General features: G+C 39.9%; 2 protein-coding genes and 1 long non-coding RNA gene across 4 annotated transcripts; 2 read left to right on the top strand and 1 right to left on the bottom strand.

The window, feature by feature from the left end:
• Positions 1-22,728: 22,728 nt before the first annotated feature.
• LOC123457330 lies at positions 22,729-68,322 on the top strand. 2 transcript variants are annotated; one of them, XR_006634998.1, is made up of 3 exons: positions 22,729-22,900; positions 67,277-67,311; positions 68,145-68,322. It is a non-coding gene; the product is annotated as an uncharacterized LOC123457330 (long non-coding RNA). The 2 variants fall into 2 exon arrangements; XR_006634997.1 differs by lacking the exon at positions 22,729-22,900 and adding an exon at positions 22,982-23,072.
• A 257-nt stretch (positions 68,323-68,579) lies between these two features.
• LOC123457326 (vomeronasal type-2 receptor 116-like) lies at positions 68,580-106,637 on the top strand. The gene is given in 6 exon segments (XM_045141310.1): positions 68,580-68,855; positions 99,446-100,249; positions 101,728-101,955; positions 102,442-102,565; positions 105,720-106,359; positions 106,361-106,637. Coding segments are annotated over 6 exon segments (2,349 nt in total).
• Positions 106,638-130,345: 23,708 nt separating this feature from the next.
• Positions 130,346-131,417, bottom strand: LOC123457329 (26S proteasome non-ATPase regulatory subunit 7-like). The gene is given in 1 exon segment (XM_045141313.1): positions 130,346-131,417. A coding segment is annotated over 1 exon segment (975 nt). The 3' UTR covers positions 130,346-130,442.
• Positions 131,418-144,179: the final 12,762 nt, after the last annotated feature.

Consider the following 144,179-nt stretch of genomic DNA (forward strand, 5'->3'; position numbering starts at 1 on the left):
TTTTTGAGGTAAGGGATTTTTCTACCCAGTCTGGCCTAGAATTCACTATGTAGTTTCAGGGTAGCCTCAAACTCAGAAAGATCCTATCTTGGCCTTTTGAGTACTGGGATTGAAGTACACCACGGGCCTATTTCTTCTCCAGCAGGTGGAGCCTACTGGCGGCAGATCTGGAGTCCAGTCCTAAGATGCGTTCAGAATCAGATCTCCCTTGCTGATACTCGCTGTTGTTTCTCTCTCTGCTCTGCTGTGGATATATGAGGTGGGCCAAATTCTTCCAACATGATGAAGCTTTCCTGGAGTCAGTAAGCCTGTAATGAAGCATTTCCTCCCATAAGGTATTTCTTGTTAGGTGTTTGTCCCAGTCATGAGAAGGTAACTGCAGCATCCTTTGTCAGACATGTCAGGGGTCTATGTCAACAAAGCTCAACATGTGTGTATTAAAAGGTCATAATTGAGCTTATTGTGCATACTATTAAAAAAATTTAAGCCTGCCAGGTATGGTGCCACACTTCTTTAACCCCAGTACTGGGGAGCTAGAGGTAGGAGGATGACCCTGAGTTCAAGGACGCCCTAGAATACATAGTAAATTTCAGGTCAGTCTGGGCCTGAGTGAGACCTTAGCTTGATAAAACAATAAAATTATAATAATAATTTAAACCTTAAAATCAATGGCTTAGTATTTTGATTAACCTACTATTAATAAGTAATGCCCATTAAGTATAACCTCATGATACCTAATCTTTATGGATTAAAGAATTGAATCCCTTCAGGTTACCTCTGTCCCCACTTTTCTTCTGCCTTCCACTAAAACCATGAGAAGCTATATTCTCATCTTTGGCTTGAATACAAGCCCATTTAAGCCATTTAAAGTGAGATCCCTCATGTTTCCTCATCACTAGTTTCTATATATCCTAATTCCTTTTCTAATGCTGTTTTAACACATAGTTGCATCTTTTCCCCTGCTTTTAAACAGTAATCTTCCTCTTGGTGGTATTCATACTTACATACAATTTGTGGATTACTACCACAAGGAATTTCCTACTATTGAGCTATATTATCTTATAAGTATAATATGTTTTGAAAGAATAGTTTGTAGGGTTGGGAGGATAACTCAGTAGTTGAAGGCACTTCCTGGCAAAGCTCAGGCCCATTTCTCTAGTTCCCACATAAAATCAGGTATACAAACTGGTGCGTGCATCTGGAACTCATTTCCGTGGCCCATGGCCCTGGTGTGGCCATCATGTGTCTGCCTCTTTCTCCCTCTCTCTCTTTAAAATAATATGCAAAATACTTCTACTTTTTAAATTTATTTCATAGAGAAAGAGACATTAAGAAAATGGTACCACCAGGGCCTCTTGTCACTGCAAGGGAAATCCAGAGATGCAGCAGTTTTGAATCTGGATTGGGAAAGAATCAAATGAGGGAAGGCAGGCCTTGCAAGCTAGCACCTTTCCCTGCTGAGCCATCTCCCTCCCCAGTCCACAGTTGGGATTGCTGACTCCTTCACTATTTGTCTTTCCACCATCTCCAGAAACATGCTCAGAAGTGAATACTTTCTTACTCTTGATTGTTTCTCAGGACTGATGACCCAGAGTCATTTTTATCTGTTATTCCTTGAGCAGGAAGTATTATATAGCTACTCAGAGAGTGGTGTAAACATTGTCATTGCCTGACAATGTACTGCAAAAGTGCAGAGCTCAAGAATGACTTTGTCTGTCTGAACACCCTCCCCACACTTGTGTAAATTTTCACAGGGAAGGTCTCTGGGAACTCTGCTTCCATATCTCTCCACTTTACATCTTTTTCTAGAAAGTTGCATGGCTTTAACCGTCAACAATGTTCATTTCACTATTTTTCCTCCTTTTGCTCCAGTCTTCCTGTCTTTCTCATTCAATATTTCCTTTCTCAGTTCCTCTTCCTTATTTACTTTTAATTCTTGCATACAAGAAACTCTTCACTTGGTAATAATAATAACAGCTCATTTAGTGACTTCCTCAGTTTCACCTCCAGCTGAAGGTTGGTAACACATAGAAACACTTGGCATTTCACGTCATTCCTTCATTAATATCCATTAAAAGAAATATTCCCCACTGGTATTCATGTCTTAGAAAAAAACTTCTTTTTAAATATTTTATTCATTTATTTTGATAGAAACATGCAGATAGAGAAAAAATCAGCACTCCAGAGAATTCACCCAGCTGCAAAAGAACTCCAGATGCATGAGGCATCTTGTGCATCTGGTTTTCATGGGTCCTGGGGAACTGTAGGCAAGTTCCTAAAGTGACAAGCCATCTCACCAGCCCATAATTGCTTTTAAAATGGAAATTTCACATGCGTTTTTAATACCATTGAAGTACATTATATAACTCATTATTATATAAAATTTTGTAGGTAGTCTCTGAGAGTGTTTCCTCTGAGGGCTGCAGATAAAGCAGATAAAAATGAAGTAAAAGCAGTGGAAGGTAAGAATTATGGTGTATAGATGTATGTTATAGAAGACATGTTTAAAGGCTGTAGATATGACTTAGCAGCCAAGGCATTGCCTACAAAGCCAAAAGACCCAGGTTTGAATCATCAGGACACAATTAAGCCAAATGCACAAGGTGCTACATGTACCTGGAGTTTGTTTCCGGCAGCTAAAGACCCTGGCATACCCATTTTTCTCTTTATCTGCCTTTTCTCTCTTTCAAATAGATAAGATAAAATAAATTTTAAAAGCAGTTGTATATAAATTAAAGGACAATATTTAACATTCACACTATTTGAAAACCAACATTACTGACAGTCTCTAGTTCAAGCCAATATGTTCCCCTTTTCTGGCTACTAACTCTGCAAACTTAGCACATAAACCTGGAGGATGAATATCCTCAGGCAAGATACTTACTCATATGCATATTTCATAAGATGACCTAATACCTGTATTTCACACCTAATAGATGAGATGAATTTCATATAGTAAGAATACACAGAATCTCATAATGACACTATAAGCTGTCAGACACTTAAAGTTCTTCCTATAGGTACCATAGTTTTAGTGCTTAAATAAAGCATGGCTTGGAAATAAAATAATTTCTGAGTATAATTTACTGAAAGCAAACAAAACATTTTAAAACATGCTTCACTCCGGCCAACAAAGGATTACTTAAAAATTTTATTTCTGTAAACCACATGTAATTGGGCTGAAGAGAGAGAGCCCAGTACATTGTTTGAGGACCTAAGCTTGACCTCCTGGACCTCTGTAAAATGTCCAGCATGGATGCACATCTTTACTTTATTCTGGCCAGCCAGTCCAGGCTAATTTGTGGGTTTAAGCCAATGAGATATCCTGTTGCAAAAGAGTAGGAACTCATTCCCAAGAATGCAGGAGGTTGTTCTCAGGTCTCCACATGCACAACCACATATGCATGCATACAATGTGAAATCAATAGTGCTTTATGTGCTGAGATGCCTCAATTAATACAGAGCTTGTGCTCCAACTGGTGTACACTATTTCAACACCAAGGACTTCTGGAAAAAGCCAGCAGCCATAGCAACCTTTTATAATCACTGCATACTGATGCTAGTGGGAGATGGGAAGCTGAGACAAGTCTTCTTCATGGAAGTGGCTGGCAAGCAAGCAAAAGCAAACAAACAAACAGCAACAATAACAGGAAAAAAAAAAAACAGCAGGTGAAATCTAAAGTGAGCAACTAGGGTTGGAGAGAAGGCTTAGCAGTTAAGGTACATGCCTGTGAAGCCTAAGAACCAGGTCACACATAAGCCAGATGTACATGGTGGCACATGCATCTGGAGTTCATTTTCAGTGGTTAGAGGCCCTGATGTGCCCATTCTAACTCTCTCTCTTTCTCTACCTCTAATAAATAAGTAAGAATAAATCTTATAAAAATCTACTTAAAGTGAGCAACTATACCACAAATGAAATGGACAGATAAAGACCAGTTATTCTTTGACCTCCACACAGAGGCCACACGCATGCACCTTCACTCAAAGAAACAAGAACACACACAGACTCTGCATCAAAATAAATGATGACAAATCCATGACCTCATAGTGCCTGACACTACCTACACAAGACCATCATAAGAGGAGGAAAAGATCATGACATCAAAATAAAAGAGAGACTGATTGAGATAGGGAGGGGATATGATGGAGAATGGAATTTCAAAGGGAAAGTGGGGCAAGGGAACATATTACCATGGGATATTTTTCATAACCATAGAAAATGTTATAAAAATTGAGGAAAATAATGTTAAAAATTAAAAGCAGTTCTACATACTTGTGTGTGATTATGTTTTACAAGAGTTTTTTACGGAGAACTTTATTGCATGAACTTAGTGCATATTGGTCATAATCTCATGGGGTTATGTTCCCTCTCAATAAGACACCTTCCACAGTGGGCCCTTCTCCTTTGGGATTTCGGTCTTCACTCTGGGGTCATCAGTGCACTAGGCTGTTTCTGGTGGAAGGACAATGCATGAGAGTATACGTTCCCACCCTGTGAATATTAGATTCTTTCCATCCTCTCTTGTGCCATATTTTTCTGTATTAAACTATATATAAAACCTCATCTAGTAAAAGCCACACTTACACAGCATAGGAAAAGAAATATATATTAGTTAAAAGCATTTAATATCACATCATAGAGGCCTGAGTCATCAAGTCATTATATTCCTACACATTTTTTTCATGAATTGATTACAGAAATTTGTCATGCTCCAACTTAGGAATCCATGTGCACTTGTAATTTGTTTCATTTATTTATTTATTTATTTTGGATTTCAAGGTAGGTCTGCTCAAGCTCAGGCTGACCTGGAACTCACTATATAGTCTCAGGGTGACGTTGAACTCAAAGCAACCCTCCTACCACTGCCTCATGAATGCTGGGATTAAAGGTGTGAACTACCATTTTCTGGCCCAGAAAATGTCATTCATTTATTTAATAATGTGGGAAAGTACTTAACAAGAAATCTGGATTCCTGACTAATGTTTTGCTTTTATTTTCACTAGGTTTGTAATTTTGGACATATCATTTACTCTCTCACACAGTGCTGCTTTATCTGCCACAAGAACATGACAGACGAAGAAAGCTCTGGGCTCTTTTTAGTATCGAGGCTTGAAGGGCATGTGAATACAGAATGAACTCAGACTTCTTGAGACTGTTAAACAGTAATAAAAAACCATTATTATTTGCCTAAATGTTTCCTGCCACTGATCTTTCTACTTTGGCGTTTTGAATTTCATTCTATTAATAATAATAATAATAATAATAATTTCACAGGGGTCATGGCAAACTGAACTAAATACAAGCACTGGAAGGTAGAGTCAGGAGAAGCAGGCTTTCAAGGCCAGCACTGGCTATACTGTGTTTCAGGCTAGCCTAGGTTTACATGGGAAACTCTTTCTCAAAAACATATCAAAGTAAAGTATAAAAAAGTAGTAGTTTTTCTTATATTTTGGCACATTTTCTTTCATCTAGATGAAAAGAGAAAGATGGTAAAGAGAGGAAAGGACTAGGCTCTAGAAAGTCAAAGATTGTAAGAGGAATTGGGGACTGATTTCATGAAGCACAGACCACAGAAACAGGGAGAAGAAACCTAAAATGAGGGAGAAGTGAGTTTAAACATGAAAGAAATGGAGAGCATCAAGATGTTCTAGGAACTAAACAGGGAGATGGAGCACAATGGGGAGGGAGCCTGAGATTTCAACCCTACACATAAAGGCCCAAGTGTGAAATCTGCTCCCAGTAAGACAAACAAGACAGAATTTGGTGACTGTTTACATTACATTAATGGAGTAGGAAGGTAGCTAAGGCAGGGTATGACTCAAAAAGGTAGCTTCTCTGAGAAGTCTTTTGTGGCCCAGTGTTTTCTCTATTGAATGTGAAAACCAATGATTCCTAACAGTTTTAATGGATACATTTTAGAAATAGAGTTTAGAAATCATACTTAGGGCAGTGTACTGGTTCACATCTGTTATTACACTCCAAGAGAGGCCTGGACAGGAGGCCTCTCATGAGTTCAAGCCCAAGTTAGGGTGTGTAGTAATAAGGCCAGCCTGGGCTGCAAAATGAGACTCTTTTATTTTAAAGAAATGTATTCTTGTTATATCCATGCTATTAAAAGTTGTTACAGACAGTGCTGGGCACATAATTTTGAGTCTATTAGTTCATTCTGAATTTTAAAGTATATGGATTTTGATATAAATATCAAAGAGCCAGAGACATGGCTCAATGTTAAGGATGCTTCCTTGCAAAGCTTGACAGTACCCACATAAAACCTATGCACAAAGTGGCATGTGCACTTGCCTCAGCAGGAGGTTTAAGCTCAATGGCTCTTTTATTCTCTCTCCTTTTTTTCTCTCTGCTTGAAAATAAAAGGTTTTCAACAAAAATGATATGTCTTATTTTGCATCAGAAGTAGGTTTTAAGTAAAAGTGGCTTTTGGGCTTTGCAATCATATTCTTCCTAAGACTACTCATATGCTTTCAGAGTACATACTCAGTCAGAACCATTAATGCATTTCAGACCTGAGATGAAAAGAAAAAAACCTTCCTAGGAATGAAAAAATGGCAAAGGTTACATGTCTAATTCCACATATCTAAAACAACTTTACATATTTCTTTGTTTTTTTTTTTTCACAGAATTATTTAGCCTCAGGGAACAGCTCAGGAGAAAGCTCCTAGCTTAAACCCCAGATCAAAATAAATAATTACATGATAACAAATGATTTTAAACTTCTAAACTTTTCAATCATGTTCTGCCTATAATGACTTTTAGGACTTTGGTGTGAGAGTCCCTCAATGTCAACATTCACTCATGAACTTGATGTTGAGAATAAGTGTTTAAAAATCCTCTCTAAATGCCTTCTCTGCTTGGGATGTGCCTATTGTGAGCTGAACTGTCTTCCTAGTAGGACTGCTAACTGCCACACGGTGGTATTGTTCAGAAGATGTAAAGGACCACAGCAGACAATGTGACAGGCTTCACTCCTCACTGTGCACCACGTTGTTGTGTGGTTGTTTTGTCTCACGAGCACAGGCTGTCGCCAACACCTGGACTCCCACAGTCATCTCTCACCTGAGTATTGCCAGTGTTGCCTGTACAGGTGCTCTGTCTCGTCCAGTTTCACTGTTATACCTCTCTGTACAAATTACAGGTTCACGTTTAGTGCATTCTGTCCAAGGCTTCATTGATATGGTCACTCTGGCTGTATTTGCTGACAGGCAATTACTTATATTCAAGTCAGGTGGGGTAACTGTGCCTTCAATCCCAGCCAATCAGGAGGCTTGCAAGTTAGAAGTCTCTCCCCCAAAATACTTTATTTTGGACCTTTAAAAACATACATAGTTAAGAAATTTCATTTACTTATTTATCATATAGAGGGAAAGGAAGTAGTGAGAGAATGGATGTGCGAGACAGTCTGGCCACTGCAAACTTCCAGACACATGTGCCATCTTGTGCATCTGGCCTACTTCGGTACTGGGGAATAGAAATTGAGTCTTTAGGCTTTGCAGTCAACTTCCTTAACTGCAAAGCCATCTCTGTAGCACTATTTTGTGTGTGTATGTGTGTGTCTGTGTGTGTGTGTGTGTGTGTGTGTGTGTGTGTGTGTGTGTCTTTACCTCGGGTTAAAGTGGAACTCACTAACCGCCCCAGGCTGGCCTCTAACTCATGGCAATCTTCATCTATCAGCCTATAGAGGACTAGTAATGCACACATTTACCTCTGTGCTTCACTAGAAAAGCATTTTATTCAAAAGCCACTTCTTGGGCTGGAGAGATAGCTTAGCAGTTAAGGCACTTGCTTGCAAAGCTTAAGGTCCCAATATCCACATAAGTCACATGCAGAAAATGGCACATGCATCTCGATTTTGTTTGCCGTGGCTATATGCTCTGATGCATCCTCCCTCCCTCCTTCTCTCTCTCTCTCTCTCTCTCTCTCTCTCTCTCTCTCTCTCTAATTGCAATAAATAAATGAAACGTTAAATACATTCAAAAAGCACTTTATTTTTAGGCTGTGTTTGGTTTACTCATTAAAAGTGACAAGGTTCCTACAAAACTATTGCATGTATAATAACTAAACTCCTACCATTAGTAAAGTGACTATGCTTTACCAGTTGACCTTTATAGGGAGCACGTGATATGAATTCAGCTAAGTCCTCTAAACTAAAAAGAAGTTACAGAAGATATTTATGTGTAAAATTGTGACATATAAACTGGGGATATGGCTCACCAATGACAGGTTCGCAGGAATTAAATGGTTCAATTCCCAGGTTACCCACATAAAACATGGACCAAAAACATGATACAAGTGTCCACTGTTGCATTTTTAGTGGCAAGAGACTCTTGCATGCCTATACATATCTAAATACACATATATTTTTTTCTTTTTTCAAAGACAAAGACATTCTGTCAGATGTTGTGGCATACACCTTTAATCCTAGCACTCTGGAGGGAGAGGTAGGCAGATGCCTATGAATTCAAGGTTGTGTGAGACTACCCAGTGAATTCTCAGTAAGCCTGTGATAGAGCAAGACTCTACTAAAAAATAAAAAAAAAAACTCACTAAAAAGGGCAATCTACCATACTCCAACTGAATTTAACAGACATTTACAGAACATTCTACCAGAGAGATGGAGTATAAACCTTCTTCTTGGTAGACCATGGAATTTCTCTGAGAATGACCCCATCATAGAACACACAGCAAGCCTTCCAAATGTAAAAGCAATACATGTCATGTTACATCATATTAGACCACATAAGAATAAAGCTAAAACTCAAAAGCAAGAAAATCTTCAGAAAACACACAAATACGTGGACATTGTAAAATACACCTTTGAGGAGCTGAGAGGTTGATTCAGCAGTTCTGACCCAGATTCAATTCCCAACCATCCTCACACAAGCATCTCACCTTGGTTTGCAGCAACAAGAAACCCTGTCATAGGGCTGGAGAGATGGCTTAGTGGTTAAGTGCTTTCCTGCGAAGCCTGAGGACCCTGGTTGGAGGCTCAATTCCCCAGGACCCACATTAGCCAGATGCACAAGGGGGCGCATGCATCTGGAGTTCATTTACAGTGGCTGGAGGCCCTGGTGCGCCCATATTCTCTGCCCTCCCCCCCCCCCAGCATCTTTCTCTCTATGTCGCTCTCAAATAAAAAAATAAAAATAAACAAAAAAAATAAAAAGAAGCCCTGTCATTCACACAAAAATATGCATATATATACAAGTAAATAAATATTTTAAAAATATACATCTGATCCTTCAGAGACGATTGAGTGGTTAAAGGTGCTTGCATGTAAAGCCTTCTAGCTCAGATTCAATTTCTTAGCTACTCACTTCATGTGCAGCAGAGGTATTTGAATGGACCAGCAAAAGAGCTACACACACACACACACACACACACACACACACACACACACAACAGAGTGAGAGAGAGAGAGAGAGAAAATATATAATTTTTATAATGTTTATTTATTATTAGAGATGAGAAACTGAGAGAGAAAGAGAAAGAGAGAGAGATAACGGCATGCCAGGACCTCTTCCCACTGCATATGAGCTCCAGACACCTGTGCCACCTGGTGCATCTGTGTGGAGGTCCAGCCCTGGCTTGAAGGAGGGCCCTGAAGGGAGGTGTAAAGGGAACGGCACAATAACCACTCGAAGTCAAGTTCTGGTGCAAGCTGACAGGCTAGTGCTGAAGGCAGCTGAGTTTCTCCATCTCTCTCTCTCTCTGGTTCTCTGCTCTGCTGCCACAGCTCGAAGACTCAGTCTTTTACTTTCTTATCATGTCATGCAAGAACAAACTTCAAGAAAGGTACAGTTCCACAGAATTCATAGAAATTTTTTGGTATTTCTTTACATCAAACAATCCCATAATTATTTACCTCAAGTACAGTCGTCAGGCCTCTATAACGATTAACTATGTTCACATTTTCCCCATGTATGTGCATTCAAGCACTTACAGTTTCCTGAGCTCCTACTCTCAATAACTATGTTAAAGACAAGAGACAAAACAACCACAAAATGGGAGCTTCCTCCATTAATCACTGATCCAATAAACCCATTTATCCCCCAACCATTTATTTTGAATTTTCCTTTCCGATGTCTCCCCAATACTTAGGTATCCCCCCCCACACACACACCAATTGAACTCTTTCTGACCTCAGTTGTTTTTTGTATAAGGATTCTTGGTAAAGAGTCATAGTTTGCTGCAATTGCCACCATTCAGAAAAATTAGCCATAGAACAAGTTTTACATTGTTCCAAGAGGTTCATTGTTTCCTCCTAAGTGTACTGTACTCCATGCCTGACTTTCTTTAAGGCCTTTAAGGAAAACAATTATTTTTGACCCATTTTCTTATTTTTCCAGTTCTATGCCAGAGCTTCTTTCAGATATGCCCTGGCCAGCGGGGAGTCGAACAAGGAAACGAGGGGAAAATTAACCTGAATGAAAGAAAGCAAACAGACACAAGAAGGAGACCATGCTAGGTGTTTGTCACGGCCTCAAGAGTTTATTCTTACATGTAGGTTTATATAGGGTTGTAGGGGGAAGGGGACGTGGTCAAGGCAAGGAGTTGTAGGGGGAAGGGGACGTGGCCAGGCCAAGGAGTTGTAGGGGGAAGGGGATGAGGCCAGGGCAAGTGGTTGTCAGGAAACCTAGAGGGGATGTAATTAGGTGTTCATCTAATCTTGCCTCACTGGCTTAACATCCTGACTGCACCAGGCTTCACATCCTGACCATAAACTGGCCTTTTGCAAAAGATAAGATTCTGTAAGCAGTCTGCTGACTGACCTTCCAGAAGTACCTAACAGAAAGCTGGATGGACCAGCTTTCTGAGTAATGTGTCAGCTTATGAGCAGGCCCAGGCAAAATGGAAAGGCTTTTGCTCTATGGCTTCCAACATCTCCTGCCTTCTTTTATACAAAAGAGGGGGAGGCCCGCTATTCAGCGGTGGGCTGCAATGCCTTTGTTTCTTCATCAGCTACTGACAGCATGGGAGAGTATTCAGCCAAGTGTACGATCCCCTGGTAGTTGAATATTAGGTGAGGAAGTAGAAACTTAACTTGCTAAATGGAAGTTTCTGTTAACATGGCCAAGGTTTGATTCATAACTCCCAACACAGATACATTGACCAACACTTCACTAACACCAATTTTTGCTGGAAAAGTCAACATAGATATTGGTGCACCAAGTGAAAGACAGAAGAAGACAAATGTGGTACAGAAAGCCATAGATATCTGGAGCACAGAGAGCCAAAGATGTTTCTGTAGAAGGGCCACATTGGACTCCAAGGAAAAGATAGCTGGGCCGGAACTGTGTCATGCAGCTCTTTGGCACTTGATTCCTCATGATCCTGAAACAGCATGCTTGCCATCTCCAGCACATCTGGCTTACTTGGGACCTGAAGAATTGAACCTGGGTCCTTAGGATTTGCAGGTAAGTGTCTTAACCACTAAGCAGTCTCTCTACCCCAACAGATATTTTTGAACTGCACCTTTGAATTAATGGTAAATAATAGAAGGCATAAGGAAGGAAATTTTAAACGTTCCTAGAAATGAATGAAAATGATCCTATCAGACCTTTGGGATTTACACAAGTCATCCTAACAGGAAAGTGTATACTCATAAGAATGCACACTGACCATTCAGACTGACTTGAGTAGCAATAAAATAATGCAAATTAAATGATTATGAAACCAACACCAAACCAGGCTGCAAGGAGGTGTAAAAATTATATCAGAGATTAACAAAACAGAGACAATACCAATACATAAAATAGAGAAAACAGAGCAATACACAGATTCAGTCAAAATGTTGGTTTTCCAAAACAATTAACAACATTGACAAATCCGTATGCAAACTAATACGGAAGAAAGAGAGACAGAGAGGTACAGGTAGACAGACATAGAGGGCCCAAAAAAGAAAATTAGAGACAGGAAAAGGAGTTGCTAAAATAGATCCCTATAAAATCTAAGAGACCATTAGGAACTACTCAGAAAACTTACATGACAAAAACCCTGGAATACCTAGATTAAATGGCAAGTGTCTAAATGCATATGACCTACCAAAATTAAGCATGAAGATAAACAACATAAACAGAACCCTACTGAACAGATATGGAAAAAGTAAACAATGTCTCCCAGAAAGGCAAGTCCAAGACATAACAAATCACTGCTGAAATCTATCAAAGTTTTTGATGTGCTTGTATTTGCATAATGTGCATTTGTGTGCATGGGTGTTGGTGTGTGGGAGTGTGGGCATGGGCATGTCGCTGCACACGTGTTTAGGTCTAAGGAAAATATTCGGGTGCTCACCTTCAACTTCTACTTCTTCTTGAGGCACTCAGTCTTGTACACATTGTTGTTCACTACTAAATCTTCCAGAAGAACTTCCAGGAAATTCTCCTGTGTGTTCTCTGGTCTCCTCAAATGCACACTGTGATTATGGAAACCAGTCATGACTTCTGGTTTGTATGTGGAGTCTGTGAACCCCAACTTGGTTACTCCTGTTTATGTGGCAGACAGTTTATTCACAGAACCATGTCCCCAGCTTCAGCTATGAAACTTTTGAGAAAAGTCTAATGCCAACATTTCTCAATCTCTTCTACAAGGGAAAAAAGAAGGAACACCTCCTAATGTATTTTATGAAGATAGCCAATATCAAAAGTATCTATGAAAAAGCCTCATAAATGATATAAAAGTTATTTATACAGAAAACTTCAAGGCACTGAAAAAAGTGGACAAAACACCAGATTATAAGGATACACTCTAAGCTTCTTGATTGCTAAAAATATTTTGAAATGGACATATGACAAAAAAATGTTGCAATCAGGTTTACATTTCTGGCAGAAAACACCCTACCAAAAGCAACTCATGGGGAAAAAAAGAGCTTGTTTTGGTTTATAGAGTCAAGGGGAAACTCCTTGATTGCAGGCAAAAATAATGACATGAGCAGAGGGTGCAGATTACCCCCTGACCAACATCAGATGGACAACAACAACAGGAGAGTATGACAAACATTGGCTAGAGGAAGTTTCTAGACCCTTCCCCAACAATACACTGCCTCCATGAGTCTTTCATTCCCAAATTACCATCACCTGTGAACCTACCATTCAGAATTCCTGTTTACCGGAGACCCCCAAATCAAACCACCACAAAAAGTATTACAAAAATTCAATGCAACTCCAATGAAAGTTCCAAAGACAAAATTTCAGCAATACATATAAAGTCACAAAAGACCTCCTATAGGCAAACCAAGCTTATGCCAAAAGAATACTCCTAGAAGTATCATAATTTGTGACTTAAAATTATACTATAGACATTTGGACAATGATAGCATGGTATTGGCAAAAAGCATATAGTTATATGGAACAGAATAGAGAAGCCAGAAATAAAAGTACACATGCATAGTCACTTGATATCTACAAAGGACAAAAACATTCACTGGACTCTTTTGACCTTCCTACCAATGTTCTCTACCTGACCCTTATGTGTGCATAACTGCTGTCACTCCCCTTCCTCTGTCTTTCTCACAACTCATATTTATCAAATTGTCAGTGATTACTGGGAGGCTAAGGCTGAGTGGGAGTAAAGGAAATTATCTCTATACCATCAAACCAATTCTACACCTCTTTTCCTGTGATTTTTTTTAAACATGGAGAATGTGTCGTAGACTCTTTCAAACATTAAAATAAATCAATGAATGGCCAAAAAGGACAAGTAAGCAAGTGTTTTCAACAACACCCATGCTCTGCAGGAATTCTGATGAAGGCTGAGGTCGAGAAGAAGGGCAATAGAACTGACCAGAACAGACCCAGGCATTCTCAAAGTTGTCCTCTGTGCTAGACACAGTGCACACCCACTGACCAACTCTTCAAAATTTCTGAAGATCAAAATCCCTCATCTCCTACCAATAGTTGACATGGCTTGGCAGTTCCCAAGACTTGAAGAGGAGACTTATGTCCACAAACCTGCCTCAATCAAGTACCACCCTATGTATATCATAGGATTTTCTCCTTCCAACAATAGACACAAAATTCCTTAGTTAAGTATAGGAACACGCCAGCTAGGAAAGGCCATGTTACAGATGAAGAGGGCACACTGTCATCAACTCTTTTCAGAATCAGCCAGAATCAGCACTGGTCTAGCTGCCTCTGAGAGCACACAGAATTGTGGAGCCTGGCAGCTGAGCAGCAGGCAATGGATCCCCCTGAACCTCTTCCTCAGCATTGCGAGCACACTTACTTCCATATGAATTTCCTCTTGCAGGAGACCCGCAAAGTCAGGCAGTTCGGTTTCTTACACTCTTCACAGGAGCACACAGGCTCAATGGACTGTGGCTGCCGCTCCATGCAGTCAATGTCCTGGCAGCAGCAGAAGAGCATTTCACACCTGAGCATAGCTGGGACCTGGTCACAGAACTGCCTCAGGGCCTTGTAGCATTTGTGGTGGTTGCAGATGTCCTGAGACATGCTGATGATGCACATGCTGACATAGGCCATCTTGAACTTCCTGCAGGTGTCCTCCAGGGTGAAGGCATTGGCCGCACTCAAGCAATTGTTCCTTTGGAATGTGCTCAAGGCAAAGCAGATAATACAGGCATGATCACAGTGTGTAGCTCCTGACTGCCTCCACCTACACATATGAACTGAGAACTTCCCATTCCCCAGACCATGCTCATAGCTCTAGAACTCAGGGAGTCCTGGAGCTAATTAACTGATGATTCAAAAGGAGAAAGTGTTGGAATGTAAACACTGGGAGTCCCCAGTAACACAGGGCCCTGGTATCCCCTTAGCTACGTAAGTATTAGCTTGGAGCTAGGATATGGAAAATCAGGCCCCTGCCCAATAAATACTAACAAACAAAGTAACAGAAGAATATTTCTAACACTACTCTGTAAACTTAAATTAGTATTTAAAAATAACAAATTATATATTTGTTCATGATACAGTATATAAAAAGATATAATGAATGGAGTGTAATTTCCATGCAATCCTCCATGAATATAATGATTTAATAATTACATATAGTACATGATAATCACTGTATTGATTGCAGAGCATGCATGGCTATTTCACCATGCACAGAAATCAAATCCAAATGGATCAAAGGCCTCAATATAAGACTGGAAACTCTGCTACTACTGTAAGAAAAAATAGGAGGAACTTTTCATGATATAGAATTGGGAAAAGGCTTCCTGAATAAGACCCCAGTAGCTCAGGAAGCCAAAAGATTTTTTGCAGACAAACAAACAATAAGCAGAGCCAATAGATTTTTCCACAGAATGGGAGAAAATCTATGCCAATTACACATGGGACAGAGGACTAATTTCTAGAATCTACAAAGAACACAAAAACCTAAACAATAAAAAGTCAAACAATCCACTCACAAAATGGTACAGAGAACTTCACAGGGAGTTCTCAGAGGAAGAAATATGAATGGCAACCACACACTTAAGAAAATGTTCAACATCCCTAATCATCATGGAAATGAAAATAAAAACAAGTATGAGATTCCGCCTTATCCTCGTAAGTATAGCAGACATTAAAAATCTAATGACAGAAAATGCTGGTGAGGTTGTGGAGAAATAGTAACCTTCATTCATTGTTGGTGGGAATGTAAACTTGTATAACCACTATGGATAGCAATATGGAGACCCCTAAAATGATGACTATAAAGGTATCAACAGACCCAGTTATTCCCTTACAGGGCCTTTACCCTAAAAGCTCCAAACCTCAGCTCAGAGATATTTGGTCAACCATGTTTATAGCTGCTCAATTCAGAATAGCTAAGAGCTGGAATCAACCCAGATGTCCATCTTTAGACAAATGGATAAATAAGATGTGGCATATTTACATGATGGAATTCTACACAGCAGTAAAGAAAAATGACACAATGAAATTTAAGGAAAAATGGTCAACCTTGTAACAGATCATTCTCAGCAAACTCAGCCAATCACAGAAAGATAATTGTCGCATGGTCTCACTCACCTGTGGCCTCTAGCGTGAATCTGCCTGTGAGGCTGACATACCTAATAAACCTCTTGAGGGCTGGAATATAGGGATGTGGGGCAGGAGGGGAGGGTAAGGGTGGAGGGTACAAAAAACTAGACCCAAATGGAAATGGTACCATTAAATCCTACGTCCTGAAAGACATGCTAAAATGTCAAGCCTGCATCAGGTGCTAAGAGAGAACACCTGATTCACAGGGGCCTGGAGATGGTATGATAAAACTATCTTCAATCATCTCCTGTTTCTTCCTCTTTCTTCCTCTCTTTCTCTTTTATAATATCTATATTTTTCTTCCTTGTCCCTTGGCACTGACCTGTAACTCCCAGTGCCAGCATGTGGGTAACATCCACAATTACCTGTTGATCAGAGAGACCTACAAGGTTTCCAAAAAGAAGACAAAATTCTTTCAGAGTACTTGACGACCCACCCAAGGTTAATGGTAAGACCCTACTGCCAAAGACACCATATGCTGTTGGGATGGAACATGGAGTGACCTGGCTGGAAGCTGGAAGAGAGTCAATCCCCAGACAGTTAACTTGTCTAGTGCCAGGAGGTGTTACATGAGTGACTGGGAGGAAATGACCAACATCTGTCTAAGCAACTCAGGATCTAAGCTACTCAACAGCAATCAATCTGACATGATGCTCACACAAGTGTAATAGTGGCACACAGCCATGGTGGGTTACCAACTGCTCTAGATTTGGCTAACAGATCTGCTCACTGGAAAGGAACCCATACCTGGAATGGGGAAACAAGTCAGAACCATATCCAAAAGCAAGCCTGTACTCCAACATCAAGCTCCCACCAATAGTGGGCTACAAGAGAGCCTACACCACTTCTATTTGGGTCTAGTTTTTTGTACCCTCCACCCTTACCCTCCCCTCCTGCCCCACATCCCTATAGTCCAGTCCTCAAGAGGTTTATTAAATTCTCTCTAAAATAAAAATGGGTATTCATGTATCTTGCACTGATCTCATTCTTCATTGGAGAATTTGCTTCTCTTTTTCAGATGGACACAGAACCTGAGGAGAGAATCAGCCCATCGCACCCCACTATGGCACCAGCTGAAGCCACAGAGTTAGTGGGTTAATAACCAAGAGATGCTTTCTCTGTGAACTTGGTATCAGCACAAGGGTGAAGGAGACAGAAACAGGGAACACTAAACTCCTACCAAATCAGATATCAGAGATTCCTAACACACCCCATCACTGAAATAGACCTAAAACAAACCCAACATGGCTCAGGTAAATTCGAGGAAGAGTGGGCAGAAAGATTGCTAGAGCCATAAGGTGGGTCACTATTCACAGAGGCAAAATCTTTTTATTAAAAAATGAACAATCTATTTTTCATAAGCATAAGTCATCATAAAAATGAAATATTCCTCACCTTTAAAGAAACACTCAGCAGCCTGACAGATGAAAACGTGCATACTCAAAAACACGGGTAGCATGTAACCCATATGGACAAGGTGACTCATGGTTCTAGAATTCATTTGCAGTGGTGGAAGACCCTGGCTTGCCTATTCTCTTTCTCTATCTGCCTCTTTATCAGTCTCTCAAATAAATAAGATAATAAATAAATGAATAAATAAACAAACAAAAACATGTGTAACAGATAGGCTAGGAAAAGGGAAAAATATTGTAGGATTGTATTTAGAGTCAGAAAACAAAAATAAATAAATAAATACTTTGGTATCCATAATTCTTTGTAACTTAGCACTTATAACTCTATATACCTAAATGGAAAATAATAAAGTGTATACTTTTAAATATATAACTGTTCAAAAATAAAGTTATAAAGCAGACAGAATAAATAAAAAAAGTAGAATTAATTGTAAATTAGTGTCAACAAAATGGTAGGATGGAGAAATATTACTCTAAGTCTTTTACTACATGTAATTCACTAGTTTAAAATGTGCAAAGGATTCAGACATTCAAACAATCTAGTGTGTTTTCTGACAAAATTTCTAAAAAGAATTCGGAGTTTTTTTGTTGTTTTTCTTACCAACTCACATAAGCTGCTTTAAAATTTCTGTTGGCCTTTCTCAGTCACATTAGTCCTGGTATTTAGGCCTCGATAATACTTTGATCTTGATTGTCCCGCACAGAATAGGATAAGCTTGGTAGTATCCTGATGCATTACAATGTACCATCCAGACACTGCCCCAGCAATGTGTCACAACCAAAAATAAGGTGGGTATTGCTACATGTCTCCAAAAGACAGAGAAGATATCAAAATCATTTTAACATAAGGCAGCAATGTCAAGTTTATATTCTTACACACAAAGGACTGAAAGAGATAGAGTAAATGGGGCATACTAGATCAAGCTTGTAAACCCATGCTACAGGAGCCTAGGGTAGGAATATTCCCGCAGCTGTGAGGCTAGTCTAGCCTACACCCAGAGTTACATGTCAACTTGACCTACAGATTAAAACCCTGGTTAAAACAAACAGTTGCTGGGGAAATGAAATGCACTTGCTTGCAAAACCTGCTTAGGGTCAATTCTTCAGCATGCATGAATACCCAGATGGAATCTGAAGCCCAGCTAAGCAGAAAGATAAGGGAGGGATAAGGCCAGGCACGGTGGAAGGCTATTCCATGTAAGTGAAGACAAAGACAGGAAGAAGGCAAGAGGGTTGGAAATGCAGACCTAGAGGAAGACAAGGCTAGGTGAAACATGAGGGGATCAAAGTTAGGGAACAGCATAGCCATGTAGGCAGTAGAGTAAGGCCATGCCTCGCCAGGCCACAGGGAGGCAGGGAGTAAAGCAAAACCAGGGTAGGCCATTAAAAAAAAAAAGCAGTAAGGATCAAACACTTCTAAAGTAGCAAGTAGAATTGATCTCCCATTCATCCAAGATCATTACAAAGCAATAGTGATTTGGAAGTTGTATAGACCACTATTCTAAGAAGAAACCTTCCTCAACATGCTTGGAGAAGTCATTAGCAACACATAGAATTATTATCTACAAAGAATCACCATGAATAACCAGGACAAATCCAAGCAAGTACAAGTGATGGGCAAGGGCCGACAGCATTCAGGGAAAGAGAAACTATGGCCACTAAACAGGGGAGATGATGTTCACTTGTGGCAAAAGAGAAGACACACCAGTCATGGCCAAAGGCAGGGAGAAAGAAGGCCAGATCAAGAAATAGGAAAAGGAAGGCAGGGAAAGCTGGAAGCCTAATCCATTCAAGGTAGAAAACAAGGCTTGGCCAGGTAGAAGGAAAGGCATGGCAACAGGCAAGCCAAGCAAGAGGGAAGGAGACAGAGGACAGACCAAATTCCAGATCAGGCATGAAAAATTGAAGGCAAGTCTAGGCCAGGCTAGGAGAAAGCAAGGGTAGGCCACATACAGGGGAAACCAAGGTAGAGGTCTAGGGCAGGCAAGGGTAAGGAAGGCTAGGGAAATGGCAAGGCTAGGTATGGTGGCATGTGACCAAGGAGAAAGCAATGACTTTTGAAGCCTAAGATAAGACAAGATGCAGTCAAACCCAAGAAAAAAGAAGGGTGAATTGTCAGGGAAGATGGGCAAGTGTGAAGTCAAGACAGAAGTCAAGGTCATGAGAAAAGTTGAAAATCCAGAGTGAAGGCAGGATTGAAGTCAGTCATGGCCAGAGGGGAAGCCAGGAAGAGGTCAAGGAAGAAGGCTAGCCCAGGGAGGGGAAGAGATGCGAGGCAAAGAGGAAGACAGACCAGGCAAACTTAGGGAAAAGGAAAATGCCAGGCAAAGCAAAAGTGAAAACAGGCCAAGGCCAAGTATGATGGCCATGAGAAAACAAAGCTGACCAGGCAAGCGAGAAGGATGGGCCAAGACAGGCAAAAGGAAGGCAAGCTAGGCCTGGCAAAGGAGGGAGGAAAGGAATGGGCAAGGCCAGGCCCAGTCTGTGTGAATAACCAGGCCAGGCCAGGCCACAGGAAGGAAAAGAGAGACCAGGCAAGATGGAAAGCAAAGAACGTCAGGCAAGCTGCAGCCAGCAAAGGCCAGGAAATATGGAGTACCAGGCAAGGGTGAAAACACAGTCAGTCTAGGACCTGAGAATGTGAGACCAGGACAGGTGAAATGCAACAAAAGGGGAAAAAGCAATGCTGGACATGGCAAGGGAGAAGAGAAGTCCAAACGAGAACAGGCAATGAGAAAGGTAGGCAAGAAGCTAGACAAGGAACATGAAAATTAAAACAGGAGCCAGAAAAAGCCAGGCCAGGAGGAAGACAAAGGAGAATCCAGGACAGGGGGAACCAAGGCTAAACCAAGACACAAGGAAGGCAAGGGCAGGTGGAAGGAGGCCCAAGAAAGACAGGAGGAAGGCATGGTCAGACAAGGGAGAAGGACGGGCAAGTGCAAAGATGAAGGGACAGGAGAACAGGCCAGACAAGAAAAAGAAAGGCAGAAGGCAAATCCATTCAGGAGAAGACAAGGCAACACTTGAGACAAGGCACAGAAACAGAGGTCCCAAGACCATGCGATGTGGAAGGCAAAGAGAATGAAGTCCAGACAGAAGGCCGGGGTAAGGCAACACAGGCCTGAGGGAGAGTAAGAGGAGAAGGCAGGCTAGGGCTGGGGAAGACAAGACGAGGCCAGCAAGGGGAAGGCATGGCCAGGCAAGGAAGGGAGGAAGGCAAGGTCAGGCCAGGCTGAATGTCAGTCCAGGCATGCCAGGTAGGCAAAAGGGAAGGGAAGCCAAGACAGGCCAGGCCAGAAGCCAGTCAAGTGCAGAAGGGTATGGCAACACGAGGTCACCAAGCAAAGGGAAAACAAGGCCATGTTGGGAGTAGGGGAAAGGGTAGTTGAAAAGCTAGGATAAGTAAGAGGTAAGGCCAAGGGGCAAGTCACAGCAGGGAAGAACAGGAAGAAGCCAATTCTAGGCAAGGATAGAGGTAAGACAAGGCCGGGCAAGAGCAGACAAGGTGTAAAGCAAAGGGACTGAAGGGAAGGACAGCAAGGCAAGGCCTCATGGAAGGCCAGGCCAAGCCAGGGGTAACACAAGGCCAGGCAGGGTGGAAGGCAAGCAGGTGAGTAAAGACAGGCACTAGGTGCATTCAGGGGAAAGCAAGGAGGCTAGTTAAGGGAAGATGAGGGCCAGCCAAGGTCAGGGCAAGGCATGGTCAGGCAAGGTGGAATTCACATCAATGAAGAAGATAAGGACAGGCAGATGGCAAACCCGGACAGGCAATGGGGAATGCCAGGACAGGACAGGCAGAGGGGAAGATGAGGAAGGCAAGGCAGAGCACGCAGAAGGCAACACGGAATAGGTCATGCGTGATGGGTTGTGATTCATGCCAGGTACAATTCAAGGCAAGGAATGCAGCAAGGCTGAGAGAGACAAGGGGGGATGGGAAGGGCAAACCAAACTAGGCCTGGGGCAAGGCACAGTCGGGAAGACCCAAGGAATGCATGTTCAAATTTGGCTGGGGCAACCCATGCTGAAGCAAGGGAGATCACAGACTTCAAATGGATCAAAGATCTTGATGTAAGACTTGAATCCCATAACCACATATAAGAAAAAGTAGTGAAAATACTTCCAGATGCAGCTGTAGAGAAGGACTTCCTGAATAGGACCCCACTTGCCAGAAAAAAGGCAACTGACAAGTAGGACCTCATGCCACTTAAAAGCTTATTTTACGACTAAGGAATACTCAATATGTTGTATCATTTTGCATATGTAATCACTTCCTTTCCATTTTTAGAAGAACCTCATGGATATCAACAACACAAGGTACTATTTTCTACTCATCTTTGAATCACTAAACTGATCATTTCAGAAAAATTACATGCATTATTAATTTTCTCCTCGGAGTAATTTAGGCAACAAAGGAAATAAAACGTACACTTGGGCTTCAGAGATGGCTTAGCGGTTAAGCGCTTGCCTGTGAAGCCTAAGGACCCCGGTTCGAGGCTCGGTTCCCCAGGTCCCACGTTAGCCAGATGCACAAGGGGGTGCACGCGTCTGGAGTTCGTTTGCAGAGGCTGGAAGCCCTGGCGCTCCCATTCTCTCTCTCTCTCCCTCTATCTGTCTTTCTCTCTGTGTCTGTCACTCTCAAATAAATTAAAAAAAAAAACAAAAACGTACACTTCCCAAGGAAGGCTCACTGATGATGACCTGGAGGTTTTTCAAGATAGGTAAAGCATCACAACTATTTCACCTGCACACTTATGAATACACTTTTGATTTCTCATTGTTTTCATTTCTGCAAAAGTGCTTGATGACAATAAATATACACAGATGACAAATATTTTACACTCAATACTTGAATGTTTTATGCAATGTAAACGTCATGATTTAAAAATTGTAAACTAAGGCCAGGCATGGTGATGCATGCCTTTAATCCCAGCAGACAGATGGCAGAGATAGGAGAGTCTCCGTGAATTTGAGGCCACCCTGAGCGAACATGGTGAATTCCAGGTAAGCCGGGCTAGAGCTGGTAAAGTTGCAACCGTACTTGTGTGGCTGAGCCTTACAGGCAACTTATTTAAGCCCTGAGCCTTCTATCCAGCCCCAACAGTCTCAACATTCTCAAAAAAAAGTTTCAGAAAGTGTCCTGCTCATGCGCGGAGGACGCCGGGGGGCGGGGGGGGGGGGGGGAGGCAGGATTTGGAAGGCGGGGCTATTAGAAGGGTGGCCGCGCATGCGCACAGCTTACGGCTGCACTGTGAGGTCAGCGCAGTGGGAGGCGCGGCTGCTCCTGGTCTTTAGGTCTCTCTGGAGACGGGGCCGCGCCCAGGGCGGGACCTGCGCCTGTGGACCCAGAACCCGAGCCAGCTAGGCTGCCGCTGGATGCGGGAGAAGGAGGCTGAGCACTGGAGCCCTGCGACGTCCGTGGCCTTTGCCCTCAGGAGACACCAGATGGACGGATGGACAGGGGCTGGACACAACGGCCCTTCGTCTCCTCACAGGTGCGCGCAGCCCCCCTGGGTTGGACCAGCTGGGGCCGCCCCGTCTGTCCGCGGCCGTCCAGAGCCTCCTGGGTGAGGACCCCCAGGTTCTCTGCTGACCTGGAGGGGGCCAAGCACAGGTCTGCGTTCTTCTGTGTCCATTCAGCGCCCTGGGAAGTGAGGGCCAGGCCAGGTAAAGTGGTGAATGTCATGTGGGGACATTATTAGAGCTGGTGTTTGTGCTGTGTCCTAGGGACCTTAATGGAGCTTGCATTGTAAATGCAATAACTAGGCTCTGCCACTTCCTGATGAATATGCAGTCAGAGCCTTGGAGAAATCGGAATGCTACAGATACAAGGATAATTATTAACATAAGATTAGTTAATGGTGATATGAGATTTTTCTGTCATCATGTCAATGGTTGTAATATACCTACTGATAAAATTAATGAAGAGATTACTGTAGTTTCTGATTTATTGCACATATGGGATGGAGATACAGTTGTAAAAGTGAAATTAATGGTAAGTCTAAATATTACTGATGTTACTATAAATAAATAAGTCAAAGAGTATAATTGATATGTCATAAATAATGATGACTATTATTCATTATATATGAGTGTTAGATACAAATACTAGGGTTTATCAAGCAGGGTGTGGTGGCACATGCCTTTAATCTGAGCACTTGGGAGGCAGAGGTAGGAGGATCACCCTGAGTTCATAGTGAAATACAGCTCTGCCTAGGCTAGAGTGAAATCTTCCCTCAAAACAAAAAACAAAAAAAAAGAAACCCAAAAAAAAATGGGGGCTGGAGAGATGGCTTAGCGGTTAAGCGCTTGCCTGTGAAGCCTAAGGACCCCGGTTCGAGGCTTGGTTCCCCAGGTCCCACGTTAGCCAGATGCACAAGGGGGTGCACGTGTCTGGAGTTCGTTTGCAGAGGCTGGAAGCCCTGGCGTGCCCGTTCTCTCTCTTTTCCTCTATCTGTCTTTCTCTCTGTGTCTGTCAAATAAATAAATAAAATTTAAAAAAGAAGTACTTTAAAAAAAATGGAATTTTTCATGATTGTGTTTGATTTAATCCTCCTCAGCCACCAATAAATTTAGATAAATTGTAGGGCTTAGAGGGTATTAGTTTCTGCTGGCAATAGTTTGAACATCTGTTAGTGATATCTCTTGAGTGCTTCTGCTTTTCAGAAGTGGAATGGTGACAGGCCCAGTTTCATCAATAGTGAACATTGTGATCACGGGTATAACTTCATTGTCTGATTTATGCAAAAGTCCCTGGCCTTGAATGTTTAAAGTTGATTCAAGTGGCTGGTAAGAGGATTGAGGTGGTTGCATGTATCAGAAAATATTCCCCTGCTACTTATGTGGGGATGGAATTTTATATTATCATTAGAATTGTGGTAATTACTAACTTGTGCATTTCAAAGCCTGCTCATACAACTATAGCATGATAGCTAAGGATGGTGAATAGGGACCCTTAGATTACTGTTGTTATAGAAGACATTACTCAAATTTTTGCTGTGTGCAGGAAGGATATAAACCAACAGTTTCAGTGGATGGGCCTGCCAGCTTAGTTATCTGATTCCACTTATAGCAGACTTTGTAGTGTAGATATATTTAAGAATAGGTTCAAATCTGAACATTCTAGAAATAAAAAGTCTTAATCCTCTTTGATTTCTTCTATGAAAGTAACTCTGTTTTTGTTATTGAGGCAGAGTCTCACTGTAGCTCAGGCTGGCCTTAAACTCATGGTGACCAACCAGGTTAAACCTCCATAGTGCCAGGGCTAAATGCATGTGCCTCCATGGCCTGATTAAAGTGACTCTTTTTTTTCAAACATATTTCTGTATATAAAGGGTATTATAAAATGTTATAATAAGTATTTATATATATAATATTCAAAGTGTTAATACTAGGGGGCAGAAATTTTTTAAAATAATTCCTTCCTTAATTGAGTATATTGGAACCTTGTGTATGATGCTGAAATTCATAAAAATATAAATGACAAGATTAACATTTATTTATAAAATCTAGGATTAATGATTCTTGAATAAGGGAGTTAAAAAAGTACTTAACAAGATAGTACTAGGATATTTATAAGAATAATATTTATATATTCAACAATAAAAATAGTCTTAATGGGCCTGAAGTTCATTCTACATCAAAACCAGACACTACATCAGACATCCCTCATATCATGTAGGGCATGGTTGGTTTCTGCCAAAGACATTATAGCTAAGGATCGGTTAGGTAAAATCAGGCATGTTTAACCTGTGTATGAATTAGTGAGGACAGAGTAAATGACCCATTCAACAAGAGAACAGAGTAGGGTGATCTCTAGTGACACTTCACATGAGATTGACAGGGCTACAGCTGAAGTGATCTTGCACATGTAGAGATTGATACTGATAGAATGGAACACAGTGATAGACTTGATGTGGCCAAGATCAATACAGTTCCTAGACTGATGTCTGAAAGTGGCTGGGGCATTGGTAGTGGGATCAATAAACTAAGTACTAGAATTATAGCTAGGGTCATAACTAGTATAAATAAGAGACATAATAGGAGTTTGGGCGAAGGAATTCTTAATAAATAATTTATGGCTCAGAATATGGTTGGAGAAGCACACATGATCTGTGACAACACCGGACCCTTTTTGTAGTTGTGTGTACTTCAGTAGTTCATGTTGGTGATTGAGGCGAGGACAGATAGTGCTGTGGTATTAATTAGATCTATTCATGTCAACGAGAAGATTTGAACCTCTAAAAATTAAGCTTAAATGTTGCACAATTACTGCTTCTACCACCATAACAAGTCATGTTGTTGAGTAAGGTTCTTATAGTTACTTTCTTTTTAAAAATTTTTTTTTAATTAATTAGTTTTGTATTCAGTGAATATAGTCAAGTTGGTACCATTGTTAGGCTCGTCCATGTCCTGCCGCCTCCCTCTGGTCCCTCCTTGTTGAGGTATACGGGTTCATGCATTGTGGACTTAGCCCATAGTTATGGGTAGAAGAAATGTCTCTGCATATCATGACCCAACGTGTGGCTCTGACATTCTTTCTGCCCCTCTTCCGCAAAATTTCCCTGAGCCATGTTGGTTTCATTTTTGGTCTGCTTCGGTGATGAGGTATTGGGAGTCTCTGTGTCTCTGGATCTCTGATTTGGTAGGAGTTGATTTTTCTCTGTGTTGATCTCTTTCACCCTTCTGCTGATACCAGCTTCACCAAGAAAACAGCACCCTTGCTTGTTTTGCCAGTTATTCTTTTTTCTTTTTTGACCTTACTGTATTCTGTAAGTTTGAGAGTTAAACACACAGCCACAGAAGCTTTGCAGAAGTGAGCAGTTTTGCAGCAAACACGGATCCCCACGCGGTCATCTCTATGTGACCCTGGTGGCAGAGGTTCTGTGAGCGCAGTTAGTCTGTCCTTGCGGCCTGTCTGGTCAGCCTGAGCTTGCATCGAGCACAGCAGGGCGACCCCGGGGAACCACCCCAGCAGTGGTTGGTGAATGTTTGTGCATAGAACTGACTTGAAGGCTCACACTGCAATAGTCCTATAGACCAGACACACACTGACAGACGGAGAACATCACTTCTACTGACAAGATAATGTGTTACTTATGTTTCAAGTTTAAAACTCCAGGGCACTTTAAAAGCAGACAATACAAGGCGCTCTAATTCTAGATGCCGTAACCTATTCTAGTAGCTGCCTGAGAGTCGACAACATTGAGGGCCACTCACTGGCTTTATGACGTCGACTTCAAATGTAAAAGCACTTAGTTTACCAAAATCAACTTACATCAGTGACAGGTTACAGTAAAACATATCTTTTGAGAAAAACTTACAAAGATTACATTATGGACTTACAATAAATTCAGAAATTGTTGCTTTTAAAAGAAAAAAAATACTTTCAGATCTTCCAACACACTTTAGATGTAAATTTTGTGAATCTACTTCTTTAGATAATTCAAAACTCTCAGCAAAATATCATTTTGAAATATTTCTAAGGCCTAAAGAAACAGGTCAGTGTATCTGTGAAGTGGCTACCTTATACAAAAACTATTTGTCTCCATTAAGAACACCCATTCCATTCTAAAGCTGTCTTCCAGTAAATAACTTACACCTCACAGTGTTATACAAATATGTCATGTTTTTGGCTTTTAAATCTGTGCTACCACATTGACAATTTTTACAAAAAGTTTCAGAGGTCACAAAAAAGAAAAAAGAAAAGAAAAGAAAAGAAAAGAAAAGAAAAGAAAAGAAAAGAAAAGAAAAGAAAAGATGTGCTTGAGAGCAGCTGGCTGGAGGAAATGACCATCTACTTAGCTGGGTCCTCAGTCTCAGAAACAGTCCTCAAAGAGATGGCATACCTGGTCACCATTAATCACGGCTGAAAGAGCTCAGGCTAGATTCTCATATTTGTCTCTCTTAATACTCAGAGCCTTTTCAACTTGAACAACTCACTGCAGAAAAGCCCGCTTCTCACTGAGTCTGAATGTGGCCTTGATGTGCTTCTGGTGAGCTCAGCTACAAAACACTACAATGGACCAGGAAGGAGGGACTCTGCTCTTTCCAGGAGCGAAGCAATGATGGGTGAGTCACTAACGCTTCTGGGCAAGGCTTCCCAGCATCAGCAGAACGTTAAAGCTCTATCAAATTAGATGTGCCAGAAACAGAAGTGCTGGTAAATAATGTCCAACACATACAGCTTTACAGGGGTCTGCATGGGCGTTGCTAAGGATTTCAGGGGAGAGCTGTATTAGCCACATTCTTTAATACTGACAACAGGTAGCTCACCTGCATCTCAGTTTAAAAACACAAAAACTACTATCATCTAAACATTAAGTATCACCATAAACACAAATAAAAAGCTCAAAATATTGGACTACGGAAAAACTGAATGTGAACGCCCTCAGTACTGGGATGCTTTGATCCTGACCATCTAAAGGAGGTATTTAGGCAGTACATGAGTTCAATACTAGAAATGATGTCACTGGTTCTTATGCCCGGTCATCACACTGTATCCAGTAAGGAAAGCAAGACAGGATTGTGCCAACTCTCAACTGCTGGGCAACTTCTCCCAGCAAACGCATCAACAAAGGCTCTGTCCTGTAACTTCCCTTTCAGTATTTCCAGAGGGCCCCACAGGCTGTGGAGGAGTTCATTGAGAAGAAAGCGTGGAACGGAGCCAGGGGACCACAAACAAAACCTGTTAGCATGAAGAATGAGGTATCAAACATACTCCCACACCTCCAGAGCACGAGTGATGGCCAGGTCTTGAGAACCAAAGGTTAAAAACATACAGAACTTGAACTGACAAAATAAGACCAAGAGCCAAAAAATTAACTGCACAAACTAGAGACCCAGCAAGGTGACACCACCTTCAAGATGAAGTTTGCAATGGTCAGATTTGGTTTTAATTCCCTTTGTTTTTAGATGGCTTACATAGAAATCTTTTGTTTCTGAACTGGATATAAATCCAATCACAAACGTTCCTCAATTCCAAAGCCACATCTCTGCAGACAGAGGCTTGCTCACACCCCAACAGGACAAGCCATGCTGGGCGGGCCTCATCCTGCGCGGAGACCCCGAGTTGTCCTCCTCCACCTCAGACCCTGCGGGCTCCTGGTCTCCTTCCTGGGATCCTGGGTCTCCCACCAACTCCCGTAGGAACTTGAATTTAGACAAAATTAGATGCCATACCAAATACCAGCCGCACACCATCAGCAGCAGGAGGATGAGCAGTGTGGCCGTGAACACCAGCAAGGTCAGGCCCACGTTGTGCCACATGTTGGGCGCTGGGCGGGGGTCGTGGGCGGCAGGGCGCCCCTACCCACGCACCGCGCTCCGGGGAGCCGGGCCGGCGCTCGGACATCCCGGCGACGACCCGGTGCGCTTCCATGGCGGAGCCCGGCGTCTGGCGAGCCCCGGGCGCATCGCAGCCACTGAGCCCTCGCTTCGACTCGTGCGGGGATCCCTCGGCCCTCGGACTCGCCAGATGTCAACATGTCCCGGCCCGCAGCCGCCGCCAATTGTTCTTAGTTTCAGCTGGAGCCCTTTTGAGGTATGATGGGGTGGCTCTCTCCTTAGGATCTGCATCTATTGAAAAAGAGAAGCAGGTTCTCCAACAGAGTGTAAAGTTAGCACCAGACAAAGGAGATAACCTAGTGAATCTGGCTTACATGGGTAATGGGGATACAAACTTGAATCCCTAGGCTTCACATCCAAGTACCTTAACCACTAACCCATCTCTCTAGCCCCAAATCACAGATGTTTTGCATAGATTTTTATTGTTAGGCATAGATTCACTCTCATGTAGTAAACCTCAAATGGAGTCAGAGAGCAATCATTTACAACTCTCTCCAGACCACAAGTCATTTTAATTTGCATTTCCCTGATGGCTAAATGTGCAATGCTTTTTGAAATATTTATGCCCATTTGTATTTCTTATTTTAAGATCTCTCCATTCAGTTCCCTATCCCATTTATATTCATTGTTTGATTTTCTATTTCTTTTTCTGAGTTCTTTACATATCATAGTCAAATTTTCAATAGGATGACATTTTCTTCCATTATGTATGTTGCCTATTTTTTGTCTTTTTAAATTTTTTATTAACAATTTCCATACAAGTAGACAATATGGTCACAGCTTCCTCTCACAAACCCTTCTATTCACGTTTCCAAATATCCCTTCCACTGAATCTCTTTTCCAACAAGTCTCTCTGCTATTTTAATGTAGTAATTGTTTTCCTCTTATTATGCAGGTCTTATTCAGGTAGCATCAACCACTGTGAGGCCATGAACATTACAACCACTTTAATTCTGGAAGGCCGCATAGTAGGCAGTAGGCTCTTCAATTCTTTCTGCCATACTTTGTGCAGTGGTCCCTGAGCCTTGGAGGGTGAGGTAGAGATGTTTCATTTAGTACTGAACTACCCAGTGTCACTTCTTCTCATCATGTTGGTAAGATTTGAGTCATCCCAGTGGTCACCACCCTCTGAAAAGAAAAGTGTCTCTAACCAAAAGTGAGAGTAGCACTAATATGTGGACATAAAGGTACATATCTAGAGAGCATAAGGTAGTAAAATATATCTATTTAACCTGATAATAGTAGTAATTTTGCCTCAAGCATTTGTGTCCTTCCCAGCAGTAGATTTTTACTAAGTTTTCAGTACTAGCCATGAATTCTTTCTCTTAGAACATTTTTCAAGTCCAATTAGAGACCAGTTGGCTCACCCATAATAGATATGCCACCATTGCACCAGTTGTACATTTGCCCTGCCTGGCCAGTCATCAAGATTGCAGAGTCCACTGTTGGATAAGACCATTGATGAGTTCTCCGCCAACAAGGTGCATAGCTCTTTCCAGCATCCTGACAGCTAGTCAACAGAGAAAAGTCTTTCACGTCAGCTGCAGCTGCGTTTCTCAGTTATGTGCAGCACAGGCTTATCGAGCCTTCAGCAGTAGGATCTTGCCTCCTAATTATGGTGGGCAACCACAGACCTTGGCCATAGCCTGCTGTGCTGGCGGTGGGGGCGGGGGAGTCATCAGACACTTCCCTGGCAAAAAAAAAAAAAAAAAAAAAAAAAAAAAAAACTCACTAGAAATTATCCAACTCCAGGTACTGAAGCGTTTCTAATAGTAATCTTTGGCTCAGCACACCATGTGTACCTTCATAGGAAACTACTGACCCAACCAAATTGCTCATATATAGATGTGCTAGTGGAGAAGTAGGTTTATATATAGCTTATTCATAACCTTTTTAAATTTGTTGAGAGAGACAGAGAAAGTTGGAGAGAGAGAGAGAGAGAGAGAGAGAGAGAGAGAGAGAGAGAGGGGGAGAGACACAGTGTGAATGGGTGTGTCAGGGCTTTCAGCTACTGTGAACAAATCCAGACACATGCACCCTCTTGTGTGCATGTGCAACATTGCACAACTGAGGCACTGTATGTGGCTTTGTGGCACATGGAAATTCAAACATGAGTTCTTTGGCTTACAGGCAAATGCTTTAACCACTAAGACATCTTTCCAGCACTCAAAATATATTAAAAAATTTGATTAAGCCTTCTCCCACCCCTCCTCTCTTCCATCCCATTCCTGACTCTCTTTTCTTTCTTTCTTTTTCTTTTTTTTTCTTTTTATTTTTTTTTTTGGTTTTTCGAGGTAGGGTCTCACTCTGGCTCAGGCTGATGTGGAATTTACTATGTAGTCTCAGGGTGGCCTCGAACTCTCGGTGATCCTCCTACCTCTGCCACCCGAGTGCTGGGATTAAAGGCGTGAGTCACCACGCCCGGCTTCTCTTTTCATATTTTTAATTGAACTATTTAATATATAAGCATATTGCAAAGTGGTCATTTCCCATTGGATTAATTGTGTTCCCTCCTCAATCCCATTTCATGGAGGGCCCTCCTCAATGAGATTATCAGACAGCATTGTGGGCTCATTAATGCACCATTCAGTCTCTGTCTACAATGCCTCAAAATACATACACTTTCTCACCCTGTGGCTCTTACATTCCTTCTGCCTCTTCTGCAATGTTACCTGAGCCTTGGAGGACTTGATACAAGTCTCCTTTACTGTTAAAACCTAAGCATCCCCTGATTTTTCTGCTTTGACACATTTTGAGAATCCTCACTACCTACTCCCATATCCCAGTAGGAGGTTCTGGGCTAGCAATGAGAGCAGCACTCATACTTCATCCAACACTTCCTCTGTAATGTTTTCTGGGCCCTGTCAGATGTGATAGAGATGACTCATCTTGTGCTAAGTAATTGGCTTTCTTTTCTTGTCACACTAATAAGTCTTGGGTCTCCCCTTCATTTGTTGCCATCTGTAAAAAGCTGAGTTTGAGGGCAGAAGGGATCATAGGGTATAAATGTAGGCATTTTGTAGACTTTTGATGGGCATTACCTCTCCTTTTAGCCAAAGTACAGTGGGAGCTTTCCTCTATGGTCTCTAAATTTCTAAGCTATAGGCTCTAACTTGACTCTTAATTCAAGTATAAACTCCCTTACACTGATCTGTCCTCATATCCAGTCAGAGAGCAGTTGATTACCCCCATAGCCTCTGTGCCAATTTTACACTAGTGTATACATTTTGTCTTAGCAAGATGATTTTGTACTTTATAGGATTCATTACTTGTTCACACTATTTAGTGACTTTTATCCATTCAGTTCACATAACTGTAGCCTATGTTGTCTTAAGCAACAGGCCTTTCTGGTGGGTAACCCAAGCACTTTTCCAATGGTCAAAATTACTTTTGTGGCCTCATGGGCCTCCCTGACTAATAGTTCCCTGTGTGGAGTAATCTCATTTTGGCACTGGTATTTACCAGCAAGATTCTGTGCTTTTAGGGACTTGTGCCCAAACTATCCCTGTCATTTTTTAAAGAACATTCTTTTACTTTTCTGAGGAAGGTTTCATCATTAGTTTTGTAGATTTCTTCTTCTTCCCTTCTTTACCCATTCCCCTCCATGTTCACCCAACCCTTTTGTATTCTGTCCTTTTAATTGCCTCCCTAGTTTTGTACTCCTTTGGTGGTTTGATTCAGGTGTCCCCCATAAACTTAGGTGTTGTGAATGCTAGCTCCCCAGCTGATAGATATTTGGGAATTAATGCCTCTTGGAGGGAGTGTATTGTTGGGGGCGGGCTTATGGGCTTTATAGCTAGTTTCCCCATGCCAGTGTTTGGCACACCCTCCTGTTACTGTGGTCTACCTTATCTTGGCCAGGGGGTGATGTCCACCCTCTGCTCATGCCATCATTTTCCCCTGCCATCGTGGAGCTTCAGCTTGAGCCTGTAAGCCCAAATAAATCTCATTTTCCCAGAAGCTGCTCTTGTTTGGGTGATTTCTACCAGCAATGTGAACCCAGACTGCAACAGTAAAGTGGTACCGAGGAGTGGGATTGCTGCCAGACACCTGACTATGTGGCTTTGGCCTTTTGGAGCTGATTTTCAAGAGGAACATGGAAGGAGTTGAAACCTTGGCCTAAGAGATGCCTTGCAGTGCTGTAAGTACAGCTTGATGGACTAATCTGGTCAGAGCTCAAAGACCCGAAGGCAGTAAGAACTATGGACTGTGAGGTTTGGCTTATGAGGGTGAGAAAGAGCTTTGCTTGGACTGGGCTAGCAGTCTGTGTGAGAAGTTTGCACTTATGCCCATGTCCTGAGAAGTTGTGCAGGGTTGCTTTGCATAGAAATGAACTGGTGTATGCAGAGGGATATGGCACAGAAAGAAAAATCTTTGGGTGAACTGTTGCCCGTTCAGCTGCAACTGAAAGATTACAACCTTTGAGAGTAGGCTAGCTGACCTGCGCTGGGGTAACAAGAAGAATGCAGACTCTTGAAAGGGCCTGAGTGCTCAAGGAGTGTCCTGTTCTTCAAAGTCTGCTTTATTACCCCCTGGATTAACAAATTGGCACCCCACCTGGTATTGTGGAGTATAAGAAATGCTGGAAAGAGGGTCATTGAGTTTGCAACATGGTCTTGTGTTTTGGAAATGGCCATGGGCAGTGTGAAGCAGGTTTGCTGGTTGCCTGCATAGAGACCCCATGGGGCCATGAGGATGAACCGTGGCTTGTATGTGGAGACTCAGTGGAGATGCCGGGACCATGAGATGGCTGCCGAGGAGAGCTGCCGGCCCCGATGAAGTTTCCCAGGACTGTGAGTAGCCTAGCTGGAGGGGCAGAATTGGAATGCCAGAGACTTGTTGCTGGTTAGAATTATTGGACTTAAAGATTTGTCACTGGCTAGAGTTGCTGGACTTGAAGGTACAGAGTTTGATGTTTACCCTGGTTGTTTTAAATCTTGTATTGGTTGAATGTTTCTTTGCTATTCTCAATGCCATCTACTGCAGTGTGAATATTTATTCTGTGCCATTATGGGTTTTTTGAGGTTATTTTTTTGGTATTATGGTTCAGTTAAAAGATCTTGGACTATGGAGATGTATGAACATCATTGGGATTGATAAAAACTATGGGGACTTTTAAAGTCAGAATGAATGCATTGTATTTTACATCATGTGTGGATATCAGTTTATAGGGGCCAGGGGCAGAACATGGTGGTTTGATTCAGGTGTCCCCCATAAACTTAAGTGTTGTGAATGCTAGCTCCCCAGCTGATGGAGATTTGGGAATTAATGCCTCCTGGAGGGAGTGTATTGTTGGGGGCGGCATTATGGGCTTTATAGCCAGTTTCCCCATGCCAGTGTTTGGCACACCCTCCTGTTGTTGTGGTCCACCTTATGTTGACCAGGGGTGATGTTCACCCTCTTCTCATGCCATTGTTTTTCCCTGCCATCATGGAGCTTCCCCTCGAGCCTGTAAGCCAAAATAAATCTCTTTTTCCCAGAAGCTCCTCTTGATTTCTACCAGCAATGTGAACCCGGACTGCAACAACTCCTCTGATCCCTCCCTGCTTTTTCTCTTTTCAACCTTTATTCTAGCTTCCTTACCACTATTACTGAAGTTTACTACAACTTATAAGTAAACGAAAAGTTTCCATGTTAGGATCTGCATATAAGCAAGAACATGGGACATATTTCTTTCTAAGCCTATGTAACCTTACTTAGTAGAACTTTTTCAAGATCCTTCTATTTTATTGCCAATATTATAAGTTCTTTTTTCTTACCACTGAGTACAACTCTATGGTGTATATGTACCACATCTTCATTATCTAATCATCAGCTGATAGGCATCTGGGCTGATTTTATTTCCTAGGTTTTGTGACTAGAATAACAACAAACATGGTCAATTGGGAGTCTCTATGGGAACGACTAAAGTATTTTGGATATGTGTTTCCTGGAGGCAACAAATGGCAGGATCCTGCCTTTTAATCCAGTCTGCAAACCTGTGTATTTTGAATGGTACATTGAGGTCATTGATATTAAGAGTTATTATTGAAGGGTGTTCATTTATTCTCGCCATTCTTCTTATTTTGTAGTTTCTCCTTTTACTCATTTGTTTTAAGTGTTATTTGAGTGTGGTTTATTTTTTTTCTATTCCTCCTGTGTGTGTTTTGCTTTCTCTTCAGCATTAAGAATTCCTTCAAGTATTTTCTGTAGAACTGGTTTAGTTGTCATAAATTCCTTTAGCCTGTTTTTGTTGTGGAATGTCCTTATTACTCCATCAGTTTAGATAGATAACTTTGCAGGATAAAGTAGTCTTGGTTGACAGTTGTTATCTTTCAGAACTTGGAATACATTATTCCAAGCCCTTCTGGATTTAAAGTTTGTGTATTGAGTAATCTGCAGTTATTCCAATGGTCTTGCCTTTGTAGGTGATTTGCTTTTTCTCTCTAACTGCTTTCAATATATTTTCTTTGGTTTGTGTGTTAAGTAATTTAATCAAAACATGGCAAGGAGAACTTCTTTCCAGGCTTGGTGTTCTAAAAGCACCTTGTATCTGCATTGGCATTTTTTCCCCCCAATTTGGGGAAAATTTCCTATGATTTTGTTGAAAACACCTACTAAGCCTCTGGATTGCAATTCTTCTCCTTCTGTTATATCCTGAATTCTTATGTTTGATCTTTTCATAGTGTCCCAGATATCTTGAAATTCCCATTCATAACTCCCTATTAGCTTGTTTTTCTCTTTGTTGAACTGTATTAGATCTGCTACCTGGTCTAGTTTAGATATTTTATTCTCTCCTTCATCCCTTCTACTGGTGAGACTTTGCCAGAGTTTTTTATTTCATTGACTGTATTCTTCAGAGCCAGGATTTCAGCCTAATTTTTTTTCAGTATTTTTATTTCCTTACCCATGTCTTATAATGACCTCTTTATTTCATTAAGCTGGTTTCCTGTGTTCTCTTTCAGAAGTTTGTTTTCTTCTTTAATTCCTTTGTTTTCTTCTTTGATTCCCTTCATTTCTTCTCTGATTTCTTTGAGCATAGATACCACAATTTTCTTGAAATCTTTGTCAAGCATTTCATCTAAAATAGTCTCATTGGTGATCATTTGTGATGAATTTATAGTTTGTGGTGAGACTGTATTGTCTTGATTCTTTGACTTTCTTGTATTATATTGTAGTGACTTTTGCATACTGAATTGATTTGACACTTAGGTTTTGTACTTATCTGCAGTGTTCCCAGACATGGCAATCCACCTCTATATATCCTCAGGTGCCGTGGTCCAGCCCTGGCTTGAAGGAGGGTCCCCGAAGAAAGGTGTGAAAGGGAGCTGTGAAATAATGACTCGAAGTCAAGTTGTGGTGCAAGCTGACCGGCTAATGCTGAAGGCAGCTGAGTTTTTCTATCTTTTTCTCTCTGCCTCCTTTTTTTGTTTTAATTTTTTTTTATTTTTCTCTTTCTATTTTTCTATTTTTTCTTTTTCTATTTTTATGTCTTTTTTTCTGTTTTTCCCTGTTTCTATACTTCCATGTTTCTATATTTCTCTGCTTCTCTGCTGCCACAGCTCTTAGTCTCAGTCTTTTATTTTCTGATCACATCATGCAAGAACAAACTTCAAGAAAGGTACAATTTCACAGAATTCATAGAAACTTTTTGTTATTCCTTATCATAAAACAATCCCATAACTATTCACCTCAAGTAAAGTCATCAGGCTCCTGTAATGATTAACTGTTTTCACATTTTCCCCATGTATGGGCGGTCAAACAGTTGTGATTTCCTGGACTTCTACTTTCAATTACTCTATTAAAGGTGAGAGATAAAACAACCCCAAATGGGGCTTCCCATCATGTATCAATGATCCAGCAGATCCATTTATCCTTTAATTATTTATTTTGAATTTTCCTTTTCACGTCCCTCCAATACTTAGACTTTGTTCCCCCAATTGAACTATTTCTGACTTTGGTTGTTTTTCTGTAAGGATTCCTGGTAAAGAGTCAATTGCAATTGTCACCATTTAGAAAAATTAGTCATATAACAATGTTTACATTGTTCCAGGAAGTTCATTGTTTCCTCCTAAGTGTACTGTACTCCATGCCTGACTTTCTTTAAGGCCTTTAAAGAAAACATTTATCTTTGACCCATTTTCTTGTTTTTCCAATTCTATGCCAGAGCCTCTTTCAGATACATTGACCAACACTTTACCAACACCAATTTTTACTGGAAAAGTAAATTTAGAGATTGGGACACCAACTGAAAGACAGAGAAAGACAAACATTATACAGAAAACCACATATTTCTGTAGCATAGAGAGCCAAAGATTTTTCTATAGAGGGGCCACATTGAACTTCAAGGAAGAGCCAGCTAGGCTGGAACTATGTCAAGCAGCTCTTCAGCACTCGATTCCTCATGGTCCTGAAATGGCATGCTTGCCATCTCCGGCACTCAGGATATGAGTTCAAGGTGCCAGATGTAGCTCTTGTCCCCCAGTCAAGTCAGAGAAGTAGTCCTATGGTGGAATAATTTACTTGCAAATTCTAATCTTCAACTGAGTAAAATACACAATCAATAAAAATGAGCACAAAGTATGCAATTGTTGGGACTAAAACAGATAGTCCTATAAAGTCAAAATCCCTAAGAGTGTGTGCTGTTCTACACTCTTAGTCTTGTCAGCTGGGTGGTAGAGAGGTCTGTTCTGAGTTAATTTCCAGGTCAATCTGGATCTGGACCAGACCCTGCCCCCAGTAATGGCAGAAGCAGGAAACAAGAAACAAAGGATATATATATATATATATCCTCATATATATATATATATATATAATCTCAAAGGTGACAATATTCAACTACCAAATACATGTTATTTGAAAATGGTATAGCCAACAAAGACTATATACCCCATAACCTGCCCTAACAAGAAAAGAGAAATTAGCTTTTGCAGTGCAGACCTGTTTTTATTTTATTTATTTCTTTATTTTTGTCGGCCTCATTACCTTCTGGGGTGGCTTCCAGTGTCACTAATGCTGAGTGCCCACCTAGATCCCTCCGTGTTGTGCTGTGTGTGCAGCTGTACCTCTGATGGGCTCTGCTGGTTGCGCTGCCACTGGGGGCTGAATGCTGGAGGTTTAGGATCTGATGGTGGGGCATGGGAGTGTTCAGACTTCTGGAGTTGTTCGCATATTTGCTCTTTAGTTGAGCTCAGCTGTCTTTTCTTCAGATTTCTTAACTTGGCAAGAAGGCTAATGAAGTTGAAAAACCTGTTTCCTGGTCTCTGCTCCTGCTGCCTGGCGTGCCTGGTGGGACAGTGCTGGGTGTTGCACAGATCACAGGTTGCAAGCACCTCAGTGGGATTCTGGCCGTTTTCCTCCTTTCTGGTGGGTCTTGGTCTCCCCGGCTTCTCCGCTGTGTCTTAAAATAACCTATACTCCTTCACTTTTCAGAAGAAGACTGTATTTTTCTGGGGTTTTTCTTAAATCCCTCCCTAGGTTGGTTTGGTGTGGCTCCTATGCTGCCATCTTACCTGGAAGTCCATGAAAAACAACCACCCATTTTTTGATTCTCATTTGTTTTATTCAGTCTTCTACTCAGTTCTTCTTGATCCTGCTGCATTTTACTCAGCTGTCTGTTAAGGTGTATTTGCTGTTTCTCTTTCATTTCATTCATCCATTTGTTCATGGCTTCATTAAACTTGTCAAGTATGCTTATGGTAATTGCCCTTTTGAATTCTTTGGAGATTTTTCTAAGTAGTTATTAAATTTTTGTTACTTTTTTATTTATTTGATGTGGAGGCAGTGGATACTGGGAACATCAGGGCTTCTAGCCATTGGGAAAAAAAAATTCTAGAAACATACACCACTTTGTCCATGTGGTGTACATGGGTCCTAGTGAGAGTTCCACTATGGGACTAGGCTTTCTTATTGGGCGTATCTTGCCTTGGTTTCTTGTGCAAACTTGTTTTGCACTGAGTTTTGCTCATCTACAGATAGTTCTTTGTCTTGCTGACAATTCAACAACTCTTGCATAGCCCATGTTTCATGGCCTGGGGAGTCTTGATTTGGGTGAGTGTGGGTTTATGGTCAGTCCACATGTCTGGGAAGAACACACTGGAACATGAGCAGAGTTTTATTAATGTGCAGTCTCCATGAAGATCCAGACTAGGGAAAGTGACTGGCTTTGGATTCCCTACATAGGGCAGAGCTCTTGTGCAGTGCTAATGGGCCTGACCCCCTGTCTCAGTGTGCACAAGTTGGGGTTGTACACATGAGACTGAGTGTGCACATAAGTGTAGCACACTGACCTGGACCCTGGGTCATCTTATCAGTGCCCTGGGCTGGTGACTGCAGTGAGCACCAGTCAAGGGTGGTACAGAATTGAAGGCATGGGGTGAATCAGTGCCAAATTTGACTGATTCTCAATCTGAGTGTATGGGGGTCAGGGTTGTACCCCAGGGATTAAATGGACCCAGGAAGGGGAGCACTCACCTGGTCCATGAGTAGACTGGTTAATGGCCAGGGTTATGGAATGTGCTGGAGAGTGTGACCATCTCTGGTGGCCCTTCTCTGGCAGCACAGAGAGGCAGGCCAGGCAGTGAGGTAAATATCAAATGGGCAGCATGCCACCTATGAACTTGCATGATGGTTCCTTAGTTGTAAAATAGCTGTTAAATCTCATGAGGTCCTATTTGTCAGTTGCCTTCTTTCCTGGTCAACTGGGGTCCTATTCAGAATGTCCTTCTCTAGAGCTGCATCTGGAAGTATTTTTTTTTCTATATATATTTATGAGATTAAGCTCTTACATCAAGGTCTTTGGTCCATTTGAAGTCTGTGATCTCCCTTGCTTCAGCATGGGTTACCCTGGCCAAATTTGAACATGTATTCCTTCTGAACTTTCTGGATCATGCCTTGCCCCAGGCTTGGTCTGGTTTGCTCTTCCTGACTCCCCTTGTCTCTCTTGGCCTTGCTGTCTTCCTTGCCTTGAATTGTTCCTGGCCCTAAATCACAGCCCATCATGCATGACCTGTCCTGTTCTTCCCCTTTGCTTTCTGCCTGCTCTGCCTTGCCATCTTCATTATCTTCCCTTCTGCCTGTCCTGCCCTGGCATTCTCTATTGCCTGTCCTGGCTTACCATCTGCCTAGCCTGCTCTTGAGTCCTCACCCTGGCCTAGCCTGGCTTTATTTTCTCCATTGCTATGAGTTCCATCTTGCCTGACCATGCCTGCCCCGACCTCACCTGGCCCTCATCAACCCTTAACTAGGCTTCTTAAATTCTCCTGAACATGCCTTCTGCCTGTCTTCACTCACCTGCTTGCCTTCCACCTTGCCAGACCTTGTTATCCCTTGCTAGGCCTGGCTTTCCCTGAGGGCTTGCCTTGCTGTCCTTCCCTTCAGTCCCTTTGCCTTACACCTTGCCTGCTTTTGCCTGGCCTTGTGTTACCTCTATCCTTGCCTGGACTTGGCTTCCTCCTGTCCTTCCCTGTTGTGACTTGCCACTTGGCCTTACCTCTTACTTATCCTAGCTTTTCAACTGCCCTTTCCCCTTAGGCCTTGTTTTCCCCTTGCCTTGGTGATCTTGTGTTACCATACTCTTCTTTTGCACTTGACTGGCTCCTGGCCTGGCCTGTCTTGGCTTCTCTTCCCTTTCGCTTACCTGGCCTTGCCTGGAATAACATTCAGCCTGGCCTGACCTTGCCTTCCTCCCTTCCTTGCCTGGCCATGCCTTCCCCTTGCTGGCCTCGTCTTCCCCAGCCCTACCCTGCCTTCTCCTCTTACTCTCCCTTGGGTCTGTGTTGCCTTACCTCTGCCTTCTGTCTAGACTTCATTCTCTCAGCATTCCACATTGCATGGTCTTGGGACCTCTGTTTCTGTGCTTTGTCTCAAGTGTGGCCTTGTCTTCTCCTGAATGGATTTGCCTTCTGCCTCCCATTTCTTGTCTGGCCTGTTCTCCTGTCCCTTCATCTTTGCACTTGCCCATCCTTCTCCCTTGTCTGACCATGCCTTCCTCCTGTCTTTCTCAGGCCTCCTTCCACCTGCCCTTGCCTTCCCTTTGGCTTGGTTCAGCCTTGGTTCCCCCTGTCCTGTCCTGGATTCTCCCTTGCCTTCCCTTTGGCCTGGCTTTTTCTGGCCCATGTTTTGATTTTCTCCTTCCTTGTTGAGCTTCTTGCCTACCTTCCTCCTTGCCTGTTCTTGCTTGGCCTTCTCTTCTCCCTAGCCATGTCCAGCATTTCTTTCCCCCTCTTGTTGCATTTCACCTGTCCTGGTCTTGCATTCTCAGGTCCTAGAATGACCTTGTTTTCACTCTTTCCTGGCACTCCATATTACCTGGCTGGAGTTTGCCTGACATTCTTTGCTTTCCCTCTTGCCTGGTCTCTCCTTTCCATCCCATGGATTGGCCTGGCCTGGTGTTCACACTGACTGGGCCTGGCCTTGCCTGTTCTTTTGCTCCCTCCTTTGTCAGACCTAGCTTGCCTTCTTTTTGTCTGGTTTGGCCCATCCTTCTCCCTTCCCATGTCTGGCTTTGTTTTTGTTTTACCCTGTCCATTGTCCCTGGCCTTGGCCAGTTCTCACTTTTGCTTTACCTGGCAGTTACCTTTCCTATAAGTTTGCTTTCCTGTGACCTTGCCTTCTTACTTCCTGTCTAATGAGTTTGTATCTCAGTACATAGTTGAATTCTCTTAGCCTTTTTTATTTTTATTTTTTTACGATAGGGTGTCACGGTAGCCCAGGATGTCCTATAACTCACTCTGTCACCAAGGCTGAGCTCAAACAGTGATTCTCCTGCCTCAGCCTGCATACTGTTGGGTTTAAAGGTGTGAGCCTGCTGCCTGGATAATAACTGATATTACCTCCTTCTTTCCAGGACATGAGTTACTGCCCCTGCTTAAAGCTGTGGAGCCCTCTGCACCTGACATTTCAGAGGCTGTCTCTGCAGCAAGTGGAGTGATTGGGTGCAGAGAGGGGATTGGCTAAGAGGTATGTCTACAAGAGGTAAGGTGCACATCATATGCACACAGTGAAGAAAGCAGGGGTCTCCCTGCACCCACAATTCAGAGGTTTCTGTCTTCAGAAACAAAAGCAGCAGCTTATGTGTTTCCCAACTCTCAGGGAGCCTCAGCACTACTTGTTTGCTGGGGCATTGGGCAGTGTGGGTGGGGAGCCCATCCCTTCCTAGAGCAGGAGACTGAGATAGTCTGAGTTCTAGCTTAACCCCTCACCAGAAGACAGAGTGACACGTGAGAATGTGACCTAAAGATAAGTTAGTTGCTCCTCACAGGTAAGTACTCCGGATGAACATGGTGTCCTCTGCTGGTGAGGCCACACTCCACCCTTGCAAGCTATCTGTCTTCCAGCACCTTCCCCTGTGTGTCCAGCATCCACAAAGTTTTTCTGTGGAGCCGGTCTCCTGCTGCAGAGCATGTCCATGTGGAATGGTTGTAGTGGTCACCTCCTGGGTCCTGATAATCTGGCCTGTTCTTGCATAGACCAAGACCATTGGTAACTTTTTGTAAACCTAAGCCCACTAAGTACAATCTGTTCAGGTTCTGTTGATCCATTTCCTTGTCAGTTCTTGGCCATGTAAGTCTTCCAGAGGTCTGCAGGGAATCAGCTTCAGTAGCATGCAATTTGAATTCCTATAATCATTAATAATGGTGAACATCTGTGTTTCATTTTACTTTTTTTTGTTTGTTTGTTTTTTCAAGGTAGAGTCTCACTCTAGCCCAGGCTGACCTGGAATTCACTATGGAGTCTCAGGGTGGCCTCAAACTCACAACAATCCTCCTATCTCTGCCTCTGAAGTGCTGGGATTAAAGGCATGCACCACGATGCCCGGCTTCATTTTAAATTTTTGAGGGAGTACTTTGAGGTTAATCAGGCAATTATTTAGTGGTTGTAGGTTCTCTTTTCCTGAATGCCATCTACCCTTTCCTAACACTTGCATTTGCTTGGATTTGTCTTACTTTTTTGTGGCTGTTCTTTGTAGATGTGAATTCTGAGTTGTGGATGACTTCTCTGAGAATGTTGAGGAGATTCCCTTGGGAAATAGTGGTCTATGCAAGTCCCAAAATTACTATTGCTTTGTAATGATGTTGGGTGAATGGGAGATCAATTCCGCTTGCCACTTTCGAGGTGTTTGATCCTTATTACTTTTTTCTGAAACTGCCTACCTGGTTCTGCTTTACACCCTGCCTTCCTTTGGCCTGGCTAGGCATGGCCTTGTCCACTGCTCACATGGCCGTGCTTTGCCCTAACCTTCATTCCCTCATGTTTCACCTAACCTTGTCTTCCTCTAAGTCTGCATTTCCTCCCTCCACTAGCCTTCTTCCTGATTTTGTCTTCATGTACATGGAATAGCCTTCCACCTTACCTGGCCTTGTCCCTCCCTTATATTCCTTCAGAAGCTGAGTTTCAGATTCCATCTGGGTATTCACTGAGTGCTGGCAAATTGAACCTAAGCATCAGGTTTTGCAAGCAAGTGCATTTCATTTCCCCAGCCTCTGTTTTAAGCAGGGTCTTAACCTGTACATCAAGATGACATGTAACTCATGGTGTAGGTTAGATTAGCCTCACAGCTGTGGCAATATTCACAGCCCAGGCTCCTGTGTCATGGGTTTACAAGCTTGATCTAACATGCCCCATTTACTCTATCTCTTTTGGTCCTGTATGTATATGAAGATAAGTTTGATATTGTCACTAGATGCTAAAATTATTTTGATATCTTCTCTGGCTCTTGGAGGCATGTAGCAATGCCTGTTATCATTTTTATTTGTGACACCTTGCTGGGGCAGTGACTGGATAGTCCATGGTAAGAAATCAGGATACTAATGAGTTTATCCTTTCTGTGCAGGATAATCAACAACAAAGTATTATGGAGACCTAAGTACCAGTACTAATGTGACTGATAAGGGCCAATAGCAATTGTAAAAGAAGCTTATATTAGTTGGTGAAAAAAAAAAAACTGTTGAAATTTTTTTAAGAAATATTGTTAGACTACAGACTATCCTGAGATAAATTGTTTGAATGTCTGAATCTTTTTCACAGTTTTGAACATGTGAATTGTATGTAGTAAAAGACACTCAAACAATTTATAGTGACAATTCTTCCATTTTATTGACACTAATTTACATTGTACATTTTAATTCTACTTTCCTTACATTTATTTGTCTGTGTTTTATAACTTATTTTTGAACAGTTAGATATTTAAAAGTTTTCCCTTTCTTATTTTCCATTTAAGTATATAGAGCCATAAGAGCTAAGTTAAAAGAATTATGGATATTAAATAATTTTTTGTTTTCTGACATGAAATACATTTCTACAATATATATTTTTAATTTTTTTATTAATTAGGTTTGTATTCACTAAATACAGTCAGTTTGGTACCATTATTAGGCCCATCTGTGACCTACCCCCTCACCTTGGCCCCTCCTGGTTGAGGTATATAGGTCATGCATTCTGAAGTTAGCCCACAGTTATGGGTAGGATAAATGTCTCTGCATATCATGACCCAACATGTGGCTCTGACATTCTTTCTGTCCCATCTTCCGCAAAATTTCCCTGAGCAATGTTGGTTTCATTTGTGGTCTGCTTCAGTGATGAGATGTTGGGGGCCTCTGGGTCTCTGACTCTCTGATTTGGTAGGAGTTCATTTTTCTCTGTGTTGATCTCCTTCACCCTTGTGCTGGTACCTGGTTCACCAAGAAAACAGCACCCTTGCTTGTTTTGCCAGTTGTTCTTAGTTTCAGCCGGGGTCCTTTTGAGGTATGGTGGGGTGGCTGTCTCCTTAGGGTCTACATGTGTCTGAAAAAGAGAAGCAGATTCTCCAATGGAGAGTAAGTTAGCACCAGGACAAATGAGATAACCCTTACTTTTTTTTAATAGAGAATTTATTTTTTAAATTAATAAATTTATTTATTTTAAAAGGTAAAACTTTCTTCTTGTATGTCAGGTAGTTGCTATAGCAATAGAAAGCTGACTAGCACATGCCCCAAGAGGAGTCTCCTTCTGTGAGAGAGATCTTACCAAGAATTAGGAATCTGGGGTTCCTATGAAACACTGGTTTAGTATTCTAAATTATTTGTTGTTTTCAAATTATTATTACACTTATTTTCTACAGACTGTGTGTTAAGTCTGGAGATTTGTTAGCGATTCCTTGAGATGTCAAGGAAATGGTGGTGGGGAGAATGGGTAGATTTCATGACACCCTTTAATTTTCTGGAGAATGTGGGTGAAGGAAAATTGACAAAGTTCTTTATAAAACTAACCTGATCCATGGTGACCATAGTTGATTATGCAGAGAATGATTTAGAACCTCAGCAGTGAGCGCTACCATTATGGCCTTCATTCTGCTGCTTTTGGGTTTTTTGTATTCAGCAAATACAGGCAGTTTTGGTACCATTATTAGGCTCATCTGTGACCTGCCCCTCCCTATTAGCCCCTCCTTGTTGAGGTATATGGGTCATGCATTGTGGAGTTAGCCCACAGTTATTGGTATGATAAGTGTCTCTGCATATCATGACTCAACATGTGGCTCTGACATTCTTTCCGCCCCCTCTTCTGCAAAATTTCCCTGAGCCATGTTGGGTTCATTTTTGGTCTGCTTCAGTGATGAGGTGTTGGGGGCCTCTGAGGTTCTGGATCTCTAATTTGGTAGGAGTTGATTTTTCTCTGTGTTGGTCTCCTTCCCCCTTGGCTGGTATCTGATTCATCAGGAAAACAGCACCCTTCTTTTTTTTTGCCAATTTTCCTTAGTTTCAGCTGGGGCCCTTTTGAGGTATGATGGAGTGGCTCTCTCCTTAGGATCTACATCAACCAGAAAAAGAGAAGCACATTCTCCAATGGAGAGTAAATTAGCACCAGGACAAATGAGATAACCCTTACTTTTTCTAGAGAATTTAATAGGTGTTGGCCCTCTTGTAGCCCATGATTAATGGTAGCTTGATAATGGAGAGTGGGCTTATGTTTGGATATGGTTCTGACTTGTTTCCCAGATCCAGCTATGGGTCCCATACCACTCATGGGATCAGTTAGCCAAATCAAGAGCAGCTGGTTCCCCACCATGGCTGTGTGCCACTATTGCACTTGTGTGAGCATCACAACAGGTTATTTGCTGCTAAGTAGGTTAGACCATGAGTTGCTTGGACAGATATTGATAATTTTTTTGCCAGTCACCCATGTAGCACCTTCTGGCACTAGACATGCTGAGTGTCTGGGGACTGATTCTCTCCCAGCTTCCAGCCATGCCATTCCATTTTACGTGTCGACCACATAAGGTGTCTTCAGCAGTAGGGTGTTACCACTAATCTTTGGTGGGTCATCAAGTACTTGTTCTGAAATCTATCTTTCTTTTAGGAAAACTTGCAGGTCTCTCTGATCAAAAGCTCATTGTGGATGATAGCCACATGCTGGTACTGGGAATTACAGGTCAGTGGCCACTAAGAAAAGGAAGAAAAAAAGATAACTAATATACGAGAGTTAGAGAGAAGAGAGAGTGAGTGTGGGAGAGAGAGAGAGAGGGAGAGGGAGGGAGGGAAACTGTAGAAGATTAAGGTCAGCCTTCATCATACCATCTCCAGTGTCTTGTGGCTCAGGTGTTCCCTCTAAGGGTATGGTGAAGGTTCAGCTATTTGTTCTGCCTTTTAGGAAGTAGAATTTTATAGTACCATTGTTGTTTGGGTCTAGATTTGTGTTTCCCATCCCTCTGTTGCCCTCCCCTCCCTTGGCTCCCTCCCCACTCATCCTATTGTGTACTCCAGGAGATGATTACTGGGTATGTAAGGCATCTTGGTTAGATTCAGGTTAGGTGCTATAGATGAGTGAGACTATGTGTTGATTTTTTTTTTTTTTTTTTTTGGATTGTGTAAGTTCACTGAGAATGATCTGTTCCAGGTTCAACCATTTTTCCTCAAATTTCATTATGTCATTTTTTTCTTACTGCTATATACAATTCCATTGTGTAGATATACCACATCTTGTTTATCCATTCTTCTAGTGATGGACACCTGGAGTGATTCCAGCTCTTAGTTATTACAAATTGAGCTTATATAAAATGGTTGAGCAAATCTCTCTTGCCTGTGGTTGGAAGGTTTTAGGGTAGATGCCCAGTAAGGGAATAACTGGGTCTGATGGTATCTCTATAGTCGGTTCTTTCAGGAGTCTCCATATTGCTTTCCAAAGTGGTTATACCATATGCATATGCATATGGTTATCCAGTTTGTCCAGCACCATTTGTTGAAGCTGTCTTTTTTCCAGCTTATATTTTTCAGGCCTTTGTCGAATATCAAGTAGCTATAGTTGCTTGACCCAAAGTCCGGGTCCTCAAGTCTATTCTATTGGTCTATACTCCTGTTTTTATGCCAGTACCATGCTGTTTTTATTACTATGGCTTTGTAATATAGCTCTAGATGAGGTATGGTATTGCCACCAGAGGTATTTCTTTTGCTGAGGATATGTTTGTATATGTGAGGCCTTCTGCCTTTCCATATAAAATTGGAGATCATTTTTTCTATCTCTGTGAAAAACAGTGTAGGGCTTTTAATTGGTAAATAGGCCGGTAGTTTTCTTTTCTTGTGGCATCTCTGCCTGGTTTTGGATTTTGGGTGATACTAGCTTCATAAAAGGAGTTGGGAAGTTTTCCCTATTCTTCAATTGTGTGGCACAGTTCTAGGAAGATTGTTTTTTGTTCCTCCATGAAGGTTTGATAGAATTCGGCTGAGAAGCCATGTGGTCCTGGACTCTTCTTTTTGGGGAGGTTTTTTTATTACTTTTTCAACATCCGTGAGTGTGATTGGTTCATTGAGGTGATTAATCTGCTCTGAATTTAGCTTTGATAGATGGTATGTATCCAGGAATTTATCCATCTCCATTTTCCAGTTTTGTAGAGTAGAGGTTTTTGAAATAAGTCCTGATGATTCTCCCAATTTCACTTATGTCTGTTGTGATATCTCCTTTTTCATTTTGAATTTTGTTAATTTGAAGCCTCTCCTTTTTTTTGCGTGATTATATTGGCCAGGGGTTTGTCAATCTTTTTCATTTTTCCAAAGAACCAGCTTTTTGTTTTGTCAGTTGTCTTAATTGTTTTCTTGGTTTCCAATTCATCAATTTCTGCTCTGAATTTAATTATTTCTCTCCTTCTGGAGCTCTTTGTGTTGGATTTTTCTTGTTTTTCCAGTGCATTTAAAAGGTGGATGGTTAGGTTATTTATTTGGGATCTTTCTGTCTTTTTTTATGAAGGTATTTAGTGCTATTAATTTTCCCCTGAAGACCACCTTCATTGTGTCCCATAAGTTTTGGTACGATGTATTCTCATTGTCATTCAATTCCAGAAATTTTGCAATTTCTTTTTTTATTTCATCCACTATCCATTTATTGTTTCAAGGTGTGATGTTCAGTTTTCAGGTGCCATTGGTATTCTTGGTTGTTTTTTTTGTTGATTTCTAGCAATATAGCATTGTGATCTAATATCATACAGGGAATTATGTCGATTTTCCTATATATGTGGAGGCAGTGTTTGTGCCCCAGTATATGGTCTATTTTAGAGAATGTTCCATGGGCTCCTGAGAAGAATGTGTAGTCTGTGGATTTGGGATGGAAAATTCTGTAGATGTCCATTTGGTGTAAGTGATCTATGGTTTTGTTGAGCTCTCTTATTTCCCTGTTGTGTTTCTGTTCGGATGATCTGACTATTACTGGTAATGATGTATTGAAGTCCCCAGCTATTATTGTGTTGGTGGTTATATCTTTTTTATTGTCAAGTAGGTTTTGTTTTATGAACTGTATGGTGTCCCTGTGTTTGGTGCATACAGACTTATGATTGTAATATCCTCTTGATAGATCGTTCCCTTGATAAGTAGCAAGTGGCCTTCTTTGTCTTTTTTGATTATTTTTGGTTTGATGTCTATTTAATCTGATATTAATGTAGCCATGCCTGATTGTTCCTTATTCCTGTTTTCTTGGAAGATTTTTTTCCATCCTTTCACCCTGAGGAGGTGTCTTTCTTTAGTGGTAAGGTGGGTTTCCTGAAGGCAGCAGATTGAGGGTGTAATTTTTTGATCCACCCTGTTAGCTTGGGTCTCTTGATGGGTGAATTAAGACCATGAATATTTAGGGTAATGACTTTGAGATTTGATTTGATCCCTGCCATGTTGTGGTGGTAGAGGTGTGTTGTCATTTTCATGAAATTTGGAATTTTTTGTGTCTACTCTGGGTTTGGTTGTTGTGATCTGCTTCTTGTAGGCATTTGATTTTGACTATTTGTTTCTTCTCTTTGGAGAATTTCCTGAAATACTGTCTGTAGGTTTGGTTTTGTGTTCATATAATTGTAATGCTGAGTTTTGTCATGGAAGGTTTGTCATGTATTATGAGGGATAGTTCTGCTGGGTAGAGTAGTCTGGGTTGGAATCCATTGGTTCTTAGACTTTGCAGTATTTCATCCCAGGCCCTGCTAGCTCTCAGTGTTTCCATTGAGAAGTCTGGAGTAATTCTGATTGGGTTATGTTTGAAAGTGGTGTGCTGTTTTTCCCTAGCTGCTTTTAGGATTTTCTCTTTGGTGTCAATGTTTAGAGTCTTAATGACAATATGTCTTGGAGAGTTTCTCCTTTGGTCAAGTATGTTTGGAGTTCTGTTTGTTTGTATGTTGATGGGCCTTCCCTTTAAGAGACTGGGGAAGTTTTCTTCAATTATTTTGTTAAATAAGTTCTCCATGTCTTTGGTCTGAATTTCTTCTCCTTCTGGTATTCCATTGTTACTGATATTAGGATGTTTAAGTAATCCCACAATTCCCTCATGTTCTGTTCACCAAACTTTTGAACTTACTGAAACTTTTGAACTCTTGAACTGTTTCTTCCATCTTGTCTTTCACATCAGTGTTTCTGTACTCCACATTGCTGACTCTATTCTTGAGAGCTTCTAGAGTGTTTTATACTTGCTCAATTTGGTTTGCATTTTCTACTAGTTTTGTATGTATAATTTCTATCCCTCTGTCAAGCTCCATTTTCACATTATTTTTTGATTTTTTTGATGATTCTTGGAATTCATCCTTGCATTTCTGTATGTCTTCATTTAGCATAGCCAGCTGATTTTTGAGGTTTTCTTTTCACTTTCCCTCAAAACTCTAAACTCTCTGAACGCCTTCTGTTTTCTTATCTATTAAGTCTAGTTTAGTGATGGCAGCATCTACTTGGTTATTGGTCCTTTGTTGCTTTTCTGCAAGTTCTACCAGTAGCTTGGTCAGGGTTGCATTGCTTATAGCTTCATTTTGGTGTTTGGATCATAATGACTCTTCTATCTTTTGATTTGAGAAGTTCCTTGTAGGAATCCATGATCTAACTGGATTTTCTTGTGTTTTATTTTTCATGTTATTTCTTTTGCACTGTGGTCTGCCAATGACAGTGTATTGTCACGTAGGTGGGTGGATCAGCCTGGGCTCAAGCACAGTGGGAATCTGAGGCAACCTGAGCCAGTTTCCAAGCAGCCTGGGCTTTGGCTCTCACTTTCCAAAGCCGCCTTATCTACTGCCTGGCTGGGGCACCAAAGTTGCCTGATCGCTCAAGCGGTAATGGACCAAAGCTGCCTGTGCTCGCACTAGGAGGGACACTGAGGCACCAAGCACTGAGGCAGCAGAAACTCTGGCAGGAGAACTCTGGGACCCAGAAGCAGTCTGCACTCCCCAGAACAGGACAGTGGTGGACAGATGGCATGGCAGACAGGTAGGGGATGGCAGCTGCACTGGTGCAAGCGACAGACACAGTTTGAGCTTGCGTGGCAGTTGCTGTCTGCCTAGACTCACTGAACATGCAGTGGCAGGAGCAGTAAGTGAGCAAGTGGGTGGAGCACTCTAAGCTTCCACACACAGGGATCCATCGGCATAGCAGTGCCGTGTATGTGGTGGCTACCTGGGGGGAGGGGTGGGCTACCTGCCCGCGAGGGATCAGCAATTCCCTGTTTTTCCCACTCTGTGCCTTCCTGCTGGCGATCTATTGGAGATTGCTCTCCCCTACAAGACCGAGTGAACCCTTAATGTCTTCCTTTCTTTCCCTGGGGTCTGCGGCGCAGCTAGGCAGTCGCCAACTTGCCCGGAATCCCCCCTCTACAATAGTTCTTTCTTTGTTTTAGCCTGTCTGCTACATGTGGGGTTTTTGTTTGTTTATGTATTTATTTATTATTTTTATTTATTTGAGAGAGTGATAAAGAGGCAAATGAAGCGAGAGAATAGGCATGCCTTTGTCTTCAACTGCTGCAAATGAATTCCAGAACCATGTTTTACCTTATACATTTGGATAACATGCTACATGCGTTTTTGAGTATCCACTCTTTATTGTCAGTCTACTTAGTATTTCTTTAAAGGTGAGTGATATTGCATTTTTTAGGCTTAGTCGCTGTTAAGAAAAATAGCATGTTCATTTTTTCATAAAAAGATTTTGGCTTTGAAAACAAAAATGTTATCTCTATTCTCATTCTGAAAAATCTCATGATTTTCCTCAGAAAGTCATGACTTACCAGAAGTGAAATCAAATGGAATCACTTGATTATTTAATTCAAATCTATGTTCATTCACAGGTTTGCTTTTGGAGCATCATAAAAGTCAACCCCCATCCACTTCTTTTTGAGACTAGTTTTTCATTCGCACCCGAGCTCACCAACTCACCAAGTAGTGGTTGGTTAGCCAACAGTGCCAGAGATGCTCCTGTCTTCTTGTCCTTGAGAGTTACACAAAAGCATTTCTTCTGCTTTCTTCCCTATGCACCTGCAGCCAGTCCTTCTTCATTTATTCTGAGTTCACAGTGGCCCAACCCTGATAAAGATGGTTTGCAAATCTTTATGTGATATATTCTGTTTTTCTTATAATGGCTTCCTGATTGAAAATTGGCATAATATTTTATCTTCTGAACTCAAATAGCCATGCACTTGCTCTGTAATCAATACAGTGATTATCATGTATTATATTTAATTATTAATTAATCATATTCATGGAGGAGTGCATGGCAGTTATACTCCATTCATATCTTTTTATATACTGTATAATGAACAGTTATATAACTTTTATTGTTTTCTTAAACACTAATTTAAATTAATAGGGTAGTGTTATAAATGTTCACAAATGTGGCACATGCCTTTAATCCCAGCACTCTGGGGGGAAAGGTAAGAGGACCACTGTGAGTTCGAGGCCACCCTGAGATTACAAAGTGAATTCCAGGTCAGTCTGAGCTAGAGTGAGACCCTACCTCAAAAAGCAAAAAACAAACAAACAAAAAAAAATGGAGAAATGTTCTTCTGCTAGTTTTTTGTTAGTACTGGGCAGGGGCACAATTTCCCATAACCTAGTTCAATAGCTACTACTTTTGTAGCTTAGAGGATACCAGGGTCCTGTGTTACTGGGGACTCCCAGTGTTTACATTCCTATACTTTCTCCCTTTGAATTATCAGTTAATTAGCTCCAGGACTCCCTGAGTTCTAGAGCTATGAGCATGGTCTGGGGAATGGGAAGTTCTCAGTTCATATGTGTAGGTGGAGGCAGTCAGGAGCTACACACTGTGATCATGCCTGTATTATCTGCTTTGCCTTGAGCACATTCCAAAGGAACAATTGCTTGAGTGCGGCCAATGCCTTCACCCTGGAGGACACCTGCAGGAAGTTCAAGATGGCCTATGTCAGCATGTGCATCATCAGCATGTCTCAGGACATCTGCAACCACCACAAATGCTACAAGGCCCTGAGGCAGTTCTGTGACCAGGTCCCAGCTATGCTCAGGTGTGAAATGCTCTTCTGCTGCTGCCAGGACATTGACTGCATGGAGCGGCAGCCACAGTCCATTGAGCCTGTGTGCTCCTGTGAAGAGTGTAAGAAACCGAACTGCCTGACTTTGCGGGTCTCCTGCAAGAGGAAATTCATATGGAAGTAAGTGTGCTCGCAATGCTGAGGAAGAGGTTCAGGGGAATCCATTGCCTGCTGCTCAGCTGCCAGGCTCCACAATTCTGTGTGCTCTCAGAGGCAGCTAGACCAGTGCTGATTTTGTGAAAAAGTTGATGACAGTGAGGCCTCTTCATCTATAACATGGCCTTTCCTAACTGGCGTGTTCCTATATTTAACTAACGAAGTTTGTGTCTGTTGTTGGAAGGAGAAAATCCTATGACATACATAGGGTGGTACTTGAGAACTGCCAAGCCATGTCAAGTATTGGTAGGAGATGAGGGATTTTGTTCTTCAGAAATTTTGAAGAGTTGGTCAGTGGGTGTGCACTGTGTCTAGCACAGAGGACAACTTTGAGAATGCCTGGGTCTGTTCTGGTCAGTTCTATCGCCCTTCTTCTTGACCTCTGCCTTCATCAGAAATCCTGCAGAGCATGAGTGTTGTTGAAAACACTTGCTTACTTGTCCTTTTTGGCCATTCATTGATTTATTTTAATGTTTGAAAGAGTCTATGACACATTCTCCATGTTTAAAAAAAATCACAGGAAAAGAGGTGTAGAATTGGTTTGATGGTATAGAGAAAGTTTCCTTTACTCCCACCCAGCCTCAGCCCCCCAGTAATCACAGACAATTTGATAAATATGCTTTGTGAGAAAGACAGAGGAAGGGGAGTGACAGGAGTTATACACACATAAGGGTCAGGTAGAGAACATTGGTAGGAAGGTCAAAAGAGTCCAGTGAATGTTTTTGTCCCTTTGTAGATATCAAGTGACTATGCATGTGTACTTTTATTTTTGGATTCTCTATTCTGTTCCATATAACTATATGCTTTTTGCCAATACCATGCTATCATTGTCCAAATGTCTATAGTATAATTTTAAGCCACAAATTATGATACTACTAGGAGTATTCTTTTGGTATATGCTTGGTTTGCCTATAGGAGGTCTTTTGTGACTTTATATGTATTGCTCAAATTTTGTCTTTGGAACTTTCATTGGAGTTGCATTGAAGTTTTGTAATACTTTTTGTGGTGGTTTGATTCGGGGGTCTCTGGTAAACAGGAATTCTGAATGGTAGGTTCACAGGTGATGGTAATTTGGGAATGAAAGACTCTTGGAGGCAATGCATTATTGGGAAAGGGTCTAGCAACTCCCTCATGCCAGTGTTTGGCACACTCTCTTGTTGCTGTTGTCTCTCTGATGTTGGTTAGGGGTTGATCTGTACCCTCTGTTCATGTCATTATTTTTGCCTGCCATCAGCGAGTTTCCCCTTGAGTCTATAAACCAAAACAAACTCTTCTTTCACCATGAGTTGCTTTTGGTAGGGTGTGTTCTGCCAGAAATGTGAACCTGATTGCAACAGTTTTAATAATATATCCATTTCGAAATATTTCTACCAATCCAGAAGCTTGGAATATTTCTTTATTTTATTTTATTTTTTCTTGGTTTTTTGAGGTAGGGTCTCACTCTGGTCCATGCTGACCTGGAATTAACTCTGTCATCTCAGGGTGACCTTGAACTCATGGCAATCCTCTTACCTCTGCCTCCTGACTACTGGGATTAAAGGCATGTGCTACCATGCCTGGCTGAATGTTTCTTTATGATCTGGTGTTTTGTATATTTTTTCAATGCCTTGAAGTTTTCTGTATCAATAACTTTTATATCATTAATGAGGCTTTTTGATAGATACTTTTGATATTGGCTAGCTTCATAAAATACATTAGCATGTGTCCCTTCCCTTTTCATTTGTAGAAGAGATTGAGAAATGTTGGCATTAGACTTTTCTCAAAAGTTTCATAGCTGAAGCTGGGTTATGGTTCTGTGAATAAACTGTCTGCCACATAAACAGGAGTAACCAAGTTGGGGTTCACAGACTCCACATACAAACCAGAAGTCATGACTGGTTTCAATAATCACAGTGTGCTTTTGAGGAGGTCAGAGACCACACAGGAGAATTTCCTGGAAGTTCTAATCTAGCAAATATAGCAGTGAACAATAATGGGTACAAGACTGAGTGCCTCAAAAGGAAGTAGAAGTTGAAGGTTAACACCTGAACGTTTTCCTTAGACCTAAACACGTGTGCAGCGGCACGCCCATGCCCACACTCCCACACACCAACACCCATGCACACAAATGCACATTATGCAAATACAAGCCCATCAAAAACTTTGATAGATTTCAGCAGTGATTCATTATGTCTTGGACTTGCCTTTCTGGGAGACATTGGTTACTTTTTCCATATCTGTTCAGTAGGGTTCTGTTTATGTTATTTATCTTCATGCTTAATTTTGATAGGTTATATGTATTTAGGCACTTGCCATTTAATCTAGGTATTCCAGGGTTTTTATCATATAAGTTTTCTGAGTATTTCCTAATGGTCTCTTAGATTTTATAGGGATCGATTTTAGCAACTCCTTTTCCTGTCTCTAATTTTCTTTTTGGGCCCTCTATGTCTGTCTACCTGCACCTCTCTGTCTCTCTTTCTTTCTTATTAGTTTGCATAGGGATTTGTCAATGTTGTTAATTGTTTTGGAGAACCAACAGTTCGACTGAATCTGTGTATTGTTCTGTTTTCTCTATTTTATGTGTTGGTATTGTCTCTGTTTTGTTAATCTCTGACATAATTTTTATTACTCCTTGCTGCCTGGTTTGGTGTTGATTTCATAATCATTTAATTTGCCTTATTTTATTACTACTCAAGTCAGTCTGAATGATCAGTGTGCATTCTTATGAGTATACACTTTCCTGTTAGGATGACTTGTGTATTCATTTGGAGGAACATTTTAAATTTCCTTCCTTATGCCTTCTATTATTTACCATTAATACAAAGGTGCATTTTAAAAATATTTATTGGGGTAGAGAGACTGCTTAGTGGTTAAGGCACTTACCTGCAAATCCTAAGGACCCAGGTTCAATTCTTCAGGTCCCAAGTAAACCAGATGTGCTGGAGATGGCAAGCATGCTGTTTCAGGATCATGAGGAATCAAGCGCCAAAGAGCTGCATGACACAGTTCCAGCCCAGCTATCTCTTCCTTGGAGTCCAATGTGGCCCTTCTATAGAAACATCTTTGGCTCTCTGCGCTACAGATATCTATGGCTTTCTGTATCACATTTGTCTTCTTCTGTTTTCACTTGGTGAACCAATCTCTATGTTGACTTTTCCAGCAAAAATTGGTGTTAGTGAAGTGTTGGTCAATGTATCTGTGTTGGGAGTTATGAATCAAACCTTGGCCATGTTAACAGAAACCGCCATTTAGCAAGTTAAGTTTCTAATTCCTCACCTAATATTCAACTACCAGGGGATTGTACGCTTGGCTGAATACTCTCCCATGCTTTCGGTAGGTGATGAAAAAGCAAAGGCATTGCAGCCCACCGCTGAATAGCGGGCCTCCCCCTCTTTTGTATAAAAGAAGGCAGGAGATGTTGGAAGCCATAGAGCAAAAGCCTTTCCATTTTGCCTGGGCCTGCTCATAAGCTGACACATTACTCAGAAAGCTGGTCCATCCAGCATTCTGTTAGGTACTTCTAGAACATCAGTCAGCAGACTGCTTACAGAATCTTTATCTTTTGCAAAAGGCCAGTTTATGGTCAGGATGTGAAGCCTGGTGCAGTCAGGATGTTAAGCCAGTGAGGCAAGATTAGATGAACACCTAATTACATCCCCTCTAAGTTACCTGACAACTCCTTGCCCTGGCCATGTCCCCTCCCCCCTACAAGCCTATATAAACCTACATGTAAGAATAAACTCTCGAGGCTGTGACAAACACCTAGCATGGTCCCCTTCTTGTGTCTGTTTGCCTTCTTTCATTCAGGTTAATTTTCCCCACGTTTCCTTGTTCGACTCCCTGCTGGCCGGGGCATATCTGAAAGAAGCTCTGACATAGAACTTGAAAAATAAGAAAATGGGTCAAAAATAATTGTTTTCTTCAAAGACCTTAAAGAAAGTCAGGCATGGAGTACAGTACACTTAGGAGGAAACAATGAACCTCTTGGAACAATGTAAAACTTGTTCTATGACTAATTTTTCTGAATGGTGGCAATTGCAGCAAACTATGACTCTTTACTAAGAATCCTTATAGGAAAAACAAGTGAGGTCAGAAAGAGTTCAATTGGTGGAGGGGGAGCAGACCAAAGTCTAAGTAATGGAGAGACATGAGAAAGGAAAATACAAAATAAATGGTTGGGGGACAAATGGGTTTATTGGATCATTGATTAATGGTGGAAGCTCCCATTTTGTGGTTGTTTTGTCTCTCATCTTTAACATAGTTATTGAAAGTAGGAGCTCAGCAAACTGCAAGTGCTTGAATGCACATACATGGGGAAAATGTAAAAATAGTTAATCATTATAGAGGCCTGACGACTGTACTTGAGGTAAATAATAATGGGGTTGTTTGATGTAAAGAAATAGCAAAAAATGTCTATGAATTCTGTGGAACTGTACCTTTCTTGAAGTTTGTTCTTGCATGACATGATAAGAAAGTAAAAGACTGAGTCTAAGAGCTGTGGCAGCAGAACAGAGAAGCAGAGAGAGAGAGATGGAGAAACTCAGCTGCCTCAGCAATAGCCTGTCAGCTTGCACCAGAACTTGACTTTGAGTGGTTATTGTGCCGTTCCCTTTACACCTCCCTTCAGGGCCCTCCTTCAAGCCAGGGCTGGACCTCCACACAGATGCACCTGGTGGCACAGGTGTCTGGAGATCATCTGCAGTGGGAAGAGGTCCTGGTATACCCATTATCTCTCTCTCTCTTTCTCTCTCTCTTTCTCAACTTTAATAATAAATAAACATAAAAATCATATATTTTCTCTCTCTCTTTCTCACTGTGTGTGTGTGTGTGTGTGTGTGTGTGTGATTGTATGTGTATGTAGCTCTTTGGCTGGTCCATTTAAATACCTCTGCTGGACATGAAGTGAGTGGCTTTGAAATTGAATCTGAGCTAGAAGGCTTTACATGCAAGCACCTTTAACCACTGAATCATCTCTGAAGGATCAGATGTATATTTTTAAAGTATCTATTTACTTGTATATATATGCATATTTTGTGTGCATGACAGGGCTTCCTTTTTATTTTTTATTTTTTTTTATTTGAGAGAGACAGAGAGAGTAAGACAAAGAGAGAGAGGGATGGGAGAGAAAATGGGTGCACCAGGGCCTCCAACCATTGTAAATGAACTCCAGATGCATCTGCTCCCTTGTGCATCTGGCTAACGTGGGTCCTGGGGAATTGAGCCTCAAACCAGGGTTCTTAGGCTTCACAGGAAAGCACTTAACCACTAAGCCATTTCTCCAGCCCTATGACAGGGTTTCTTGTTGCTGCAAACCAATGTGAGATGTTTGTGTCAGGATGGTTGGGAATTGAATCTGGGTCAGAACTGCTGAATCAACCTCTCAGCTCCTCAAAGGTGTGTTGTGCAATGTCCACGTATTTGTGTGTTTTCTGAAGATTTTCTTGCTTTTGAGTTTTAGCTTTAAGCACAGAGGTAAATGTGTGCATTAATAGTCCTCTATAGGCTGATAGATGAAGATTGCCATGAGTTAGAGGCCAGCCTCGGGCGGTTAGTGAGTTCCACTCTAACCCAAGGTAAAAGCTGAGATACAAAGACACACACAGACACACACACACACACACACACACACACACACACACACACACAAACTCACACAATAGTGCTACAGAGATGGCTTTGCAGTTAAGGAACTTGACTGCAAAGGCTAAAGACTCAATTTCTATTCCCCAGTACCGAAGTAAGCCAGATGCACAAGATGGCACATGTGTCTGGAAGTTTGCAGTGGCCAGACAGTCTTGCACATCCATTCTCTTGCTGTTTCCTTTCCCTCTATATGATAAATAAGTAAATGAAATTTCTTAACTATATATGTTTGTAAAGGTCCAAAATAAAGTATTTTTGGGTAGAGACTTCTGATGAGCTGCCCATGCTGACCTCTAACTTGCAAGGCTCCTGATTGGCTGGGATTGAATGCACAGTTACCTGACCTGGCTTGAATATGAGTAATTGCCTGTCAGCAAATACAGCCACAGTGACCATATCAATGAAGCCCTGGACAGAATGCACTAAACGTGAACGTGTGATTTGTACAGAGAGGTATTTCATTGAAACTGGGATGAGACAGAGCACCTGTACAGGCAACACTGGCAATACTCAGGTGAGAGATGACTGTGGGGGTCCAGGTGTTGGCGACAGCCTGGGCTAGTGAGACAAAACAACCACACAACAACGTGGTGCACAGTGAGGAGTGAAGCGTGTCACATTGTCTGCTGTGGTCCTTTACACCTTCTGAACAATACCACCGTGTGGCAGTTAGCAGTCCTACTAGGAAGACAGTTCAGCTCACATAGGCACATCCCAAGCAGTGAGGGCATGTAGAGAGGATTTTTAAACACTTATTCTCAATATCAAGTTCATGAGTGAATGTTGACATTGAGGGACTCTCACACCAAAGTCCTAAAAGTCATTATAGGCAGAACATGATTGAAAAGTTTAGAAGTTTAAAATCTTTTCTTATCATGTATTTATTTAATTTGATCTGGGGTTTTGTCTAGGAGCTTTCTCCTGAGCTGTTCCCTGAGGCTAAATAATTCTGTGGAAAAAAAAAACAAAGAAATATATAAAGTTGTTTTAGATATGTGGAATTAGACATGTAACCTTTGCCATTTTTTCATTCCTAGGAAGGTTTTTTTTCTTTTCATCTCAGGTCTGAAATGCATTAATGGTTCTGACTGAGTATGTACTCTGAAAGCATATGAGTAGTCTTAGGAAGAATATGATTGCAAAGCCCAAAAGCCACTTTTACTTAAAACCTACTTCTGATGCAAAATAGGACATATCATTTCTGTTGAAATCCTTTTATTTTCAAGCAGAGAGGAAAAAAAAGGAGAGAGAATAAAAGAGCCATTGAGCTTAAACCTGCGGAGGCAAATGCACATGCCGCTTTGTGCATAGGTTTTATGTAGGTACTGTCAAGCTTTGCAAGGAAGCATCCTTAACATTGAGCCATGTCTCTGGCTCTTTGATATTTATATCAAAATCCATATACTTTAAAATTCAGAATGAACTAATAGACCCAAAATTATGTGCCCAGCACTGTCTGTAACAACTTTTAATAGCATGGTTATAACAAGATACATTTCTTTAAAAATAAAACGGTCTCATTTTGCAGCCCAGGGTGGCCTTAACATCACTACACACCCTAACTTGGGCTTAAACTCATGAGCGGTCTCCTGTCCATGCATCTCTTGGAGTGCAATAACAGATGTGAACCAGTACACTGCCCGAAGTATGATTTCTAAACTCTATTTCTAAAATGTATCCATTAAAACTGTTAGGAATCATTGGTTTTCACATTCAATAGAGAAAACACTGGGCCACAAAAGACTTCTCAGAGAAGCTACCTTTGAGTCATACCCTGCCTTAGCTACCTTCCTACTCCATTAATGTAATGTAAACAGTCACCAAATTCGGTCTTGTTTGTTTTGCTGTAAGCAGATTTCACACTTGGGCCTTTATGTGTGGGCTTGAAATCTCAGGCTCCCTCCCCATTGTGCTCCATCTCCCTGTTTAGTTCCTAGAACATCTTGATGCTCTCCATTTCTTTCATGTTTTAACTCATTTCTCCCTCATTTAGGTTTCTTCCCCCTGTTTCTGTGGTCTGTGCTTCATGAAATCAATCCCCAATTCCTCTTACAATCTTTGACTTTCTAGAGCCTAGTCCTTTCCTCTCTTCACCATCTTTCTCTTTTCATCTAGATGAATGAAAATATGCTAAAATATAAGAAAAACTACTACTTTTTTATACTTTACTTTGATATGTTTTTGAGAAAGAGTTTCCCATGTAAACCTAGGCTAGCCTGAAACACAGTATAGCCAGTGATGGCCTGAAAGCTTGCTTCTCCTGACTCCACCTTCCAATGCTTGGATTTAGTTCAGTTTGCCATGACCCCTGTGAAATTATCATTATTATTATTATTATTATTATTATTATTATTATTATTATTTTGATAGAATAAATTCAAAACGCCAAAGTAGGAAGATCAGTGCAGGAAACATCTAGGTAAATAATAATGGTTTTCTATTTCTGTTTAACAGTCTCAAGAAGTCTGAGTTCATTCTGTATTCACATGCCCTTCAAGCCTCGATACTAAAAAGAGCCCAGAGCTTTCTTCATCTGTCAGGTTCTTGTGGCAGATAAAGCAGCACTGTGTGAGAGAGTAAATGATATGTCCAAAATTATAAACCTAGTGAAAATAAAAGCAAAACCTAAGTCAGGACTCCAGAATTCTAGTTAGATACTTTCCCACATTATTAAATAAATGAATGACATTTTGTGGGCCAGAAAATGGTAGTTCACAATTTTAATCCCAGCATTCATGAGGCAGTGGTAGGAGGGTTGCTTTGAGTTCAAAGTCACCCTGAGACTATATGGTGAGTTCCACGTCATCCTGAGCTTGGGCAGACCTACCCTGAAATCCAAAATAAATCAATAAATAAATGAAAACAATTATAAGTGCACATGGATTCCTAAGTTGGAGCATGACAAATTTCTGTAATCAATTCATGAAAAAAATGTGTAGGAATATAATGACTTGATGACTCAGGCCTTTATGATGTGATATTAAATGCTTTGAACTTATATACATTTCTTTTCCTATGCTGTGTAAGTGTGGCTTTTACTAGATGAGGGTTTATATATAGTTTAATACAGAAAAATATGGCACAAGAGAGGATGGAAAGAATCTAATATTCGAAGGGTGGGAACGTGTACTCTCGTGCATTGTCCTTCCCCCAGAAACAGACTAGTGACCTGATGACCCCAGAGTGAAGACCGAAATCCCAAAAGAGAAGGGCCCACTGTGGAAGGTGTCTTATTGAGAGGGAACATAACCCAATGAGATTATACCAATATGCACTAAGTTCATGCAATAAAGTTCTCTGTAAAAAAAACTCTTGTAAAACATAAACACACAAGAGTATGTAGAACTGCTTTAAATTTTTTAAATTTTTTTTCTCCATTTTTATAACATTTTCCATGATTATGAAAAAGATCCCATGGTAATACCTTCCCTCCCCCGACTTTCCCCTTTGAAATTTCATTCTCCATCATATCCCCTCCCTATCTCAATCAGTCTCTCTTTTATTTTGATGTCATGATCTTTTCCTCCTCTTATGATGATCTTGTGTAGGTAGTGTCAGGCACTATGAGGTCATGGATTTGTCCTCATTTATTTTGATGCAGAGTCTATGTGTGTTCTGGTTTGTTTGAGTGAAGGTGCATGCGTGTGGCCTCTGTGTGGAGGTCAAAGAATAACTGGTCTTTATCTGTCCATCTCATTTGTGGTATAGTTGCTCACTTTAAGTAGATTTTTTTTAAGATTTATTGTTACTTATTTATTAGAGATAGATAGATAGATAGAGAGAGAGAGAGAGAGAGGGAGAGATTGAGAGAGAGAGAGTTAAAATGGGCACATCAGGGCCTCTAACCACTGAAAATGAACTCCAGATGCATGTGCCACCATGTGCATCTGGCTTATGTGTAACCAGGAGAATCAAACTTGGTCCTTAGGCTTCACAGGCATGCACCTTAACCGCTAAGCCATCTCTACAAACCTAATTGCTCACTTTAGATTTCACCTGCTGTTTTTTTTTTTCCTGTTATTGTTGTTGTTTGTTTGTTTGCTTCTGCTTGCTTGCCAGTGACTTCCAGGGAGAAGACTTCTCTCAGCCTCCCATCTCCCACTAGCATCAGTATGCAGTGATTATAGAAGGTTGCTATGGCTGTTGGCCTTTTCTATAAGTCCGTGGTTTCGAAATAGGGTGCACCAGTTGGAGCACAAGCTCTGTATTAATTAATTGAGGCATCTCAGCACATAAATCATTCTTGATTTGACATTGTATGCATGCATATGTAGTTGTGCATGTGGAGACCTGAGAACAACCTCCTGCACACTTGGGAATGAGTTCCTTCTCTTTTACAACAAGATATCTCATTGGCTTAAACCCACAAATTAGCCTGGACTGGCTGGCCCGAATAAAGTACAGGTGTGCTTCCATGCTGGACATTTTACAGAGGTCCAGTAGGTCAAGCTTAGGTCCTCAAACAATGTACTGGGCTCTCTCTCTCCAGCCCGACTTCATGTGGTTTACAGAAAGAAAATTTTTAAGTAATCCTTTGTTGGCCGGAGTGAAACATGTTTTTAAATGTTTTGTTTGCTTTCAGTAAATTATACTCAGAAATTTTATTTCCAAGCCATGCTTTATTTAAGCACTAAAACTATGGTACCTATAGGAAGAACTTTAAGTGTCTGACACCTTATAGTGTCATTATGAGATTCTGTTTATTCTTACTAGATGAAGTCATCTCATCTATTAGGTGTGAAATATAGGTGTTAGGTCATCTTATGAAATATGCATATGAGTAAGTATCTTGCCTGAGGATATTCATGCTCCAGGTTTATGTGCTAAGTTTACAGAGTTAGTAGCCAGAAAAGAGGAACATATTGGCTTGAACTAGAGACTATCAGTAATGTTGGTTTTCAAATAGAGTGAATGTTAAATATTGTCCTTTAATTTATATACAACTGCTTTTAAAATTTATTTTATTTTATCTGTTTGACAGAGAGAAAAAGCAGATAAAGAGAAAAATGGGTATGCCAGGGTCTTTAGCTGCCAGAAGCAAACTCCAGGTACATGTAGCACCTTGTGCATTTGGTTTAATTGTGTCCTGATGATTCAAACCTGGGTTGTTTGGATTTGTCGGCAATGCTTTGGCTGCTAAGTCATATCTACAGTCCTTAAGCATGTCTTCTATAACATACATCTATACACCATAGTTCTTACCTTCCACTGCTTTTACTTTAATTTTATCTGCTTCATCTGCAGCCCTCAGAGGAAACACTCTCAGTGACTACCTACAAAATTTTATATAAAAATGACTTATATAATGTACTTCAATGGTATTAAAAACACATGTGAAATTTCCATTTTAAAAGCAATTATGGGCTGGTGAGATGGCTTGTCACTTTAGGAACTTGCCTACAAAGCTAAAAGACCTAGGTTCAGTTCCCCAGGACCCATGTAAACCAGATGCACAAGATGCCTCATGTATCTGGAGTTCTTTTGCAGCTGGGAGAAGTCTCTGGAGTGCTGGTTTTTTCTCTATCTGCATGTTTCTATCAAAATAAATAAATAAAATATTTAAAAAGAAGTTTTTTTCTAAGACACGAATACCAGTGGGGAATATCTCTTTTAATGGATATTAATGAAGGAATGATGTGAAATGCCAAGTGTTTCTATATGTTACCAACCTTCAGCTAGAGGTGAAACTGAGGACGTCACTAAATGAGCTGTTATTAGTATTACCAAGTGAAGACTTTCTTGTACGCAAGAATGAAAAGTACATAAGGAAGAGGAACTGAGAAAGGAAATCTTTAATGAGAAAGATAGGGAGAGTGGAGCAAAAGAAGGAAAAATAGTGAGATGAACATAGTTGACAGTTAAAACCATGCAACTTTCTAGAAAAAGATCTAAAGTGGAGAGATATGGAAGCAGAGTTCCCAGAGACCTTCCCTGTGAAAATTTACACAAGTGTGGGGAGGGTGTTCAGACAGACAAAGTCATTCTTGAGCTCTGCACTTTTGCAGTACATTGTCAGGCAATGACAATGTTTACACCACCCTCTGAGTAGCTATGTAATACTTCCTGCTCAAGGAATAACAGATAAAAATGACTCTTTGGGTCATCAGTCCTGAGAAACAATGAAAAGCAAGAAAGTATTCACTTCTGAGCATGTTTCTGGAGATGGTGGAAAGACAAATAGTGAAGGAGTCAGCAATCCCAACTGTGGACTGGGGAGATGGCTCAGCAGGGAAAGGTGCTGGCTTGCAAGACCTGCCATCCCTTATTTGATTCCTTCTCAATCCAGATTCAAAACTACTGCATCTCTGGATTTCCCTTGCAGTGACAAGAGGCCCTGGTGGTACCATTTTCTTAATGTTTCTTTCTCTATGAAATAAATTTAAAAAGTAGAAGTATTTTGTTTATTTATTTTAACGAGAGAGAGAGAGGGAGAAAGAGGCAGACACATGATGGCCACACCAGGGCCATGGGCCACGGAAATGAGTTCCAGATGCACGCACCAGTTTGTGTACCTGATTTTATGAGGGAACTAGAGAAATGAGCCTGAGCTTTGCCAGGAAGTGCCTTCAACTACTGAGTTATCCTCCCAACCCCACAAACTATTCTTTCAAAACATATTATAGTTATAAGATAATATAGCTCAATAGTAGGAAATTCCTTGTGGTAGTAATCCACAAATTGTATGTAAGTATGAATACCACCAAGAGGAAGATTACTGTTTAAAAGCAGGGGAAAAGATGCAACTATGTGTTAAAACAGCATTAGAAAAGGAATTAGGATATATAGAAACTAGTGATGAGGAAACATGAGGGATCTCACTTTCAATGGCTTCACTGGGCTTGTATTCAAGCCAAAGATGGGAATATTGCTTCTCATGATTTAGTGGCAGGCAGAAGAAAAGTGGGGACAGAGGTAACCTGAAGGGATTCAATTCTTTAATCCATAAAGATTAGGTATCATGGGGTTATACTTAATGGGCATTAGTTATTAATAGTAGGTTAATCAAAATACTAAGCCATTGATTTTAAGGTTTAAATTATTATTATAATTTTATTGTTTTATCAAGCTAAGGTCTCACTCAGGCCCAGACTGACCTGAAATTTACTATGTATTGTAGGGTGGCCTTGAACTCAAGATCATCTTCCTACCTCTAGCTCCCCAGTACTGGTGTTAAAGAAGCATGGCACCATACTTGGCAGGCTTAAATTTTTATTAATAGTATGCACAATAATAAGCTCAATTATGACCTTTTAATACACACATGTTGGGCTTTGTTGACATAGACCCCTGTCATGTCAGATAAAGGATGCTGCAGTTACCTTCTCATGACTGGGACAAACACCTAACAAGAAATACCTTATGGGAGGAAATGCTTCATTACAGGCTTACAGACTCCAGGAAAGCTTCATCGTTTTGGCAGAATTTGGCCCACCTCATATATCCACAGCAGAGCAGAGAGAGAAACAACAGCCAGTACCAGCAACGGAGATCTGATTCTGAACACATCTTAGGGCTGGTGTCAAGATCTGCCGCCAGTAGGCTCCACCTGCTGGAGAAGAAATAGGCCCGTGGTGTACTTCAATCCCAGTACTCAAAAGGCCAAGATAGGAGGATCTTTCTGAGTTTGAGGCTGCCCTGAAAGTATATAGTGAATTCTAGGCCAGCCTGGGTAGAAAAATCCCTTACCTCAAAAAACAAAACAAACTAACAAATAACAACAACAGCTGCAACAACAACAACAAAAAAAAACCCAGAAAGTATGGGGTCATTTACAGTGCTCCAAACTGTAAATCTTGTTATTCCATGTCCTGGTACTGTTCTTTTCTACCCACATTCTCCAAAGGTATATTTCTGCTTTCATGTGTTTTGGCTGTATATACATCTTTGTAGTCTCAGGGTGGCCTCAAACTCATGGCAAATCTCCTACTATGGCCTCCCTGTGCTGGAATTAAAGGCATGTGCCACCACTCCTGGTTTGTATGTACATCTAGTATCAAAATATGACAGTAAATATTTGAAATCTCCATTGCATACATTACACAATTAAATAAATTTGAGATATTAATTCCAAGTTGAGTACAAACTATTATCTCATGTTTTCATATCCATTAAAAATGAAAACAGAAATGATTAAATGTGTATAATTATGAAATAGTCTCTTACCATTTCACTGAGAATCCTTACATGAAATCTATTGTAGCTCAATTTGACAAGAAAAAATTTAGGTTTTCCCTGGATTACTATGAATTTGAGGCCACCCTGAACCAACATAGGGAATTCCAGGTAACCTGGGGATAGAGCAAGACCCTACCTTGAAAGACAAACAAAAATATTGTAAGCTAAAACATGAAATGAAAGTACATGAAAACTAATTTTTTAAGATTTGTTTTCATTTATTTATTAGAGACAGAGAGAAAGAGTGAGAATGGGCATGCCAGAGCCTGTAGTAGTGTAAACAAACTATACACGCACGCATGTGCCATGTGCATCTGGTTTGTGTGGGACATGGAGAATGGAACCTGGGTCCTTAGGCTTCATAGGCATGCGCCTTAACTGCTAAGCCAAATCTCCAGCCAGTGAAAACTAATTTTTAACATATAGTTATTAAGCTGATAGGTGTGTTTAGTTATGTAAGGCTGTGTAATCTTGCTTTGAAGATTGGTAAAGACTGTTATGACTTTATTCTTTCATTAGGAATTAATTGCTACAGTGATTAAGAAAGGTATAGATAAGTTAGTTTCCAAGTTGGCAATATTTGCGTAATAATTCCTAGTGCTTTGTTTAATTTCAGGTGTATGTACAAATATAGATTTATGTGTTTTTTGACATTTAGAGTACTGCATATCATTTTTAATACAGATATAAAAGAACAACATAAATTAATTATCATGCCAAAAGTGGAATTTTCTTTGCTAAAGTAAAATCTGATGATGACCTCATATACCAGTATTAAGGGAAATGCTATGAAAATATTTCTTCATTATGCATATATTATTTTTTCCTTTCTCCAGTTTTGGATGAAATTGATGGATACCAACAATATGAGGTAATAGTTCCTACTTATCTTTGATTCAAAATGCAGGTAAAGTTGAAAATATAAAACAAAGTTCTATCAAAACAGAGTTCTATCATTCAGGTTTGAATATTTAGAACTAATGCTTTTTCCATTGAATTTTGCATTGACAGTTTGGTCAACATTGTGGCCTGATTTTTATGGCTTATTAGCAATTGTGTTGCTCTAATACAGAAGGTCATAGTGGTAGGGTGTAATGCTACCCACCATTAATCCCAGAACTCAGGAGATAGCAGCAGGAGGATTGCTGTGACTATGAGGCCACCCTGAAATAGATAGTGAATTCCAGGTCAGCCTGGGTTAGAATGAGATGCGACCTCAAAAACCAGCCAGGAATGGTGGTGCACACCTTTAATCCCAGCCCTTGGGAGGCAGAGGTAGGAGGGTCACTGTGAGTTCAAGGCCATCCTGAGATTATATAGTGAATTCCAGGTTAGCCTGAGCTAGAGTGAGACCCTACCTCAAAAAAAAAAAAAAAAGAAAGAAAGAAAGAAAGAAACCCACAAAAACTAAGCAAACAAGTCACAGTGATATTGAATTTACACTTGGGTTTAATACTTGTGTTTCAGGAGGTTTCATTTGTCCTCCAGAGTATAGATTTACATTTGACATTTGACATACAGAGTTCTACTATTTTGGTTTCAAAACAGTCATTACACAATCACACAAATTAGATACCCAGGAAGCACCTTAATTTTTTTCATTATTGTGCTATGACCTATGTTTTCCTATGTTAATTCTTAGTTAAATTATAACAGGCTATGTCATCATTATGCATATTCAATCATTTCTGTTTATATTTTTAGGCTATCGTATTGGACATCAGAAACACCAGGTAAAACTTCCTACCCCACTTTGAATGACCAAGCTGGTAAAAATGAAACCATACTTGGGTGTTTGAACTTTACAGGCAAATGATTTTACCACTGAGCCATCTATCTATCTATCCAGTCTCAACATTCTTAAAAAAAAAAAAAAAAAAAAGTGTCCTGCGCATGCTCTGAGGATGTGGCTTTTGTGAGGCAAGATCTGGGGGCGGGGCTATTGCAAGGTCCGCACATGCGCACCGCTTGCCGCGTGCATTGTGAGGTCAGTGCCGGAGGCTCCGCGGCTCCGCGTCTCTCAGTCGCTGTGGAGACAGAGCCCCGCCCAGGGCAGGACCGGCGCCCACGGACTCAGGAGCTGAGGAGGATCCGCAGCGCTGGATGCAGGAGATGGAGGCTGAGCAGTGGAGCCCCGCGATGTCCGCCCAGGAGACACCAGACGGACGGGTGGACAGAGACTGGACGCAGCGGACCTTAGTCTCCTCACAGGTGCGCTCAGCTACGCAGGGCTGGACCGACTCGGGCCGCCCCGTCCCGTCCGCGCGCGTCCAGCCCCTGCGTGGCCAGCATTGGGCGAAGACCCCGGTTCTCCGCAGACCCGGAGGGGCCGAGCACAGGTCTGCATGTTTCTGTGTCCAGTCAGCGCCCTGGGAAGTGCGGGCCAGGCCGAGGCTTCTGGAAGCAGAGGCTCAGGTAAAGTGGTGAATGTCATGTGGGGACATTATTAGAGCTGGTGTTTGTGCTGTGCCCTGTGGACCTTAGTGGAGCTTGCATTGTAACTGTGCCACTTGCTGATGAATATGCAGTCAGTGCCTTGGAGAAGTCGGAATGCAGCAGATACAAGGATAATTATTAATATTAGATTAGTAAATAATGGTATTGTGAGATTAATCCATCATCCTGGCAAAGGTTGTAATATATTTACTGATAAAATTAATGAAGAGATGACTATAGTTTCTGATTTACTGTATATATGGGATGGAGATAAAATTGTCAAGGTGAAATTAGTGGTAAGTATAAATATTACTGGTGTTAATATAAATAAGTCAAAGAGTATAATTGATTAATTGCTGTGTCATAAATATTGATGACTATTATTTATCATATATGGATATTAGATGCCAAAACCAGGATTTTTCAAGCTGGCTGAAGCACTTGGGATGAGAGTTAGGAGGAACACCATGAGATGGAGACCACCCTGAGAATATATAGTGAATTTTAGCTCAGCCTTGGTTAGATGAAACCTAAAAAACCTAAAAAAATAAACAAATGGGATTTTTCATGATTGTGTTTTATTTAGTCTTCCTCAGCCACCAATAAGTTTAGATAAATTGTAGGACTTAAGAGTGTATTAGTTTCTGTGATGCTGGTAATAGTTTTAACATGTGTTAATGCTACCTCTTGAGTACTTCTGCTTTTGAGAAGTGGAATGGTGACAGGCCTTGTTTCATCAATACTGGTAATGTTATGTTCAGGGGTATAATTTCATTGTCTGATTTATAAATATTAATAAATAATATATATAAATAATTTTATGTATAAAAATACTCTGAGTGGTCCTGAAGTTCATTCTACATCAAAACCAGACACTACTTCAGACATCCGTTAGATCAGATAAGGCATGATGTTTTCTGTCAACGATATTTTAGCTAACGGTGGGTTGGGTAAAATAAGTCATGTTCATTTTTGTGTATGAGTTAGTGAGGACAGAGTAAATGACCCACTCAACAAAAGAACTGGGAGTAGGGTGCTTTCTAGTGATACTTCACATGAGATTGACAAGGCTACACGAAGAAAATGCAGAACAAGATAACTAGTATAAAAGAGTTAGAGAGAAGAGAGACTGAAAGAGAGGGCGAGAAGCTGTAGAAGATTAAGGTCAGTCTTCATTATACCCTCTCCAGTGTCTTGTGGCTCAGGTGTTGTCTCTAAGGTGAAGGTTCAACCATTTGGTCTGCCTTTTAGGATGTAGAATTTTATGGTACCACTGCCATTTGGGTCTAGATTTGTGTCTCCCACCCTCGGCCTTGCAGTCCCCTCTCTCCCCACCCACCCTATTGTCTAGTCCTCGAGATGTTTGATGGATATGTCAGCATCTTGGGTAGATTCAGGTTAGGTGCTGTAGATGAGTGCGACTATGTGGCGATTTTCTTTCTGCGATTTGGTAAGTTCACTGAGAATGATCTGTTCCAGGTTCAGCCATTTTTCTTCAAATTTCATTGTGTCATTCTTTCTTACTGCTGTGTAGAATTCCATTGTGTAGACATACCACATCCTAGTTATGCATTCTTCTAGTGATGGGCATCTGGGTTGATTCCAGTTCTTAGCTATTACAAATTGAGCTGCAAAAATATGGTTGAGCAAATCTCTCTGGACTGTGGTTTAAAGGTTTTAGTGTACATGCCTAGTAAGGAAATAACTGGGTCTGTTGGTAATTCTATAGTCAGCTTTTTCAGGAGTCTCCATATTGCTTTCCCAAGAGGTTGTACCATCTTACATTCCCACCAACACTGGTTGAGGGTTCCTAATTCTCCACATCCTCGCCAGCATTTATTTTCATTTGATTTTTTGGATGTTTGCTATCCTTACTGGGGTAAGGTGGAATCTCGTAGTTGTATTCATTTACATTTCCCTGATGATTAGGGATGATGAACATTTTCTTAAGTGTGTGTTTGCCATTTGTATTTCTTCCTCTGTGAATTGCTTGTCCTGCTCCTTGCCCCATTTGGGGGTGGGCTGTTTGACTTTTTATTTGTTAGGTTTTTTAGTTCTTTGTACATTCTAGAGATTTGGCCTCTGTCAGCTGGATAATCAGCAAAAATTTTCTCCCATTCTGTGGGTAATCTATTGGCTTTGCTTACCATATGATTGCCTGTAAATAACTTCTTCAGCTTCATGTGAATCCCATTGGTTGAGTGACTGTTTAAGATTGTGAGCTACTAGGGTTTTTTTCAGGATGCCTTTTTCCATTACTATATCATGGAAAGTTTTTTTTTTAATTTTTATTAACATTTTCCATGATTATAAAATATATCCCATGGTAATTCCCTCCCTCCCCACCCCCACACTTTCCCATTTGAAATTCCATTCTCCATCATATTACCTCCCCATTACAATCATTGTAATTACATATATACAATATCAACCTATTAAGTATCCTCCTCCCTTCCTTTCCCTTCCCTTTATATCTCCTTTTTAACTTACTGGCCTCTTCAACTAAGTATTTTCCTTCTCACGCAGAAGCCTATTCATCTGTAGCTAGGATTCACATATGAGGGAGAACATGTGTTGCTTGGCTTTCTTGGCCTGGGTTACCTCACTTAGTATAATCCTTTCCAGATCCATCCATTTTTCTGCAAATTTCATAACTTCATTTTTCTTTACCGCTGAGTAGAACTCCATTGTATAAATGTGCCACATCTTCATTATCCACTCATCAGTTGAGGGACATCTAGGCTGGTTCCATTTCCCAGCTGTTATAAATTGAGCAGGGATAGGGGGTTATCTAATCCCAGTTTTGTTTCCTAGCTACAATACGGTCAAGCTTCTTATTACTTAAGAATGTAATCTCCAGATTGGAGCCTTTATGTGAGGTAGAGGAGGTGTGTTACTAAGTGCTGATCTCGATGTTAATTGCTTCAGCCACACTGGGTATTCAAAGCTCACTCTCTACTTCTATCATGCTGTGATGACGTTATGACTAACTGCTTGCTCTTGACATGTTTTCCCCACCATGATGAAGTTTCTTTTCAAAGCATGCAGAAGCAAGGAATTACCATGGCATATTGTTCACAATCATGGAAGTTGTTAATTATAAGAAAGAAAAACATATAAATATATATACTTGTTTGTGTTTAATATATATTAAATAAATAAATCATATATGTATTTTAAATAAGAGAGCAATGAAGAGAAACAACAAACAAGTAAACAAAGAAAAACTGCCAGTTGGAAATAAACCTTGTCTTTCCATAAGCTGTTTTGAAGTAATAAGGTAAATAGTACAGAAAGTTGTTACCAAGGTGCTGATGCTACAAAAAGCACAAACATATGACTTTGTAAAGTTTTAGTTTCAGAGAGAGAGAGAGAGAGAGAATAAATATGGCCATGGAAGGGCCTTTATCCACCACAAATGAACTCAAGATGCATGCACCGCCTTGTGAATCTGGCTTATGTGGGTGGTGGTGTAGTGAACCTGTGTCCTTAGCATTTGTAGGCAAGTGCTCTAATACTAAGCAATCTCTCCATCCCCCAACCATGTGATTTTTAGACTTTTGGAATGAGACTTAAGGAGGAATATGCAAGGAATCTGGCACTTTGGACTAAGAAAGTGTAGGATTGTAAGCAGAAGTTAATTTGCTATTCACATGAAAATATGAAGGACTGAAATGCAGAAAGAGATATGAATTGTGTAGACTCCTGAGTTTTCAGAGAGGAAAGATGTCTTTGTTAGGATCTGGGCTAAATGTAATTTGTTTGATATTCTCACTGTTCTCCTGTTGTCCTTTGACCTTGAGTAATGATGAATTTAGAAGTAATGTACTGATTTGTTTGGTGGAGAATAATGTAGAGCAGAATATATGAAGGATATAAAGATTGGCAAGAAGGAAGTATGTACAGATAAGTTTTAGGACCCAGAGTGTTTAGCCACCTTAGTTGCATTTGTTAAAGGCTTACCCTGTTGAAGGGTGGTCCAGCTCCTGTGAATGGGGGAAATAGCTACTATGCACTGCAGGTGAGACTCAACCCAGTGCAGGCTCAAAGTAGAAGGTATGCTTAAAAGGGGGCCCTGAAATAAGAATGCTGGAGGAGTTTCTTGGTCCTTGGAAGTCTGGCTTCATTTCAGCCTGGAATGAATTTTTCAGCATCACCCACTTGGCATTGGTGTTTTGAAGTATTACAGATGCAGAAAATACATGGTCATGGAGTGTCCTCATTGTTCTGGAAAGTTTGGGTCTGGAGAGTGTTTGGATCAGGTGGTGTGTCCCAGGAACAAGAAGACAACTGCTACAGAAGTATTTAAACATAGATAGCCAAAGCTAAGTCTACCATTTTATCCAATGTAAAATTTGATTTCCTGTTTTGTAAAGTGGCAATAAGAGTATATAGTCTCATAACAATATTGTAAGTCTCTTCATTGTGTTTGTTGTCAAGCACAGAGCAACAGTTCTTTGAAATTGATAGTTTTGGGTGGGAGGTAATGTCACTGTATTGCACATGTGTGCACATACTTTAAAGTAGATGATGTAATTAATATGAGAAGAACACAGGCATTGGTCTTAAAGATGAATCATTATTTGGCATGGGCAAGTTTTCAGTGGTTTGATTCCTGAATCACTGGGCACATGTTTATTAATTACTTTTGTTCATTTACTGGAAGTTCATTCAGTTGAAGGTCCATTGAAGCAGAGGTTACTATTTGTGTATGTTCCTCAATTTGTTTTCTAGATGGGGCCTCATTCTAACACAAGCTGGACTGGAACTTACTTTCTCGACCAGGGCTGACGTTGAACTCACAGGGATCCTTGTACTTTTGCCTTCCTAGTTCTTGGATTAAAGGTGTGTGCCAGTGTGACTAGCTGTAGAGTCTGGATTTATTAAAGATACCCAGCAGTAGTTAATTCCTGGATATTTCAACATTAAAGCTATAAAATCACTATGAATGTAGACCAAATATTCCTTTTATGTATGAGCCAACTCATAAAGTCAGATGCTCTGTGTTTATTCTCTAAATGAAGCTTTAATCATAATCAAGAAATATTTCTGACCTATATGGTCTTTGTGCCTTTTTTTTTAGGATGATAAAGGCCATAAACATATTGAAAATATATTTTACATGTTAATTTGGAAGTAGAGGGGAGAGAGAGAGATGGAGGGCATGAGGGTGAGAAAGACCGAATGGACATGACAGGGACTCCTGACACTGCAAACGAATTCCAGATGACTGTGCCAGTTTGTGTACGTGGTTTCCATCAGTAGTCTTGATTTGAACTTGGGCTGCCAGTTTGTGTACGTGGTTTCCGTCAGTACTCTTGATTTGAACTGGGGGTGCCAGTTTGTGTATGTGGTTTCCATCAGTACTCTTGATCTGAACTTTGGGTGACAGTTTGTGTACGTGGTTTCCATCAGTACTCTTGATCTGAACTTGGGGTGACAGTTTGTGTACGTGGTTTCCATCAGTACTCTTGATTTGAACTTGGGGTGCCAGTTTGTGTATGTGGTTTCCATCAGTACTCTTGATTTGAACTGGGGGTGCCAGTTTGTATACGTGGTTTCCATCAGTACTCTTGATTTGAACTGGGGGTGCCAGTTTGTGTACGTGGTTTCCATCAGTACTCTTGATTTGAACTTGGGGTGCCAGGCTTGGCAAGCAAGCACCTGTACATTTGAGCCGTATCTCCAGCTCCTGGTATATGTTTTTTATGAGAGATTATTTTCTGTGGCAATTAGGTAACATAGTTGTAGGGGATATGCTTCTGATATAATTGAGAGTTATGTACACAGGAGATGGGTTAGTTTATGTCTAATCAACTAAGCATTTATGTGCAAATAGGTTAGGTTGTAACTAGATTCTTTTGAAAAAATATTTATTTGCAAGCTGAGGGGTAGAAGAGAAACAGCCAGAGAGAGAGAGAGAAAGAGAGAGAGAGAAGGAGAGGGAGATATTGGGCACACCAGGGCCGCTAGCCACTGCACATGAACTCCAGACACATGTGCCCCCTTTGCATTTGGCTTACATGGGTTCTGGGTAATTGAATCTGAGTCCTTTGGATTTGCAAGCAAGAGCCTTTACCGCTAAGCCATCTCTCCGGCCCATAACTAGATTCTAAACCTCACTAACTTTCTTGTACTTTAAGGACTATGTGTGTTATTTATTTATTATTTATATATGTAGGAGAAGTATGGGTGCAGAAGGTCTCTTTCTGCTACAAACAAATGTGAGATTTTATTTTTCCAGTGTTTACACCTGCTTATATATGTGTGACTTGAGAATTGAACACAGTTTATAGCCAACCACCTTTAATAGCTGAGCCATCTCCTCAATACACATTTTGTACTTTTTTAAAAGACTTTTATTGACAATCTTCACACAGATCCATTTTGTTTGATCATTATTCTCTTCTCTTTTCATCTTCAGTCTTTTCTTCTGCATTGTCCTACTACTGAACCACTTTTTTATCTTGCTTTTCCCTCTACTGTTTTGATATCTTTTTTACCTCCCTCATCATCCACCTGGAAATGTTGATGTGTCCAGTATTGTGGACGTCCTGTGCGAGTGATGTCACCTGCTGTGAAGTCATGAATACAAAGAATGCTTATGAATAAAAAGGATGCAAGGTGTCTAGGAGATAGCTTTCCAAAGGCCTTTTAGCACCCTCTTTAGTGTTGTTACTGAGCCTTGCATTAGGTGGCATCAATGTCTACTTTAGTGTTAAGAACTCAGCACTCACCTTTTCTTTGTAAGATATTTTTATTTTTATTTATTATTTAAGAGAGAGAGAGAGAGAGACAGAGACAGAGAGGGAGAGAGAGAAGGAGGGAATTGGCACCCCTGGAATTCCAGCTGCTACAAACATATTCCAGATGCAAACACTACCTTGTACATCTGGTTTATATAGGTTCCAGGGTCTCGAGCCTGGGTATTTGGCTTTATAAGCAAAGACCTTAATGGCAAAGCCATCTCCCCATTCCAACAGTCATTTTTTCTTTGAACTTTGATGACTTTTGAGCCTTCTTTATAGTCACCACCATCTGCAAAAGAATTTATCTGAACCTAAGTTAGAGCATCACAAATCTATGGGCAAAGATAAATTCTTTAGAGAGAAATTTGATAGGTACAATGTTTTCATTTAGCCAAATCATGCTAATAGCTTTCCTCAGGGACTGTATCTTTCCAAATCATAGTTTTTTAAAGTATTTAATTGATGTATTTGTGAAAGAATAAGGCAGACAGGAAGTGGGGGGGAGGAATGGAGAGAATTGGCATGCCAGGGCCTCTGTCCACTGAAAACAAACTCCAGATGCATGAGCATCTGGCTTACATGCATAACAAAAAATCAAACCTGAATCCCTAGGCTTCATATGCAAGTGTGTTAACTGCTAAGCCATCTCTCCAGCCCAAAATCATAGATTTTTTTGAATAGGTGTTTATTATCAGATACATTCCCTCTCATTTAGTAAACCTCATTTGGAATCAGACAGCAATCAGTTACAACTCTCTCTAAACCACAAAGTCATTCAAATTTGCATTTCCCTGATGGCTAAAATGTGCAATAGTTTTTGAAATATTTTTGCCCATTCGTATTTTGTCTTTTGAGAACTTTCTGTTCAGTTCCATATCCCATTTATATTCATTGTTTGATTTTGTATTTCTTTATTTTGAGTTCTTTACATATCATAGTCAATTTTTTTTCTTCCAAATTTTTATTAACAACTTCCATGATTATAAAAATACCCCAGGGTACTGTCTCCACTCCCCCCACTTTTCCCTTTGAAACTCCATTCTCCATCATGCCCCCTTTCTTCTCAATCAGTCTCTCTTTTAATTTTGATGTCATGATCTTTTCCTCCTCTTATGATGGTCTTGTGTAGGTAGTGTCAGGCACTGTGAGGCCATGGATATGCAGGCCATTTTGTGTCTGGAGGGAGCACGTTGTAAGGAGTCCTACCCTTCCTTTGGCTCTTACATTCTTTCCACCACCTCTTCCACATTAGACCCAATCACACCTTCCAAGGTGTGATTGAGATGTTACTTGGTACTCTAGTCATTTCTTTCCATCACCCTGATACCTTCTGAGTTGTCCCAAGGTCACTGCCATCTGAAAAGAGAAGATTCTATAACCAAAGTGAGAGTAGCATTAATCTAAGGGTATGAATATTAAGAGAAGTGCATACTGGGCAGTTTGATAAGCATAGTATATACATTTATCCAGACATCAGCAGATGTTACATCCCTAGTGTTCATGACTACCCCTGTTTTAAGTTTTCAGTATCAGGGTTGTATTCCCTCCCATGGAATGGGAGTCCAGTCCCATTGGAGGGCAGTTGGTTTCCATCATCATAGACGTGCCACTATTGCACCTGTTGGCTCATTTGGCCTGGCTGGCCAATTGTAAGGTTTGCAGTGTCCACTGCTGATTATCTTCATTGGTGATTTCTCTTTTTCCCATTGAACTACATGCAGAATGGCTTCTTCCAGCTTTCTGTCAGCTGGTCTACATAGAGGAAGTTTTTACCTCAGTTCCAGCAGGATTTCTCATTGGCCTTGCAGCCCAAGTATATGGAGTCTTCAGCAATAGGGTCTTACCATCTATTCCTGGTGGGAATCCAAGGGCCTCAGCAATGGCTTCTAATATTTTGGGGGCATCAGGCACCTCCCTGGCCAACAACTCACTGGAAGGTATCCCATCCCTGGTCCTGAAAATTTTTAGCAATCTTGTATGTTACCTGAGTGTTCCTTTGTCCAAAATGTAGGATTCCATATGATTTATATATATCCTCTTAAATTCATAGTCAAATTTTAATAGGTGGACATTTTCTTCCATTATGTTTGTAGCCTATGTTTTGTATTTAATAAATTTATTTCCTTAAATTTTTTAAAAATTATTTATTTATTTATTTGAGAGTGACGGACACAGAGAGAAAGACAGATATAGGGAGAGAGAGAGAATGGGCAGCCTCTGCAAATGAACTCCGGATGCGTGCGCCCCCTTGTGCCTCTGGCTAACATGGGACCTGGGGAACCGAGCCTCGAACCGGGGTCCGTAGGCTTCACAGGCAAGCGCTTAACCGCTAAGTCATCTCTCCAGCCCTCCTTAAATTTATTAACATTTTCTAGGATTATAAAAAATATCCCATGTTAATACCCTCCCTCCCCCCATTTTCCCCTTTGAAATTCCATTCTCCATTATATCCCCTCCCACTTCTCAATCAGTCTCTTTTATTTTAATGTCATCATCTTTTCCTCCTCTTATGATGGTCTTGTGCAGGTAGTGTCAGGCACTATGAGGTCATGGATATCCAGGCCATTTTATGTCTGGAGGGAGCACATTGTAAGGAGTCCTACCCTTCCTTTGGCTTTTACATTCTTTCTACCACCTCTTCCACAGTAAACCCTGACCCTTGGAAGTTGTGATTGAGATGTTACTCAGTATTCTAGTCATTTGTTTCCAGTACCATGATACCTTCTGAGTCATCCCAAGGTCACTGCCATGAAAAAATAGAAGATTCTCTATCCAAAGTGAGAGTAGCATTAATATATGGGTATGGTTATTAAGAGAAGTGCTTACTGGGCAGTTTGATAAGCATAGTATATAAATTTATCCAGCAGCAGCAGATGTTACACCCTTAGGGCTCATGACTCCCCCTGTTTTCGGATTCCAGTATCAGGGATCTATTCCCTCCCATGGAGTGGGCCTCCAGTCCAATTGGAGGGCAGTTGGTTTCCACCATGACAGACGTGCTGCTATTGCACCCATTGGCTCATTTGGCCTAGCTGACCTATTATAAGGCTTCGGTGTCCACTGCTGAGTATCTTCACTGGTGGTATCTCTTTCTCCCATTAAACTACATGTAGAATGGCTTCTTCCCGTTTTCTGTCAGCATATTTTTAAATTTTTTTTTTTAAGGGAACAATTTGCCAATGAGGCATTACAAATTTTTTTGGCTTTTTTTTTTTATTTTTATTAACATTTTCCATGATTATAAAATATATCCCATGGTAATTCCCTCCCTCCCCACCCCCACACTTTCCCATTTGAAATTCCATTCTCCATCATATTACCTCCCCATTACAATCATTGTATTTACATATATACAATATCAACCTATTAAGTAGCCTCCCCTCTTCCTTTCTCTACCCTTTATGTCTCCTTCTTAACTTACTGGCCTCTGCTACTAAGTATTTTCATTCTCACGCAGAAGCCCAGTCATCTGTAGCTAAGATCCACATATGAGAGAGAACATGTGGCGCTTGGCATTCTGGGTCTGGGTTACCTCACTTAGTATAATACTTTCCAGCTCCATCCATTTTTCTGCAAATTTCATAACTTTATTTTTCTTTACCGCTGAGTAGAACTCCATTGTATAAATGTGCCACATCTTCATTATCCACTCATCTGTTAATGGACATCTAGGCTGGTTCCATTTCCCAGCTATTATAAATTGAGCAGCAATAAACATGGTTGAGCACGTACTTCTAAGGAAATGTGATGAGTCTTTTGGATATATACCTAGGAGTGCTATAGCTGGGTCATATGGTAGATCAATCTCCAGCTGTTTTAGGAACCTCCACACTGGATGAAATGTCCTGTATGTATCTGTTAAGTCCATTCCTTCTATGACCTCATTTAGTCCAGATGCCTCTCTGTTTATTCTTTCCAAGTCAATTGATGAGAGTGGGGTGTTAAAGTGACCCACCACCACTGTGTTTGGTGTTATCTGTGACCTTAGTTCTAATAGTGTTTGTTTGACGAATTTGGGAGCCCCCATGTTAGGTGCATATATGTTTAGGATTGTAATGTCCTCCTGTTGGAGTGTGCCCTTAATCAATATAAAGTGACCTTCCTTATCTTTCTTGACTAACGTCGGACTAAAGTCTACCCTGTCTGATATTAGGATAGCAACCCCTGCTTGTTTTCTAGGCCCATTTGCTTGAAACACCATCTTCCAACCTTTCACCCTAAGATAATATCTATCCTTTGTAGAAAGGCGAGTTTCTTGGAGACAACAAATTATAGGATCCTGCTTTTTAACCCAGTCTGCAAATCTATGTCTTTTCGTTGGGGCATTGAGGCCGTTGATATTAAGAGATATTATTGAAAGGTGTGTATTTTTGTTTGCCTTTTGTGTGTGTGTGTGTGTGTGTGTGTGTGTGTGTGTTTCTGGTTCTACCTGCGCTCTCTTCTGTTAACTAGTATTTGAGTATTGCTTGTTTTTTCTAGGTTCCTTATATGTGTGCTTTTCCTTTTGTTCAGCATGGAGGATTCTATCAAGTATTTTCTGTAGAGCTGGTTTTGTCTTCAAATACTCCTTTAAACTGCTTTTGTCATGGAATGTCTTTATTTCTCCATCTATTTGAATGGATAGCTTTGCAGGATAAAATAACCTTGGTTGACAGTTGTTATCTTTCAGAACATGGAATATATCACTCCAAGCCCTTCTGGCTTTAAAAGTTTGTGTTGAATAATCTGCTGTAATCCTGATGGGCTTGCTTTTGTAGGTAACTTGATTTTTCTCTCTAACTGCTTTCAATATTTTTTCTTTGGTGTGTGTGTTTGGAAGTTTGATTATAATATGGCGAGGAGAGGTTCTTACTTGGTTTTGTCTGGCTGGGGTTCTAAAGGCTTCCTGTATCTGCATTGGCACCTCTTTCCCAATTTTCGGGAAATTTTCTTCTATAGTTTTGTTGAAGACGCCTACTATGCCTCTGGAGTGGAGTTCTTCTCCTTCTACTATGCCCTGAATTCTTATATTGGATCTTTTCATAGTGTCCCGAATATCTTGAAATTCCCACTCATACTTTTCTATAAGTTTGTCTTTCTCTTTGTTGGACTGCATTAGGTCTGCCACCTGGTCTTCTAGCTTAGATATTCTGTCCTCTCCCTCATCCATCCAACTGGTGAGATTTTCTACAGCGTTTTTTATTTCATTTACTGTGTTCTTCATTGCTAGTAATTCTGACTGGTTTTTCTTTACTATTTTTATTTCCTTATTTATGTCTTGTATTGCCTTCTTTATTTCATGAAATTGGTGTCCTGCATCTTCTTTGATTCCTTTGATTTCCTCTTTAAGTTCCTCTTTGACTCCTTTGATTTGTTGTCTGACTTCTTTGAACATATTTACAATCATTCTTTTGAACTCTTTCTCAGGCATTTCCTCTAACTCTTTCTCACTGGAGGACATTTCTGATGCATTAATACTTTTAGGTGGGTTTATATCGTCTTGCTTTTTAGTGTTTCTTGTGTTATAATGTATATATTTTTGCATCTTGGATTAAGTTAATGCTTGGATTTTCTAGCTAGCTGTGTATTCTTAGCTGTATCAATTGATTTGATGTAATATATTTTCCGGGTAGGACCTTAAGGTGTTAGGTGTGGCTCTTAAGACTCTCAGAGTATCTACAAAGATGTTCTTAGGGGTTGAGTTTCCCTGCTATAGGAGTATTCAAGCAGCTGAGTTGAATAAAATACAGGTAGATTCTAAAGTTTAACTAAACACTGTACACATTCAATCAAAAACAGCCCCAAGTATGTATGCAAGAGTAGTTATTATAATGACCAGATCCTCTATCAACAAAGAGGTTAAGATTTCTGGTCTGTTCAGGCATCCAAGTGAACTTGCAACCAAGTGAGACCCTTCCCTGGTGTAATCCGTTACCTTGGATGATTTTGGTCTCAGTCAAGTTGCTGCCTGTGTCGTCGGGCTGCTGTTCTATTTCTTGGAGCTGGGCGCTGGCTTTTCCTGCAGGGCAAACTGAGCCTGGCAAGTGTGGCCCTGCAGATCAGCACCCCTGCTGCTGGAACTGCTGCTGGGTCTGTAGCCGCTGATGCTGAAGGTGTTGCTGCTGGACCCACCACTGCTGCTGCCTCTGCTGCTGCTGTAGCTGCCACTGCTGGAGCCACCACTGCTGCTGAAGCTGCTGCTGCTGTGTCCACTGCCGCTGCTCCCACAGAAGCTGCTGCTGCTGGGTCTGCCACTGCTGCCGCTCCTGTGTCTGGTGCTGCTGGGTCTGCTGCTGCTGCTGCTGCAACTGGAGCTGCTACTGCTGGGGCCGCTGTTACTGGTGCCGTAGCCACTGATGTTGCTGCTGAACTCTGCTCCTGCTTGGTTCCCGCTGTCGGCTCAAGTTGGAATGGACGGGTCCCAGGACCGCTGCTCTGTTTGCCAGAGCAGGGCTCAGGCAGTGGGGGAGGGGTGGGAGCTGCAGCTGCTGTGGTTCGCTCGCTGCTCCACGTGTTCTTCTACTTCGCGGTCTGCTCCTCTGTTGCTCACTGCCGCTCTCCCTTCCCGTTTCCTGAGTTGCGGAGAGTGCCAGTGTGAGTGGAAGCTCCTGCACTTCGCTTTTCCTGTGGTGGAAATCGAGCCTGGCTGCTTTCTGGTGCACCACTGCCGCAGTTGGCCGATCTTACGGAGCCGCTTTTGCCGGCCTGTGTGGGCTCTGGATGCTCTGTATCTCTTCTACTTCTCCACTGCCGCTTCAATTTCCTATACACCTCACTTTTTAGTAAAAAGTGTATATTTTGCTGAGATTTTTTGGTCTTTTTCCCCCCTAGGTTGCTTTGGTGTGGTACCTATGCAGCCATCTTAACTGGAAGTATCTTTCCTCAATTTTCTGTCATTTCTTACTGTACAATTTCTTTCATATTTAGTAGCCATATGTTCTAAGAGTGACCATTTTATTGTTCATCATATTTGTTATAAGTTCTACAAGAGTTTCTTGACTTTATCTTTAAATTCTTTACCTTTAGGCTGGAGAGATGGCTTAGCAGTTAAGCACTTGCCTGCAAAGCCTAAGGATCCTGGTTTGAGGCTCCATTCACCAGTACCCATGTAAGTCAGTTGCACAAAGTGGCACATGTGTTTGGAGTTCATGTGCCCTGGAGGCCCTGATGTGCCTCTTCTCTCTCTCTCTATGTCTATTTCTCTCTGTCGCTCTCAAATAAAGCAAACAAACAAAAAATGACTTAAAAAGCCTTTACTTTTTAAATTTTTTACTTAACTCAGTATTTGAACAATTTTAATATTTTTGTCATGGGTATATTGAGGATTATCTTGCATAATGTGATATTTTATATACCTGAAATTTATGATTATATATTTTATCTGTTTATGCAGTTCCTTATTGATTTTCATCCTTTAATATCTTTCATATTTATGTATGTTCTTTAAAATGTATGGTAGTCATTGAATAAAATTAAGAGTAATGTTCTTTTTAAGTTAGAAGTGATGGCTGTAAACTCAAGTTAGAGTATGCTGTGTGGAAGATTTAGAGGTAAGATTATTGGATAGTAATTGAGATAGCCTTTTCAATTTTTCTTAAAATTATTTTCCTTCAGAAAACCATTTTACATGACTGATGAAAATCTATTTTTGTGGCTTTTAGTGCAACCTCACTTCTCTCACATTTGAAACCTTCCCTGGGAGTTTAACATGCCTAAAATGAGAGGCAAAAAGATCTGAAGGTAAAAATCTCTTACAGCAGAAACAACCCTAGAATTTATGACCAGCATGATAGCTTTTTATTTTTCTTTCCACTGACTAAGGATATTACAAATCCGTGCAAGTACTTGCAAAGCTATATTAAGTTTTCATTAAAAACACACTATGTCAACACTAAGTAATGTCTCTTCAATTGTAATGAAACTTTTTTATATGGACAATGTAAAGCAATAAAAACAGAACAATATAGAAGACACTGAAATCCATTTGTGAGAAGTCCATCATTTCTCCAAAAAATCATAAACTATTTCAGAATTATGTTTTATCACCACATTCTGGGCAAAAATTCTCCCTATCCTTATTTTGTCTTCTATCCAGAGCTACAGTACACATAACACTTAACTGTGAACTGTTTTGCATTAGAATTTTTACTGATTCCAAGAAATAGCCCAAGCTACAGCGAATTCTACCATGACTTGTGAGGATACAGGAAGCAACAGGGACTAGAAAAATGCCAACAAACACTGTACTGTCCAGTATATGTCCCAAAACATCATTCCCACATGTACTGGGAGAATATGAACTATAGTTGTTTGCCCTAAATAATATATATGAGAAGAAATCTTTCCCTCCATGCTCCTTTTTTTTTTTTTTAATTAGTTTTCTATTCAGCAAATGCAGGCCATTTGGTACCATTATTGGGCTCATCCATGACCTACCCCCTCCATTTGGCCTCTCCTTGTTGAGGTATATGGGTCGTGCATTTTGGAGTTAGCCCACAGTTATTGGTAGAATAAATGTCTCTGCATATCATGACCCAACATGTGGCTCTAACATTCTTTCTGCCCCTCTTCCACAAAATTTCCCTGAGCCATGTTTGGTTCATTTTTTTTTTATTTTATTTTTTAAAATTTATTTAGTTATTTATTTGAGAGTGACAGACACAGAGAGAAAGACAGATAGAGGGAGAGAGAGAGAATGGGCACACCAGGGCTTCCAGCCTCTGCAAATGAACTCCAGATGCGTGTACCCCCTTGTGCATCTGGCTAACGTGGGACCTGGGGAACCAAGCCTCAAACCGGGGTCCTTAGGCTTCACAGGCAAGTTCTGAACCGCTAAGCCACCTCTCCAGCCCGGGTTCATTTTTTGGTCTGCTTCAGTGATGAGGTGTTGGGGGCTTCTGGGGCTCTGGCTCTCTGATTTGGTAGACGTTGATTTTTCTCTGTGTTGGTCTCCTTCCCCTTTGTGCTGGTATCCAGTTCATCAGGAAAACAGCACCCTTGCTTGTTTCACCAATTTTCATTGTTTCAGCTGGGGCCCTTTTGAGGTATGATGGGGTGGCTCTGTCCTTGGGATCTGCATCTATCTGAAAAAGAGAAGCAGCTTCTCCAACGGAGATCATTCTCAGTGAACTTATCCAATCACAGAAAAAAAAAAAAAAAATCGCCACATAGTCTCACTCATCTACAGCACCTAATCTGAATCTACCCAAGATTCCTTACATACCCAGCAAGCATCTCATGTACTATACAATAGGATGGATGGGGAGGGAAGGGAGGACTTCGAAGGGGTGGGGAACACTAATTTAGATCCAAACAGCAATGGTACATAAATTCTACTTCCTAAAAGGCAGACCAAATGGCTGAACCTTCACCAGGCCCTTACAGGAAACACCTGAACCACAAGACACTAGAGAGGGTAGGATCAAGTCTAACCTAAATCTTATACATCTTCCCTCCCTTCCTCTCCCTCTCTCTTTCTCTCTCCTCTCTAACTCTTGTATATTAGTTATCTTTTTCCTCATTTTCTTAGTGGGCACTGACATGTAACTCCCAGTACCAGCATGGGGCTACCATCCACAATGAATGAGCTTTTCATTAGAGAAACCTACAAGGTTTCTTAAAAGAATGACAGATTTCTGTCAGAGTACTTGATGACCCACCAAATGTTAGTGGTAAGACCCTACTGCTGAAGACACCACATGCAGCTGACACGTAAAATGGAATGGCATGGCTGGAAGCCAGGAGAGAGTCAGTCCCCAGACAGTCAGCGTATCTAGTGCCAGAAGGTACTACATGGCCGACTGTGGGAAATGACCAATATCTGTCCAAACAACTCATGGTCTAACCTACTTAGCAACAAATAACCTGTCGTGATGCCCTCCATTCTTCTTTGATTGTTTGAATGTTCTGCATGGAGTATCCCCTCAAATATTCTATGTATGTTTGACTTTGTGTTCATATAATCATAGAGTTGACATTTTTGTGGAAAGTTTTCCTCCCACCATCTATTATGAGGGATACTATTGCTCAGGAGACAAGGTTGGGTTGGAAGCCATAGTTTTTCAGACATTGAAGTGTTCCATTCCAGGCCCTTCTGGCTTTTAGGGTTTCCATTGAGAAACCTGATGTAATTCGATGGGACAGCCTTTGTATGTTGTGAATTGTTTTTCTCTTTCTGCTTTTACTACTCTCTCTTTGTTTTCATCATTAAGAATTTAAAATATGATGTGTCTTGGAGAGTTTCTTATTTGGTTATGTCTGTTCGGCGTTCTGTAGACTTCTTGTATCTGGATGGGCCTCTCTTTTGTGATATTCAGAAATTTTTCTTCAATAATTTTTTTGAATATGGTCGCTATGCCTCTGGCCTGAATTTCATCTCCTTCTGATATACCCATGATCCAAATGCTTGGTTCCCTTGCATTCTGTTCAGTTGCTTTTCTGAATTAGGCAAAGTTTTTGGCCTTCTGATCAATTTCTTCTGTCTTGTTTTCCAGGTCTGAGGTTTTGTCTTCCACATAAATAACTCTGTTGGTGAGGGGTTCTAGAGAGGTTTTTATAATTTCTATTTGATTTTTGTTTTCTGTTGTGTTATTTTGCATCACTTCCATCACTTTTTTGAGGCAAATTTTAATTAGAGTTCTGATTTGATTTTCTTGATGCTTCCTGTAGTTTATTCTTGCATTTGATCAAGTCTTATTTAAGTTTAAACAACTGGTTGTTGAGATCTTCTACTGTAGGTCAAGGCATCTTTGGTGGAGATCTCTCAGTTTTCTGACTTTTGTTGGCTTTTTTGCATTGTTGTCTATCCATTTTAGGAAGAGTCTTTATTTTATTGTGGAAGCAAGTTTTTGTCTTTGTCCTGTGCACCCTCTAACTCAGGTAAACAGGGATGTTGGTACCCAGTGACCAGTCAGGATACCATAGAAAAAGGCCTGATTCCACAGCACATACAGGAACAAATGAAAACACAGCAACCTCATTGGTAGATCAAAAGAGACCTTGATCCAAAGAATTGATGAGCTGGAAGCAAACCATCAAATGACCAACAATTGTATCAGTGAAATTGAACAGTCATCTCTTAGAATATTATGCTTTTTACAGTAGGCTTAACTTGTTTAAAGAAAACGTTAGAACCCTCAAGATTGATATAAATAAATTGATGATGAGTCAACAAATGGAAGATTTCAGTAACCAATTGACTAAACTTAATGAAGACTTGATAAAATGCAAAAATGAATTCCAGTAAGCTTCAAGAAAATCAGAACATGAACTGAAATCATATGCCTCTTTGATGTATGCAGTTGCCAAGGATTGGGAAGGTTATGAAAACTTCAGGCAGTGGAGCCACACTGGAGAACATTTGTCACAAACTGTTCTTCTGAGTCCTGCATGCAAATGTGATTCAGCTTCCCACTCATGTCTCCCATGTTTTCCTATCACGATATACATTGAATGAAGCTCTTTTCCATCCATAAATTGCTTCTGGTATGATATTTGTTAACAGCAATGAAAAACTGTCACGTATACCAAAACAATGTATTGGAGATAAGTAATGTCATAAGAATCAATGATGGAAAAATAAATGTTCACACAGAAAAACAAACAAGAACTGTATTTCTCACCATATTACAATATAAATTGAAAATTTATAAACAATTTCAATAGAAGACATGAAATTTTGAACTTGAGGTATATGTAGGAAAGATCCTTTTTTAAAAAAATATTTTATTTTTATTTATTTGAAAGAGGAAAGAAAGAGAGAGAGAGAGAGAGCGAGCCTGCCAGGACTTCCAGCCACTGCCAACGAACTCCAGATGATTGCACTCCCCTGTGCATCTGGCTAACATAGGTCCTAGGGGATTGAACCTGAGTCCTTTGGCTTTTCTGGCAAATGCCTTAAATGTAAGCCATCCCTTCAGCCCAGAAAGATTCTTTAATGCTTTTTATATACAATGAAATTCCTGAAAGCGCTCAAGTGCCTCCATAAATAACAGCAAGAATGGACAATTGGTAACATATGCTGATAAAAGGCATCTGACAAGAAAGAAAACAGCAGAGAAACCAGACATCCTCAGAAGGGAGAAAATATTTCCCATGAATTCATATGGAAGATAATTAATATGGGAACATATAAATGATATTTAAAAGTGGAGTCCCAAACTTCCTAGACATCATTGAATCAATAGTCAAATGTATTGATCAGAATCAGATTGCATACCAGTTTTCACATTAAAGAGCACTGAAAATTGCATACCTACCTACCTACGTATATACATACATATAAACATGTACAGTAGAATTTTATTTAGATATAAGAAACAATATTAGTAAGACATTAGCAAAGTGTATGAATTAGGGGTCTGTCATGTTAAAGAAAATAAATCAGATTCAAAACAGAATACATTTTATGTCATATGTAGTAATGATAACAGAAGACTAACCATTTGGGGAAAGGCATTAGTCTAAAAGGAGCTGGGAGATGGAAACTGATGTAAAAATGGGCAATAAAAAACAAGATGACAAATATAGTCAGTCATATGCAAAATATAAATAAATACATATGACATGAATGACATGAGCAATATTTCGGGTAAGGAAGGGATATGGTAAGAATTGGGTAAGGGATAAACATAGGTGATGGAAGAGCATCAAGCTCAAATTTCAATGTCACACAAATTAATAATTTCATGTAGAAATACATCCTGTTCCATGTTAACTAAATATAAAAGCAGTATCTTAACTGGCCTCGCCTAATTGTCCAAGTACTTTGTCTGAAACGTGTTTGTTTTTTGGGGGGAGACCTTGAAGCTCTGACAGATCAACAGTTTATTGTGGATAGCAACCAATTTCTGGTTCTGAGAGTTACAGGCCCATGGTAACAACAACAACAACGAAATTAAGGTAATGCTTCATCCTATCTTCTCCGGGGCCCTTCTTTTCAGGTACTCACCCCATGTTCCTGTTGAAGGTTATATCTTTTATTTGACCTCCAGGGATAAAGGTTTATATGGTAATAGTTCACTTTTGGATTTAGTTTTGTATTTGTTTCCCCACAAACCTAACCCATCATATCTCCTTCATCTCCCCCTGCCCCCACCACCAAAGCCTTCCAACCCTAATGTCTGGGCTTTGAGTTTCCTATCAGCTATGTTGGCAACTCAAGCTGGTCCAGATTAGGAGCCAAGAATGAGTGATAACATGCAAAGCTTTTTTTCTTCCTGTGATTGTGTGTGTTCACTGAGTATATTCTGTTCCACATATGTCCATATTCTACAAATTTCACAGTATTTTTTGTACCACTCAGTAGAATCCCATTGTGTGAATGTGCTGTACATTCATTATCTATTCACCCAGGGATGAGCACCTGGGTTGATTACAGTTCTCAGCTATCATGAATTGAGCAGCTATAAGCATGGTTGAGCAGATATCTCTGTAGTGAGACTTGGGACATTTAGGATAGATGTCCAATAAAGGAATAACTGGGTTTCTTGGTAGCTCTATGTTCTTCCTTTTCAGGAATCTCCATATTGATTTCCATAGTGGTTGTACAAGTTTAAATTCCCACTAACAGTGAATGAGGATTCCTTTTCTTCCATATCCTCACCAACATTTGTTTTCACTTGATGTCTTAATGATCATTATTGTTAGTGCAGTAGGGTGGAATATCATAGTTGTTTTCATTCAAAGACACTACTATATGCTGCTGACAGAGAGCATAAAGTGTCCTGTATGGAATCTGGAATAGAGCCAGTATCCAGGCAGTTAGCCTGTCTAGAGCTGGAAATTGCTTCCTGAACTATTTGGGGAAATGTCCAAAAATGGTCTGAGCAACCATGTCAAAGCTACGCAGAAGCAAACACCCTGACACAATGTACATTCCAGTGCTATAGTGGCACACAGGATTGGTAGGTAACCAGTAGTTTTCTTTTTGGCTAAGGGATCCACTCAGTGTAAAGGAACCCATATCCAGAATTGAGAACCAGACCATAATCCTATGGAGACAAAGATTATGCTTCCCAGTGTCAAGATTTCATGAGTCTTTGGTTAAAAGAGGGGCTACATACATCAAATTCTCCTTAAATTATAATGCTTATCACATTTAAACTAGACTGACTCATTCTTAATTGGGGAATCTGTTCTTTTTCATAAGGTAGGGAGACATGAGGATATAAGCTACTCCTTGTGCTTCAGCCAAGCCACAGGTGAATATCCAGAGGAATTGAGATGAGCAAGAATGCTACTTCCATAGTGAACCTGATAAGAACCACTAGGGTTAAGGAGACAGAACTTGAGAACATTCAACACCTACCAAAGCAGAGATCTAGAGGCTCCTAAGAACTTTTCACTGAAGTAGATTTAACACCCAGCCAAAATGGCTCAGGGAATTTTGTGGAAGGTGGGGCACAAAGATTGTAAGATCCACATGTTGGAACTTCATGAGAGGCACTCCCACCCTACAAAAATAACTGACTGCTGCTCCCACAATGCGTATCCCACAGCCCTATGGGGATTACCTGTAACCCCATGTAAGAAGGCACCCAGAGAAATGGGTGCAAGAATGAGGGATAAGAGGGAACAAATACATCATGTACACATATAAAATATGTTGTTAATAAAGATTTACATTTAAAACAATAAAAATGAAATAATGACAGAAAATACTAATTACAATATGCTCAACACTGTTCACAGAAATTTTATATTCTGTCCTCAAGGATGAATTCTCCCCCCCTTCACTTATAATCAGTGAGTAATGATTTTTTTTCAAGTTAGGGTCTTTCTCTAGCCCAAGCAGAACTGGAATTCACTATGTAGTCTCAGAAAGGCCTCAAACTCATGACAGTTCTCCTATGTTTGAGTCCCAAGTGCTGGGAAGAAATGCATGTGGCACCAGGCCCAGATAATAGTTTAAAAATATTAATTAGATTTGAAATAAGGCAATAAATCAGGACAGTTCGGCCTTATTTCAAGTCCCAATATCTATCTCAACTCACAAAAAAGGAATTACCTAAATTTGTGCAACTTTCTATACATTTCACATTAATAAAAACCAGGCTCCTCATCATGTACTTATATAATTAATTTATTTTTATTTGAGAGAGAGAATGAAGCAGAGGAAGAGAGGTAGAAAAAGAGAAAGAATGGGCAGGCCAGTGCATCCAGTACTGAAAAATAACTCCAGTTGCATATGCAACCATAGGCATTTGGCTGACATGGGTCTTGGGGAATCAAACTGAGGTCCTTTGACCGTGCAGACAAGCACCTTAACCACTAAGCCATGTGTCCAGCCCCTCACACTTATTTGTTTACTATCCAACTTGAACACATAATGTGAAAGCAACAACAAAAAATAATACCTTACTCAGTGGTGGAAGTGGATTGTATAAACACAAAATATAAATTCTGTGTGGAATCCTGTAATGAGGTAAAAACAATGTTGAAGATGAGAATCTGAGTCATCACAGCTTATTAATCTGTGGGAACTGAGGAACAAGGATGCAGGTCATGTATCGGAACTAAAGTATGAATCTTATCGTCTGCTTCATTATTGGGAGACTGACTGGAAATCCTGGATTTTCCATGATTGTTTTCTGTGTTGTGTACTCAGACAATGGGAAACATGGGATTGTGGGATATTACAAGCATGAAACTGCTATGAGAAGTGCATGGGCCACACAGTAAATGCTATGACGCTGATGGAAGTGAGGTATGTGAGGATCTCTCCACTGCTTGAACAATGGAAGAAACAATGCTGCCCATGTCTTCATGAGCTATGACCAGCAGGAAACCTCTCTGACCTTTTCCCATCACATCTTGACTTGGAAACTCCAATGAAGTCCACTTACATGATTTCAGGTGCTGTTCATCCAAGTGGCATTCTGAAATTGGTTTGAAAACAAGTATGCTCAGATTATCCCAGTGACATTCATGCCTGGATATACATGAACTTATAGCACCTGAAGCAAGAGATGATGCTCACAACATGTTTTTCAACTCCTTTTTATGACCTTGATGTAGATCTCAGATGCAGAGCCCAAGGGCTGTGTTTTGTACTCCTCAAGGGAGGATGACAAAGACTACAAAGAGTGAAATTAGGGATATAAATATCTCCTCTAGTCAGCAATAGTAGCAAGGATGGATACACACACATAAACAGGCATATGTGATGTGTGTTTCTACCTGATGCTGAATATTACATCAGAGCTCAGACTGTGAGTTTCAAGACATGGGCAAGCTGATCATTTTCATTTTTGTCTTATTTCTTCCAATGCTTTCTCTCCTCTTCTGCAGTTTGACAGAAACAGACTGCTTTTGGAGAATAAAGCAAAATATAGAAAGTGATGGAGATATGTGGAAGGATTGTATGTTTATAACTCACACATCAAAGCAGCATATGATAGACTGTGATTCAATGAACCAGCTTTATCGGTAACTGTCAGTTTTGTTACTTAACTTTATATTTGAAAATCATGAATACTGTGTAAAAAGTCTATATATGGGTACACTAACAGTTTTTGGATCCCTTGCAGTTTTCCTCCCAAGGATATCACTTATGAATGAATCAAAATTTATTTTATATTATACTGAGCAGAAAGTTCCCGTAGTCAAATGCATGTGAGTTGTATAGATTTTCTTGCTGATTTGCAGTTTAATCCCACTGAGGTCAGATAGAGTTCAAGGGGTTATTTCAGTTTTCCTGTAGTTAAGATTTTCTTTGTGTCCTAATATATGGTCTATTTTAGAGATTGTTCCATGTGCTGCTGAGAAAAATATATATTCTGCCTTGTTTGGGTGGAATCTTCTGTTAGGTTCATTTGTTCCATGACATTTAATCCAGATGTCTGTTTATTTTTTGTGGGGATGACCTGTCAATTGATAAGATTGGGGTGTTAAAATCACCCACGCCATTGTGTTTGTTGTCATTGGTGATCTTAAGTCTAATAGTGTATTTTTTTTTTTGATAAAATTGGGAGTCCCTATATTAAGTGCATATATGTTTAGGATAGTAATGTCCTCCTGTAGGAGTGTTCCTTTAATCAGTAAAATGTGACATTCGTCTTTCCTCACTAATGTTGGTTTTATGTCTATCCTGTCAGATATTAGGATAGCAACTCCTGCTTGATTCCTAGGTCATTTTCTTGAAATAGCATTTTCCACCCTTTCACCCTAAGACAATGTCTATCTTTTATTGAGATGAGTCTTCTAAAAGCAACAAATGGCAGGATCCTGCTAGTCTGTGAGCTTGTGTTTTTTGGTTGGTGAATTGAGGCCATTCATATTAACAGTTACTATTGGAATGTATGTATTTATTTTCTCCATTCTTGGTGTTTTGTAGTAATTCTGGTTTTCCCTTTACTTGCTTGTTTCAAGTGTTATTTGAGTGTCTTTTTTTTTAATATTTCTTCCTGTGTGTGTTTTGCATTTTCTCCATTGTGAAGGATTCTTTTGAGTATTTTCTGCAGAGCTGGTCTAGTTGTCATAAATTCATTTATGCTGCTTTTGTTGTGGAATATACCTATTTATCCATCAATTTGAGTAGATAGCTTTGCAGGATAAAGTAATCTTGGCTGACAGTTGTTATCTTTCAAAACTTGGAAAATATCATTCTAAGTCCTTCTGGCTTTTAGAGTTTGTGTTGAATAATCTGCTGTTATTCTGATGGGCTTGCCTTTGTGTAGGTGACACTTTTCCTCTAACTACTTTCAATATATTTTCTTTAGTTTCTGTGTTTACTTGTTTAATTTTAACTTGGTGAGGAGAGGTTGTTTCCAGGTTTTGCCTGTTAGGTGTTCTAAAAGCTTCTTGTATCTGCATTGAAATTTCTTTCCCAACTTGGGAAATTTTACTTCTATGATTTTGTTGAAAATGACTACTAAGCCTTTGGATTGAAATTCTTCTCATTCTACAATATACTGAATTCTTCCATTTGATCTTTCATTAGTGCCCCAGATATTTTGAAATTCTCATTCACTACTTCCTGTTAGCTTGCCTTTCTCTAGGTTGGACTGTATTAGTTCTGCCTCCTGGTTTTCTAGTTTAGATATTCTGTTCTCCCCTCCTCCATTCTACTGGTGAGATTTTCCATAGGTTTTTACTTCACTGACTATTTTATCCAGGGATAGCCTGGTTTTCTTCAGTATTTCTATTTCTGTAGAAAGGTAGAATTTGGAGAACACAGTGTTTTATTCCTTGCTTCATATTAGATCCTCCTTTCCTGAAAATAAACACCACTGTTACTTGTTTATTGTTAAGTGGCTGAGACAAAGTATCTCTTTAAGTAGCTGCTCATCTTTCAACCCTAAGCACATAACTTGCAAAGTCTGTGAAATGGGAACAATTTTTCTTTGTCTGTCCAACCATGGACAGACTTTTCTCATCGATGCTAATCTCTCAGGTAATAGGTATATGAAATTCCATGATATTCCCTTCCTTTAATAATAGGGTATATGGAGAAGAAAGGTGCCAAGTATACATTATTTTCCTATGTTACTGCATTTTATTTTGGCATCAGAATAGCAAGAATTTGAAATATAGTCTGTTAGGTATTTTATCTATATTCCAGTTACTACAATGGTGAAACACACAATTAGGAAAGGCCCAGAGAATATTTGTACTTCTGGTAGAATAGGAGATGTCATTCAAAGTTGTGATTACTTACATCCCTTCTGAGATCCTAAACTGTCCAGTGTTACAAAGTGGTAGCTGTTACAATTTAATAGCAAGACTGATATGTTACAAACGGAAATTTAATTTTTTCACTTCTACTTATATTTTCTTTTTATTAAATTGACACTTGGTATGGATATATCAACTGTTGTCACCATCATTCCCCTCACCTCTGCCCCCAGTTCACTGAGGGACCTCCAAATGTGATTACTGGTATTCACCATGTAAATATTGGTAATTGCTACGTCCACGGCGACCTCGCCTGTGTAGCAAGCAGAAATGCTTCTGCACTGGAAGAGAGCTGAGGACAGAGGGCCAGCACTCCTCGGAGGGATGCCCCCGGTGACCCCTTGGCAGTCAGTTACTGTAAAGGTTCCTGCTCCCATGAAGTCACGACGACCTAATTGCTGGCGCCAATGCTGTTTCTTTCCTGCTTTCTTCTAGCTGTTTGTCTAAGAACAGCTAATTCAACACTTATTAGTAATCATACACGCAATCAGAGTACAAGAAACAATCTGAGTATTAAATGTGCCCCTCCTATGATTAGGGCAATGGAGGAAATGTATAACTCTACTAGAAATAAAAAATTAACTCTAAAACAGTTTTCAGATGGTGTAGAGTAGAAACAGCTTATGATGTTTGAGAACGATACTGAGCCTGAGAATATGAAAGTAGAAATGTTAATCGGTAATGTTCATTAGAAGCATGACAGTTCTGCAGAAAAGGAGTTACAAAACTTAGGCATTCCCACCAGGAAACTTCCTGGGGGATATGTTCAGTACTTGATCAAGGGCAGATGGTGGACTCCTAGAGCTGGAATCTACTTAGTTCTACTCCCCTATGAGGGAGGATATGATGAATTCGGTAATAGATGGGTAAATTATAAAGAAAAAAGGAGGCTATGGCATTCTCTTCCATTTATGAAATGCTTAGCAAGGAAGGGTAAGCCTTGATGTTTATACAGTCCTTGGGGTATAAGAAATAAGTAACCTGTTATTCACCTTACACCTAGTTTCTGTTTGTATAATGTTGTGGTCAATGATACAAGGCGTCCTTCTTAAAAAATGGGTACAGTTCCTGCCTGATCAACATTACATGTATGCTTACAATAGAACAATACTCAAGATTGTTTAGATTAATGATTTCTGAGATCACTTGTTGGCTTGCTAAGTTTCTCTGTTCAATCTGTATAAAACCTTCATGAAGCCTTCAGTAAATTGCAGCAGCATATTCTACCTAGAGTGTGTCTGTCTGTCATTTCCTCGCCGAATCCCGAGTTCTCCTTGAGCCTTCGCCCTTGTTCTCCCTCGGTCCTGATCTCCCCGAGAGTCAGTCCGCGGCAGGTAATGAGTTGTAAGGGGAAAGGTCTGTCATTGTAGGGGAATTCAATGCTCCTGGATATTTCTGGCCACCCTGTGGCTAGTACATTCTTTCCACATACTCTTCCTCAAAATTCTGAGTGTTCTGAGTGTTGTTCACTGTGCTTTATGTCTACCTATTTTCCTATTAATTTCATTATATTATTTTTTTCCCTTGGGGCTGAGTAGAATTCCATTGTGTGTATGTACCACATCTTCATTATTTATTTGTCAAGTGATAGGCATCTGTATTGATTCCAGTTCTTAGCCATTGTGAATTGAGCAGTTACTATTGAGCAAATGTTTCTGGAGTGAAGAGTGGGCCATTTAGGGTAGCTGTTCAGTAGAGGAATGACAGTGTTAGTTGGTAGCAGTTTTTTCATTCTTTTCTGGAGTCTACTTATTGATTTCCATAGTGATTGTACAAGTTTGTATTCCCACCAATAGTTAATTAGGGACACTCTTTCCCTGAGTGTTCTCAAATGTAGTGTCATTTGATGTTTTAAAGATTACCATTCTTTTGGGAATGTGGTGGAATCTCATAGAAGTTTTAATTTCAATTTCCCTGATGGTTAAGAATGTTGAACATTTTCATAGATGAGTTTAGCCATAAAATTTATTCCTTTGACAATTTTCTGTTGACTTTTTGGCCCCTTTATTTCAGTACATTGTTTGTTTTTTTATTGTTTATATTTTTGTGCTCATTTAGATTCTGGATGTTAGGCTTCTGTCAGTGGTATAACTGGAAAAGTTTTTCTCCCCATCTGTAGGTAGTTATGGGCTCTGTTTAGAGTATGTTGTTTGTAGACAAACATTTTATCTTTGTTAGATGCCATGGGTTGAACGATTTATTTAAGTTCCTGGATTACTGTGGTGTTATTCAGGAAGTATGGCCCTAGGCCTATGTTGTAGAAAGTTCCCTTTTTGTTTCATCCTGTAGCTTTAGATTTCTGGATCTTATTTTGAAGCATTTCCTCCATTTGGAGGTTAATATTTTTGTCATGGGAAGAGGAATGGGTGTAGTTTCATTTTTTCTATATGTAGTTACTCAATATGTCCAGCAACATTTGTTGAGAATGCTATGTTTCCCTGGTTTACATTGCTGTAGTCACTTGAAATAATTAAATATTAAATGTTATTAAAAGACCACATAGAATAAATGATTATGAAGAACTATTTTAAATATTAAGTCAAAATGCATCTACAGAACAACTCTAATGAGCTAGAAATCATTAAATGCATTAAATACCAGTAAATATAAATAAAGAAGACATAATAATGACTTATATAGGAAATCAAAAGGTTTCTTTTGTAGAGAGATCCAAAAGTTTAAGGGAACATGAAATTATCAACATCTGAAATATCTTCAGATCCTGAATTTTTCTGCTTACTTGGTCAACTAGAAGTCTAGTAGTGATACATAGTCAGAGGAAAATGGAAAGTAAAGGTAGAGCACAAAGTCAGAAGTACATTCACAATTACCAATAACATCATTTTTTCATTAATAAAAATGATTTTTGTTTACACAACACATCCTCCCTCCAGTGTATCCAAATCCTCAGATCTCTAATGTTATCCTCCTGCCACTGTTACATGGACTTGGATGTCACACATGACTGTAAGCATAGCTGCCCAGTCGCTATGCCACTTTCTCCCTCCTATATCACCTGTGGCAAGGATCATAATTGGGGTTCTGCAGAAGCACACATGCTAGTTTGGGCACACTTAACCTTACCCATGTCCTTATTTCTACCCACAATGCCCATTGCCAGGTTCCTATGAGATTATAGGAGCAATTTCCCAATATCCGTGAACTTCTTCCTAGATACACAATTACTTCTAGGATTCCAAATGTGAGTCTGAGTGTCGAGGCAATCTCTTTTCCCTTTCTACTGCCTATGCCACCGGCTGCTGGGAAGCCACACATTAGAGGATGTCTCCTAAATCATTCCTAAATATGTTGTTGTGGCACCAAATAAGAAATATGTACAGAAAATGACTTGAAGAATATGTATGTATGTATATACTTGAGATAATTATACACACACACATACACACACATACACACACACACACACACACACACACACACACACACACACCAAGAACACAGGAGTAAATGTCCAAAGGAAATGAAAGACAACACAAAGCAGAGGACATAAATATGTGTGGAGTGAATTCCAAGACAAATAAACAAATATCACATTCAAGTAGATATTTCTATATAGGATATTGTAATAGAATTCAATAAAAGTCTAACGGAAATGATTATGGAAATGAAAACCCAATAAGTAAAATTAAAAGCTCTGTGGAAATCCTCTCATCTAGACTGAATTACATGAATGACAGATCAGAAGTTGTGTAAAAATAAAAACCAAAGACAAATAATTACATGTAAAGTAATGTAGAAAAACAACTTACACTGGTTTATAGTGTACACACTGAAGCAAACATAGGCACACACACACACACACACACACACACACACACAATGTGATCTTCCACAAACATGAAGGTGACTATTACCCACATATACACACCAAAATACCCTAAACTCGAACACTGCTGCATTTATTTTCCATTTCTTGAAATTAAGAATTCTAGTATCAAGCTATTCTGTCTGTAGTAAGTCTACTTCCAAGTTTGTGTATGACCTGTAGACTATAAATAGTCTTTTCACCAGTTTCTTCTTAGCCAAAGATGAATAAGGCTCTCAGTTTATTTTTATTTTTTTTTAAGTATTTTTGGTTCATTTTTATTTATTTATTGTAGAGAGGGGGGGAGGAGGGGCACGCCAGGGCCTCCAGCCACTGCAAACAAACTCCAGACATGTGCACCCCCTTGTGAATCTGGCTAACGTGGGTCTTGGGAAATTGAGCCTCCAACCGGGCTCCTTAGGCTTCACAGGCAAGCACTCAACCGCTAAGCCATCTCTCCATCCCCAGCTCTCTCTTTATATATTTATAACATAAATACCTTTATGAATTGTCTTTCATTTTATGCTGGATCAAATCCTCACATAAATGTGTATAATTACATGAGAATTTTAGGAGAAAGCATCACTTATCAAATGTATTACATGTCCACTCAAATTGTTTTGAAGTTTATCCTGTTTGAAGAATCATCCATAATGATTACTGTGTTTCATTTCAGTGTGCCAGTCAAAAAATATCAATATGTTCTGACAATGATTTTTGTCACTGAAGAGATCAACAGAAATCCCAATCTTATACCCAACAAGTCTATTAATTTTTTATTCTATCCTTCCAAGTGTGATGATTCATGGACAATTGTCTCTCACCTAAGTTCCACAGAAACTAAAGAGGATATTTTTCCTAATTATGGTTGTGAAATAAATGAATGTGGTTTATTATTTACAGGACCATCATGGGCAACAAGTAGCAAAATTGGGGCATTGCTCTCAATCTTTAATATAGGACAGGTGAGAATTTCTGACGTATAGAGTAGAATTACCATTCTCATGTGCTTAGGGATATTTCCAGTAGATACTTGTTTTATCCATGTATTGTCACATATAGATAATAGAGATGGTAATCCTTGACTTGGTGGGGTTTCTGCACTTAACTTAAAAATTGATAGGAGGAACTACGGAGACATACAAAAAGATTTGCTACAACCCTTAAACTGGTCAGTACTTTTCCAGAGTCTTATGGATAGTGAAATACAACTAATAATGGTGTGAGCAAATATCCTTCCAAACATTTGTCCCAAATGGTGATTAACACAATTCAGATCTTAGTTGAAGTTTCTTCCATTGTTCTTCCTCACATTCATTTCTATGTTCTGTGTCCTTTAGATTCACTATGGCCCGTTTAATCCTGTTCTGAGCGACCGTTTTCAGTATCCTTATCTGTATCAGATTGCACCCAAGGAAACAAGGCTGCCTTTTGCCATAGTCTCCTTAATGCTTCATTTCAACTGGACCTGGATGGGGCTGGTCATCTCCGATGATGACCAAGGTATTCAATTTCTCTCAGACTTCAGAGAAAAGATGCAAGGAAATGATCTATGTTTAGCCTTTGTGAATGTGATTCCATTAAACATGAACATATACAATACAAGAGCCGAGAAATATTATGAACAAATTGTGACATCATTGGCAAAGGTTGTGGTCATTTATGGTGAAATAAATTCTACACTGGAATTGAGCTTTAGAAGATGGGCATATTTAGGCATCCGTAGGATCTGGGTCACCACCTCACAGTGGGATGTCATCACAAATACAGGAAGACACTTCATTCTTGACTCATTCTATGGTGCTTTCACATTTTCTAATCACCATCATGAGATTCCCAATTTTAAAAATTTTATTCAGTCAATGAACACTTCTCAATATCCAATAGACTTTCTGGTTATGACATCAGAATGGATGTACTTTAATTGTTTGGACATTGAATCTAAATGTAGATCACAGAGTAAATGTGCACTCAATAATTCATTAAAATGGTTAGCAAGTCAAAGATTTGACATAGCCATGAATGACGAGAATTATAATCTATACAATGCTGTGTATGCCTGGGCATATGCTTACCATGCAATGCATTATGAACATGTAGATGTTCACCCAATAACAAGTCTATGTGTACCTGAGTGCTCAAAGGTATGTAGTGTCATCAGTAATACCTTCTAAGTAGCTCCATTGATGTTTAAAACCTGTTGCTGGGCATACTCTTGATTTTGGGTGTTTCTACATTGTTTCATTAACTAGGAAGTAAATATATACTGAGTTTATTAGTTACTTTTTTCAGAGCAAATACTTGACCAAAACCACTTAGTTCAGAATGGCTTCATTCTACTTCAAAGTTCAAGACTATAGTCCATCACGATGGTGACACCATGGAAGCAGGGGCGTGACACAAACTGTCCATGGCATCTACAATCTGTAAGCAAGGGTGATGAATTTATAGGTCATCTAGTTCTCCCTGATAATAAACCCTTTTCCCATGAAACAGTTCCACCTGCATTCAGTGTGAACTTTCCACATTTAGTTACCAAACTAAAAATTTCTTAGTGATATGTCCATAGATTTGTGTCTATGGTAATTCTAACTCCAGTCAAGTACACAACCATGACAAATCATCACTGTGTGCATACATGAAAAATATACTGAAATTAATGACATCAATTTTGAGTGATCCATATTTTATGTGACATATTTTCTGAGCTTGATACCATGCCCAACTGGTTTTAGTATTTGATAAGTGATCCCTGTTTATTTACTTATTAATTTATTTATTTTGGATTTTTGAGGTAGGGTCTCACTCTAGCCCAGGGTGATCTGCAATTCACTATGGAGTCTCAGGGTGGCTTCAAACTCATGGTGATCCTCCTACCTCTGCCTCCCTAGTGCTGGGATTAAAGGTGTTTGACACCATGCCCAGCTTTCAGTGTTTTATTTTATTTTTATTTTTATCATGAAGTGCTTGAAATCTAGATGTGAGCTTACTTTTCCCATGCCAAAATATCCTGATCAATGTGATTGAGAAGTCACATGAGTAGCTATTATAATTCTGTATCACTGTTATAACTGAAGACCTTAATGCTTTAGTTAATCTTCTTTCGATTTCTATAAATATAGTGAGCTTTAAGGCTTATCTCAATAGCCTTACCTAATATTTGGTGATCAGTTTTAGCAGTTTCTCCATAAATAATCTTTAAAAATTTTTTTTTGTTACTTTTTATTTATTTATTTGAGAGCAACAGAGAAAGAGGCAGATAGATAAAGAGTGAGAGAGAGGAAATGGGTGCACCAGGGCCTCCAGCCACTGCAAATGAACTACAGATGCGTGCACCCCCTTGTGCATCTGGCTAATGTGGGTCCTGGAGAATTGAGCCTTGAACTGGGGTCCTTAGGTTTCACAGGCAAGTGCTTAACCGCTAAGCCATCTCTCCAGCCCCCCCCCTACAAATAATATTATAAAAATACAGTAATGTTTAATTTATCTGTGGAAATTCATTTATTTCACACTATTGGGTATATGCAATAGAGTTTCATTTCCAGGGAAGGGTTGTAAAAAACAAAGGTATTACTCATATTATGTCCATTTGTGTATGTACTTAATGATATATTTCTTTTAGTTTTACCACACTATGAAGAATATGCAATTTATTAACCCCATTGGAGACCTAGTGACTATTAATGAGAAAAGAAAATGTGATGCAGACTATGATATTTCCCACATTTCAAATTTTCCACAAGGTCTTGGAATAAAGGTGAAAATAGGACAGTTTTCTTCATATGGTTCCTTTGGTCAACAATTGTATTTATCTGATGAGGCAATAGAGTGGGCCACAGGGAGTAGGCAGGTATGTTTATCTAACTGTAATGCTTTACTCTAGACATTAATAGATAAAATCATGTAGGGCCATGTGTGCCCTCACAATTTTGCCAGGTGCAAAATTTTGTTTAGTATTCTTTTACCAGTGTTCTAGATTTTCTTTCTATCTTTTGAAAAATATTTGGAAATAACAAAATATTTCATCTAAATCTTGACAGACAGGCCAGGTGTAGTGGCGCATGCCTTTAATCTCAGCACTCAGGAGGCAGAGGTAAGAGGATCATTGTGAGTGAGTTCAAGGCCAGCCTGAGACTACGTAGTGAATTCCAGGTCAGCCTGGGCTAGAGTGAGACTCTACCTCAAACTAAAATCTTGACAGACATGGAGTATGACACCTCAATTTTATTGTAGATATGGATAAAGAGTTTAATAAGGATGATTGTTTTAACATATGGTAATGAATGGAGAATATAACATTGCTAACTTTTGCAACTACACTTCTGGTTTCCCTCAGATTCCCTCCTCTGTGTGCAGTGAGACTTGTAGGCTTGGTTTCAGGAAGTTCCGACATGAGGGAAAGGCAGCCTGTTGTTTTGATTGTTTCCCCTGCCCAGAAAATGAGATTTCTAACAGAACAGGTAAGTTGATGGTTTAGAGAGTCTTTCTCCAGTTTGACTCTTTTCTCCCCCCACAGTGGGAACTTCTAAGGGCCTTAAGAGAACCTGAAGAAACAGATAATATTTCTTCGTTGCTTAATGTAATCATTTGGTTGAAATGATAAATACTCATGACCACAAACATAACACTCACTTTACTCCATGAACCACATTTTTAGATCTTTGATCCATTGTACATACTGGTTTTCCCACAATAAAAAAATACTCTTTGAGATAAAATAATTAATGAATATATTATTTTTATCAAGGATATCACATATACATATAATTTTCTATGAATCTACATAAACTGAAGTTAATAAGAAGGAATCTTCCACATCTTTATCACCCCAGGATGCAAGAGGTTGCTGATGGATAATAAATGCTCAGAGATGTCATTTTTGTCTTTAAATATTTATATTTATTTCATTCAGTTATTTATTTATTGATTGATTAGAGAGGGAAGGAGAGATAAAGTGAGAATGTGAGTGCCAGAGCCTCTACCCACTGCAATCGAAGTTCAGATGCATGTGCCACCATGTAGATCTGGTTTACATGGGACCTGGAGAGTCAAACATGGGTCCTTAGTCTTTGCAAGAAAGTACTTTAAACAGTATGTCATCACTGCACCCTTTTTTGGCTTTTGAGATATGTAATTTTGCAAACACTTTCGATGTAAGCATAATATCTCCTGAGCATCTATGAAATAACTCAGAAAGCAGTTGATTTATTTTAAGACTTTCTCACAGCTATTTAAATCCTTTATCTAGAAACGTAAATATTCCAATTAAAATATCCTGAGCATTGTTTCAGATGTAATGTGAAGCATTTAAGGAGATAATGGGAAATATTCTGAGGTTTAAAATAAGAATCACAGAGCTAGAGTGTTGGCTTAGTGGTTGAGCACTTGCCTGTGAAGCCTAAGGACCCTGGTCCAAGGCTTGATTCTCCAGGACCCAAGTTAGCCAGATGCACAAGGATGCGCATGCATCTGGAGTTCATATGTATTGGCTGGAGGTCTTGGTGTGCCCATTCTCTCTCTCCATATGCCTCTTTCTCTCTCTGTCTGTCATTTTCAAATAAATAAATAAGTAAATAATTATAAAGTAAGAATAACAAATATATCTGATGTCAAGGCTACTAGGTTGAGCACAGACTGGAACAATAGGTACTATTTTATGTTGTCCTCTATTTTACAGCTGAGAACACAAGACAATGGGAGTGACATGTTAAAGTAGAATCTAAAGGCTACGAAAAATATGATCAAAGGGATTTAAATGTGATACAAATATTAATTCCTCAAGATTTTCATCTATTAGAGTCTGGAGCACACTCTAATACCCAGAGCACTTTTTCAGTGTGCCAGGTGTCAAAGTGGATACAGAGGAGTCTTGATACATGATGTAAAACAGGAATGAGATTGACATAAATTTTTGGTATGACTGGATAATGTCACAAAATGAATAAAATAATATAATTATAAATAAATAAAAACAGTGCTCATTCAAGTAATACTACAACATACAATCCAAACTATATTAGTTAAATACAAACTTTAGTGGTGTTGGATAAGTTCAGTATTAACATTGAAGTGTTTTTTTTTTTTAATGTGTACATGTTGGCCATGTTATATTTACCAAATAAAGTGGAATGTATGGCCTTAAAATATATGACTCATAAAGTATATGCACATAAATTTACAATACGTGATTAAGAGAAGTAAGATTAGAAGTATTAGAAAAATATTCCTTTTTGGAAATACTCTATATGAGATACCATATATTTCTTTTCAGTCCCCTTTTATGATTCAATGCAATTACAATCAAAACTGTAAAACACCATGATAGAAAATACAACTTAGAGGTGGCAAGAATTTCTCCCCAGTTCCTTATTGTGTCATGTTCATTCTTTTCAAAGTTGGCAAAGTTGTTCATAATCCTTTCTTGGACAAATTTCTTGACCAAATTGTGCTAAAACATAGACCAAGGATTATTGAGTTTGAATTTGGAGAAACAGGTAAATGGTATGTCATCTCAAAATTAGTATATTAATACCTATTTCAAGGAGATAGATTTAAGCAATAATGATATTAGAGGTAATTATATCTAGGGGTAATCGATTTCATTCATATTCCTTAAAATATGTTTTAGAACAATTATATGTACCTACAGATATCTGGCTGTAAAGCCATAAGACAGCACCTGATACAAACAGATAGGCTTCATAAGGCATAGAACTGTAGTATGAGGGAAAAATCATATTTTATTGTCTAAATTTATGGATGTAGTATAACAAAGGTGTTACAATAGACATAGAATCATTTACCTCTCTGATCTTGCACTGCAGTGTGTATAGAACTCTGAGCTAGGTTTTTATTTTTTTGAGACAAGAGAAACAGACTAGCTTTTTAAATGAAAGACAGCATGAGTGTGAGAGAGTCTGAGAAAGAGAGATAATTGGGGTGCAATGGTCCCTAGCCACTGCAGTTGAATTACAGACGTGTGCCACCTTATGGAAATGTGTGACTTACTCAAGTCTAACTTATGAGAGATGTGGTGAATCAAGCATGGGTCCTTAGACTTTGCAGGCAAGCATCTTAATTGATAAGCCATCTCTCCTGTAGTAGAAATCATAAGAACTACCTCATGTAACAAATGTCATTATATAATTCTAGTACACTACAACAAAATTATTTCATTCTTTTAAGAAAAAGAAAGGATCAGGAGAATATATAAGGTAAACTAAGTGAATAAAACACAGCTCTGTTAGGCTGATGAGATAGCTCACCAGTTAAGGCACAGACATGCAAAACCTAACCACATCACATCAGTTCAATTTCCCATTACACAGAGAAAGACAGTGTACAAAGTGATACATGTATCTGGTGTTTGTTTTCAGTGGCTAGAGGTTCATGCACACCCATTCTCTCCATATTTCTCTGTCTACTTCTGCCTCTGAACAAATAAAGTATTTTTAAAAAGCTTTGTTAATCTCACCTAATATGATGGTCTTTATTAATTGTCATCATGGCTATAGAGAGAAATACCATAATTGTCATAAGGAATATAGAATACAAGTATGCTGTGATGAAGGAAAGACTGTCACTAATCTGATTTCACTTTGCATTGTTTGCCAGATATGGATCAATGTTTAAAGTGCTCAATCAATCAATATGCTAGTATAGAGAAAAATCACTGTCTACAAAAATCTATGAAGTTTCTGGCTTATGAAGATGCCTTGGGGATAGCTCTGGCTTGTACAGCGCTTTGCTTCTCTACACTCACTGCTGTTGTACTTGGGGTTTTTGTGAAGCACCAAAACACACCAATTGTGAAGGCCAATAATCGCACAAACAGCTACATCCTGCTCATTTCCCTCAAGTTCTGTTTTCTCTGCCCATTACTCTTTATTGGACACCCCAACACAGCCAAGTGTATCCTGCAGCAGATCACATTTGCACTTCTGTTCACTGTGGCTGTGTCAACTGTTTTGGCCAAAACAATAACTGTGGTTCTGGCCTTCAGGGCCACTGCTCCAGGACAAAAGTTGAGGGGACTGCTGGTATCAGGAGCACCTAACTTCATCATTCCCATCTGTACCTTGATCCAACTTGTTCTCCGTGGCATCTGGATGGGAACATCCCCTCCCTTTGTTGACACTAATGAACATTCGGAACATGGGTACATCATCATTGTGTGCAACAAAGGCTCAGACACTGCCTTCTACTGTGTCCTGGCCTACCTGGGATCTCTGGCTATAGGGAGCTTTATTGTGGCTCCTGGCCAGAAACCTGCCTGATAGATTCAATGAAGCCAAATTCCTGACCTTCAGTATGCTGCTGTTCTGCAGTGTGTGGGTCACTTTCCTCCCTGTCTATCACAGCACCAAGGGGATAGCCATGGTGATAGTGGAAGTCTTCTCTATCTTGGCCTCCAGTACAGGATTGATAAGTTGCATCTTTTTCCCCAAGTGTTACATCATTTTGATAAGACCCAGTAAAAATAGTCTAAAGAGGGTGAAGAAAAAACATATTGTACAACCAATTAATTTTTAAATTTTACTTCATATGTATTAATTTAAATTATATCCTTTAGAAACCCTTGCACTATTGTAAACAGTAAATATTAAAAAGAGGGTAGATATTTGTTCATGTGTACAAGTCTTATTTGGTCTCTAACATTGTTTTTTCTCTCTCAATTTTTATTAACATTTTCCATGGTTATAAAGAATATCCCATGTTAATGCCCTTCCTCCCCCCGCCCCACTTTTCCCTTTGAAATTCCATTCTCCATCATATCTTCTCCCCATCTCAATCAGTCTCTCTTTTATTTTGATGTCGTCATCTTTTCCTCCTCTTATGATGGTCTTGTGTAGGTAGTAACAGGCACTGTGAGGTCATGGATATCCAGGCCATTTTATGTCTGGAGGGAGCATGTTGTAAGGAGTCCTACCCTTCCTTTGGCTCTTACATTCTAACCTTGTTTATCAGCTTCCATGAACAGCTGTCAGTCCAGGTTCCACTACTGGAAGCTAATTTCACAAAGTGTTATATGCCTCTGGAGATGGTTTGCAGTAGCAACAATAATCATTTTCTCACATCTCTCTCCAATTAGTAAATAAAGACACTTAGAACAAAGCATTGCTAACGTACTGTGTATTTTGATCCCATCAATCTTGATAACCTGAAATGTATCTGATACCTTCTTCAGATTGTCTCAAAGAAACCTACTATAATTTGCAGGATATAGAAAATGTCTTTGAGAAAGTCTTAGAAGGTTGTATTTGAGTGTTCAAAGAATATTCAGAGATACAGTGAGGGTATGATTAGGAAGTAAAAGAATTGTTCTGTTTGAAAGTAGCAGAGGCCTTACCTAAAGATATTTCCAATATACATTAATGCTTATCCATGCATAGGAGCAGAGAGTTCATCCCCTGGAAAATTGAAACAAAATAGTTATGGTTTAAATCACAAGTCATTTGATGTTCTGTGGTAGGGAATATACACAAGAATGTCAGCAAAACTTCGGTGAAAGTGAAAATGTTGTTCATGGTCTATATGAAAGACAGTCAGGCATAGGAATAATCCAATATGTGCTTCCTGGTACAATTAAGATGATTAATTACCCTATCATCTTTTTTGCTAATATTCCTTGTCTTTCCTTTGTGTCAATGAAACATGAACTTTTATCCAGCCTGAACATCTATGTGGACCATGGAATTTTGAATGTAATATGTAGAGAAGTTCAAATCATAGTGGCCAAGGGAATAGCTCATCAGGAGTTTTATTTTTGCTTGTATTTACTGTGTGTTCTATCCCATTCTTGAAAAAAATTACACAAATGATTCAAATATTTATCCATTGTGAAAATAAATGTGAAATTATTGACTATTCTGAAATACAAATTTATACAAATTTTGGAATACAATATTGCAAAATATGGATTATATTTAACTGTTAATCTTACAATATTTAAAAATATAGATATGATAATTTCAAGAATTGTTTTCACTTAGACAGGAATAAACTAATCACTGTCATTTGCATAAGTCTGTAAAATTACCAATTAATTTTAAAAACCCATACAAACCGATGTTAGTTTATGAGCTATGCAAAGACCAGGATCCACAATTTTTAATTCTTTATTTAATGAAATGAAGGAAATTATATTTGTGTAAAATGAAAGTATTCTCCAGGAAATAGTTTTTGGCCTCATTGATGTATTTGTCATTCTACACAAAGGGTTACAGAAATCAGCCTGTTTCTTAAAACAGAGTTTAGTGACTAACGTAACTATTCAGTAATTCTTATAGGCTGAAAGTTTTGTTTTTACGACAAGATCCTATTGGAGATTGTACATTTAAGTGGGGTGATCTGCTGTCATTAGTAAATGATATTTAACTATGTTTTTGCATGGGATACTGTCACACAAACTGCTCCTCTCCCTTTGTACTATGTGACGGCACATTCTGCCTTTCATTCCACTAAGAATGTGCTGCTGTCTCGTCACAGCATAGAAACACTGGCAGCAAACACGTGAGCATAGAATAACTGTGCTTAAACTGTGAAACAAACACACTGCTTTCTCTACATGATTAGGGACTGTTCCATATGCTGCTGAAAAAAAAATGGGTATTGTGCCACAGTTGCATGGGATATTCTGTAGATGTGTAGATTTTACAGATTTTTAAAGTTTTGGAGAGTTATACTTAAGAAATAAAAATGAAGATTTACAACTTATTTTAGGTATGCAACCAAGAGCAACTGCCATAGCATATATTGTTTTGGTGGTCTATGTCACCAAAACAATTGAATCAGGGTCATCAAATTTTATAGACAAGAATGCTTCCTGCTTAGCCATCTCTCTGGTCCTATGAATAACATCCTACTTTCAATGCAGACTCTATGTAGCCATGATCTTGTGTTCTGAATAATATTTCCTGTTTCCCTATAACAAACAATGTCATCAACTTTTCTCTTGACTTCACTAACATATTGGCTATATGTTTTACATATGTTGTGATCTCTCTGCTATAATCCGGTTTCACCAAGAAAGCAGCACTCTTAATCATTTCCCTAATTACTCTTGGATTCTGCTTGGGCTCTATTGAGTTACTATGGGCTGATTCTCTCCTCAGGAGAAGCAAAGTCTCCAACAGACAATGAAGTCAGCACCAGATAACCTTTGTTGTTTTAGAGATAATTTAATAGGTGTAGGCCCTCTGGTAGCCCACAACTGGTAGGAGCTTGATAATGTAGAGCAGGCTTTTTTTTTTTTTTTCTTAAATATGATTCTGACTTGCTTCCCAGCTCCAGCTATGGGTTCTGTTCCCTTGAGTGGATCAGTGAGCCAAATCATGCACACTTGGTTACCCACCATGGCTGTGTACCACTATTGCAATTGTGTGAGCATCATGTCAGGTTGTTTGCTGCTAAGATCACATGTTGCTTGGGCAGATGTTAGTCATATTCCCCCGTCACTCATGTACCACCTTCTGGCACTAGGTGAGCTAATTGTCTGGGGACTGACTCTTCAAGATTCCAGCCAGGTCATTCCATGTTGTTCATACCAACAGCATTGGTGTCTTCAGCAGTAGGCTATTAGCACTACTCTGTGGTGGGTCATCAATTGCTCTGACAGAAATATGTCTTCTTTTGGGACACCTTGTAGGTCTCTCTTATCAACAGCTCATTGTGGATATTAGCCACATGCCAGTAGTGGGAGTTACAGGCCAGCACCAAGGAAATGAAGGAAGAAATATATTGGTTATATAAAAGAGATAGAGAAAAGAGAGAGAAGAGGAAGAGAGAGCGAGGGAGAGAGAGAGAGAGAGAAAGAGAGAGAGACAGAGAGAGAGGAGAAGATTAAGGTTAGTCTTCATCATACCCTCTCCAGGGCCTTGTGATTCAGGTATTCCCTCTAATGACCCCATGAAGTTTCAAACATTTAGTCTGTCTTTTAGGATGTACAATTTTATGGTACCATTGCATTTGGATCCAGTTTAGTATACCCACACCCACATTACCCTCCCCTCCCACCCTGACCTCTTATTTTCTGGTCATAAAATGCACCACATAAACTAGGTTAAACACAAAAACCACATGATAATTTTGATAGATGCAGGAAAGGCCTTTGACAAAATACAACATCACTTCATGATCAAAACATTGGAGAGAATTGGCATGATCGGTTCATGTCTTGACATAATAAAGACTATACACAAAAGTTCCTAAAACAAAAGTAATATTTTATGGAGAGAGATTGGAGGAATTTTCATTGAGATCAGGAACAAGACAGGGTTGTCTACTCTCACCTCTGCACTTCAATATAGTACTGGAAATCCTACCTCAAACAATAAGAGAGGAGTAATAAATAAAAGGGATATATTTGGAATGGAAGAAATTAAGTTAGATCTATAGGCTGATGGCATCTTTCTATATATAGGAGACCTGAGAGAGTGCATCCCAAAATTCTTGAAGGCGATTATATTCTTTAGCAAAGCAGCACAATACAAAATAAATGCACAAAAATCAGAAACCTTTCTATAAGAAAATGACAGAGATGCAGAGAAAGAAATAAAGGGACATTGTCCAATTTTCAAAAGCACAATAAATGAAATATATTGGAATAATGTTAACCAAGGAAGTGAAAGATTTTTACAATGAAAACATAAAAACACTCAAAAAATAAATTGAGGAGGACCTGAGAAAATAGAAATATCTGTCATGGTCTTGGATAGGCATAAGTAACATTGTGAAAATGCCAATTCTACCAAAGGCAATAAACAGATTTAATACAATTCCAATTAAAATCCCAGCATTACTCTTCACAGTGATAGAAAAAAATGCTCTCAAAATTGATATGGAAAGGCAGAAGGCGTCGGATAGCCAAGTGTATCCTCAGCAAAAGAAATAACTCTGGAGGCATCACCATGCCTGATCTAAAGCTATATTACAAAGACTTAGTAATAAAAACAGCATGGTACTGACATAAAACAGGTGTATAGATCAATGGTATAGAATTGAGGACCTGGACTTTGGGTCAAGCAACTACAGCTACTTGATATTTTACAAAGGCCCTAACAACATAGGCTAGAGAAAAGACAATAACTTCAGCAAATGGTGCTGGACAAACTGGATAACAATATGCAGGAAACTAAAACTTGATCCACACATCTTGCCATACACAGCATTCAAGTCCAAATGGATCAAAGACCATAATATAAGACCAGAATGTCAGCTACTACTGGAAGAAAATATAAGAGGCAATTTCCATGATATATGAATGGAAAAAGACTTCCTCAACAAAACCCCAGTAGCACAGGATGTTAAAGAATCACTCAGCCAGTGGGATCACATGATGCTGAAGAGTTTCTTCACAGACAAATATACAATAAGCAAAACCAAAAGATTACCAGCAGAATGTGAGAAAATATTTACTAAAATCCAACTGACAGAGGCCTATTCTCTAGAATCTACAAAGAACTCAAAAACTTGATCAATAAAAAGTCAAACAATCCACTCACCAAATGGGGCAAAGAATTGTTCAGGCAGTTCACAGAGGAAGAAATACAAATGGCAAACACACACATAAAAAAATGTTCATCATACATAATCATCAGGGAAATGCAAATTGAGACAACAATGAGATTACACATTGCCCCAGTAAGTATAGCAAACATTAAAAAATCAAATGCTGGTGAGGATGTGGAGAGATAGGAATGCTCATCCACTGTGGTTGGGAATGTAAGATGGCACAACCACTTTGGAAAGCAATATTGAGACTCCTATAAAAGCTGACTACATAGTTACCAACAGACCCAGTTATTCCCTTACTGGGCATATACCCTAAAACCTCTAAGCCTCAGTCCAGAGAAATTTGTTCAAACATGTTTATAGGTGATCAATTCATAATATCTAAGATCAACACAGATGTCCATCACTAGACAAATGGATAACTAAGATGTGGTATGTCTACACGATGGAATTCTACATAGCAGTAAGGAAAGATGACACAATGAAATTTGAAGAAAAATGATCAAACCTGGAACAGATCATGCTCAGTGTACTCACCCAATCACAGAAAGATAATTGCCACATAGTCTCACTCATCTACACCACCTAACCTGAATGTAACCAAAATGCCGACATACCTATCAAGTATCTCAAGGACCAGACAATAGGTTGGGTGGGGAGGTAAGGGAAGGTAAGGGAAGTGGAACACAAATCTGGGCCCAAATGGCAATGGTACCATAAAACTCTACATCCTAAAAGACAGACCAAAGGGTTGAACCTTCACCAGGCTCTTAGAGGGAACACCTGAGTCACAAGGCCCTGGAAGCTGGAAGAGAGTCAGTAACCAGATTGTTACTGTGTCCAGTTCCAGAAGGTGCTGCATGGGTGACTGGGGGAAAATGACCAATATCTGCCCAACCAACTCATAGTCTAACCTATGTAGCAGCAAATAACCTGTTGTGAATCTCACACAAGTACAATAGTGGTACACAGCCATGGTGGGTAATCGGCTGCTCTTGATTTGGCTAAGTGATCAGGTCAGTGACAGAACTCATAGCTGGAGCTGGGAAACAAGACAGAACCACATTAAAAAATGAGCCCATTCTCCACTACTACCAATCATGGGCTACAAGAGGGCCTACACCTATTAAATTCTCTCTAAAACAATAAAGATTATCCAATTTATCTGGTGCTAACTTTACTTTCCATCAGAGAATCTGCTTCTCTTTTTCAGATAGACAGAGGTCCTCAGGGTAAAACCACCCCATTGTACCTCAAAAGGGTTCAAGCTGAAACTAAAAATAATTGGCAAAACAAGCAACAGGGTGAAGGAGATTGACACACAGCACAATCAACTCATACCAAATCATATATCCACAGACACAGAGGCTCCCAAAACCTCGTGACTGAAGCAGACCTAAAATGAACCTAACATGGCTCAGGGAAATTTGTGGGAGAGGGGACAGGAAGAATTTCAGAGCCACACATTGGGTGATGATACACAGAGACATTTCCTCCTACCCATAACTGATGGCTAAGAACACAGTACATGACCCATATACCCCAACAAGGAGGGGCCAGGTGGAGGGGGGAAGACAGGAGATGGCTAACAATGGTTCCAACTTAACTGTATTCACTGAGTCCAATACTAATAAAAAAATTCAAAAATAAAGTTTCCCTTTAATTTGAAACATTGCAGCATCCCAGTGTACTCAAATGTAGGAACTTATATATTCATTCCTTTAAGGAAGATTCAACATAGTCCTCATTGCCATGGTTTTTCACTGACTTAGACTCTGGGATCAATACTACGTTAGGACCTTGCTAGGGGAATTGTGCTATTCTGCACTGACTCCATTTTCTCTACCAAAGATTCAGACATAGCCTTTCCACCACTGTAGATTCACGCCAAATAAATACTCAATGTAACATCTTCATTGTGTCAGAAAGAAGTCACTACAGGAAGTAAACCTTCCCCCCACCATGGACTAGATACTCAGCAAATACAACCTGAACCCATTGTGGGGTCACAAGACCCTCATTCCAACTAAGAAAAGACAGAAACAACAGGCTCAGGTGAAACCAAAGAGAGGAACTGGCAGGAGGCATGAGAGAGCTGCATCCACAGTGGGCTGGACAACCTGCACCAGGGTGATGGAGACAGGCACTGAGGATACTCACAACACACCAAAGCAGAAATCCAGTGCCTACTGAGAGCTCCACAGTAACGCAGACTTAAAGAACACCCACCATGGCGGTCCCTTGTCATCCCAGGGCTGGGACGGCAGAGGCAGGAGCATCCCTGAAATGTACTGGCCAGGTGGTCTAGCTGAACTAGGTTGCTCCAGGCTCAATGAAACCCTATCTCACAACATAAAATGTAGAGCCTTAAAAACAAACAACAGATCTTACCTCAAAAAACAAACAACAAAAAACAGAGAATAATTGAGGGAAATAAAATCAAAAGCATGATATCCACATATGAAAGTGCCAAAACACAAATAAAATAATTATCTTCAAATGCTGGGCAGACGTGGTGGTGCACACCTTTTATCCCAGCACTGGAGAGGCAGAGGTATGAGGATGGCCATTAATTTGGGGTTAGCAAGCGACTACATAGGAATGAATACCAGGTCAGTCTGGACTAGAGCGAGATCCTATGTCAAAAAAATAAAACAAAAAAATAAAGAAATTAATTAAACTTTGCTGTCACATGTATGAAGAGGAAAAAGTGCTGTTCATATAAGGACATGGTATTAGCTTCAATTTTAGTTATCTGTTTCTAATATTTTCCATTGAACATTTTTGTATCATTATATGTACATGTATGTATGTATGTATGTGTGTGTATGTATATATATGTCTGTCTCTCTGTATATATATATATATATATAGATTCTTATAGCCTTAGTAGCCAAAAATACTGGGACTTTTCAAGTTTACAAATAGGGTAAGACCCTGAGCATTGAAGTTTGGAACCCCCAGAATCCACATAAGACTGGATGGCATAAGGCCTGCATCTGTCATTCAAAAGTACCTACACCACTGGGTGACAGAGTTAGGGGAAACCCAAAGCATGCATAGGTGGTTAGATGGTCGGTACCACAGAAATCATGTCTCTTGCTCTCTCTCTCTCAAACATGGTGAATGATGAGGCCTAACATCCCAAGACTTATGCATTCCCCCAACACCACATAGACACATACAAACACACACAAATGCCATAGTCTTCAATTTATTCTTTACTTTTTTTTTGAGACAGTCTCCCTCTAGCCCAGGCTGAGATTAATTAGTGGGTAAGGCACTTGCCTGCAAAGTCTAAGGATCCAAGTTCAATTCCCCAGTACCCACATGAAGTCAGATGCACACAATGGCTCATGTGCCTGGAGTTCATTTGCAGTGGCTGTAGGCCATGGCATGCCCATTCTCTCTCTCTGTGTGTCTCTCTCATTATGTAAATAAACTAATTAATTACAAAGGACGTCAATGACAAAAAGGTCAGGAAACTGAATAGCAGAGCAAAAGTGGCAGAACCTTAGGAAGCAAGACTCCCATGGAGGGAGTGTCAAGGTGAAATTTGAGTCTCCTTTTCCTCCTTACTATATTTTCTTCATATTAATTGTGTGGTAGGGTTGGGGGATGTCTCAGTGGTCAAGACAATAAAATTTTAAAAACAATTGAATGGTGAGAAAAACAGACATTCATTTGCACTAGTTCTCAGCCACTATGAACTTTGAGATTAATTTAAAAGAGCTCGGGATGGGTTCTGGGCTTGTATGTGCTCACACAACTTAATGATGTGCAGTCTGTGTGTGTGTGTGTGTGTGTGTGTGTGTGTGTGTGTGTGTGTGTGTGTGTTTGTGTGTTTGTACTTGTGCATGCATGTGCATGTGTGTGTACACATACATGTGTCATACAACTGCTCATCTCTTCATATATCAGAGACCAGATGTCAAGGTTAGGTGTTTGCCTCAAGGCCTGTTTGACCTATTCATTTGCACTAGTTCTCAGCCACTATGAACTTTGAGATTAATTTAAAAGAGTTCGGGATGGATTCTGGGCTTGTATGTGCTCACACATCTTAATGATGTGCAGTGTGTGTGTGTGTGTGTGTGTGTGTGTGTGTGTGTGTGTGTGTATGTGCTTGTACTTGTGCATGCATGTGTGTGGACACATACATGTGTCATACACCTGCTCATCTCTTCATATATCAGAGACCAGATGTCAAGGTTAGGTGTTTGCCTCAAGGCCTGTTTGACCTATTCTTTGAAACAATGTCTCTCAATGAACCTGGAGGTCATGAATTAAGCTAGATGATCTGGCCAGTGAGCACCAGGTATCCTCCTGTCTTCACCTCCCCCGCACTGGGACGGCAAGGGGGCACCACAGCACCTGGCTATTTACATGTGTACTGAGGCTTTGAACTCACGTTCTCATGCTTGCACAGCAAGTGCTTTCCCCATTGAACCATCTCTCCAGCTCCAATGTCAGTCACTTTTTTGTGTGTGTTTGGAGTAGTGTCTCATTGTATCCCAGGCTGACCTAAAATTCACTCTGTAGTCTGAGCCTGACCTTGAGCTCACAGCCATGATCCTCTTACCTCTGCCTCTCCAATGCTGGGATTCAAGGCATAAGCAACACCACATTCCACTGGCCAGTGACTTTTAATTCTATGTCATGTACAAAACTTTGGCTCATCCATAGCCTGACTTCCACTTGGGGTCCTTTTTTCTTGGGCAAGCTTTCCAGGTTAGAGAGATCTTTCCAGGTACCTCTCCCAGTGACTTGGGGGTGCAGAAAGAGATTATCACAGCAGTACACACAAACTAATATTGGGAATACCGGGTGTCCTGGCATTTAGACATCACCTCCAAGACTGTGAAGCCTACAGGTACCACAAGGATCCCTGCAAGTATATTTGATTTCTCTTAGAAATTCAGATTAAGGTGAGCAGACTTGACACCCCTGAGGAAATATTTCAGATCCAGAGACATCTGAGTACGTGTTCTCATAAAATAAACCCTGACATATAAGGAAAAAGAACAGGGGGTGTAGAGATGGCTCAGAAGTTAAGGTGCTTGTCTGTAAAGCTAAAGGATCCAAGTTCAAGTCCCCCAAACCCACAGAAAGCTAAGTACACAAGGTGGCACATGCTTCTGGTTTCGTTTTCAGCAGTAAGAGGCCCTGGCATGCCCATACTCTGTGTCTGTGTCTGCCTTCTCTCTGTCTCTCTCTCTCTCAACTAAATTAAAAATAAAAAGAAACAAAGCCATTGACTCTTAAGAACTTAGATGTATGACCTCATCTAATCTAGATAGTTGAACTCTTAGGACATTTTTGTTCTTTTCTTTTTTTTTATTAATTAGTTTTGTATTCAGCAAATACAGTAAGTTTGGTACCATTATTAGGCTCATCCTCCCCTCCCCTTGGCCTCTCCTTGTTGAGGTATATGGGTCATGCATTGTGGAATTAGCCTTCAGTTATGGGTAGGATAAATGTCTCTGCATATCATGACCCAACATGCGGCTCTGACATTCTTTATGCCCCCTTTTCCACAAATTTCCCTGCGCCATGTTGGGTTCCTTTTTGGTCTACTTCAGTGATAAGGTGTTGGGGTCTTCTGGGTCTCTGGCTCTCTGATTTTGTAGGAGTTGATTTTTCTCTGTGTTAATCTCCTTCACCCTTGTGCTAGTATCAGGTTCACCATGAAAACAACACCCTTTCTTGTTTCACAAGTTGTGTTTTTTTTTTGTTGTTTGTTTGTTTCAGCTGGGGCCCTTTAGAGTTATGATGGGGAGGCTCTCTCCTTAGGATCTATATCTATCTGAAAAAGAGAAGCAGATTCTCCAACAGAGAGTAAGTTAGAACCAGGACAAAGGAGATAACCCTTACTTTTTAAAACAGAGAATTTAATAGGTGTAGACCCTTTTGTAGCCCACGATTGATAGTAGCTTGATAATGGAGAGCGGGCTTATGTTTGGATATAGATCTGACTTGTTTCCCTGCTCCAGCTATGGGTCTCATATCACTGAGGGGATCAGTTAGCCAAATAAAGAGCAGCTGGTTCCCCACCATGGCTGTGTGCCACTATTGCACTTGTGTGGGCATCACAACAGGTTATTTGCTGCTAAGTAGGTTAGATGCTTGAACAGATATTGGTCAGTTTCCCCCAGTCACCCATGTAGCACCTTCTGGCACTAGACTCACTGACTGGGGACTGACTCTCTTCCAGCTTCCAGCCATACCATTGCATTTTACGTGTCGACCACATAAAGTGTCTTCAGCAGTAGGGTCTTACCACTAACCTATGGTGGGTCATCAAATAGTCAGACAGAAATTTGTCTTTCTTTTAGGAAGTCATATAGGTCTGTCTGATCAAAAGCTCATTGTGGATGATAGCCACATGCTGGTACTGAGAGTTTCAGCTCAGTGCCCACTAAGAAAAGGAAGAAAAAGAGAACTAATTTACAAGAATTAGAGAGAAGAGAGAGAGAAAGAACGAGCTAGAGAGGGGAGAGAAGGAGGGAGGTAGCTGTAGAAGATTTAGGTTGGTCTTCATCATACCCTCTCCAGTGTGTTGTGGCTCAGGTAATCCCTCTAAGGGCCTGGTGAGGGTTCAGCCATTTGGTCTGCCTTCTAGGGAGCAGAATTTTATGGTGCCATTGTCGTTTGTGTCTAGATTTGAGTTTCCCACCCCTTCATTGCCCTCCCCTCCATCCCTACCCATCCTATTGTCTAGTCCACAAGATGCTTGCTGGGTATGTAAGGCATCTTGGGTAGATTCGGGTAAGGGGCTGTAGATGAGTGAGACTATGTGGCGATTTTTTTTCTGTGATTTGGTAAGTTCACTGAGAATTCTAGGTTCAACCATTTTTCCTCAAATTTCATTGTGTCATTTTTTTCTTACTGCTGTGTAGAATTCCATTGTGTAGATAGACCACACCTTAGTTATCCATTCTTATAGTGATGGACATCTGGGTTGATTCCAGCTCTTAGCTATTATGGATTGAGCTGCTACAAATATGGTTAAACAAATCTCTCTGGCCTGTGGTTTGAAGGTTTTCGGGTAGATGCTCAGTAAGGGAATAACTGGCTCGGTTGGTATCTCTATAGTCAGCTTTTTCAGGAGTCTCCATATTGCTTTTCAAAGTGGTTTTACCATCATACATTCACACCAACAGTGAATGAGTGTTCCTTCTTCTCCACATCCTTGCCAGCTTTATTTTCATTTGATTTTTTGATGTTTGCTGTCTTTATTGGGGTAAGGTGGAATCTCATAGTTGTTTTAATTGCATTTCCCTGATGATTAGGGATGATGAACATTTTCTTAAATGTGTGTTTGTCATTTTTATTTCTTCCTCTGTGAACTGCTTGTTCAGCTCTTTGCTCCATTTTGTGAGTGGGATGTTTTTGGCTTCTTACTGTTTAGATTTTTGAGTTCTTTGTAGATTCTAGAGATTAGGCCTCTGTCAATTGGATAACCTGCAAATATTTTCTCCCATTCTGTGGGTAATCTATTGGCTTGGCTTACTATATGCTTGTCTGTATAGAAACTCTTCAGCTTCATGAGATGCCATTGGTTGAATCACTGTTTAAGATTGTGAGTTAATGAGGTTTTGTTCAGGAAGTCTTTTTCCATGCGTATATCATGGAAAGTACTTCCTACATTTTCTTCCAGTAGTAGTCGAGTTTCTGGTCTTAGATTGAGGTCTTTGATCCATTTGGACTTGAGTGTAGTTCATGGCGAGATGTGTGGATCAAGTTTTAGTTTCCTGCATATGGTTATCCAGTTTGTCCAGCACCATTTGTTGCAGTCTTTTTTTTTCAGCCTCTATTGTTCGGGCCTTTGTCGGATATCAAGTAGTTATAGTTGCTTGACCTAAAGTCTGGGTCCTGAAATCTATTCCACTGGTCTATACTCCTGTCTTTATGCCAGTACCATGCTTTTTTTTTTTCCTTAATTTTTACTAACATTTCCCATGATTATAAAAAATATTCAAGGGTAATACCCTCCCTTCCCCCACTTTACCCTTTCAAATTCCATTCTCCATCATATCCTCTCCCCATCTCAATCATTCTACTTATATATATACAATATCAACCTATTAAGTGCCCTCCTCCCTTCCTTTCTCTTCCCTTTATATCTCCTTTTTAACATACTGGCCTCTGCTACTGAGTTTTTTCCTTCTCACACAGTATCCCAGTCAGGGAGAACATGTGGTGCTTGGCTTTCTGGGCCTGGGTTACCTCACTTAGTATAATCCTTTCCAGATCCATCCATTTTTCTGGAAATTTCATAACTTCATTTTTCTTTACTGCTGCATAGAACTCCATTGTATGAATGTACCATATCTTCATTATCCACTCATCAGTTGAGGGACATCTAGGCTGGTTCCATTTCCCAGCTATTATAAATTCAGCAGCAATAAACATGGTTGAGCATGTACTTCTAAGGAAATGATATGAGTCCTTAGGATATATGCCTAAGAGTGCCATGTCTCTTATTTCTTTCTCTGTATCTTTGTCATTTGCATATAGAAAGGGTACTGATTTTGTGCATTTATTTTGTATCATGCTACTTTGCTATAGGAGTTAATCACCTTAAAGTGTTTTGACATGGAGCTTCTCAGGTCTCTTACATATACAATCATGTCATCAGCAAATAGAGGTAACTTAACTTCTTCCGTTCCAAATTGTATCCATTTTATTTCTTTTCCTGTCTTATTGCTTGAGCTAGTACTATATGGAAAACAGAGGTGAGCATAGATAACCCTGTCTTGTTCCTGATGTTGATGGAAATTCCTTCAGTCTCACCTCCATTAAGTATTATTTGGACCTTAGGAGATTTGTATATTGCCTTTATTATTTTGAGATGTGAACCAACCATGCCAGTTCTCTCCACTGTTTTGATCATGAAATGATGTTGTATTTTTTCAAAGGCATTTTCTGCATTGAAATGATCATGTTGTTTTTGTGGAGGGATGCCCCCGGTGACCCCTTGGCAGTCAGTTACTGTAATGGTTCCTACTGCCCATGAAGTCACGACGACCTAATTGCTGGCGCCAATAAGCTGTTTTCTGCATTCTGTTTCTTTTCTGCTTCCTTCTAGTTGTTTGTCAAAGAACAGCTAGTTTCTACGCTACGCTTACTATTAATCATGCACGCAATCAGAGTACAAAAAACAATTTGAGTATTGAATGTGCCCCTCCTATTATTAGGGCAATGGAGGAAATGTATAACTCTACTAGGAATAAAAAATTAACTCTAGAACAGTTTTTAGATGGTGTAAAGTAGAAACAGCTTATGATGTTTTAGAACAATACTGATCCGGAGAAAGTGAAAGTAGAAATGTTTATCAGTAATGTTCATAAGAAGCATGACAATTCTACAGAAAAAGAAGTTACAAAAGTTAGGCATTCCCACCAGGAAACTTCCTGGGGGATATGTTCAGTACTTGATCAAGGGCTGATAGTAGACTCCCAGAGCTGGGAACTACCTAGATCCACTCCCCTATGAGGGAGGATATGATAAATTCGGTAATAGATGAATGAATTATGAAGGAAAAAGGAGGCTATGGCATTCTCTTCCATTTATGAAATGCTTAACAAGGACAAGTAAGCCTTGGTGCTTATACTCTAGACAAGTAAGAAAAGAATTCCTGGAAAACATTAAACCAGCCTTAAAATATTGGTGGTCTTTTGGATAGAAACACTTTTATAATGAATATGAGGATTATATAAATAATCTAATAAGTGGAAAGAGATGGCTCTCTGCTCGGTTTATAAAAAATAAATAACCTATTGTTCACCTTACATCCCTTACCCCAAGCTTCTATTCATGTAAAGCTGTGGTCAATGGTACAAGATGTCCTTCTTAAAAAATGGGTACATTCCTGCCTGATAAATATTACATGTATGCTTACAATAAAACAATACTTAAGATTGTTTAGATTAATGATTTCTGAGATCATTTGTGTTTAGCCTTGTTTATGTGGTGTATTACATTGACAGATATCTATATGTTGAACCTCCACTGTGTTCCTGGCATGAATCCCACTTGGTCAAGATGGATAATACTTTTGATGTGTTGTTGGATTTGGTTTGCGAGGATTTTTTTCAGGATCTTGCTTTGGCTCTAACCTTCCAAAGCTGCCTGAGCTCTTGCCTGGTAGTGGCCCCAATGTTTTCTGAGCTCTCATGCTGTAATGCACCAAAGCTGCCTGTGTTTGCACCAGAAGGGGCATTGAGGCACCAAGAACCGAGGCAGCCCACACTCTGGCGTGCCCAAACACCAGGACCCAGAAGTATTCTAAGCTCTGCAACAACAGGACAATGGTGGTAGGCCACAACAGACAGGGATGGTCCTGAACCTGAGCTGAGGCAAGTGACAGAGACAGCCTGAGCTCCCATGGGCAGTTGCAATGGGCCTGGGCTTGTGCATGAATGTGCAGTGGCCAGTGCAGTAAGTGAGCAAATGGGCCGAACATGCTAAGCTTACACAAGCAGGGATTGGCGCAGTGGCACACATTTCGCAGGCAAAGTGATCAAAGGAGCCTGAGCTCCAATGGGCCCATGAGTGTATCCTGGCCAAGGTCACTCGTGGCCAGGGGTAGCAGGGCGATCACCCCTGTGCAGTGAGTCAAGTGGAATTGTATTGGCCTGGGACCCTTTTCCTGTAGTAAGTGTGGGAGGTTCCTGAAGCTGGGAATGTGGGTTCAGTGGCTGCTTGAGGGGAGGGGTGGGCTACCCGCATGTGAGGAATCAGTGATTCCCTGTTTTTTTCATCTCTGTGCCCTCCAACTGGCAATCTACTTGTGGGGGTCCAGCCCTGGCTTGAAGAAGGGCCCCTGAAGAGAGGTGTGAACGGGAGCGGTGAAATAACGACTCTAAGTCAAGTTCTGGTGCAAGATGACAGGCTAATGCTGAGGGCAGCTGAGTTTTTCTATCTTTTTCTCTCTGCCTCCTTATCTGTTTTTATTTATTTATTTATTTATTTATTTATTTTTCTCTTTCTATTTTTCTATGTTTTTTTCTTTTTATTTTTTGTCTTTTTTTCTGTTTTTCCCTGTTTCTATGCTTCCATGGTTCTATATTTCTCTGCTTCTCTGCTGCCACAGCTCTTAGTCTCAGTCTTTTATTTTCTGATCACGTCATGCAAGAACAAACTTCAAGAAAGGTACAATTTTACAGAATTCATAGAAACTTTTTGTTATTCCTTATCATCAAACAATCCTATAATTATTCACCTCAAGTAAAGTCATCAGGCCCCTGTAATGATTAACTGCTTTTCACATTTGCCCCATGTCTGTGCGGTCAAGCACTTGTGATTTCCTGGACTTCTACTTTCAATTACTCTATTAAAGGTGAGAGGTAAAACAACCACAAATGGGGCTTCCCATCATTAATCACTGATCCAGCAGATCCATTTATCCTTTAGTTATTTATTTTGAATTTTCCTTTTAACGTCCCTCCAATACTTAGACTTTGGTCCCCCCACTTGAACTATTTCTGACTTTGGTTGTTTTTCTGTAAGGATTCCTGTTAAAGAGTCAATTGCAATTGCCACCACTTTGAAAAATTAGTCATATAACAATGTTTACATTGTTCCAGGAGGTTTATTGTTTCCTCATAAGTTTACTGTACTCCATGCCTGACTTTCTGTAAGGCCTTTAAAGAAAACAATTATCTTGGACCCATTTTCTTGTTTTTCCAATTCTGTGCAAGGGCTTCTTTCAGATACATAGACCAACACTTTACTAACACCATTTTTTACTGGAAAAGTAAACTTATCGATTGGGACACCAAGTGAAAGACAGATAAAGACAAACATTATACAGAAAACCACATATTTCTGTAGCGTAGAGAGCGAAAGATATTTCTATAGAGGGCCCTATTTGGACTTCAGGGAAGATACAACTGGGCTGGAGCTATGTCAAGCAGCTCTTCAGTGCTCGATTCCTCATGATCCTGAAATGGCATGCTTGCCGTCTCAGGCATCTACTAGAGGTTGCTCTCCCCTAAAAGAAACAGTGACCCCTTAATGTCTTGCCTTTCTTTCCCAGGGATGTGTGGCACAGATGCGGTCGCCATTTTGTCCAGAACTCTAATATTTTAGTTTATTTTTTATTATTTTTATTTATTTAAGAAGGAGAGGAGGAAAAAGGCAGATAGAGAGTGAATGGGAACACAAGGGCCTATCCTCTAGCCACTGCAAATGAACTCCAGATGCATTTGTCACCTTGTCCATCCTGCTTACATTGGTCCTGGGGAATTGAACCTAGGTTTTTAGGCTTTAATCAGTATGTATCTCAAAAAATTTTGAATATATGCTCTTCACATCATATAAATGGTGCACGATATTTCATAGTTAAAAATTGTATCAAGGGGTTGAAGAGATAGATTAGCAGTTGAGATGCTAATATTTTATTTTTATTTATTTATTTGAGAGAGAGATAATGTGAATTCCAGGGCCTCTAGGTGCTGCCAACATACTCCAGATGAGTGTACTACCTTCTGCATCTGGTTTATGTGCATTGTGAGGAATTGAACCTTGGTCATTTGGCTTTGCACACAAGTGTCTTAACCACTAAGCAATCTCTCCAGCCCCATTTTTCAAATTCTTAAATGTTTCCAGTGATACAATGTGAAAAGTGTAGACAAGTAACAATATCCACAATGTACAGGATAACTTTTCAAATACACAGGACAAAACACAAATGGAAAAACTGCCAGTATCTCTGTATCTAGTTCACCAGGACTTGGTAACAAGTAGTCAATGTGGGTAGCTTAAAGAACTGCCATTGCACTCTCGTGATTTTGGAGGTTGGAAATCCAGTATCATGGTGCTGATAGCACTGGGCCTCCTCATGCTTCCAGAAGGTCACCTTCTCCCTGGGTTTTCATGTGACTTTCCCTCCATACTTCTCCATATACAAGTGGCTCCTCTAGTCATGGCACACTTTTAACTTATTTACCTGCACATTAACTCTATACAAAAATAAAACCACATTCTAAGTTATTGGAGGTGAGGACTTCTGCTTAGCACTTCAGTCTATATATAATAGTACATTAGTGTAAAATCTTCAAGGAAGCAATTTAAGGGACCAATAAAAAATAAATTAAACATGTATTTTCACATCATTTTGTAGTTATCACATTAGAAACCAATAAAAGAAGGAAAACATGCATTCTTGATATTCAAGAGGCTGTGGGAACTGACTCCCAGAACTATGAAAGGGAATTGAAAATGATGAAAAAATTCCTATGAAAAGCCACTCTGTATCCTTACCTCTGACGCAGGCATGGGCTCTCCAAAGAGAGAAGTTGGACACGTGCTCTAATATGTGTGAAAAGATGTAAGCATCATCAGCAGGCAGTGACTACTCGAAGTGATGAATGAGCCAATCAGAGCATGTGCATATTTAGTGGCATAATTCCCTTTGGGCCCAACCTAGAGATCCCATAGCTCTGGAAACTTATTGTGTGAATTGTTGATATGGTGGGCCCCTGCCCACCAGAGACATTTGCACAAGTAAACCCTTAGCTGTGGGACAAGATCCAGGGTAAATGCAATATCCCAAAGAGGAAGAAATAGTTTTACCTCCAGAACTCCTTAGAAGACAAGACATCACACTTGGACAAGTGAGAAAATAAAGATACAGTTCTCATTACATGAGTTTGTGGGCTGAAATTTTTACCAGATTCTATAGGGTGGACATTTGTGTCTCCCCAAATGTATGTGTGGAATTCTAGTGCATGATTGTAGTCTTGGAGGTGATGGTCTCATGATGGGGTTCTTTGTCTTTACATGAAATATCCAGAAAGCATGAGCCTCAAAGTTCTGTCATGTGAGGATAGAGACAAAAATAGCTATCCATGAGGAAGTACCCTCACTACACTCCACATCCATTAGAGCCTTGATTTACTAGCTTCTGGAACAATTAGACATAAATGTTCATCACAAGCCATTCTTGCATGTATTCTGTTAAAGATACTCCAAGGTAGTAGGACAATAGGCATTATGATTACCCAGTTGACATTTCTAAACTCAGGGGGGAGGTGACATTGGAATCATCAGACAAGAATGCTGCCTCATGAATTAGATTCACAAATTGACAGGATCTCATTAGAAGGTCTGTAAGAAGAAACCAAGACATTCACACAATAATAATTAGATAATGTTTGGCTCATTGGATCTGTCACCACTTTCTTCAAATGCAAATTTATTCAAAAATATGTAAGCGAGGTCTGGAAGGGATCATGAAGACAATAAGTAAGCCCAAATTCTGGCATCTTAAAAATGTGCTTCCTGGACCATTACCACAGCATCTCCTGGGAGCTCGTTGGATGTGCTGAATTGTGAAAAATGGGGCTGGAGAGATGGCTTAGTGGTTAATACACTTGTGTGCAAAGCCAAATGACCAATTCACACACAATTCACACTCCTCAAGAGTTTTGGACTCAGAATCTGCCTTTTATGCAACTTCCAAGTGATGCCTAATGCCACATAGTGTGAGCAGCTTTTGTCTGGGCAATGCTTCCTAGCCAGGCAAGAGAGAGTTGGCTAAGGGTAACAGAAGACTTTTGCTTGAGCCTTGGCATTATAACAGGCAGAAGACCAGGGAATGCAATCACTTCGTTTATAGGAATTGAACTGTACATGTTGATTCTCATCATTCCCTATACTTTATAGATACTGTAAGTTTCTATGGAAACATAATATTCAGGGATTTAGAAAAATCCAAATGATCCCATCCAGTAATCAATGTAATTTGGTGGACTAAACTGTTTTTCTTTCTCCTGACCAACTCTTAAATGCCCTCATTATAAAATTTCATCTGAAAGGTAAGAAGAATGTAGAGTAGATAAAGGAGTTCATTGGCTCATGATGAAGATGTAATCATTGCTCTACGATGGCCTGTTCAAGGAGACTGTATTAAACAAATGCATCACCACACACCATTGCCCCAGAGGAGATGGTCTAGTTGGCTCCATGCTCACCTCCAAAGCTTGTGCTCAATTCATTCTATGCTTTCATTAGACCTCTGTACCAGATTCTGATGTGCTAATATTTGTCTGGATTATTCTTCACTGCAAAACACACAGAATATGCACATACTACCTGAAATGCCATAGAAGAGGTTTTCATGTTGGGCATGTATTATAATTTGATTCCAAATATGTAAGCAGCAATACAGCTAACAAAGAATTAGAAGTTTTTAGCCATCAAAAGATAGGAGAGAGCTATAGAGATGGCTCAGTGGATGAAGAACTTGCCACACAAGTGCATCCTAGTTGAAATCTTCAGAAGCCACATAAAATCCAGATGTGCAGCATAAAATATGCAATCCGAGATTGCTTATGATCAAATATGGGAGAGACTGGAGAATTACAAAGAATCTTGCCGAGCCATCCTGGGGAATGCTTTGTTGACTGAGAGACACAGCTTCAAATATGGTGCAAGGTGAGATCTGAAACCTGAACTTGTCCTCAGATCTCCACATGTATGCTGTGGCTCACAGATCCACATGAATGCACAATACCATGCACACACACACACACACACACCATGCACAGAGACACACATGAAAAGGATAGAGTAAAATTATGTGAACAAGAGGGTACATGGTTCTGAACTAAACTTTCAATCATCGATCAGAGATCTGAATTTATGACATCATAATTCATCTTTGACACTGAAGTTATCCTCAGAACATATAGAATAGAGAACCTTTAATGTCTATTTTCTTTCAGCTCACTGTTCACTTTGGGCTGAATTTTTTTTTTTTTTTTGTTAGTATGGGTTCCAAGAAGTTTATCATTTTTTTTTTGGCATGTGAAAGATTTTTAGATATGGACATAATTAGTATATAAACAACACATGTTGGTATCATCCTTTCCCTCCTCTCTGCCCCTTTTCTGAAAAGGACTACCTTATTTGGGATGCATGTCCACCCCATGGGGAATGTATGCCATGTGTTGGGGGTGGGGAAAGGCAATGTCTCTATGCAACATGTCCCAACTTGTGGCTCCAACAATCTTGGCACACCTCTTCTGCAAAATTCCCTGAACGATGCTCGGAGCATTTTAAGTCTCCTTCAGTGATGAACACTTAGCAGCCTCTGGATCTCTGGTTTGGTAGATGTTGAGTGTCCTCAGTATATTTCTCCATCATCCATGAGCTGATATCAGATTCACTAAGAAAGGAGCACTCTTTCTCTTTTCCCCAATTCCTCTGTGGGTTCAGCTGTGGTCAGAGAGGCGTGCACTTGGTCGTTTATCTCCTCAGGTCTAGCTCCCATCTGAAAAAGAAAAGGAAGTTCTCCAATGGAGAATGAAGTCATTGCTGGATAAATGGGATAACCATTATTAATTTAGAAAGAATTAAAAGGATGTAGACCCTCTTATAGTCTATGGTTATGGGGATCTTTATGGTGGAAAAGAGAATTATTATCTGGATATGGTTCAGACTTGTTTCCCCGTTCCAGATATGGTTTCCTTTCCACTGAATGGGTCTGTTAGCCAATCCAAGAGCATGTGGTTATCCATCATGGCTGTGTGCCACTATTACATTTGTGTGAACATCATGTCAGGTTGTTTGCTTCTGAGTTACTTAGACTTTGACTTGCTTGGACAAATTTTGTCCACTTTCCCCCTGGAAGCTCATGTAGCAACTTCCAGCACTAGATGGGTTAATTGTCTGGGGACTAGCTCTCCTCCGGATTCAATCCAGGTTTCTGCATAGTCTGTGCTTACAACTGTGGACGTTTATTTAATGTTACAAGAAATCATACAAAAACTAGTGATGATCAATCCTTTCAATTCTAAAGACCATCAGCAGCAGACAGAGAGATTCCACCATCACATCATAAAGGGGATCAAGCATGTACACAAGGTGAGCCAAAACACAGGCTTTGCTCCATGTCTTAAAGATGCCATTCTATTCAAAGATCTGCAATAAAACCCTAATAATTTGTTTTATTTGTTTTTTCTTTGAAGATTTTAAAATTTCATTTATTCATTTACTTAAGAGAAGAAAAAGGGAGGGAAGGAGAGAAGGCCAGAGAGAGAGAGAGAGAGAGAATATAGGCTCACCAGGGACTCTGTCTACTGAAAATGAACTCCATATATATATACACACACACACACACACACACACACACACATGGGTCCTGGGGAAGTGATCCATTGTCTTTTGCTTTTCAGGCAAGCATATTACCTGCTAATTTGTCTCTCCAGCCCTGAAGATTTTAGTATATGAATCTACTGTAATTTTATTACATTTTTCCATGTTGCTCTCCTTTGTCCCCTCCGCATTCCTATTCCACTTTCCCTCTTCTTTTCAAGTTGTCCTTCCTCTGTTCTGATGTCTCACATTTTTGTCTTTCTCTGTCCTCTGTCACATTGTTGATGGCCTCAACCTTGCTCAGGTCTTGTGGTGGTGACAATCTCTTCTGTGAGATCATAAATGCACTAGTTATATTTCATTGTGACCTGTGCTTAAAAATGCAAGGGCTGAGGTAAGGTGGGGCTGAGGTAGGAACCAAGACAATAGGAACTATTCAAATTGCTGTCCATTCACCATAGGACAGATTTTGATCTCTAGTTCCTTAACCTATATTTCTGAAATGCTGAGGCTTCTTGAAAATTTAGTGCTTTTCCTGCTTAGCTCTGCATTTGTCTTAACTCAGTCACATCCATTGTCACCTCCTGGGTCACCAGAGTCCTCATAATGGCACTATCACTTTTCATACTTTCACTCCCATCTAGAAAGGAACTAAGAAACATTTATACTGAACTGTAATTGACTGATGAGTATTTCAAGCTTTGACAATAAAGGTATATTTCCAAGTTTGAGAGGCCAAGGGCTTAATTTTCATGATGGCACATGCAGGGAAGAAAGCCTCAGGAAATGGTGACATTTCAGGAAGAGTTGATTTACTTGAAGATATGCATGTATTACTTTTCTTAAGAATGAATGTACAGGAGTGGAGAAATGGCTTAGCAGTTACAGCACTTCCCTGCCAAGCCTAAGGACTCATGTTTGACTCTTCAGGTCCCACATAAGCAAGACTCACAGGGTGATGCAAGCACACAAGGTCACACATGATCACTAGGTGGCACATGCATCTAGAGTTTGATTACAGTGGCTGAAGTCCCTGGTGTACCAATTTTCTGTCTCTCAAAAAAGTGGGACGCCAGTCTGTTGGACTTCTTAAAAAGAATATTGTAAAGCAGTACATCATATAAATTCCACATAACATGTACCATTGAGACATGAGGGTTCACATGTGAATTTTACCTTTGATACTGAAGTCTCCTTGTGTTTATTACAGGCCAATGCTCTATACATAAACAGATGATTAGTAATTTTTTTTTTAAAACCAAGCCATTTAATCGTTTGAAAGTAAACAATATATGGAACTGGACCCCAGGCTCTATGCATGCTAGAGCAACAGGTCCAAATCGTCGTGTGGTGTTCTGAAGAACTCAGAGGGTCAGCTCTCAAGGTTGTGGGAGGCAGTGATGGGATCCATGCATTCCATTAAGCAATTTTGTTAATTACCACAAACAGACCCCAAGACTTAAGATGGGAAAAATTCAACTCTATGTCTTAGGGATAAAGGGAGAATACTTGTCATACAATCAGATACCTGAGCTAACCCAGCTCACAGGGGATGTGAAGCTATGGTGCAGGCTGGAGAACAGTCCCTTTGTTGTTCATTTCCACGTGAAGCCACAGCACGGGTGACCAGAGGCGAAGAGTTCTCACCAGAACAGCTTTTTAACAAGCACTAAAAGTGAAAAGGACCCTCTAGTGTGGCACACTGATTAAGTTTATAAGGTCTTACTTTTTCTCCTTTTTCTCTTCCTTCTTAACATCACTCTTCTCCTTATCTTTCTCCTTCTCTTTGTCATCTTTTCTCTCCTTCTTGCTTTCCTCTTTCTCCTGCCCCTCCTTCTTTTTGGCATCCTGGTTGGCGATCTTGTCGTTGATGAGGTTATGCAAGGCAACCACAGAGCAGATCAGTGAGGCCAAGTATACCACCACCATCTGGTCATTGGTCTTCAGGTAAAAGGCTTTGACAAACTCTTGCAGGCTGACATCAGGTAGCAGGTTGAAGACATCCTGCAGCTGGTAGATGATCTGATGGTTGATGGGCAGCTTGCCTGTGGCTACTTTCTCTAGGTAGCTCCTGATATCCAGAAGCTTGGAGTTCACTCCCTTCAAACCATGGACTTGGTTTGTGATCCGCTGGGACAGCATCCCCACTGCTGTATCTTTGATATCTCTTAACAAGTGTTCCACTCCAACTTCCTCAGCTTCCTCTGCTCCAATTTCACTGGTCACATGCTCAAATGTTTTCGATGTTGGTGTTCCATCATCATGAACTTCTTCCACTGAAATGTATGCTTCTGTGGGCAGCCCCAGGTCCTTTGGTTTCACATCAATAATGACCAATACTGAGTTAGGGCAGTATCTTTTCATGAGCTCATTGATGGCAATGTCATTCTTGTGCAGTTTAGGACCTGTGTGGTACCACCCAACTATTCTTTATCTGGCATTAACCTTCTAAAACATTCTATACATGTTTTCCAAATAATCATGGTCTAAAAACCAGACAGAATCATCTTTATCATCTTCATCAAAAGGGACTGCAAAACTGTTGGACACATCCAGTACTTTTTTCTGCCATGATCCCAAAAGCACACCAACAACACGCTTCTGGTTTTCAACCTTGCCAATTCGGTTGAAATTGTCCACCACACTGAGCAGCACCAGCGGGTGGACCACCACCTTCTGCACTGCCAGCTCAGGCATCGCGACACAGCCCGCCTGCCTGCCTGCCAGGCCCGGCTCCCTGCGACACGCAAACGCTGGCTACCACGGCTACCACAGCGACACCCGCGGATCCTCCAGGCCCAGCCCCGATTAGTAATTTTTTGAGCTTAAATTTCAGCTTATGGTATATAGATGAATAATTTGCAACATGCTTATATGCACAACTGTTTGTGTATTGGTATAAGTAAAACAAAAAGCTGGATTACAATTATACTATAAAACGTGGTGCTGCAACAAATGTTTAAAATGAATAACACTTTATTTTCCTCAAGAAAAGGAAGAAAAGGATGTGGAAGAAGTGCAAGAATTTCTTACTTCTTTAAAATATACTTCAATATATCCAACCTTAAAAGTGACTGACAAGGACTAGAGAGATGGCTTAGCAGTTAAGGCACGTGCCTGTGAAGACTAAGGACTGAGATTCAGTTTTTCAGGTCCCATGTAAGCCAGATGCACAGGGTGTTGCATGGATCTGGAGTTCGTTTGCAGTGGCTAGAGGTCCAGGTGTGCTCATCCTCTCTCTCATAGATAAATAAAAATAAATCTTTTTAAAAAGTGACTGACAAGCTAGCACTGCAGGAGAGTCTCCTCAGGCAATCTAGGGGTATATACCAGCATTCCACCACTGTGTCCTGGATTTCAGTGAGATCAAGGAAATAGATAACGGGGATTTTGAAGAGCAGAGCAATTAACTGTTCATTGTACAAATTATCTGTATTAATTGTGGTAAATTTTGCATATCAGATACCACTGATTCCTAAAGTCATTCCAATTCCCTTAAAGATCAGCAACCAGAAAATATGAGCACATAAATATGTGTGTGTGTGGGTGTGTGTCTAAGCTTATGTTTCTGGATTCATTATGCAGGTTAAAATATATGGTTACATTTTATACATTCTGTTATTTGGAGGAGAGTGTCTTTGCCTAAACATCTGTACTTGTCCTCTCTCTCTCTCTCTCTCTCTCTCCTTGAAGTCTTTGTTAAATATTAATCTCGTAATAGTAAGATTGTATTAAAACACCATTTCATATAAATGTGATATATATATATATATATACATATATATATATATATATATGCATATATATGTTATATATGTGTACATAATGCTGCCAATTAGAGAGTTAACCCATATAATCTTTCTAAAATATTGTTAGCTGATGATAGAGGTTCAAGATCATGACTGATGTTAGCTTATTAGTCCTGTTCCATACATTTAGGATGAAGAATAATTGAAAATCATGTGAAATATTTATTTAAAATATTTTCATTACACTGCTATTTATAGATTACAGCTAGGAGTAATCTCAGACTGCTCCTTAGCAAAGGTGAAAGTAAATTATGTTGTAATAGAAATGAAAATCCACCTCAATACCGCATAGATGGAAAGACACCTTGAGCTTGAGAAGGTTTATTCACATCAATGTATCTGTTATTTTAAATTATTCTTTGTGACTAACAAACTCTCCCTCTGCTTCTAACGCAATATCTTGAACCTTGATGAGGTACTCTGAATCTTCAACGAATAAATACTTCTTGAAGTATGACAATCTTCAAGACAAACTGCATACAAACAAAGTCCCTGTAGTAGCAAGTGACATATCCTGTTAGTTAAGATGACATGTATCACTCACTTATGCCTTCATGTACTTTGCATTTTATCATTTTATGACACCCCCCACATTGAATGAACATCCTGTGTCTAGAATGGTGACAGTTACAGTGAAAATAGAATGTGGGGAAGACTCCAGTAGCTTAATCAGGAAAGCCCAGGAGCACCAGGTCTTCCACCCCATGTGCCTGACAAAGAAGTTACACTGTGCCATGCACTGTGGTAGGTAGTGTACTTGCATTCTAACTAAAGAGCACAGAGGTAACTGGTATAGAATATTATCTTTAAGAAGAGAAACAGAGAGCCTCATCACCTGGATACTAAGAATATAAGAATTTATACTATTTAGAAAATAAACAGGATTTCATAAACATGTGCATTTATGTTGTTCCCAAAATATTAACTTCAATAGGTATATTACAATAATCCATTTAAATCAAATATAGACATGGAATTTCAAATGAACTTTGAGGACAGAAATGACTAGCTATTCTAAGGACTATGTTGCTGGATACATATTTCAGATATTTTCAAAATTTTAACACAAAGCAATGAATAAATGTGCCAAGAAAGCATACATATATTTTTTGTAAGTATGCAGTACTTTATCAGCAGGACAGGGAAGATCCATAGCTACTCAGTACACCTTTCCTCTCTGTAGGCACATTGTTGCACATTAGATTTCCCAAAATTATTGCCCTTTTAAAACTGAAACTTTGCCCCCTTGATTAACATCTTTTCAGATGGCAGTCACCTTGGAACAACACAGAAGGTATCATGTGCTGGAAAGGAGTGACTGGAATACTGATTAATATCTCAATCACACATTCCAAGGCTCAGATTCTAGACCCCGAGTTGCTTGGACAGATATTGGTCATTTCCCCCAGTTGCCCATGTAGCACCTTCTGGCACTAGACTCGCTGACTGTCTGGGGACTGACTCTCTCCTGGCTTCCAGCCATGCTGTTCCATTTTATTTGTCAGCTGCATATGGTGTCTTCACCAATAGGGTCTTCAAACTGTCCTTTGGTGAGTCATCACGTTCTCTGACAGAAATCGGTCATTCTTTTAGAAAATGTTGTAGGTTTCTCTGATCAAAAGTTCATTGTTGGGCTGGAGAGATGGCTTAGCAGTTAAGCACTTGCCTGTGAAGCCTAAGGACCCCAGTTCGAGGCTCAGTTCCCCAGGTCCCACGTTAGCCAGATGCACAAGGGGGCGCACGCGTCTGGAGTTTGTTTGCAGAGGCTGGAAGCCCTGGCATGCCCATTCTCTCTCTCTCCCTCTATCTGTCTTTCTCTCTGTGTCTGTCACTCTCAAATTAATTAATTAATTAATTAATTAATTTTTTAAAAAAGTTCATTGTGGATGATAGACCCATGCTGGTACTGGGAGTTACAAGTCAGTGCCCCATAAGAAAATGAGGGTAAAAGGTAACTAATATGTAGGAGTTCGAGAGGCAAAAGAGAGGCAGAGGGATAGGGAGAGAGGGAAGATGTAGAGGATTTAGGTTAGACTTGATCCTACACTCTCCAGTGTCTTGTGGTTCAGGTGTTTCCTATAAGGGCCTGGTGAAGGTTCAGCCATTTGGTCTACCTTTTAGGAAGTAAAATTTCATTGTACCCATGTCTTTTGGGTCTAGATTAGTGTTTCCCACCCCTTCAATGCCCCCCTCTAACTCCGCAAACCTCCTAGTGTCTAGTACATGAAATGCTTGCTGGGGATGTAAGGTATCCTGGGTAGATTCAGGTTAGGGGGTGTAGATGAGTGAGACTATGTTGCGACTTTTTTTCTGTGATTGGGTAAGTTCACTGAAAATGATCTGTTCCAGGTTCAACCATTTTTCCTCAAATTTCTTTGTGTCATTTTTTCTTACCGCTGTATAGAATTCCATTGTGTAGATACACCACATATTAGTTATCCATTCTTCTAGTGATGGACATATGGGTTGATTCCAGCTCTTAGCTATTACGAATTGAGCCGCTATAAACATGGTTGAGCAAATCTCTCTGGCCTGTGGTTTGAAGGTTTTAGGGTAGATGCCCAGTAAGGGAATAACTGGGTCTGTTGGTATCCCTATAGTCAGCTTTTTCAGGAGTCTCCATATTGCTTTCCAAAGTGGTTGTACCATCCTACATTCCCACCAACAGTGAATGAGTGTTCCTGCTTCTCCACATCCTCGCCAGCACGTATTTTCATTTGATTTTTTGATGTTTACTATCCTTATTGGGGTAAGGTGGAATCTCATAGTTGTTTTAATTTGCATTTCTCTGATGATTAGTGATGATGAACATTTTCTTAAGTGTGTGTTTGCCATTTGTATTTCTTCCTCTGTGAACTGCCTGTTCATCCCTTTGCCCCATTTTGTGAGTGGGGTGTTTGTCTTTTTATTGTTTATATTTTTGAGTTCTTTGTAGATTCTAGAGATTAGGCCTCTATCAGTTGGATAACCCAGAAATATTTTATCCCATTCTGTGGGTAATCTATTGGCTTGGCTTATTATATGTCTGTCAGTAAGGAAACTCTTCAGCTTCATATGAACCGATTGGTTGAGTGACTGTTTAAGATTGTGAGCCACTGGGGTTTTGTTCAGGAAGTCTTTTTCCATTCCTATATCATGGAAAGTGCTTCCTAAATTTTCTTCCAGTAGTACTTGAGTTTCTGGTCTTATGTTGAGGTCTTTGATCCATTTGGATTTGAGTGTAGTGCATGATGAAATGTGTGGATCAAGTTTTAGTTTCCTGCATGTGGTTGTCCTGTTTGTCCAGCACCATTTGTTGAAGATGCTATTTTTTTTTTCCAGCCTCTATTGTTTGGGCCTTTGTCAAATATCAAATAGCTATAGTTGCTTGATCCAAAATCTGGGCCTCATGTCTTCCGTTGGTCTATATTTCTGTTTTTAAGCCAGTACCATGCTGTTTTTATTACTATGACTTTGTAGTATACCTTTAGATCAGGTATGGTGATGCCACCAGAAGTATTTCTTTTGCTGAGGATATGTTTGGATATGCAAGTCCTTCTGCCTTTCCATATGAAATTTGAGATCATTTTTTTTCTATCTCTGTGAAGAACACTGTAGGGATTTTAATTGGAATTGCATTAAATCTATATATTACCTTTGGTAGGATTGTCATCTTCACAATGTTAATTTTGCCTATCTAGGAGCATGGGAGGTCTTCCATTTTCTCAAGTCCTCCTCACTTTCTTTTTTGATTGTTTTTTATATTTTCGTTGTATAGATCTTTTACTTCCTTGGTTAACGTTATTCCTAGGTATTTTTTTGTTGTTTTTGTTGTTGCTATTGAAAATGGGACTATGTCCCTTATTTCTTTTTCTGTATCTTTGTCATCTGCATTCAGAAATGCTACCGATTTTTGTGCATTGATTTTGTATCCTGCTATTTTGCTATAGGAGTTAATCACCTTCAGGAGTTTTGGGATGGTGTCTCTCCAGTCTCTTACATATATAATCATGTCATAAGTGAATAGAGCTTACTTAACTTCTTCCTTTCCAAGTTGTATCCCTTTTATTTCCTTCTCCTGTCTCATTGCTTGAGCTAGGACTTCCAGAACTATATTGAAAAGCAGAGGTGAGAGAGGACATCCCTATCTTGTTCCTGATCTCAATGGGAATTCCTCCAGTCTCTCTCCATTAAGTATTATTTGGGCCTTTGGAGCTTTGTATAATGTCTTTATTATGTTAAGATGTGAACCGGCCATGCTGATTCTCTCCAATGTTTTGATCATGAAGTGATGTTGTGTCTTGTCAAAGGCCTTTTCTGCATCTATCGAAATGATCATGATTTTTTTATGTTTAAACTTGTTTATGTGGTGTATTACATTGACAGATTTTCATATGTTGAACCACCCTTGTGTTCCTGGGATAAATCCCACTTGGTCAAGGTGGTTAATGCTTTTGATGTGTTGTTGGATTCGGTTTGCAGGAATTTTGTTCAGGATCTTTGCATCTATGTTCATTGGGGAAATAGGCGGGTAGTTTTCTTTTCCTGTGGCATCTCTGCCTGGTTTTGGGATTAAGGTGATACCAGCTTCATAAAAGTATTTGGGGAGCTTTCCCTGTTCTTCAATTGTGTGGCACAGTTTTGGGAATATTGGTTTGAGTTCTTCCATGAAGGTTTTATACATTTTGGCTGAGAATCTATCTGGTCCTGGACTCTTCTTTTTGGGGAGGTTTTTTATTGCTTTTTCAATCTCTATGAGTGTGATGTGTTCATTGAGATGATTAATCTGCTCTGAATTTAGCTTTGGTACATGGTATGTGTCCAGGAATTTATCCATCTCCTCCACACTTTCCAGTTTTGTGGAGTAGAGGTTTTTGAAATAAGTCCTGATGATTCATCCAATTTCACTTATGTCTGTTGTGATCTCTCCTTTTTCATTTTGAATTTTGTTAATTTGGAGCCTCTCCTTTTTTGCTTGACCAAATTGGCAAGAGGTTTGTCAATCTTGTTTATTTTTTCAAAGAACCAGCTCTTTTTTGTGTCAATTGCCTTCATTGTTTCCTTGGTTTCTAATGCATTAATTTCTGCTCTGGTTTTAATTATTTCTTTCCTTCTGGAGGTCTTTGGGTTGGATTTTTCTTGTTTTTCCAGTGCCTTTAGGTAGTTGGTTAGGTTATTGATTTGGGATCTTTCTGTCTTTCTTATGAAGGCATTGAGTGGTATGAGTTTTCCCCTGAGGACTGCCTTCATTGTGTCCCATAAGTTTTGGGTATGATGTGTTCTCATTGTCATTGAATTCCAGGAATTTTGCAATTTCATCCACTATCCATTTATTGCTTAAGAGTGTGCTGTTGAGTTTCCAGGTGCTGATGGGATTCTTGGTGGGTCTTTTGTTGTTGATACCTAGCAATATAGCATTGTGATCTGATATCATGCAGGAATTATGTCTATTTTCCTAAAGATATGGAGGCAGTCTTTGTGACCCAGTATATGGTCTATTTTAGAGAATGTTCCATGGGCTACTGAGAAGAACGTGTAGTCTGTGGATTTGGGATGGAAAGTTCTGTGGATGTCTGTTAGGTCTAAGTGTTCTATGGTGTTGTTGAGCTCTCTTACTTCCCTGTTGAGTTTTTGTTTGGATGATCCGTCTATTACTAATAAAGGTGTGTTGATGTTCCCAGCTATGATGGTGTTGGTGGTTATTTCTGTTTTATTGTCAAGTAGATTTTGTTTTATGAACTGCGGTGCCCCTGTGTTTGGGGCATACAGATTTATGATTGTAATTCCTCTTGATGGAATGTTCCCTTGATGAGTAGGAAGTAGCCTTCTTTGTCTTTTTTGATTATTTTTGGTTTTAAGTCTATTTTTTTTTCTATATTAATATAGCTACATCTGCTTGGTTCTTATTCCCATTTGCTTGGAACATTGTTTTCCACTCTTTCACCCTCAGGAGGCTTCTGTCTTTAGTGGTAAGGTGGGTTTCTTGAAGGCAGCAGATTGAAGGGTCTAATTTTTTGATCCACCGTGTTAGCTTGTGTCTCTTGATGGGTGAATTAAGGTCATTACTATTTAGGGTAATGACTGTGAGATTTGATTTCATCCCTGCCATGTTGTGGTGGTAGACATGTGTTGGTATTTTCATGGAATTTGAAATTTTTTGTGTCTACCTTGGGTTTGGTTGTTGTGATCTGCTTCTTGTAGGCATTTGTGTTTGGCTATTTGTTTCTTCTCTGTGGAGAATTTCCTGCAATACTTTCTGTAGGTTTGGTTTTGTGCTCATTTAATTATAAATCTGAGTTTTGTCATGGAAAGTTTTTCTTTCACCATCTATTATGACAGAGGCTTTTGCTGGATAGAGTAGTTTGGGTTGGAAGCCATAGTTTCTGAGTGTTTGGAGAGTTTCATTCTAGGCCCTTCTAGTTTTCAGGGTTTCCATTGAGAAGTTGGAAGTAATACTGATGGGGTTTCCTTTGAAAGTGGTGCGCTGTTTTACCCTAGCTGCTTTTAGGATTTTCTCTTTGGTGTCAATGTTTAGAGTTTTAATGATAATATGTCTTGGGGAGTTTCTCCTTTGGTCCAGTCTGTTTGGAGTTCTGTTTGCTTCTTGTTTCTTGATGAGCCTTTCTTTTAAGAGACTGGGGAAGGTTTCTTCAATTATTTTGTTAAATAAGTTCTCCATGCCTTTGTTCTGAAATTCTTCTCCTTCTGGTATTCCAGTGATTCTGATATTAGGACGTTTAAGTGTATTCCACAATTCCCTCATGTTCTGTTCTCAGGAACTTTTTAAAAAATTTTATTTATTTTTCTTTTTAAACTTTTATTTATTTATTTATTTATTTAAGAGCGACAGACACAGAGAGAAAGACAGATAAAGGGAGAGAGAGAGAATGGGCGCACCAGTGCTTCCAGCCTCTGCAAATGAACTCCAGATGCGTGCACCCCTTGTGCATCTGGCTAACATGGGATCTGGGGAACCGAGCCTCGAACCGGGGTCCTTAGGCTTCACAGGCAAGCATTTTACCCTTAAGCCATCTTTCCAGCCCTGTTCTCAGGAACTTTTGAACTTACTGAAATTTTTGAACTCTCAAACTGTTTCTTCCATCCTGTCTTCCAGATCATTGTTTCTGTCCTCCACTTCACTGACTCTATTCTTGAGAGCCTCTAGAGAGTTTTGGACTTGTTCAATTAAGTTTGCATTTTCTACTACTTTCCTATGTATCACCTCCATTGCTTTGTCCAGCTCCCTTTTCACCTCATTTTCTGATTTTCTTGATGATTTGTGGAATTCATCCTTGCATTTCTTTATGTTTTCATTTAGTCTGGCCAGCTGATTTTTAAGGTCCTCTTTTTTTTTTTTCCACTCTCACTCAACTCTCTTAACTGTCTTTGAATTACTTCCAATGTCTTATCATAGTGCTCTAGCTTAGTGATGGTAGCATCCACATGATTATTGATCCTTTGTTGCTTTCCTGCAAGTTCTTGCAGTAGGTTGGTCAGGGTTGCATTGCTTGTAGCTTCCACTTGATGTTCTGATCCTAAACACTCTTCTATGTTTTGGTTAGATGTAATCCTTGTTGGACTGGGTGATCTATATGTATTTTCTTGCATTTTTTTATGTTATTTCTTTTGTGCTGTGGTCTACCCATGACAGTGTATGGGCAGGTAGGTGGGTGGAGCAGTGTGGCTCTAGCTCAATGGGAATCTAAGGCAGCTTGGGTTAGTTGCCAAGCAGCCTGGGTTTTGGCTCTCTCTGCCAAAGCCACCTATCTACTTCCTGACAGGGGCACGAATGTTGCCTGAATTCTCACCCAGTAATGCAAAAAAGCTGCCTGCGTTAGAGCTTGTTGGGGGACTGAGGTAGCAAGCCCTGAAGCTGTCCAAACACTGGCTGGCAACACTGGGACCTGCAAAGAGTCTGCGCTCCCCTTGCCACAGGGGGGTGGGGGATGGGTGGTGACAGACAGGTAGGGGATGGCACCTGAGATGGTGCTATTGACTCAGTCTGGGCTTGTGTGGCCCTTACTGTGGGACTGGGCCCCCTGCACGTGTAATTGTAGTGCAGAAGTAGCTGCAGCGGGCACAGGATCGGGGAGTAGCGGAGGCTGGCCTGCATGATCAAAGCACAATGACAGAGGGTCTGGTGGCTGCCCAATTGGCAGGAGTGTTCCCCACAGGTGTGCAATGGAGCACAGCGCCCAGGATCGGAGCACATCGGCTGAGGTCCCGCAAGTGTGGAGATCCCTGGAGGTGTGTGAAGGGAGCACAGCGTGGAGGTCCCCGCTGGTGTGCGATTGGAGTACAGCACTGCAGGCCAGCGGGTGTGCGTTTGGAGCACAGCCTTTTGGGGCACAGGGCTCTGCGGCTGTATGGGGGGGATAGACTACCCACCTGAGAGGGGATCATCAATTCCCTGTTTTTCCTCACTCTGTGCCCTCCCACTAGCAAGAAGACCCTGATAACCCTTAATTTCTTGCCTTTCTTTCCCCAGTGTTAGCAGTGCAGCTAGGTGGTTGCCATCTTGGCCAGAAGTCCCCATATGTATTAATTTAATATACCTTTAGTGCATATTTGTCTTATAACAATGTTTAGCAGCTTCCTTGAACAGCTTTCAGGCCAGGTTCCATTGCACTTCACATACTGAAATCTAGTTTCACAAAGTGGCAAATGCCTCTGGACCTCATTTGTAGAATCAAGAATAATTATTTTCTCAATCTCTCTAAAATTAGTAAATAAAACATTTAGAAAAATCACTGCTAATGCACCATGCATTTTGCTCCTAAAGTCTTAATAAAATGAAATATATCTGTTCCATTCTTCAAATTGTTTAATAGAAACCTACCATAAATTGCTAAATAGAGCAAATATCTTTGAGAGCCTAAGAATTTTTAGTTGAGTGCTCAAAGAACATTCAGAGATACACTGAGGGTATGATTAAGAGATATAAGAATATTACACTTAAGAAGCAAAGGCTTTAAATTAACATGTTTTCAATATGCATTAATGTTATCAAACTATGTGGAATCTACTGGATAACTTAAAGAATGTTAACTAGAGGTAACATTGTGAGGACCATGAAAAGTCCTAGTCTATTATTTAAGAAGAAAAGGATGCCATTGAGAATCTGACAAAGTTGTAAATAAATTTGTTGTCACAATGATATTTGTAAATACATTTGTCATTTAGTGGATTGCAGATCATTGAAACTTGGATATTTACAAAATATCTCTTAAATAAACTCTTTGTGGATTCTATTTAAAAGTTTATTAAAAAGTAACTACTAAAGTTATTGGTGCATAACTGTAAATAATGTAACTTCTCCCGAGTATTACTTGTTATATACATGCCAGTTGTCTCTCAAGGATTCAACTACTGAGGACTTACATCTCAATGTTGTAGTTTTGAAGAACTGTGATTAAGAATTTGGTTCTAGTAGAACTTCATTGCTTGCCACTTTCTTGAAGATAGATTCCTTTTATCCTTATTTTCTGTGCTTATACAGGCTATCCGCATTCTTGATGGCATTCATCAAGAGATGTCAAAAACAAAGCACCACACCAAAACCTTTGAATTTACATTTGGATACTTTCATCTAAAACTCTTAGCTTACTAGCCAAAGTTACATAAACTAGAACTCAAATGTGAGGGTTAGAGATTTATGCATGCACAGGAGAAAAGAGTTCAATGCCTTGCACCTTGAATCAGAATATAAATTGTTTAAATCACCTTTCCTGTGTTGTGCCGATGGAGAGAATATATACAGAGTGCCTGCAAAACTTATGTGACAGTGACAATGTCATTCCTGGTGCATGTGAATGAGAGCCAGGCATGAGGAATAATCCAAGAGGATAAGATAAGCCTTGCAATTAATGTTAGCTTATTGATAAAACTAAGATAATGATTTACTATATCCTCTTGATTTTCTCCTGAATATTTTGCATTGTCTTTCCTGAAGGACATAATATTTGTATAAAATGAATGAATCCTCCAATAAATAGATTTTTGCATTATTGCCCTAGAAGATTTTGGTCCTAGGAAACACAAACTCAGAGCAAGCCTGAATATTTTTCAGGGCAATACTATTTTGAATGTGATATTTAGATTGGTGCAAATAATAGTGGCCAATGGAATAGATCAATATCATTTTATTTTTACAATTTTTAGCTTCTGTGACTCTCATAGTTATATCCCATTCTTGCAAAAATAGTAAAAAGGACTAAATAATTTATCCATTGCTGGTTTAAAAAACTGTGCATATATTTGTGGTAGGATGCTTCTCCTTTATGAGTAAGATAAGGATCTACATCCACCAAACTACGATGAAATTGTAGGAAGAAGACATTCATAGACTATATGTAAAAGCCGCATGTGTCTCTATAATAGGTATGCAATATTATATTTATTCTTCTAAAACAGTACAATTCTCATCTTTCAGTGAGCGGGTGCACATTTCAGAGTCCTTAACTCCATTCATCCACCTCTAGAAATGTTTATCTTTCACAAATGAGTCTCTGCTGAATCAAAGCAATTAAATTGCCTGATCCTTCCACCAAAAACACATGTGATTATTCTAGGCCAACAAAGTAATACAATAGTATTAGAGCATCAATACTTTTTTTGTGATTTGAATTTTTGAACTTTGGTTCTTATTTGATTATGTGACTTTGAAAATGACTTACCTTATTGCAAGCAACAACTTGCAAATTTTACTGTCAATTAATATAGTATACTTATTTGTAATGGGCCGGATGGTGGATCATTTCAGCTTTATGGTCACATGGTCTCTGTGGCCACTGTGACAGTCCACTGCTATAGTGTTAAAACAGACATGGGTGATGTGTAATGTCAGATGTGACTCATTTTGAGCTCATATCTAGTGGGCACAGTATCATTTGGCTTTAAATAGCATTCACATATAATGAATTATTTGAATTTCAGATATTTTTCACTCATGAATTTTTATAATCCTTCAAAACTAATTGGAGGATGGAGATAAGTAACATGTTATTTATTTTACATATAACTGAAATTAGAACATATAGCCTTCCAACATATTTAATAAACATGAAGATATTGACATATGAAATATTAAATGTACACAAATTTTGAGATATCATACTGCAAAATATGGATAATTTTTAACTGTTAATCTTTAAACTTTTTTCAAAAGATATATGCGATAATTTCATGACTATGTTTTTTCATATAGACTTGAATAAATTAAACACAATGTTTTGCATAACTATGTAAAATAAAAATTCACAATTAATAAAAACCATAAAACCAATTTTATTTATGTAAAGACAATGGTCCACAGTTTTATGTTCTGCATTTAATAAAATTCAGAACTCAGAACATAATATTTGTATAAAATGAATGAATCCTCTAATAAATAGATTTTTGCATTATTGCCCTATTACTCTGTCTTCATAAAGGTTTACGTTAATCAGTCTAATCAGGCACACCTTATGGTAGGAAGGGATTTGTTTCAGACTTGCAGGCCCAGGGGAAGTTCCATATTGGCAGAAGAAGCTGGCCCCTTTTACCAAATGTGCCAAGAGAGAAAAAAGACCAGTAGCACCACAAGCAAGCACACTCTGGGAAGCCCAGGCAGCACTCAAGCACTCTGCATAGGTTAAACTGGAATCTGATCTGGCCCAGTAACACCTTAGGG

Source organism: Jaculus jaculus, unplaced genomic scaffold (assembly GCF_020740685.1).
Source record: "Jaculus jaculus isolate mJacJac1 unplaced genomic scaffold, mJacJac1.mat.Y.cur mat_scaffold_36_1_2353498_arrow_ctg1, whole genome shotgun sequence".
Taxonomy (NCBI): Eukaryota; Metazoa; Chordata; class Mammalia; order Rodentia; family Dipodidae; genus Jaculus; species Jaculus jaculus.